Source organism: Colossoma macropomum, unplaced genomic scaffold (genome assembly GCF_904425465.1).
Source record: "Colossoma macropomum unplaced genomic scaffold, Colossoma_macropomum, whole genome shotgun sequence".
Lineage (NCBI taxonomy): Eukaryota > Metazoa > Chordata > Actinopteri > Characiformes > Serrasalmidae > Colossoma > Colossoma macropomum.
This window is the reverse complement of record NW_023494797.1, coordinates 3,971,008-4,088,042: the sequence shown is the minus strand read 5'-3', so window position 1 is coordinate 4,088,042 and position 117,035 is coordinate 3,971,008. Positions and strand designations below refer to the sequence as shown.

At 39.3% G+C, this 117,035-nt stretch overlaps 2 protein-coding genes across 3 annotated transcripts; both read left to right on the top strand.

The window, feature by feature from the left end:
- The first annotated feature begins 27,375 nt into the window (after positions 1 to 27,375).
- nod2 (nucleotide-binding oligomerization domain containing 2) lies at positions 27,376 to 40,169 on the top strand. Its single transcript, XM_036584506.1, has 11 exons — positions 27,376 to 27,598; positions 28,690 to 29,223; positions 30,174 to 30,297; positions 32,201 to 33,965; positions 35,407 to 35,490; positions 35,586 to 35,669; positions 36,520 to 36,603; positions 37,833 to 37,916; positions 38,013 to 38,096; positions 38,246 to 38,329; positions 39,219 to 40,169. Exons 2-11 carry the CDS (start codon positions 28,738 to 28,740, stop codon positions 39,289 to 39,291), a joined length of 2,952 nt encoding a protein of 983 aa, XP_036440399.1. The 5' UTR covers positions 27,376 to 27,598; positions 28,690 to 28,737; the 3' UTR covers positions 39,292 to 40,169.
- Positions 40,170 to 41,644: 1,475 nt separating this feature from the next.
- Positions 41,645 to 82,203, top strand: cylda (cylindromatosis (turban tumor syndrome), a). 2 transcript variants are annotated; one of them, XM_036584061.1, is made up of 17 exons: positions 41,645 to 42,086; positions 47,094 to 47,722; positions 54,533 to 54,838; positions 57,486 to 57,591; positions 61,866 to 61,961; positions 64,129 to 64,245; positions 68,221 to 68,612; positions 69,378 to 69,543; positions 70,622 to 70,763; positions 70,944 to 71,066; positions 71,563 to 71,654; positions 72,345 to 72,411; positions 72,955 to 73,087; positions 73,793 to 73,901; positions 74,728 to 74,846; positions 75,949 to 76,165; positions 79,160 to 82,203. In XM_036584061.1, exons 2-17 carry the CDS (start codon positions 47,231 to 47,233, stop codon positions 79,342 to 79,344), a joined length of 2,862 nt encoding a protein of 953 aa, XP_036439954.1. In that variant the 5' UTR covers positions 41,645 to 42,086; positions 47,094 to 47,230; the 3' UTR covers positions 79,345 to 82,203. The 2 variants fall into 2 exon arrangements, with proteins under 2 accessions (XP_036439954.1, XP_036439955.1); XM_036584062.1 differs by lacking the exon at positions 64,129 to 64,245.
- The last annotated feature ends 34,832 nt before the right edge of the window (positions 82,204 to 117,035 follow it).

The window sequence follows — 117,035 nt, the reverse complement described above, 5'->3', positions numbered from 1 at the left end:
AATAAGTTCTCATACATATATTTAGTTTATATAGATGGACTTGATTAATTGCTTTATTTATTTGATAGCAGGTCTGTGCCAAGAGAACTACACTTTCATTAAAGTTTGAACTTCCATATCAGCCGATTTTGTTTGTATTGTTTATTAAGAGAAGAACTAAAAGGTGTGTGTGTGTGTGTGTGTGTGTGTGTGTGTGTATTCTGACTTTGTATGAAAAACACAGGAAAATAGGGCTAACCTACAATATCTTGTATGACAAAAAGCCATATTTTTCAAAAGCTGCATGTTTCTTCTGTTTAAAACTGAAAGTACAACAATATTTCTTTTTGTTGCTGAGGTTAAGGTTTGGTTTAGGGCTGGGGTAAACAGCAGTTTTACAAAATTGTTTAATTATTTAAAACCAAATATATTGTGCAGTTACATATTCAGTATCTAGCACCACTTGTTTGTTCCAAAGGAAGCAAAAAAGCCTTGAGGCCTTCACGCAGCAAGTCTGATTTATTTTGGTGATTTATTTTGATGATGATTAATTTGGTCATTTGTATAACTGATGATATCTTACACACCAAATGAGTTTTTCGGACAGCAGCATTATTTTATTCACCCTTGATTAAAATGTACAAATTTTTGCAAACTTTCGTCAGCAACATGAACTCACTGACCAATCTCTGTTATCCCTAACACACTCACTGCAACAGCCAAGCTGATGTGTTGCCGTATATTGCAGATTTTTCACTTATTAAACTAAAAAGCTGATAGCATAGTCACTAGTCAGTTAAGCACGTGTCTGAATCGAGTCACAAGTCAGTTAAGCATGAGTCTAAATTGAGTCATGAGACAGTTAAGCATGAGTCTGAATCGAGTCATGAGTCAGTTAAGCATGAGTTTGAGTCAAGTCAGGAGTCAGTTAACCATGAGTCTGAATCAAGTCCAAAGTCAGCTAAGCATGAGTCTGAATCGAGTCATGAGTCAGTTAAGCTTGAGTCTGAATCGAGTCACAAGTCAGTTAAACATGAATCTGAGTTGAGTCACGAATTAATTAAGCACAAGTCTTAAGTCGAGTGACAAGTGTGTTAAGCATGAAACTGAGTTAAATCACGGGTCAGTTAAGCCCGAGTTGAGTCATGAGTTATTTAAGCATGAATCCAAGTCAGGTCACAGGTCAGTAAAGCGCAAGATCAAGTTAAATCGCTAGTCAGTTAAGCAGAAGTCAGAACTGAGTAATGAGTCATTTAAGCACAAGTCCGTGTTTGAGTCAGGAGTCTGTTAAGCACGAGTCCAAGTTGAGTCGTGTTATGACCCGGTCTAGGGTCAGCTCATAAAAGAATGGTGTGGCGTCAGTGGCGTCTCTGGCACAGAAAGGCTGGTGGGGCACAAAAAACTTAGGGGCAGCAGCCGACTCATTCGAAACTACACACAAGTTATCTAGCAGTATACAATCATTGTGGTCTGCAACTACATACTGAAAGCAACATATTAGAGCAGGGAAACACATCACCTTCCGGGCAATAGGAATAACACGCCTTGTAATAATGCAGAATGACTCACCAGTGATGATCACTGCTCGAAAGGGAAAGATGCACGACATCATCTGGGCAAAAACTTTTCTTTCAAAGTCCACCAATCAATGAATCAATTCAAGTGACAGCATATCAAGGGCAGACAAGGAAAGCAGAACATTGTTGTTAGCTACACACAGTTAGCCATGTTTTTCCTTGAACCTCTCTGGGCTGAAGGAGCAGGTCTTGTCCTTTCCAGACTGAATGTTGTTGAAATCCTCTGGCTGGTGTGTCCCAAACGTCCAATCTCTAATTTCTGCTCTAATGGCAGGGTATCTAATTTAACTTTTATTACACTTTCAACATGAATCTTTATATTGTCTTGTATTACGAGCGGCTACCACAACTGATGAGGAACTATATCTAGCTGCGTAGCAATGGCCACACCATAAACGACGTTACTGAACGTCTGGACATATATAAATTTATTATTTTTTATTGGCTGCTCTCAGCATGGGGCCAACATGATCGTGCTCCACGACTGGTTATTGAAAGTGCGTAAAGCCTGTGCAGAGTGTTTTCTAACTGCTCACTTGGTTAGACTAGAGCTGACGGGCCGGCTTACCAAACAATGCTTACCAAACAAAGACTGCTTGGAGAAGTAGGTCGGCTACTGGCATTTACACAACAGGTACAGGAACATATTTGGAATACATCGGACAGTCCTACCATTATACTGAATTATTGATCATGTCATGCACTGCTCCACAGCGACATCTGGTGGGGCCGGACCCTAATATAGAGATGACCACTGTGTGGTGTGAAATGTTTGCTTTGTGAATGTGTGTGTAGTGATAACGAGACAAAAACAGCAAATGGTTTTAAGTCTTATACAACTGTACAGTGCAATCACCAGTTTGTCTTCAGACTTGGCCAAAACAACAAACAGAACCCACACTAACTCCGAGATAGACATTAACTAGCCTTAAACAAAACAAGAAAATAAACAAAAGACAAACAGCTTCTCTGACACAAAACACAGACAAAACCCAAAACCCAAACAAAATGGCAGCCAAACCTACACCTGGTGAAGCTATTTACAAAATCTATAAAAAATCTATACACAAAACATACAACACACTAACAGGTTTAAATGGGCTAGACTAAATCGAGGTCAAAACAAAGCAGTCAAAAGGCCAAACAGAGATTGATCAAACAAACAAGCAACAGGAATGAAGAGAGCAAAAGCTGTTGGTGGAGCCGAGGAGGCCTCTTTTGTTCTTCCCGTCAGATGACATCATAACCAACAGTTAACTTGAGCACGGACTGGAGTGAGTGGTGATGAGTTGAAGACACAAACTGGATCATGGAATGAGGCTTCAACTGGTAAGACAGAGCAGAGGCACAGCCAGTTAAGCACATGTATATTTATATTGGAGATATAAATGATCCCATGTCCTGACATTGTATGAAAACCAACCCATGTGTTAGTGTGAATGTTGTCCATTTAAGTTTTTTCTATTTTTTTTTCTAGCTATGCAATTGTATTTTATAGTGCTGTTCACATGAGGATCTGTTTATCTTTAAATGTTTCTCATGAACATGTTCCTACATTTTTCCATGTGGGTTTTTGCACGCAAGTCTGCATTTGATTGCTTGCGTGTGTGAGTGTGTGTGTACGTGTGTGTGTCTGATTCAACTCTTAAGGTGCCTCAAACCTTTTTTTTTCCCCCAAATCTGTCCCAGCAGCACGGCCGCCCAGCCTGTCTCTCTCCACATGTACTCGCTTTGATAAGTATACACACATAAACATGCACGCACATCCACACACACCCCAGCTTATCTTTCAGGGACAACCACAGAGCCTTTATACACACACACACACACACATATTTAAATCCTCCCTGGTCCTCTCCAGGGTTCTGAGGTAAAATCCTCTGTCCACATATCACTCTGCAAACGTTCACTTTGTTCCCAACATGCCGTCTCACTTTAAATTCAGCACCTCCTCTGCTGTATCTAACACAGGCCGCTGCTTGCTTTACAAACACATCTATAACTCAAATATTCTGTTGGCTTTTAAACTGAAAAATTTCTCTCCTGTGTACAGTATTTTGTCAGAGACCACCCTTCATTTGTTTAATCATTTTTCAGCATACCGTACAAATTTTTAGGCACTTGCGACACAGCAAAAACATTTATCTGTGCAGTAATTGTTTATTGGCTTGGAAAAACACGAATATTAGAACACAAAGATAAAGCTGGGTAGTGAATTCATGTTTGTCAATGAGCAAATTTAACCATTTCCAAACCTCTCCTTTAGGAAGTCCAGTATTAAGTTGAAGTTGTCATCCAACACCTGTTTTGGCAAATCAATTCTTCATTAAATTAGATCCAGAGTGAGTGAAGCGATTTAACAATTCTGTGTGATGGCTGGGGGCATTGAGGAGAAATCTGGAGTCAAAACTTTATTCTGCTAACAAGATGCCTAGTATGTGTTTGAAAATAAATTCTTGTTACTTTGTACTGTGTTTATGTCAATTTGCCTGCATTCTCATGATGTATTTTTGGGAGACTTGCTTTCAGTTTTTCAAAGAAATCCGCTGTGATATTTTTCCACACGCTTATCACTATTTAAGTTTTCCTAGCTCAGAAAAAGATGGCATACCTTTTCTGGAGTTTATGGAGTTTAAGTATCTCGGGGTCTTGTTCACGACTGATGGGAAGAGAGATCATGAGATTGGCCGCAGGCTGGGGCAGACAGCAGCAGTAATGCGGTCACTGTACTGGACTGTAGTGGTGAAGAGGGAGCTGAGCCCTAAGGCAAAGCTCTCTGCTTACCAGTCTGTCTACATCCCAACCCTCACCTATGGTCCTGAGCTTTGAGTAATGACTGAAAGAATGCGACTGTGGATACAAGTAGTGGAAATGAGCTTTCATTGCAGGGTGGCAGCCTACACTCTACTTGATAGGGTGAGGAGCTCAGTCATCCGGTAGGAGCTCAGAATAGAGCCGCCACTCCTCCACACTGAGAGGAGCCAGTTGGGGTGGTTCGGGCATCTGATCAGGATGGCCCCTAGCCACCTCCTGGTGGAGGTTTACCAGGCACAGCCTTCCGGGACGAGACCCCAAGGTGGTCCTAGGACCCACTGGAGGGATTATATCTCAGGGAGGGGTTTGGGGTCCCACAGAATGAGCTGTGGAGGACAGGGTCATCTGGGATTCTCTGCTCTCCCAACTGCTACCGCGACCGTAGCTGGATTAAGCAGTTAAAGATGATGATGGTGACTATTTAAGTTCATATTCAATGATGTCAACTCTTTGTTTGATTTGCAAATGTGAAAATTCTGCTTTTTTTCTATTTCCTTTTCTTGACAGCTACACATCCTTTCTGACTCATAGTGTTGAGTTGTCTTCTCACAGTGGAAGGATGGACAAAAACAGCTGTGGATGTTTTCAGATCTGAAGCAACAGTGGGGTTTGATTTCTCCCAGAGATGAAAGCTTCACATACTGTTTATCTGATGGTGACAGCTCTGGTGGTCTTCCAGGTCTTGCATGAAGTCCTATTTGCTCAACATCTTTTAATCGTTATTTGAACAACAGTTTTGGAAACTCCTTTTATTTGGAAACTCCTTTTATTATAAACTTCTTTTATTTATTTCTCTTCCTTATGCCAGTGGATTATCTTGTATATTTTAATGATAGTTCTTAGACAAAAGTGTGTCTCTAGACTCCGAGCAATTTTTTCTTGCGACTCATACTGACAGATACTGCAACACGGCTGGTATCACTGCTATAGTGCAGGCAGAAGCAGCTGAGCATGTGAGATCTTTATTAAGCTTTACAGAAGTCTCTCAGGAGGCAATTTAATATTTTACAGCTTCACAGAATGAGAGGGAGTGTGAGAAGGATGTGACTGACATATAAGAGATTCGCTCAGAAATACTGTATCAATATTCTTGCAAAGTCGCATGCCGTAATTTTTAAAGTGATTTTACATCATTGTCTATTTACTCGTGATGGAAGGGTTCAGAGAAAGACTCTCACTCCTTCAGGATGCAATAGATGAAGGTTTTAAATGTTTTTGTTTAGAGAGAGTGATTTTTTTCAAAAGCTACACAACTAACTTTACATCCTTTTAATAGGACTGTGTACCTTTATTGGAGATGCTGACCAATTTTCAAACACGCAGTATAGTATTTGACCAGTGACCAAACACTTGTTTTGGCTCTGTACTCCAGCACATTGAACATGGAAACAATGACTTTGTGGTTTCTACACAATTAACAATTAAGATCAAAAAAGTAATTTAGAGTAGTTTGGTGGGAAATGCTCCATTGAAGAGAAGCATAACAAGAATTGTTTAAGTAGTGGTGATAGGAACCAGATCTGAAGTAATTAATGTTTCTAAAAGCTACATTACAGAAAGCTAAGACATGTAAGATATACCTTATTCATATTATAGAAGTTATTAATACGCTGTCTAAGCCCTGAGACATTGTTGTACGATAATTTTGAAAGATTTCGTCATAAAACGTGTTTTCTCCATTCTAGACAAATTTACGGTGTCACAACTGTTTATAACAGTACCCACAGGAACCCGACATCCAAAGCATTTAATGCCTCTAAGATAAGGTGACCAGATTTCTGGAATAATGAAAACAGAGATATTTCCAGTTTGGCAGTCAAAATATCATTAAAATATCCACTGTTTTTATCTATGAAATAAAAAAGGCACTTTTAGTTTCATGTATTTTGACCATGAAATTGGGTACTAACTAACTTTGTAAACTGTGTGAGAAAATACTACAGTAGCCTGGTGAGTGAAGTTAGTGTAAACAATACGTAAATAGAACACTCAATGGTCAATATGAGAATGAAAATACATTACAATAGTTCTATAAAAGATTTATATTTCTTGCTTTCCCCCTCGCAAGATTTATCATTTGTCACTTTTTAGAAATAGTCGCTAAGTAAAAAGGGTCTCAGAAGTCATTAAGTCTAGTGGCTTAGGCAGGGTAAAAGGATATGTTTACCACAAAAGATTCAGTGGTGGTAAGAGCCCATAATTCATATTTATATTAAATATTTTGGCAGTAAAAAGAGACCCATGGCTACAGAAAAAAAGACCCATGGCTATAGCCCAATGGCCAGACCCTAAACACCCCTGGGCTAGCTCCAGTTTTGGAAAGACAGAGACGGGTGCTGTCACCATATGCCACACGTCAAATGGATAGCTAAAAAAGTGATGTGGTCTAAAACACTGATGCACTGTTTGTAGATCACAAGGTAGCCTACATTCAGGTAGACTGTATGCCTATACGAATCAGATACGAATCAAGTCCTACAACCCTACCCCTGCTTTTAATCCCCGGGTTACCATGTGTCTTGTAGTGATGTTGTGGACCCACTTGGCACTTGGCCAGCTTCCGGTTAAGTTTTACACAGCGGTATTCTCTAAAATAAGGTGAGCAAGTGGTAGAAGTGGTTAACAGATACCAGCATCCAGCCTGCTCTACTGGCCAAAATGTTTTGTTTGTTTGTTTGTTTGTTTGTTTGTTTTTAATTTTACAGTTCAAAACAGGGACATTTCCAGGGACAGATCCAAATGGGGACATCTGGTTGCCCTATTCTAAAAGCTCCCTCACTGACAGCTATTGGACCAAATGGTTAAGAATACATTGCCTGATGACTGAGACATTGTTCTATGACAGATTTGAGATAAGGTTTTGACCTAAAGCATATGTTTTGACATATATTCATGGTGGATAGGTACATGAAGGGCATTGTAAGGAATATAGTGCCCAAAAAAGCATTCAGGTAAGCATTTAAGTTGGCAAAAACATGTAGGTTCACTGGTAGTTTTGGATAGTAAATTAAATGGCTATATTTGTGTTGTAGACATTGTGACACCTGGTTCCCATCACCACCATTGTAAGGAAATCAAGATTTTCAACAATGAACCTTTTGGCATTATACTGCACTGAATTGCTTTGTTTACATCTCAATGGTTAAATTATGCACAAAAGTCCCTTTTAAGATGCAAAATGACAGGATAATTTAAGGGTATTTACATCTACACTGTGTGAAACAGCACAGCCCCTCTAGTCATTTCAGAGGACCAAAAGTAAGTGGACAAATTAACATCTCAAATTAACATATAAATCTAGTACTTGGTTACTAATACTTTATCAATGACTGCCTGAAAGTCCATGTACCCATAGACTGCATACTGATTATCCTCTCTGAGAGTAGGTTATAGGGAATAGGGAGATGGTGGTGTAAGAAAACATGTCTTGTCTTAGAGAAGAGTAGTGGCGAGGGAATATATTAGCTAGGAGGGAACAGTTATAGACATGGTCCTTCTGCCAAAGTTCAGTTGTTTCACAACTATGTTGTTTTTTTAGAAAACTAATGTTTCAGCTATGTTTCTGATTTACAGTGATTTTATCACTTTTTGAGAAATATCAGAACTTTAGATGCAAACGTCAACTCTACTGGAGTCGAGCCAACTAGAGTCAACTCTGGAATTTTGTTAGCTCTCTTGTGCATAAAGTACTGATGCAATGACATGCAGTTGGCCCAGAAAAAAAGTGCAGCAAATTGTCCAGTTACTTCTGGTGTCCCAAAATGGGAGGACGATTTATAAAAAAGCCTGTCATTATAATACAATTTAGCCAGCATGTTCTATACCAATCACAAATTTTTGGGGGAAAGAAAATGCTGAACTTTACCTTAAATGTCCAGGGCCCACCAGCAGGCTCAAAGTTTTACTACACACTTCTATAACCTGAGAATAACTGAACTAGTTTGCATTGTAGTCTGTGTAGTTACTGAATAATAAGCCTTAGTATGACACCCATCAACACTGAATGCCCATGCCAGTGTGTGTACCTTCATTAAAAACAATGGGTTCAATGAGTTTTGGATGCTGCGCAACACTTCATGACACAGTGTGTCTGGTGTGTGGTGGCCTTAAATGTCAGACTACCCCTCCTATTCACAGTCAGTGACTTATCTAGGACCTCCAGAAGGTTTGATTCATCTATCACTTTCTTAGTATGCTGGTTGTTAATCAACCACATAAGGCCTTCTCTCCAGCTCATGAAGCAATGAAAGAGCTCAACTGGCTGTATCTACCTAGATAGCACAGTGAAAATAATCCAACCTGAACAGTTTTCTGTTAGTGGAGTTTAAAGATTTCAACCCTTTAATTTTCAACCAAAATGTAACAATGAAATGAGTATTACTCTAATAAATGCAGAATTTAAATACAAGCCATGATGATTATCTTACTTAAAAATGAATTAAAAAATACAAAGTTTTTTTTTTCTCCCACAAATCATTCGGACATTTCTGAAGGACTTGAAGGCCCTAATGGGTCCCCTCTGGTTTAGCTCATGATGCACAAATGGACCTCTAGACTGACGTTTCTTAGACACTCTTCTGTTTGGTGATACTTTTTGCCAAAGTTAAAATGCAAACGCTTGAAAGTGAAGATTGTGAGCAACAGTAAAGCAGTCCAGGATCTGAACCAACACAACAGAATAGAGTAAAAAAGGGATTTGGAATTAAATGTGAGAGTCCAAAATGTAACCAATGAAATATGATTGATATACTTGAGCCGAAGGTATAGAGTAATTAAAAATATACCACAAATCCACCTAATTTCCTCTCAAGTGTAAGACGCCAAATAAGCGTAACTAGTTACTACCCCACTCCTGCACAAGTCACTACACAGCAGGTCAATCAGAGACGTTTCTGTTGCATTGTGGACACACTGTAGGCCCTGGCTTTCTAGTAAAATAAAATTATTATAATTTGAAAATACTCAGAAAGGTACAAATCAAACAATACTAGGACATGCACTAAGTAACTGAAACTGGCTATTTCTTACCCCTGGCTCAGGAGAGCACCAGGTGAGGCCCTGTCCCGGGAGATTTGCTAAGAGTGGCCGTTATCTCAGCATCGCCAAAGGCCGAGCGATGCCTGTTGCCCGTGTGGCGCGAGACGGGCTCAGCATGCTTTTGTCTCGTGCTGCTTTGAAGTGCGGATGGGCCCGGTGGGGTGCTGCAGCCTCCGGAGCACAGACACGCTCCACACACTAGAGGGAAAGTGGGAGGGGGACTTTACCCACGCAGGAGCAGAAAAATAAAGCAAATCCAATGATAATGTACATCTGTTCCACCATATTTAGCAGCTTTGAACATTTTTTTTGTAGGCTGGATAAGTGGAGCCCCTTTTTCTTACAGTATCTGGCAACTTCAAAGCAGATTGGCGGGATAATGCAAATCATCAGGAATATGCAGCTTTTTCTGCAGGCGCAAGAGCATGGAGAGAAGGAAAAGGGGAGAAAGACAGGAATTAAAGCTAATTGGTGTGGCAGCCTTTTATGTGCAGAAGGAAGAGTAAAAATAAAACACCGCGATAATTGTCAAGTTCATTGAATTAGGAAAGTAGCTGATGGAGAGGTTCAGATCACAGTGATCTCACTCTCCCCCTCTCTTTCTCGCCCTCTGTTTCTCTCCCTTACTCTCCACTGTAGAAAATCAGAAGTCAACTCAGCTTAAAATAATAAAGTAACTGATTACACAGCTTTTTGTGAGTTACCTTAACTGCAGAACACCAGAGTTCACCCAGTTCAAACTTCTTGGTTGAGTAAAAAGACCTCCCAACTCCCTTTTTTGTTCTGTAAACAATATAGCATTTGCATTTTTATTGAGTTTCTCCACTAGCTGGGACTCTTTCCATCAAGCAGTCTCACTAGACATTTTCTCCTCTTGGCCTTTCAGATATAGACAGCTGTGGCTTTGCTTAGTTCAAACTCACAATGTCCTGATGTTGGGATGAATTATTAGACAGGTGCACCACATGTGACCATGCAAAGTTTCAAAGTTAAAGCAAGTATTTTCTACACTGTGCACATTTGAACATTATGGATTGTGAGATGGAAAGTAGAGGCCTGCCACAATAGCTTGCGACGTGTGACTAATTTTCAGTGTTGCATGCAGGAGCAGGTGGGAAACCAGCCCACTGCAGGCAGGGGCGAATTGAAGCACACATGAAAAGAAATCCCACAAATTAATAAATAGCCTAAATAAAGTAGCACAATCACTAAATCATGTATATAAACAATATGAAAAGATAGCATAAAAACAATTAAAAATGAAGTATCAAAACCTTAGATCTCAACACATACTGCTTCTGTGTGATGTAAGCGATGTGGAAAGTCTTGTTTTCATTTCAGTGCCCATGTTAAGTGGCCGGCGCTTTCACACATGCTGTCCATGTGATGTGGGAAAGTGTCCCTGATGCCACACTAAAGCGGAACGATATTTAGGGAATGGACCAGAAAGTATCTATTCTTCTAATTATTGAAAAATCCATGAAAATGAAACAGAAACCCACATAAAACTTAAAAACGCTATTTCTTAAAAATGGAATTTAATTCATGACGAAATACTACTTAAACATTGTGTGCTTCAAACAGATTTCCTGGATTCTCTACCAGGCTTGAAACGTTTGCCTTTGCCAGAATGCTGTCAAAGATAAACAAAGGTACAGTGCACTTTTCCATTGAGCAAAGTGACTGATGTGATCATTTATCCATCTGGAAAAAGAATGTCTGTACAGCTTTCTTACTGCCGTACTTCACAGCTCAGACACTGTATGTATGAAAGGCCAGTGCATTCCAGCTGTAGCACTCACGCTGCCTCATCGCTCATGCCACGCGGAGGTAGCATGTGTGAATCAGGCGTTAGAGAGATGGCGGAGCCCTCAGTCCGACAGCCACAGCTGCAGAGCCCAGCAAAATTCCAAAAATAACCAATCTGTGGTTTAATTCCTGCTTTGTGTGAGAATAAATGGCATTTGGTGAATTTACTTCACAATGAGCCTGTTGACCATGACTGCTGTGTTATTTCAGCAGAGAATAACGTATTTGTGAATAGACTATGTCAGATATTGGATGTCAGTTCACCTTGATGGAACTGCACGGGCGGGAGCGGGCCAAAACTTTTCAGTTGTGGGTGGGAGCGGGACAAATGATTCCGATTTTTTGTGGGAGCGGGTGGGAGCAGGATGAAATCTTGTGGGAGCAGAACTGAAAAAACAGCCCAATGTAGACCTCTAATGGAAAGAGCCCCAGCTAGTGGGAAAAAAACTAATTCTATATTGTTTACCGAACTGAAAAGCAGAACTAAAAAATAATGAGAATTTATAACTAAGCATGTGATCTGAGTATGCTAATGCATGAACAGTGAGCCCAGTTTAGAGTGCCTTTTTAAGAAAACTGGGCTCACTGTTCATGCATTAGCATACTCAGATCACATGCTTAGTTATAGAGCTGCTTTAAATGCTGCGCGTTTACTGTATATTCCGTCTGTCATTAACGGTACTGGACATAAGCCCAAAATACTTTTCTCTGCTATTAACAAACTTCTTCACCTTCCCTCTGCTAACTCTCCCTGCACTGTTGACCAATGTGAAGTCACAGATTTTTCATCCTCACCACCTGCTTATAGTATCATTCCTCTTAACTCAGCTGTCGGACCTCCGTCTGTTTTTTCCCCTATTGAACCTGCTCTCATCTCTGAGTTAATTGCCAAATTAAATTCATCTACCTGTCAGCTCGATGCCACCCCCACCCCACTTCTTATGAAGTGTCTTAGTTATCTCTGATTCTATCTGTCATTTCATTAACACATCTCTTGCTTCAGGTTATGTCCCCACCGCCCTTAAACTAAACAGATATAAGTGAAATTTTACTCATTTTACTCATCTTTCCCTGTCCTTTTCTTTCTCACCGTTTCCTCATCTCTCTTCTCCTCTCCCTCTTTCCTTTTATCTCTTTCTTGTGTTGTTTTCTCGTCTCACTCACTTTTCTCTTCCCCCCAACATCTCTCTCACCGTCTCTTTATTCCATTTTTCTCTTTATCTCTCCTTCTTGCTTTTTTCCTCTCGTGTTCTTTCTTTCTCCTTATTTTTTGTGCCTTTCTCTTTATAACTTCACACGTTTTCTTTCCCTCACGCCACGCTTTGTCTTTCTCACTCACCCCCTTGTCTGTCTTTCTCACTCTATTTCTTCCTCTATCGTTTTTCTTTTCTACTTCCCTCCCTCGCTCTTGCTCTGCCTGTGTCTCTCTTCCTTCATCTCTTTTCTTCTCTCCCTCCTTATTTCTTCTTGTTCTCTCCTTGTTCTTTCTTCCTCTTTTATACTTTTTCTCTCCCTATCAATCATTTTGTTTTTGTCTATCTGCCTCTTTACACAATCCATCTTTCTTTATTGCCTGCCTCTCCCTCTCTTCTTCTTCCTCCTCCACTCTTCCGCTTTTTCTTTCCCCATTCTTTCTTCCTTTATCTTTCTTTCTCACACTTCTATTTTCTCTCCTTCTTTCTTCCTCTCCCTATATTTGTCTCTTCCTCTTCCCCTTTCTCTTCTTCCCTTACTTTCATCTTATTTTTCTTTCCCACGCCCTCTCACTCTCTCCCTCCCTCTGTCTCTGTCTCTTTCTTTCTCTCTCTCTCTCTCTCTCTCACCTGTTTCTGAGAACTCAGGGTCCTTCTGGACTCTTGTTATTAAAAACCTGATTTGATTGATAAGAGATAAAGTGATAAAGTGATGAGACGCTGGTTGTCTGACTGAGCGATGGGTGTTTTATTAGCCGAGTGTGTGCCGTGACGCCTGTGCGTGTGTGTGATTTGAGTGTGTGTGATCTTATCCTGCTCTGCTGACAGTACCTGTAATGACACGGAGGATGTACATGTCACCCGGATCCTATCAAGATCTTTTATGCACCAATTACGGAAACCAGCGAGACATAAATAATCACTGTTCAAAGAGTCTCCAGCCTTCAGAGACGCTTAATAAACTCCAGCGTTTCAGAAGCGAGCTCTGCAGGCTGCCCCAGGCCCCGCATGCTTGACAGCTGGTTTTAGAAAAGTGCTGAAAGGAGCAGAGAGCAAATGCTTTGAAAGAGCGAGGCAGGATTTTACATTTAAACTCTTATAATGATTATTCGGAAGGCACTTTCAAATATTAAATGAGTCAGTGTCGCTGTTAGCCGGCTTCTAAAGCCGATCAATGTAGGCATGTTACAATATCTGATCAAACAAGATCATCATGTAAGTTAAAACACTCATAAGAAACTTGCTGTGTTTCAAAGTCTGACTTTTAACTCCCTTAGAGGTCCTTTTGCTGTGAGTGACCCAACACCTTAATTATGTTCATTTCATTAAAGCAAATGATGTAAAATGATTTAATATTCCATTTTGTCATTACCAAAACAATCATAACGCTACATAAACTTTGGTAGTGACAATTTTAGGCTATTTTGAGCAGAACTCAAAAACAACTAGCAAACACAGCTTTGAATGGTAAAAACATAAAATCATAACATGTTACATTAAAACACAAAAGTTTACTTACTTGCAGAAAATATGTGTCAAAATTAGCTACAATTGTCACCACTGAAACAGTCACTACTGAAACATTTAATGAAATTTCTGTAGTGTTTTGGTAGTGACTGTTCTTACTGTTACACACTGATTTTCAGAATTTGGGAAACATTTACTTCAAAAGAATGGGATCTAACTGCTCCACCCATGGACTAAACCTGTTTGTTTCGATTGTGACATGAAAATTTTTTTCATTTAAAAATTAAACTCATGATAAATCCAATAAAAGACATCAAAAACATATTTTAAAAACATATTATATATTATATATATTATATTATTTTCACAAGTTTTTCATAGTTTAAGAGTTTGGGACAGCCACCTTCCAATAGAAAGTACCCTATCAAGGATGATTTGTATATATTTAGTTTAATAGTATCTCAATTAATGCTTTGAGTTTAAATAGATCATAATACCCTTAAATATCTAAGATCCGAATATTAATGCATTTATTTGTTTATCGATTGATTGATTTATTGATTACCGTTGGTCTGTTTTCTCATACTCCAGGAATCGGTACAGTCAGACTGAAAGTACTTAAAGATAAAGAGAGAGAGACAGAGAGAGAGAGAGAGAGAGAGAGAGAGAGAGAGAGAGAGAGAGAGAGAGAGAGAGAGATCAGTGCTCCTGGGCAAAAACAGTCAACAGCCTTCTGTAATTATAGCTTTAAAATGGTTAAGGACTGGTAATTAGAGTGTAAAAAACCTTGCAACAGCTTTTAATTCTCACATCAGAGGTGGAAGGCTGAGACAGTGGAAGGCTGAGAGACATATGAACATTTCATAGGTATTTGCAGTATGTAACCTGAAGGGTTGGGTATAACAGAATTCATGTAAAGGCATTACGTAATCAGGATACAAACAAAAGGTAACTGGGGTGGGCAATATGGCAAAAATATTATATCACGATAGTTAAATACATTTTCACGATACATGATTTGCATAACAGTATTTTTTAAAAATATTTTATAAGTTGGAACAGACAAAATAGAACCTGCAGTGCCACATTTAAAATATTGTAATGACTGCAATGATTTTTGCTCAATAATTTAAAACTGCATTAAATGCAATTAAACAAGCCCAATTACACTCACTTTGCAATGAAACATGTAGTTACTCTTTTACTACTAATGATATCCATATTATGCTCAAAAAAATGTACTGTGACATAATTTATCACAATCATGATAAAATATCATCACATTGCCCACCAGTAAGTACAGGAAGGGTGATTACTAGCCAGATTGCATCTTCACTCCTGCATCAATAGGTGGCTCCTGCATTAACCATACATAGAAAGACACAGGAGAACAAGAGAGGGTGTGTGCCCACCTAGACAATAGTGAGGGGACAGTCTTTGGCAAAAGGGGCATGATGTCCAAGTGGCACCATTCTCACAAGTGTTGGCTTAGAATTATGCAGGCCAAGACTACCAGGTTAACTCCTTAGATGTCCAGTACCCACCTGGTCCAAAGTTTTACTTCACACTTCTACAACCTAAGAATAACTCAGTCTGCATTGGTCGATTTTGTTATTTAATAATAATGTAATAAATTCTGGAATTGCAAGGGGTTAACAAGACACAATTAAGAACAGAATCTTAGCTGAAATGTGAAAACATCAGCAGCCCCAGAAAGGAGCAGGGAAAATCCCAGAGACAAGAGTAGGAAAAGACTTCAGAGGTCACTGTCTGCACTGGAGGAATGGAGATCCAGGGACATTTGTGAGGGCCCTTGGCAGGAATTGCAGAATTGGCTGAAATTTAACAAGTACATTTCAAGTACCTGAACGAGGTAGTGCGGTCAGCTTTGGTGAGCTTAGGATCTGAGGGCCAGGATAAGTGAAGTCCAGAGGAGCTAGAGCATGAGAAATCAAAGGAGCTGGAGGAACTGGAGCTGTACCAGGCGTTGATGGGCCAGTAGAGGTTGATGGAGCACTGCACAAGCCCAGCAGGACCACAGTGCCCGAGGCCAGACCAGAGAGACTGCAGCTGGAGGGAGCAGAAAGGTAGCAACTGGAGGGACTACAGCCACCAGGGCAAGAAGAGCGGTAGCCGGAGCCAAACCTGAAGTGCAGACAGAGAGAGAAGAGGAAGGAGAAAGTGGTGCTGGGAACAGCTTTGAAACATCATTTGCCAGACAGAGCTTATCTCAGACTGGAACCTGGACTAGAGGCTAGAACAGTGGTTGGGACTGCAGGAGCTGACACTTCAACCACAGTAGAAAGATGGAAAACAGAACTGGAGATCCTGCCAACTTCTTCAACTCCATGTCCTCACCTTGGCTAGAACAAGGGCTGGACAGTAACTGGAGCTGAGGCCCAGGCAATTTGAGACAGGGAGGTGAGATGGTAGCCACAGAGCCAGAGAGTGGTGAGGCTGGGACAGCAGTGAATGGTCTTGAACTGGAACATAGGAAATAGAAAACAGAGCTAGGGTGCATGACATGGGAACATTTTCAAGACTGTATAACAGCTCTGTCACTGTGAGTACTGTTGATTGTACTCACACCAGGCACAATGATGTCCAGAAACTTTGCTTCTGATCCTGTCCTTCCCCTCCTTTGCTACTGCTGCTGTCTTACCCTGGAAGAATGTGGAAAAGTTGAGGAAAGAACAAGAGTAGGCAGCAACGCTGCTGTAGTGGTCCACTTGTACCAGTAAAACACTCACTACTAGGGGTGTAAATCACAAGATTCATCACAATACAATCTTTTTAGCCAACGATACGATAATTTTCGATACTTTGAGATTTGCCACGATGCGATTCGATTCAGTACTGGTTTGTTTCGATACGATTCGATGCGACAAAATATAATTTGACCATTTTATTATTAAATGTCAAATACAATAGTCATAAGCACAAAACAACGTAACAGTAACTAGATACCGTAAACAAGTGCAATTAACATTGTGAAATGAGGTAGGCTAAACAAAAGAGTTTTACTGCAAATCCCTACAGCAGCAAAGCTACTCTGCTTACTACTATTGTTTAGTAGTAGTAAATGACATTTTAACCAAGGACACCATTGAAAAAAAGACTTCAGTAAGAAAAAAGTGAAATGACCTAACTACTTCCAAAAGAGTGAAGAATATTACGTCTGCCGTCTCCTATTTCATTTCCAAGGATATGTGGCCCTATACTGCAGTAGAAAATGAAGGCTCTTGTGAACTTCTGCACACGCTGGAGCCGAAATACAACATTCCCTCTCGACAACACTTCAGTGAAAGCTGCATACCTAAACTGTATCAAAAAGTACAAGATGACATTAAATGCGAGATAATGGATGCAGGGTGAGTCGCAATCACAACAGATGGCTGGACGTTGTGTACAACCGAAGTGTATGTAACCATAACTTGTCATTTCATTGACGCTGACTGGCAAATGAAAAATTACATTTTTCAAACACGTGTTTTGAACGACACACATACAGGAGTAAATATTGGAGTAGTGCTGAGAGAAGCAAATCTATCTCCGCACATTAAATGCTTTGTGCATACCATTAACCTAGCAACACAGAAAGGCCTGAAATGTGCCGGTGCAGTACGACTCTTGGGGAGAGTAAGATAGGTCGTGACTTTTTTTCATTGCAGCACGGTGGCTACTGCAGTTTTCAAAGAGAAGCAGAAGTTACTTCAGGTTCCAGAACACAAGCTAAAACAGGACGTGATAACTCGCTGGAATAGTTATTTCGACATATTTGAGCGATTTTTGGAACGTAATACTCATCGCTCTTTTGGACGTGTGACTCAATTTTTGAGGAAAAAAGGTGGTCAACAGCGATGCGGGGGCGAGAGTCTCTCTCGTGTTCAAGCCATCAGCTTCAATAGCACCATGCCGGCGTTTTAGGTGAACTGACAAGTTTGTGGTGTTACCCGAGTACCTTAATTCACACTTACATTCTTTGCAAACGGCAAAGGTCTTGTCTGTCTGTCCGTTATTTTTTTGAAAACCGAAATGTTTCCACACCCATGACTTGTAACCAACGGGAGAGTGTATAACTCCGTTTTCTTCGCTGCTACTGCTCGGACGACTGGTAGATGGCTCCTGCATTGTTAGCTGTTAAACACAAGCATGTATTTGGCAGACTGCAACATGCTGCCCCCTACAGCTTAACGCGCGTGCATCAATGTTTATGCGTCACATCAATGCACCGGATCGTTTGTTATTTGGGTCGATACATCGATACAGATCGATGGATTGTTACATCACTACTCACTACCATGACAGTCCTCCTGCTGAGAATGATCCTCTTCCTAATAATACCTGCTCAATGGTGGTCCTGTAGGGGGTTCTGATCATTGATGAACAGGGTAAAGGGAGCTAGCAAGTTATGCAGAGAAACAAATGGACTACAGTCTGTACTTGTAAAACCACAAAGTGCACCAATGTGGTAAGTGGACTTTAAAAAATGGACAAAACTGGCCAGTGAGTGTGTTCGTATGTGTGGGTGCAGGACTGTAAAATGCCATAATATTATAGCATTTGCTATGAGAAATTAATCCATTACAAATAAAAAATCAATGTACAAATGCAATAAACTTTTGTGTGTGCATGTGTGTACATCTACATTCAAATATTTTGTCCAAGTCCAAGTACTGATGGAAGTTGTAGCCAATTATTCAAAGTAAATTATTCGTGTGCTATTCTAACTTGGTGATTTTTGCTATATCGAACAACTCATCGGCTGGCGACCTGTCCAGGGTGTATCCTGCCTTCTGCCCAATGACAGCTGGGATGGGCTCCAGCACCCCACCGCGACCCAGAAGGATAAGCGGTTTAGATGATGTATGTATGTATGTATGTATGAACAACTCATTGGCAGTGGTCAAGCCTTCTACTCAAGAGTAGACATGCAAGCTGCAATGCAGGTTTAGTTCTAGTGTTTACGGTAGTTGTAGTCTGTCCAGTAATACAAACACTATAGAACCAATACAGATATTTAAATGAAGTGCCTCACGATTTACAAAATGCCCCAAAACAGATTAATTTTTAATGTCATATTTAAAGCTGGCAACAATTTAAGAGTTTATAGTTTGAAAAATATGTTTTTCTAAACAAGCATTTGGAGGCCCCCTGCTGCGCCTACTGAATTACTGTGGAGAAAATCTGTACAATCTGTCCATCTGTACATTTCACAGCATGAACAAAGCTTTTACATGCTGCTTTTTTTCCACAGTTTAAATGTCAGTTTGTTACACTTATTAAAATATATATATTTTTAGAATCATTTTATGTTGTTAGTATCTCATTGCTAAAATAATATAATTTGTGCTACAGTACTTGCAACTTTGATAGCACCAGTACCTGCTCAAATTGTTTGCATACAGCCCTGGGGTGAGTGTGCAAGTGTGTGACAGACACATGCTCAGCATACATTCTCCAACAAGCACTGCTTCCTTCTACCAAATATGCCTTTGATGTTGCAGATCAGTGGCGGCAAAAACAACAGGCGAGAAACGGATCCTGTCCACAGAGTTTCTGCCCATTCAGCACTTTTGGGTCTGCCTGGTCCATGTGTGATTTCTGCGCAACATTTCTAACAGAGCACACACAAAAAAAACACATTCATAATTTTAGATCAATCAAGGAGTGGTGGGGGCAGCTGGAAACCCGACTGGACCCTATTCAGGATCTAACAGCAGATTGGTCCCAGATGTGTCTATGTGTGTGTGTTAGGCAAATCACATTTTATGCTACTGTAGTTCACATTAATGATCCTTATGTGACACTTCTCTGACTGACCTATGTTATAGCATAGGCTACCTTATTAGATCATAAAATGACTGATAAGTGCCAAATGTTCTTTACTGATTTAGACTTGCTTCTGTCTGCTAGCATTGTAAACCAGGAGTTCCTAACTTTTTTGTCTTGGTCAGAGTGTAATGTTTGTGGTGGTCCAAGGGCCAAGAAGACCAAAACAATGTACAAATAAACAATGCATTAACTCCTTAAATAGCCAGGGCCCACCGACAGGCCCAAAGTTTATGACACACCTCTATAACCTAGGAACAGCTCAGCTGGTTTGCACTAAAGTCTCTGTAATTACAGCATAATAAGCCTTGCATCCAGTTTTTCAAAGAAATCTGCAGGGATAATTTTCCACATCTCCAAAGCTCAAATTCTTAGAAGCTGGTTGCTTTTTCTCCCTCTCATGATCCCAGACAAATTCAGTCATGTTGAGGTTGGACTCTGCAGTGGCCAGTACAACGAGCTCATGTGAAAATGAATTACAACATATATGTCATTTTGGAGGGAACAAATACAACAACAACAAAATGTAGAACGTGGGCCCTTTTATACATGCTGTACATATCAGTCTCGTTGTTACTGAAAGTCTCTAGATGCAATGCTCTAGACTGTGCTGTTGCTGAGACAGGTCTCTGCTGTCTTCATCACAGGCCTCTATTCCCAAATGGATTATTACAAAATCAATGCTCACCCAATGGGCCCCTAATCCATGGGACAAAGTCACCCACCCTCCCCCTCAAAAAATGGACATATTGACAAGGTCCAGCAAGGGATAGAAAATGCTCTCATGTAGGGAAAGCAGGAGAGAGAGAGAGAGAGAGCGAGACGGAGAGAGAGAGAGGCTCCAAAAAGTTCCATTGGTTTTTAGTAGATCATTGGAGCTCTTTCTTTTTGCAACATCAAAGGGAGTGTGGCTGCTTTGATGTGGCAGCATGCTGTTTAAGGTACAGCGTGAATGGAAGGATGTCAAGCTGCAAGGTGCCTCTGTATTTTGCGTGGCGAGCTGTGCCGAGCTGGAGATGAAAGGAGCAAACAGGGTTTGATAATGAATGTCCAACAAGTAGGACCATCTCGAGCGGCGGTGCGCCCAGCGGGAGTCAGAGCTAACCTTGAACACGGCACCCTGCACCCCAGACTCTCTCTCTCTTTCTCTCTCTCTCACTCTCTATCTATCTTTAGCTGCACCCTGAAAAGAAAACCTTCTTAGAAGTGAGCTTTAATCTTCTTGTCAATTAAAACTTGATACACACGCGTGTGCACGCGCACACCCTGGCGTTCATACACACAGGACCCCCCTTTCTGTACCCTTTTCTCTTGGAGAGACATTTGATCTGCTCTTCCTTTTAACTGAGCCAAGTCCCTCCGCTAATTGGGTCCCGATTTGGTGGCGACTCCAGTCAATTAGGACATCGCTTATCAGCTTCCCTTCCTTTGCTCGTTTGAAGCCATTGTCCACCTCTCTCTCCGCCAGTGGTGACTAACATCAGACGCTGAGAGTGTCAACTCCTCGCCGTCTTTGATCTTCTATCTGCCATCTCAAAGGAGCGTCTCGCCGAGGAAACTTGCAATGTCCTGCAATGACGGAGAACTGTCACTGCTGATATGCTTTGAATTTAGCGCGACTGAAGGCTGATCAAACAGCGCCGGAGCGAGACACTTGTTCCCGTTTGATCCACGCTGAAATGTGGTTGTTGCGGTATATTATTGATCACTTTGTAGCTGATGTTGTCTGCGCGTCTCCGGGACGGTTCTGAGGACTAAGCGATGTCCGATACTGAAAAGGGTTTCCAATAAAGACTCCCAGTTGATGGTGTAATTTAATCCACAATCAGCTTTAATCCGTGTTCTTATAACTCTGACCTTCAGTACTGTTAAGCTGAGATAATTCACAGTGATCTATAGCTGTGGAGGAGCTTAAAGTTAAGAGCAGCAGAGGGAGCTAGATGGAACCCATGAGAAAGAGAACTGGACAGATATCAAATAAACCTTCTGCTATTGTTCTCAGCAGTGGAGTCTAAATAGGTTTTGACACTGAGCTGGTGTGAAAAAGGTGGATGTTATGTTTCTGAAAGATTCTGCCCTTGTCTCTGGTAGATCTAGAAAGTGGAATGAGTTGTCAATCTTAATTGATGATGAGAAAGAAAAAGAGCCTCTTTTTTTAGTGCTGGGTGGACGGCATGGACCCCCATTTCCCCTTATCTGTCAGTCAAAATCTCTGTTGGTCTCATCTTCAGCCTGTTTTCACTGCAAACTGGCTTACATGGACCACCAGTGATGAATGGCATACTGGACAGATTTCAGTCGAATGCAACCTTGTAGAATGCTCAAAACCTGTGAGATGGAACTATCTAGAATAGCTCACGTCTGACTGTAGGGTTTGCTCAAGCTTAAATTTCTTGCAGGCTGAATTAAAGGAAGGACGAAGGAGAGTGGGTGGTACTCAAGTGTGTTCATGTGCAGTAAAAGGAGGTCCAATTAGACATGGAGAGGTTTAATTTGTCCCAGGAGAAGCTGGTGCTGGTGGTAAAACATAGCTGCCATGCAATGCAGTACAGGAAAGTTTCTACCAGCTGTTTTAGACAGATCTGTGAAAATCATTAATTCAATTCTAGGTAAGTGGGTAAGAAGAAATGGTTTTGGATCAGTGGTGCATAAATACCCAAGAAACACTTCATCACACTGAAGGCAAATTAACAAGGCCAAGGAAAGAACGACTTTGCTCCTGGAGATCAGTGGTGAACCGTGACTATTAGAGCTAGGCCTTCAGTTTGTGCTATAAATATCAAAACCCAGTCAAAAACCAAGAAAAAACATCTCTATGGAAAAGTTAATTTCTGCTAGTAACCAAATGGGATTTCTAATAGTGTACTAGCACTATGCTAACGCTGGTGCACATGGATATTTTTGACCACTCTGGTTTAAACAATTAAAACCTGTAACATATATTAACATGCATTTTACCTGTAGTAGTATTAACAGAGAGTCCTTCAGTAAAGAGTGCTGGTATATAGCTGGTTTCCATTCCTAACAACTGACTGAAACCTGGTTAGACTACGGCTCACATTCATATGGTTTATATTCACAGTCAGTGTTGTATGAAGTCTGTCCAGAAGGCTTAGAGTGACTTTTTCTTCACTTAATTGGTCCCACTCTATGCTAATCAAAATGTGATTCATGAATTTCACTGTTTCCAGTTATGTTGGTAGTTTAGACCTTCTGTCCAGCTCCTGAAGGCCTATTCAATGGGAAAGCTCACTTGGCTATATTTACCTAAATACTACAAACAAACAAACAAACAAACAAATAAATAAATAAATAAAAATGTAAAAGATTGATTGTTTGATTGGTCACCTTTTCTAGTGGGCATTTCAAGGTTTTAATCCTTTTGTTTCCAAACCATAACTTAACAATGAAATAAGAGTAGGACTGCAATACTTGTACAGTTTAAATACAAGAAGCATATACATACATCATCTAAACTGCTTATCCTTCTGGGTCACGGTGGGGTGCTGGAGCCTATCCCAGCTGTCATTGGGCGGAAGGCAGGATACACCCTGGACAGGTCGCCAGTCCATCGCAGGGACAAGAAGCATATGATTCTACTAAATAAAAATGAAATAAAAATTACAGACATGTGTTTTTAGCTCCTGGAAATCATTAGCCCTTCCTTCTTTGAAGGTCTAAAAGACCCTGAGGGTTCCCAACTGCTGGTGATCTACCTTCCTGCAGTCTATTTCCAAACTGCTCCGGCTAATTAAATGCTTTGGAAGTCCTTGACCGAGTCGTTCCTAATCACATTACTGCTTCCATCACGCTCTGCATATTTTTTTGTTTTATGTCATCTACACACATGAACATCTAACTAACAAGTCATTAACAATCCTCCCCATGAGCTGGGTCAGGTGTATTAGCATAAGGAAAAAGTCACCTGGAATGGGATTGGGAACCACTGAGCTATGTTATAGGCCAGGGGTTCTTAATTCCGGTTCTGGGCACCAACTGCAGAGCGCTGGTTAAAATGCACCTAATCCAAATCATGTAGGGCTTAATAATTAGTTAATGAGTTGAAGCAGATGTGTTTGGGCAGAGATTTCTTGAAACACTGCAGTAGATCCCTAGAACTGGAGCTGAAAACCCCTGTTGGGTTAGTGGACTTGTGTTATCACAATATTTCACAACTCCACTCCTGAGCACCCATTTACTGCAGAGTATATCTTCTCCTATGTGGTGTATCATTAGCTAATTATCAGCCTCTTCTTGGGCTGAATCAGGTGTGCTAGAGCAGGTCTGCAGTGCAGGTCAAATACAGGAGGGGAGTTGGGAAACACTGATGTAGGCCGCCAACGTATAGCCTGAAAGATTAACCATTTTCATATCAAAATCGCATTTTGAAAGAGTGCAAAATTCAAAATCGCAAGAGCTGCAAATTAACCTAAAAACACGAACCACCCCTGCAGTGTACATGACAAATACAACCACAACTAAGTGGCAGAAAATAGCAGCGTTCAAGCTTTAAAACATAAAAAGTAGAGCTTCTGGTCTTCTTGCCCAAAATAACAGGCCTGGAAATGGTTCAGAGTCCGAAGCACATTTCTTTTAACTGACTTGGACTTTAGACTAAAATCATTCTGCTTTGAGTGACCCTATACCTTAATTAGATTTACTTTATTAAAACAAATGATTAAATATACCATTTTGTCACTGCTAAAATAATCATAACACTACAGATCATTTTTAGCTAATTATGATTTAGCTAATTATTACATGTCTAGAAAACGCAGCTTTGAACACATATAATTGCACACACATAAAATCATATTTTTCAATAAAACACAAAAAGTGTGTAGAAAATGTGTTTTGGTAGTGACAATTCTTAATGTTACACACTGACTTTCAAATTTTGGGACACTTTTACTTCAAAACAAGGGGATCTGACTGCTCACAGGGATGAGAGGGGTGCAGGGATGCAGTCTCACTTCCTGCTAAAATGCATCGCTGTGGCTGAAATTGAGTAAAATGGACTAATACGCTTGTATTTTGATATTAACCTGAAAACATGGAATGGCATTTTTTGTAGTTTTTTTAAACTCTTAATAAGTCTAAATCTTTCAACTTCACTTTAAAAGAAATCAAAAAGACATTAAAAATATTGAAAAATATTGTCTTGGATTTCCACACTTCTTTGTTGCAGTTTTCAGTGAATCATTTAGTAAAATATTTTACTTGAAGCTTAACTCTGAATATTTCTAGAGGACTCTGTTAGCTATACACCAAGCTGGTTGTTAGGCATAACTGTGTTTAATATTGTTTCTGTTCACATACCTGTATATTCAAATTACCAAGCATGTTGCGTTCCATGTGGGTGTTCTCTTTTTTGGGTTGGGTTCCCATCCCTTGTCCTGGAGCAGCCTGCACATTTTTTTTTGCTGGCGTAACACACCCACATCAGCTCAAGAAGGGCTTGCTTAATGGGCTGATTGTTTGCATCAGGTGTGTTTGTAACAGAGAAAATACTAATATGTGCAGGGTAAGGGGTACTCCAGAACCAGGGTTGGGGACCACTTGGATAGTGTAATGCCATTTCCACCCGACGTCATACATAAAGCTAAAAACTGTGTTGTTATATCTGATGCGGAGGCCGTCACTCAACTGGCTGTCACGAATATGCAATTTTTGCAGTCATACCAGCAGCATGTCAGTCTGCACTTTACTGATATAGCCTTAAATTTGATGTGATAGATAGAAACAAAGGAATTTTAGGAGATGAGTTTTGACATAACATTAAAGATGGGGGGGGATGCCGGGTCAAAGATTTCTACTTTACACAATGACAGAGCCCCATCTAGTGTCACATCTTTGGTATTGCGCTTAAATTTACAGTATTTCTACTGTCAGAACACCTTTTGAACTAAGGCATGAGAACAATAATCTGTTTGTTAACTAACTGCAAGTCACTAAGACGCATTTTATCTGCTTTGTGTCAGGAACCATGACTAATGTTGTTGCAACAGCAATAACTTCGCCACAACAGCAAAAGTAGTGTAAAGGTTGTCACAGAGAACTTACACAATGGTTTAGACAGAACTACATTTTCATTTCTACATATGAAACTCACATAACCACCAAACCCAATGGTCATTTTCACATTACTTAAATATGGGGCAGAATTGTCAGGTTTGTCTAAAAACTTTTGCAATAGCTTGAAAAGAAGAAGATGAAAGTTTCAGATTCATCATGGGGTGTATATAATGTCACTTAAATGTTTCCCAGCAAGCCCACTTAGGACTTGACTAATGGCTCACTGTGGGCTGCCTGCCCAGGGCCCATGACATTCTGTCCAATGGCAAACTATTGGCCCCTCACTGTTGGCCTTGGGCAGCCCTAACTAACTGAGGGTTTTTGTGCAGGTTTGTCCAAGTCCACAGCTCAGCGGGCCACATTCTGGAATGGTGGTGTGGGCCCAGTGTGGGGTATGCATGCAGAGCCCCATGTGGATTTTGTGAGGCCTTGCCAAGGTCAAGATTGTCTAGAGTCAGCCCATAGTGAGCCAATGGTATGCTGTTAAAATTAACATTTTTCCAAATTTACTTCACATTCATGGGCTGGGCTTTACTGGCTTTCATTTACTGGACTGTGTTATTTCTGAATTTTCTTTTTAAAAACTGGTGCCCAGAGGAAAAAATGTCTTTCTTAAGATTGTCTCAAAGAAGAAGATCTCAATATTGTATTAATGATGATAATGACCACTGATTTCTGAATTCTCTTAGGAGAAAACAGGTTAACATAAGCATTTCACTGTAAGAAGTTCTGGTGACGAATTAAAAAAGGATGAGTTCTCCTTCTACACTGAAGAGTGTGACATAGAATAGAGCTATATTAAGAAAACGATGAGATCATACACTCTTCTTATGGAAATATTATTCCGCTAAGACTCGGGTGAGATGAGTCACAAAAGAGTTGATCTATATGCGTGACAATATTTTGATCAAAGTATGAAAATCTGAGGGTTACTTCTCAGGAGCCACATTTCAGAAACCGGAGAGAGGTAGCTACATGAGATTAAGAGGAGATCTCAATTCAATTCAATTCAAATAACTTTATTGGCATGAATTGTAATGAACAATTGTTGCCAAAGCAATTAAAATATCCTAGTAGATATCATGAGACTGAGACATCTGAGATGGCATACTGGCAATGCAGCAAGGCAGGCATGATTCAGATAAAAGGTGCATTTTTATATAACGCAATTGAATTTCTCATCCCACCTTGTGACAGTTTGAAGAGTGTTCTTTTGTGCTAATGATGATTCATTCAGAACCGGGCAATTCCAGGATGGAAAGGGCAGCTGTCTAACGTATCACATAACAGAAGAACGGTTATCTGAAGAGGATATTAATAGCACAGAGAAAACATTACTAAGAATAAACATTAAAAAAAAATGTAAAAATAAATAAATAAAAAATGTTAAGTTTCAAACCAGTAATTTGTAAAAGAAAAAAGTAAACATACTAGCATAACAGCACACTGCTAGCTAGCAATCGTCAACTAGCCTCCTCGTTTCCTCATACCACAGTTCCAGTTTTACTTTCGGTTCTTTATTGACTTTTTGCTGTACTCAAAGACAACATGCTTATTTTAAACTTGAGGGCACATTTCACCGAACAGATTAACAAAGGTGTTTTTTAGGTCGTCTGTGTTAAATGTTCGAGCCCGTCAGGCCGAAGAAGCTTACAGTAACAACAAATAATTTACGCCCAGGAATGAGGAAGAAGACTCCGAATTTCCTTTTTTTTCCTACAGAGGATTTCTGACAGTACACACCTTTACGAGCCAGTGAATAACCCCCAGCCGAGTTCACTGAATTTTTATGAGCAGCGCAGACTTTCTGAACAGGTATGTGACTCTTCATGCCTCACAGACTGACTGCATGAACTGTACTTACTGTATTAGTGCGACAATATAGTCAATACCGTTTTATCGTTGGTCGTTTATTGTTGTCTTCGTCGCGCGTGAATCTGTTTCACCTACAGTTCGAGCCGCTTAGCCTTCACAATTATAAGCAGCGTGAAGCGTTCTCTTAAAGGGGAATTCCACCAATTTTATCAAAATATCTGATGTGAAGTGGTTCATCGCAGAGAAACTCTTTTTCACCAGTGGTAATAGGGTTTTTTTATATTTAATGATGATGGTAAAAAGTTATAAATCTGAATAAATACATTTTCTTTGGGGACTGTTTTGTCTTACAACGCCCTGCATGTACTCCTGCACCATGAATGGATTAAAGTAAATGGATTAAAATATAACGTTATCTTTAGCCAAAACTTTATCACAAAACTATCATAAAACAATGTGTCAGACATCAGGCAATGTATTCATAAATCATTTCATGTAATAATTTTTTTGTGAGGGAGATTTCAGAGATATTAAACTCAAGTTTCTCTAGAATGGAGCATTTCACACCAAACTGCTCTGAATGGCTTTGTCTACATCCTTTTATTTATGTAGAATTTTTTTTAATCTGTGGAGTTCCCCTTTGAGACTCAGTCATTTACTGAACACAGCTGTAAATTAAAAATATAGACAGGCCTAAGGCTAATTTGCAAAGATATACATGACAGAGAGTGTAAATACATATTTTACCTGAGATGACACTACCTAGAATGACGGTGGCAGCTTAGTTGACTAAAACATTTGAAATGTAAACAGAGACTATTCTGCAGTCATAGCATTTTAAATGGACAGCTAAGGGATTTCTAGCTAGAAAGAAGAGTATTTACAGGTTCCTTTACTGACATATTTAGTTCTGTACGGTATGGATTTGCTTATCTTATGCTCTAAAACTGCCTGAAGCCCTTCTGGTAACTTCTAGAAGCTTCCTTCTTGGTGAGGAACACAGATAAAGGTTTCAGCAGCAATTGGCAAACAATATTTAAGATCTTTTCATCAGTTTTGGAATAACATTTTTGAACCTCTTCCACCTGTAGTGTGTGCAGCTGAAAGCAGGATACTCCAGATGTGAAGGTACTAGAGTTATGTCTGGACAGCAGCTCGTGTTAAAGCAGAGAGCTGAGCTCCTGGGGGCTCTGTGCTGTGGGGGAACGGCTGAACCACTGGACTGTGTGCTGGACCTGCTCCTCTCTTGGGGCATCCTTGTCTGGGAAGATTACCAGAGCATTCGGGGGCCAGCCAAGCCCCTCTGCTCCAACACCCGAGACCTCCTAGACTTGGTCTACAGCAAAGGAGAGGAGGCCTGCTGTCTCCTGCTAGCAGCATTTGAACAAGTTTTACCTGAGGCTCAGAAAGCTGGTCTCTGTTTTGGTAAGGCTAATTCAGTGGGAAGTTATGCCAAGTGGACTCCCACTACTTCCAGTCAGGCTTTGTTGACTGACAGACCAGCTCTGGTAAGGAAACTAAGGGACCATATTGATGGAGCGCTGGACGCTCTGTTGGAGGCTGGCTGCTTCACTTCAAAAGACTGTGATGAGGTGCTATTACCTGTGTACACGCCTTCACAGAAGGTAAGCAACACATACTTCAGAATACTTTCTACCCACATTGGACTAGACTCTTAAATGTCTCTGTTAACTTAGATTATAATTGCATCCTCATAATCATGTCTTGTTGGGTAATATTTGAAACTAAGTAATATTTCAAACATTGCTTAATTGTTTAACTGTCCTTAGGATTATGATTTTTGCAAATTTTCACAAGTCATTTGGCTCCTACATGCAACCCAAACTCTCATGCTTACATTTATGGCCATCAGACACTGCTAAAATTTGGTAAAATCATTCATGCTATTAGTAGCAGATGGGACCAGGCCCAAGACTTTGCCATTGGCTGATGCAGCTGGCTGTGGGACAGAGTGCTGAAGGCAGTGCCAGGGAAATCAGAAGTGCAGCAAGAATGTTTGTGTCCATGCTAGGCTAAAGGCTAACCCCAAGAGACTGGCTTGTTGCTTCCATACATATCTCTAATGTAACAAGCAGGAATGATGTTACCTCAGAATGCAATTGACTGCACAGCGGGAGATGAGGTTTTGCAGGGGGGTTGAAACATCGTTGGCTAAGCCTACCAGCTAAATGAGCTAATGATAGCATGTTCTGTACTGTGTATGTGTTACATTATCTGTGATTACTTGTGGCAAATCAGTGTAAGCATTATAACAAAACTAGACCTTATGAAGAATTTCAACTAGTACACCACATGAACCAGATGAACCGGGATGACGCCCACTATTACTCTGGAGTAGCCTAAGGTCACCAAGTGTTGACTAGAGGGGTGTGAAGCTTCAGAACTGATCATCCAACACCAGTACCTGACCTCATTATTGCTCTTGTGGCTAAATGCAATCACATCCTCATCTGACATCACATGCATTTAACATCAATTTGTAATAATAATAATAGAATTCTTGAGCAGATCCTACTGACAGAATCCCTGCCATGTTCTTCCCTTGTCTGTGTAGGTTAGAAGGCTATTAGACCAAGTGAGGTACAGAGGGGAGGGTGCCTCCCATGTTCTACTACAATATCTACAGCACATAGACGTTCCATCACAACCTATTGAAAAGGAAAAGCAACTCACTGCTGGTATGTATGTGGTTTTCACTTACTTTGCTCTTGAGTGGGATGTTTGTTTCACTCTCTCAAGTGACCTTTGATTATACAAACCTTACAGTCAATGCGAGAATATAGTTTGACACTGGTGTTTTCACTGTGCATCTTCCTCAGAATGGCAAAAGACAAAACTTATCACTTAGGATTTTAAGTTGTATCACTGTTTCCCTTTAGGTAAGACTCATATAAACCCTTACTATTGTTGTTGTGAGGCAATTGTCTTGGAAGTGTGTACAAAATAGCTGACATTTTATTACTTTGACAGCAGTTCATCAGATCCACACGGTGAGTCAGCAAAGCGGGGCAAAAATTTGATGCAACCCCCATCTAAGTTTAAAAAGATTGCGAAGTGGGTCTGCACAGATACCTTAAAGAACAAAAAAACAGGCACAGCAGCTGGGTTAGCTAGGTTAGCTAGTGTTAAGGTTATTGGTAATATAACATTTATGTCTGTAGGGTTACAAATGCAGCAAAACAAATTAAATGCATACATTTAAGTGCAGTAGCCAAGCATTGCCTATATATTCAAAGTACAATTAATGCATCAAAGTAAACAATACATGCCTAAATGCTCTGTTCTTCAACAGTACAGTAAATGTGACAATGGCAACATCAGACAGTAAATGCCTAAACATTCTGCTCTTCTAGTGTACATTAAATATCTCAGTGTTAGACAATATGAAACATTCTACTCTTCCAGAGTACAATAAATGCATCATCAAATATCAGTTTGAAATAACGGTCAAATCTTAACGTCTGTCTGAAAAAGCAAGTGTCTGCCAAAATCTATTTGATTGAATGAAAGCCATCCTATCTAGATAGCTAGCCAACATAGTTAGATATTTTTTTCTGCTTGTGAGCTGAATGAGCTTAGAAAATCTTTAATGATAGATTTAACATTGCAAAATGATGTCAGTCTTTGTCTTTCATCTTATCTCCATTTGTAAGAATTACATCCTGGGATACAGTCAAGAGACTGCCTCTTTTCACTGACAGGTTTGATATTCATCAACTTTGTCATTGCTGTATGTGTATGATAAAACCCACACCTGGTAGAAGTGTAAATTTGACCCGAAAAATGCTTCATTTGTGGTTAACTAACCAAAACTATTATGGTTATCATCTATAATAACAATAACAACAATAAAAATAGTAAATGAAAATAATATTAAGAATCTGTGCCCAAAGCAATGCAATTCAAAAACAGATATACTTATTTTACATCACATTGAGACAAACAAATGCCGCAAGTATTCCATTTAAAAACTGTTCCATTTAAAGACATATTATATACACTGTGCTTTTGTTTTGTATTACCAACACCACCCAAAAAATAACAAATTGCACAGAAAAATAACACAGCTTGTGCAGAAGCATCTCATGCACTACATTAATACAGCATTTAAATATGTAATTTTAAGAAAAAAACACACTACACAGTCACATCATTCTACCTAAAACACTGGTTTATTTCACATTTTATTGTTTCCAGTTGTCATAACCTTAACACTATGTTTGGTCAGTAGGGAGAGCAGTGCACTCACTTCACCTACGAGCACAGCCATTGGCTCAAGAGCCGCTGAATATTGTTGTTTTTTCGCTCCCTAACAAAACATATGCATGGATTAGTACCAGTGGGCTGGTGCTTGATTTCATGCACTGAAGCTCAGTTTCATGCTTGTTTCTACATCGTAAAAATGTTTCATGAATCAGACAAATAGTATTTTGTACGCCTTTTAAGACAGTCAAATCTGCTCTCTCTTTTATGCAGCTTTGGTGAATAAGGGCCATTGTAGTTCAGTTTGTGCTTCCCACCCAGGGTGTATCCGCTGCAGTAGTTATGTTTATTTTGACTTTTGATTTTGATTTGCCCCAGAATGCCTGCTTTACCAGAAGAAACTTCGTAGCTCTGTCTCTGCCCAAAGCCACTTCCTTGGTACTTATGGTGGAACAGGAAGATTATCCCTTGACGATATCTTCACTGAGTGCCTTTTACAGCTGGCGCACGACAACAGGGAGATTACAAGCCTGGGGTTGGAGGATGTGGTTGGTTTGGCTGGGACTCTTAATGAGGAAGCTGATACAGTACTTGTGTCTGGGGAGGCAGGCACTGGCAAAAGTACCCTGCTGCAGAGACTTCACCAACTTTGGGCTCGAGGGGCCTTGCTGAGGGACATTGTTTTGCTCTTTCCCTTCAGCTGTCGTAAACTAAGCGCAGAGCGGAGGATGCTGTCTTTGAAAGAGCTTCTGTTCCTGCACTGCTGCTGGCCAGACCGGGGACAAGATGAGCTTTTCCAGTTTATTCTGGACCACCCTCACCTAGTCCTGTTCACATTTGATGGCCTTGATGAGTTTAAGCAGAACTTCACAGATGAAGAGCGCCATTGCTCCCCCACTCAGCAAGCACCTGTACCCATGCTGCTTTTTAACCTACTCCAGGGTACCTTGATGAAAGGGGTAAAGAAGGTGGTGACCAGTAGGCCGCAAGCCGTGGGTCCAGCACTGAAACGGTACCTCCGCAAGGAAGTCCTTGTGAAGGGGTTCTCACCTGTGGGAATTGACTGCTTTGTTAGGAAACACCACAATGATCCCACCACAGCTTGTAGGGTTATAGAGTCCCTGCAGGCTAACACAGCCTTGCTTGGGCTGTGCCATATCCCAGTCTTCTGCTGGATCGTGTCTAAGTGTTACAAGGAGCTGCTTGGATGTGGGGAAGGTAGTCCCCAGACCATCACAGATGTGTACCTCATGGTCCTGCAGCACTTCTTCCAGAGGAGGGTGCCTCAGGAGCAAACAGCCCTAGGAAAGGGATGGCTGCAGAAACATCTGGACACAGTAATGAGACTAGGACAGCTGGCACTGGAAGGTCTTGAAAGTTCCTGTTACGTGTTCCCAGAGGGAGAGCTGCAGAAATATGGCATCACAGAACAGGATGTCAACCTGGGTTTCCTCATACATTGTAAGGACCTCTCAGACTCTACTGACTGCAAGCACTATGAGTTTCTACACATCACTTTACAGTGTTTCTTCGCTGCTGTCCATATCGTTCTCAATAGCAACAGCAACCGCTCTGTTATCCCAAAGCTCTTCCAATCTGAGTGCAGGCAGCTTTCAGGTCTTACTCGTGTGTGCCTTGGACACTGTATCGACCAGCCAGGAGAGGCTGACCCCAATGCAGCAGAGACACCAAACCTACAGATCACTGCTAAGTTTGTATCAGGTCTTCTTTCCCAGCATCATCGTGGCCTACTGTTACAGTCCTGTCCTGCTGCCTCGCTTGAGTGGAAGTCCAAGCAGGTACTGAAGTGTTTGTCCAAGGGCATGCAGAGGCACTTCAAGTCTATCCCTCGTCCTGTGGAGGGTGAGAAGAAGAGCATGCACGCCATGCCGAGCTTCGTTTGGCTCATCACATGCATCTATGAGATGCAGCAGAGTGCAATTGCAAAGGATGCGGTGGCTAAGCTAGAGGTAGAGCACCTGAAGTTAACATACTGTAATATTGGACCAGTGGAGTGCACGGCTCTGGCCTATGTGCTGAGGTACCTTCCAAATCCAGTCGGTCTCCAGCTGGACTACAACACCGTGGGGGATGTAGGAGTGGAACAGCTCCTGCCATGTCTACACATCTGTCACTCCCTCTAGTAAGAATGGAAATTTATTTACAATTCTATTAGAATTCATTATTACAATTATTTACTTACCTTAAAGGGGAATTCCACCTGCATAATTCAATTATTGAGATGTAAGCAAAGTCAATCAGAGTTGTTTGATGTGAAGCACTGTTCTAGAGAAACATAAGTGACTCGGATTTCTTTGTAATGGTGGTGATAGGAACCAGAGGTTGTGATACCTACCACACAAATATAGCCATTTTAACTACTGTCCGTTTCATAACTTTTGCACAGTCCAAACTTTAGAGTTTATTTTTTCCCAGTCTGTTAAATTTAGTGAATAATTGTGCATTGAAATGTACAAACGTGTGCCCTATGTAAAGGGGTGTGCACTTATTTATATTTAGAAAATCAACAAAATGTTGTTTGACCAGGATGTCCAAACCTTTGCATACAACTTTGCGTAAAACAAAGTCTCAGGCATCAAGCGATGTATCTGTAATGATTTTACATAATAACTTTCTGTGAGGTAGATGCTAAATGTTTTGGATGTCTGGTTCCTGTCACCACAGCTACGAACAATTCTGACTTTGAACAAAATTAGTGGAATTCCCCTTTTACCAACTGAATACGGTCTATTTGTGGTAAAGTAGATGGTGGTCAAATATGTGGAGCAGGAGGCAAGGGCTTCCTATAGAAGATCATTCCATTTGCTTGCTACTAACACTTAATAACCATTTATTCAATTAACCGTCCAGTGTGTACAACAGTCACAGATGTTGCAGCATATCACCCATAACATTTATCCATCATATTCCCAAGTTATTTTTCATTTCCTTGCTGAGAAACCTGGGAAATAGCTAGGAGTACTGCTATAAACTGTGGAGTGGTAATAGGGCTATGGTGCTAACAGATTCTTGGTACTAATTGAATCTAACTGAAAGGTCTTATCCAGTCTATGGTGCTAATGTGTGTATGCTGCCAGTGGGTCATTGGCACTAACAGAGCTACGACCTAACACAGCAGTGCTCAAGACCAGTCCCGTTGACCTTTTGCCTTGGAGAGTTTAATGCCAACCCTAATCTAACAGTTAATCAGGAGCATCTGAGTTCAGGAGCACTAACAGATCTATGGGACTAAAGAGTATGTATCATGTGCAAAAGTTAAAGTTTTATTTGTTCCAATATGTTAAAATAAATAGTACTTGTGCACTTAAATGTGCAGAAAATGGTACAAATTTGTAATAAAAATGTCTTTTTACTTAGAAAATCAACAGAACATGTAGTTTGTTGAAACTTTTGCATAAGACTGTTAATTACATACAGATTTGTTTTCCAAATCTGTAAAATACAGTGTACAGATTCTGCATGCCTGTGTTTGAATAATGTCTATTTATCATTTCTGGCTAAAATTGCCTTTTTCAGGCATATAAAATTTCCTTTTTTTGCTATTCATGATTATATTATTATAGCTTGAGGAACAATAACATATCCGATGAAGGAATACGCAAACTTGTCGGAAAAGGAGTGCACTGCGAAAGCTTCCAGAAATTAGCGTGAGTATAAAAAACAACTAGAATCACTTTCTTTAGTTCATACCGTAAACTGTTACCTCATACTATGATGTCTTGTTTTTACAATTTGCACACAGGTTATTCAACAACAAACTAACAGATGACTGCACAAAGCATATTGCCTGGTTGCTGAAGACGAAGAAGAACTTTCTCGCATTAAGGTACCACTTGAACTGTTTTAATCTGTGTTTCTTTAGGGTTTCTTGTGGACTCTTTTAGGTCTGAAGAACCTTACCTGCATTGTAATGATAAGGCTTCTGTAGTATTTTAAGAATTCTGAAAGAAATGGTACAAGATACAACAACAAAGGCCATATACGATTGCAAGGCTGAAGAAAAGTATGACAAAAGAATGGCAAAAAATCCACTTTCAATGCTAAATCAGTTTTGCCTTCAGTCCCCAAACAATTATCAAGTGCTGTTAGAAGAAAAGGTGATGTAACAGTGGTAGACATAGTGGTAAAAATGTTTTGGAATTAAGTTCATAGAGTGAAAACAAACATAATGTTTTTGTCAGACAGAATTTACTAATGACTGCTTTCAGTTTAAATTAACATTCCACATAATATCCCAGATTTTGTGGAATTAAGTTTGTAAAACAAAACATGTGTATTTACTTTATTATACTTTATTCAGTTTCTTTATTTGAGCTTGAGCTGTGTCTCGTCAGTTGGGAGTTACTAAGAATCAACATCTAGGAATCAAGATAGTCAGCCATTTGTCCACTGTAGGCTTGCACTGTAATAGCTGCATATGATCAACACATGCAACAAATAAATGTTAATCGCATTTATTTTTATAGGTCTGGGTCCTTGTATATCAAAACACATAGAAAATATTTGAAAAAAGTGTCTATCTAGAACAATCTCCAATCTATTCATTAAACATGTTAGAAATGAAAGACAAACTGAGAAACTGAAAGAGAAACTGATCTGTACTTTTTTTCAATCAAAGCAAAAATGTAATTAAAATATAATCTCGTCTGTTTTTCTGGTTGCCTACTGTTGTACAGACTTGGAAATAATAACATCACATCACAGGGGGCAGAGCAGTTGGCAGAGGGGCTGAGGTACAGCAAGTCACTGCAGTTTCTTGGGTGAGATTTGTTTCATTACAAACAAATTGGTTTTGAAAAATATGTATGTATGTATTTATTTATTTGTCTACTTGTTTGTTTGTTTGTTTGTTTGTACATTTTGTATTTAGTTATTGGATTTACTTATCAATACACACACACACACACACACACACACACACACACACACACACACACACACACACACACACACATTTTCCATTTTCCACTTATCCTTCTGGGTCGCGGGTGGTTGATGGAGCCTGTCCCAGCGGTCATTGGGTGGAAGGCAGGAAACACCCTGGACAGGGTATATCCAAAGCCTGTTTTGGCTAATCTATGCTTCCTTGTGTTAAATCAAGTGCACTGGTGATGGAATTTAATAGATCAAACTAGCTCTCATGATATCAACTATTTTTTTTTTTTTCAAAATAAGAAAATCTTGTTACATTTTATGGTATTTATTTTTTATTTGCATTTATTCTAAATGTTATTCTGTCAAAATCACACTTATTGCCAAGACAAGTAATCTTAAACAATGTGCTTAGGTGTCTAAGACTTTCGCACAGTACTGTGTATTAACATAAAGCATTGCAAGTAGCCAAAAAGTGCTCAATAAAATGTGCATGCCCCATAAAATGATAAATTAATGTTTATCATAAAACATGCCGGTAACTGGTCTACACCACACAAAATGTGTGGCACGGTAAATAAGACCTGTTCATAAAGTCACCATGATGGTGATTAGCACAATGGTGTCTTCTTAACGCTGCCATATTTTGACAGTATTTTTAAAGTTAAACGTGAAGTTGAACAAAAAATAAACACTTTATTCCTCACAATTAAAAAATAATTGATATGCTGAAATTCTAATGACCATTTCAGATTTATTTTCTGTTTTTTTTTTATCTCAGAAATTGAGTCAGTTTTGACTAGTAAGAAATGAATTTTCACGTGTAAATTAAATTCCTTTGTAAAATTCAATTTAAATTGAAAAGCAAGATTAAAAGATAAAACTGCTTGCAATAAAATCAATTTGAACATGTAATTAGAATTTCAACATTCAGTTAAATTACTCTTCAATGATCTGGATTGAAAGCTAAACCAACTTTCCACACACAGGTTGGGGGATTCGCCAAACATTGAATTTTGACCCAGAAAAAGAGGCTGTTTTAAGTACGGTGTCAGTTGAAAGTGTGAGAGGAATCTATCAGTAATGTTTGAGTAGATCATTTTATCGTGTTTTTTAGGCTATGGGGTAATAAAATTGGAGACAAAGGCACTGAGGCTTTGGCAGATGCACTAAAGGACAGCACTTCACTAATATGGTTAAGGTATGAGTGTTTGTTTTATTTGACTACAGTCGTAGTTTGGGGAAAATGACGCCTCTGGCTTTAATGTCTTTTGCTATTTTGGGACTGTATCTTTAGCCTGGTGGATAATAGTGTTGGCAACACAGGAGCCTGTGCTTTGGCAGAGCTTGTGAAGAGGTGCACCACACTTACAGAGCTCTGGTGAGTTGAACGATAAACGCACACTTTTAAAAACGGAAGACTTGTTTCCTTCCGTGGAAAATTTACTTCCTTCATCTTTTTGTGTTTCTCTCATTTATTTTCCCTTTCTCAATTTCTTGTCTCTCTCTGTCTTTCACTTGACCTCTCAGGCTAAACCAAAACAACATTGGCAGGGATGGTGTGGAGTGTATAATACATGCTTTGGAAGTGAACTCCAGTGTTAAAGAAGTGTGGTAAGACCATTTACATTAATAAACACGATTTATGTTATAAATCATGTTTAATAATGTAATAACAATGTGATCAAGTCCTCAAATGTCAAAGGAAATTGCATCCATACTATAGGCCACAAAGGCTCCTATTGTGCAGTGTATAAATGGCAAAGTGGTATCTGTATCTAGACTCAGTTATAAGCCTTTATGTCTGTAGGGATGTCACGATTACTTGATTAAACTTGATTTCTCAATTTAAAAAAGATGAATCAACAATCGTTAATTGGCAATTTAGTTAAGTTTATAAGTTTCTTCCTGGCTTATTTTTTCAGTTAAAGGACCCATACCATACACTTTTCTCATATAAGGTCCACTTATGACATTTTTGTTGTTTTATGTACCAAAAACATTAATAATTCATTAATCTTAACATTTTTCCAACCTTTCTTTATTCCTTAGAATTAAACAGGCTGTTTTTCTTACTATGCCTTTGAGATTGATATAAGTAAATGAACTCTGTTCTGATTAGCTGCTCGGTATTGTGCTTCATTCAAAAAGCAGTCTGGACTGCAACACTCCTTATAACTTCAGTTTGAATGGGCAAAGCTAAACTGCTGTAGGCTGAACAGACAGATATATGTATATATATATATATATATACATGCTGATTTTCATGATAACAGTAAAATAATTTCAGATGTTTACATACTATATCAAACTATTTCAGAAAGTGATGAAAGGTTTAACTGTTATTGTTTTGACCTTTTTAAAAAACTTTACGGTCAAAATAACCTGTAAATTTCTCGATAAAAAATATAAGCGATAGTAACAGCTCTAGTTGGGTGTATAAAATTAAATCTGATCTAGCAAATGTCACTAACTGAAAATCTGACCTATTGTGCTGTGGCAGGTTGAGGGGAAACAATCTGAGCCCTGAGGAGGTGGAGGAACTTAGTCAACGTGAAAGCAGGCTGACCTTCTGAGGATGAAAGAGCACAATGATGCCAACTATGATACACCTACAGACTAACCTCTTCAACTAGCACTGTCTACCCTAAAACTGTAACACTGGCCCACAGTATTGCCCGCCACTGGTCCCTGCACTTCATTCTTCATGAATATATGGAGAATATATAGGTCAACACTGTCTTCTGTTGTGCATTAGCACAGCAGACACCAATGCATGGTCTTCCTGCTGTATTTCTCAGTCTGAGCCTGAAACTGAAGACTGATAGAGATGTTACTTGTAGTATACGCCATATTTATGGCATGGTTGTTGCTAACGACATTTATTGTGCTATTTTATATGCATCTATACTGTAACTTTTTTCTTTTGTTCTTAATTTTCCATTTTTCCGTTTTTATATACATTTTCTCCCTAAACAGGCTTAAGTTGGAGGAATTTTTGTCATGTTATCCTTCTTTTTATATCTATTTCTTTTTTTTTAAGAGAAATTGATAACTGTAAATAAAATTACAGAAAGAGTAGGCCTCTAATATTTCAAGAATATGGCTGGAAAAACATAGGTTGAAAAGACCAAGCCGCCAAGCGTAAAAATGAAAGTTCCTAAATGGTTCTTGGCTTGGATAAATGGTTCTAAGAAAAAACAATGTATTTAATATAAAACAGGATTGGCCAATGTTGGCCTGTGCGGATGTTTGTTTAGGCCTACCAAAAAGGTGCCCTTATCCAACCCCCTCACCAGTGACAGAACAAACATGTTTTTATTCTGTGTGTAACTTATTAAACTCTTTTTACTTTTTACATTTCTATATTTGAGTATTTTGCTACCTTTTAAAACTTCGTTTGAAACCAGCCTAGCTTTTAAGAGTCTGACTACACACTCTGACCCAATGTAGCTAGTATTACACTACTTACTGAATAGATAACACTGACTGTCTTCGAACTTTGCAGGCAAAGCCAGATGATACAATATGAGGAGTGTCTAAGGGACAATAGCAGTGAAGGTGCAGATATTTGGTCAGTTTCCTCACCAATTAGGATTACAATGATTTTTACACATCACATGTTTTTCAAACTTATTTTTATTCATTTATTTGTATGTGTGTGTGTGTGTGTGTGTGTTTGGGGATGTATTACCCAGTTCTACTTTTTGGAGGGATAGCTATCTCAGATTGACACTGAAGTATCAATACTCCTTGTCCTGATGTTTCTTTTCTCAATCAATTCTCACATGAAAATATTGATATGAAGTGTTTTCTTTAAGCAGTAAAATGAATTTTGTGCTACTTTTCCTTCCACTCTCTCTCTCTCTGCTTCTCATACAGAAGCACAGACAGCCACAACAGTACATGTTCTATAATGGCAGATTATTTGGGGTTATTTCACTAAACCAAAACAGTCTACATTTCAGACAGTCATCTAGAAATCACAAAGAGTTAGTCTTTACACTTTTTACATGTGCACAGAGACTCTTAAAAGTTTCAGTATTGGTATATGGAAGCCCAGTCCCACTGTGATTCCCTTCTCTGTTTCTAGCAGCAGTATGTCAAAAAAATTGACTTAGTGTCTTCAAATAATCACATATTTTTACAAAACTTACTATGTTAATGACTTCTCACAACATTGACTTATTATGTCAAAAATAACGATTTTGTATGTCATAATAATTATCCCCAAAATAATAACTTACTTTTTGAAATGTAATTACTAAGTAATGTTTTGGCATAAGAGGTCAATATTTTGAAAAAAAATAAGTCATTATTTCATGAAAATGAGTTTCTTGAAAGTATTTTACTATTTCATAAACTAAGACAAAATTGTTTGACACACAGCTGCCAGATACAGAGAAGGGAATTGTAGAATGTTAAAAAATAATGGCTTAATATCTCATAATAATTATCCCAAGAAATGTAAGAACTCGTTATTTTCAAGTTATATATGAGCCATATATATATATATATATATATATATATATATATATATGTATATATATATATATATATATATATATATATATATATATATATATATGTATGTATATATATATATATATATATATATATATATATATATATATATATATATATATATATATAAGAACTGTGATATCATCCACACGTAATGAACATGCACAGGAGCCAGCTAAACCTCGGGGAATACGTCATGAGAAAAATCATATCTAAAAGTATGACAGAAACAACAGTGAGCCGCACTGGTACCCCTCACTGACTGGCAGTGACCCGGAATGATCCTCTTCAGCCACTTCTAGCAGGAGACCTGTGCCATACTCTTCAACCAAACTACTGGAAAACCCCAGAAGGTTGGCTTTAAGAGCGAGCAATCACAGCGACCAATCAGCGACGAGAAACACTCTCCTCAGCCAATCGGAGAAGAATGCATGTGGCCCAACAGGTTCAGTTAGTATGACACTGTAAATGATACCATTTAAATTTTAAATATAAGTCCGTTTTCATTTTACAGCGATAAGCTAACTACTGTTTGGAGCTTGTTTACTGACGCGTTTTTGGGTAGACCTTTGTACTGCTTAAAGAAAGTGTGCGGGAAAGTGAAACTGAGCTGGTTTACTCTCAGCACCACTGGAGAATGCTAGTCGGTGTTAGCCGGATAGCTCTGGAGTCGTACAGTCGTAGTAGTGACTGGGAAGCAGCCGGAGGAGACTGTTTTCTAGACGGCTAGCTTGATGGACCTGCCCTGTCTCGCATGTAAACACCGGGAATAAAAGCGCAAAAGGCCACACTCCGCAAAGAGGGCGGCTAGTTTTCATTCAAGGAGGAGCTGCTGCAGCTGTATGAGGTAATAGAAAAGTGCTTTAAAGCTAAGTTAGCTTAACGACATCCCCTGCGTAGCTTCCTTCGCTTCAGCGAAATTTCGTGAATTCCTCAATTCGTGCTACGACATTCATTGATAGACATTACTGTGTTATTCAAATCAGCAACAAGTGCGTGGCGTAAACGGTACTGTTTGTACACGTTTAGTGATGTTAGTGACCTACACAGCGAGCTGAGACACAGTGCTGTGTGAAACTGTAGCCGTTAGCCACTGTTAGCATTGATGACTTCACAGTGTTGGTTTGATTTACGGTGATGTCATCGCCACAGAGCGCATTTAGGCTCCCATTAATAGCTTGAGCTAGTGTAGTTTGGCTATTGCTAATGTGCTGATCTGTATTTGAGTAACGTTAACCTACATGTCCTTTTATCATATATACTGTAGTGATGTTGCCAGGTAGCTTAACTGTGCTAGCACTAGGAGTGTCCTCTCGCAAATATCAGGTTGCCGAGTCCCCCCCCCCAAGAGAAGATAAAGCTATCACAGCTGTCATCACAGACCTCTTTCCTCACCTGCCCATAGTGTGCTAGGTACACTGCATTGTGTTATCTAGCTAAGCAAGTTAAGTAAGACCCAACGTTGTCTGTCTCCAAATCTGACAGCATCAGTACTCTTGTGAATGGTATTTGTCTTGCTGTTGATTAGACCAAACGCTATGTTTGGTATGCTTTAGCTAATCCTTTACTGTCTCCTACTTTATCAGAGACTCGTTTGTTCAGAGACGTGCTTACCAGTATATCACGATCATTTAAACTTGGGTCATTAATCTGTAGTATTTTTCTGTATACATAATTGTTGTCCATCCTCCTATACAGACAGCAGGGCTGGGCAGAATACTTTGAAAAAGTAGTGAAGCCTGAACACTGAATACACCGTCCTAAATGTATCGAGTAATGTATCGCATTATACTGCGTAAAAAGGTAACATAATCAGAGCATGTTTAGAATACATTTTGATAAGACACGCTGGAAAACTCTGCTGTTGTAATTTCTGTTTACTTCATATTGTTCCTCACTGTTTGACTGACTATTGATTGACAGGTTTCTTCATGTAATTCATCTGTTAACTAATAATTCATTTAATTTATTTATTGAAATGTTTTGGTTCTCAACACCTGCTTCTGCATCTGCTCAAATCTTGCATGCTTGAATATAAAGTGAGTAGCTGTGTGATTTTCAGTTAATAAGTGTATGTAAGTCTAGTACAAAAGAGATCGTAAGCTTATCACATAAACATATCCTTCTGAGGAAACTGTTCAGTTCCATCATCCCTCAAAAGAGTTTAGTTACACTGAAAAATAAGCAGGAACTTTCCTGTCGTTCCTCTTTAAAGTGTGTTTTTACATGCTGTGCACTGATGCTAAAATGGTGTTTCTTTAAAAAAATGGTATATATTTTTTATTTACTTGGTGGGTATTCTAAAAGTATTGTCCTTAAAATGTAAAAGGTTACAGTATTCTGAATACTGCCTTTACAAAATAGAACTTGGACTGGAAAGATTCATTTAAAAAACGTAATTTCTGTATTGTAAATACATATTCCCAATACTTGTATTCCATTACATCCCAACCTTGTTCGACAGTAACATTTAGGTGGAATTAACCATGACATTTGGGGCTAATTTTGGCCTCCTGTTGCCGCACTATGGCACATTACAAGCACAGCTCAGATTAGTTTCAGACCTCTTCAAAGTGTAGCTTGGAAAGGTCATTAAAGAAGTTCATCATTTCAGTGTTTTGTTGAAATATTAGTCAGCTCATGTGCTCAGCTCATAGTGTTTTGCCATTAGTGAACAGGAAGACTGAAGGGTGAGTTTGTGTCTGTAAAATCCCCTGCAGCTTCACTGACACGGTCTCCAGCACTGGGGGAAATCCGAGCATGCACATGTTCAGTGAGTCAGTGTGTTCAGTGTTATATGTGTGTGCGTAAGTGAATATGAACTCAGGCTACTTTGGTTCCGTAAACAGTGCTTGCACAGTTGAGTTTACTCTTAACCTCACCCATTCCAACATATGTTCCATTTATGGTAAAGCCATTAGCCATGATTAGCTGGCAGCTTGAATGATGATGCATATTTAAAATTCTCCTGCTGGTCTCTCTTACAGTAAGAAAAAGGCTGGAACACCATTCTTCCGTATCTACAGGCCTTTACATACTGAGTGCAATTGGTGTAATTTATTCGGACATCAGTAAATTAATTTTAATGTGTGTAGCTGATGACTTCTTGCCCACCAAAGGCAATCTTTCGGAGGCCATGAGTGCAGTGTTAATTTATTCGCCCTCTGTTTGATTTTCCTACTTTCTCAGGAGAAACGAACCTCGCTGACCAATCATGGTCGCCTCTGACATTGGCATTGATGACCAAGATGACCGTTCAGCTGTGACACAGCAACTAGAACTTTTTTTTTTTAACAAATGTCAAAAGCAGGAGATTGTCTTTTGCTTCTGCTCTGTATAATAGCAGTTGTAAAGTAGCTCCTTAATAAGAAGAATGAAACTTTCCAATCTCCTTTCACTTTTCCAAAATGGAAAGTAAGCTACCCAGTGTCACCATTTGCCCGCGTTGCCAGGATGTGTTTTTGCAACGTTCTTTTCTCACATTAAAATGCTTTAGCCATTTGTGTGTTTTTATTTGCTGTGCAAAAAAACAGTGATATTCCAAAAACAGTGTTTATTCGCATCACCTTTGTTGTGTTATGGCCTTTACACATCAGTCCAAAATGTCCCATAGATATTTAACTGGGTTTAGATCTGGTTGCTGCAAAAGCCATAGTGTATGATGTAGATCATTTTCATACTTATCAAACCATTCCAGTAAAATGGCCCCACAGCATAACCTAGCCACCACAACCCCTACTGTAGGGGTCAAGCATTCCGTGACTGTACCGTTCTCTTGGTATGCTGCACGTGCACTCACCCACTTGTGGAGAATAGGATGACTAATTTTTTCTATACCTCTGTAGACTCATTTCTGTAGTGCCTGTTGTACTATTAAACACGCTAATGTGCATTTATCTTTGTAATGAGAGATTTATGCTCTGCAACTCTACTACAATATCCCACTCTATATAGTTGTAGATGGACTGTTCCTGCTGAGACAGACTGATCACTTCCTTCACCCATTGTTATTCTCAGTTACCTGATGAACAGTTGCTCTTCTGTTTTCCATTACGTGTCAGGCTAATGCATCTACATCGTGGTCTTTGAATCTGTGCTTTTGGCCTCAATTTACAGACTTATTTACTAGGGAGACATGAGGATCATAGTGGTATTAACAGATACTTGCCCAAAAAAACATTGCCATAGGACAGATGTTTACGTTTTACTGATATTTCAAAATCAATATTTGTTGCTGTATTTATTGTACTCTGGAAGAGAAGAATGTTTAGGTGATGCTGGGCTGCTATGCTTAAATGTCTGTGTTTTACTTGTTCTGCTGCATTTGGAACTGCATTTTTTTTCCCTTTCAACAAATCTGTTTGGTTAGACACAGAATTAATTTTATCAAATCAGATTTTATCGGAAATGTGGCCACTGCAGTAGCTAACTGCAACCATCGCGATAGCTAACATGATAATTTGGTGACTGTGGTGGTCCCCCTTTCTGAGCTGATTCACAGGGTCCTCATAGATGCTGTTCCATTGACTGAAATTTGAAAGATTCATTAGCTTGCTGGTCCGAGTGGCCAGTGCAGATTTTTATATCTGTCTATCCCTGATTACACTGCATTCTCATGCTATCCCTAGATGAAGACTAGAGCTTTAATTGGGCCGTAAATTTTGCTCTGAACCTTATCTGATACACGGAATCATGAGCGTGGGCCTCTTGGACCTTAGTGCTGAGTGGGGGGCTCCAGTATGGCAAATTGAAAACAATTTAAAGTAGCGAAAGCAGTGAAGAACAAAGTAAGGAGAAACAATAAAGCTGGAGAAAACGCAGGGTAAAATCTATTAAAAGTGGTGTGAAATGTGAAATATTAACCTGACCCAAACCCAACACATATTTGAAATGATGTCCGAAGCAGTCAGATAAATATAAATGTTGTATAAGTTCTAATTAGTGTTTTGTAAGCTCTAATGTAGGCATAAATGCTGACTGTGCTTGCTTATAGCTTGCTGTGTGTGTGCATGTGTCTGCATGCTTGTTGCTTATCTGTTGTGTGCAGAAACATCTCAGTAGGTCTGTTTTTACACTTCTCTGACTCCACTGCATTTCTGCTCAGCAAAACCATTCAGGTTTTCCTCTTTAGCAGCCAGCTGCTGCTATTGTTGTCTTCTTGTTAGACGCAAGTAGCAATAAAACCTGTTCTCAGTGGGCAGCAGGGCCCATTTCTTATTCATGCTGTTTGAATTCTCACTTTCACTTTGTTAATTTTCAGATGTTCAGCTGAAAGTAGGTTAGGTCTGTCTGTTCAGTGGAATGCACTAGTCAGGGATATCACTGTGGGAAGACTGAAGAACAGCATTGTGTTAGACCTAAATCTGCTGCTATGGAGAAGTAATCATGGTTAATTCTGCGGTGCTAGCTTTCTCATTCCTCCCGCGACCCAGAAGGATAAGCGGTTTAGAAGATATTAAGAAGTTGGAATCACTTGTCTTGTTTAACAGAATTGAATATTGTCAATGTAACCTATAGACTTTAAATTTTAAAAATAACAATTGTTAAAATATCTAGGTGTTTTATTTAATATTTCAAGAATTTTGGGAATGACAAGAAGTAGTTTATATTACGTCGTCGTTATCTGCCTTGCGGTTTCAACACCACTTTTGAAGAAATTCTTTACTTTATTAAAACTTTTTTTTTTTTTTATTTATAACTCAGTCATTTTACACTCATCATTTGGTACACATTTTAAAATTGTTTAATCATCTTTTGCTACTTCCCTATTTGTAACCTGTGATGTTGCGTCATTAATTTGCAACCAGATTGGTCTTGTATTGAGTTTGAAATATTATCATATTTTCTTTTCCAGCTCCTGACATGTTTATGATGTGTCTAATCCACTGAAAGGTCATGCGAGTCTCCCTCGCCTGCGTCCACTGACGCTTCACGCCTTGACCTTTTCAACGGACTGCTCCTGTCGCCTCTCCCTTGGCCAGCGATGCAGCCATGAGCTCGGCGCTGTGGAGCCAGGAGAAGCCGGCGGGCGGCTTCCGCGATGACTGGCACTTCTACATGGTGGTGAAGGAATGTGTGGTGGAGAAGCCACCTCAGAAGACACTGCGCATCCCGCGTGGCAGCCTGGGTCAGGCATGCCAGGAGCGCAACAGCCTGGGCCGTCCACTGCCGCCCAGCAAGGGCAAGCGCAGCCTGCGCATCCTGGATCAGACCAACGTGGTGGTGAGTGTGGATGAGCGCGATGTGCTGGAGCTGGATGAGAAGCTGGCTGAGCTGCTATTCCCAATCACGAATTGCGAGGAACGCTATGGCCTGCTGTGCAACAAGCCCCGCCTGGACAGAGCCCGTGAGATTGACTGTGGCTCCAAAGTTCGCGTGCAGCTGCGTTCCGGTGATGAGCCTCTACCGGGTGTCGTCAGGTTCAAAGGGGCTCTGCTGCCTGACCGAGCGCTGTCTGGGATATGGTTCGGCGTGGAGCTGCTGGTGAGGAATGGGGCTTGCTCCCTGGGGTGACTACTTGGGCTGGGCAGTATATCATCTAGACCAGTTTTAGTGCTATGTTAGCCAGTAGTGGGCGATACTGGTTCATCCAGTATACCAGTTGAAATTCTTCCTCTGGTATGAGTTTTGTCATAACCGTTATCCCACATATACATATAGATAACATGCTGTACAGACAGTGCAAACCACGTTAATGTTAGCCTCTGTAGCTGAGTTGCTGAGCCATGGATGTTTGTCACATTTTAACTATAGATAAATAACTGTTATACTGGTATATAAAGTGCAGACAACACATCATACAAATAGTGCAAACCAAGCTAACATTAGCCCATTTAGTCAGATCGCTGAGCCAGGGATGTTTTGGTCATGCTTTAAATGAAAATGAAAATTGAAATGAAATTGCAGCAGTACATGGATCACCTCCTGCTGTCTAGAGTGTTGCATTTGAAGCAGTCCACTTTGTTCGCAGATATATTGCCAATCTTTTGGGGTTAGTCACAGCCTAACATGGCTAACCAGAGCTCTTCTGTTTCCTCTCTTACCACCTGAGAAGCGGGAGGCAGGAGTGTATGGGCCTCACAAATAAGATAACTGACTTGAGAAGTTTGACAAAGCTGAACTTTTTATCGATTTTCCCATTCCACATTAAATAATGCAGCAGTCACATTCAGGTGCCTGTACAGGTACCAGAACGTACCTTCCTCTCCATATAAGGTGGAATGGAAAATTTGAACAAAAACCTGTCCAATAAGAAGCCAACTTTAGCCTTGTGGAAATTTAGATGTGACACAACGTTTAGCTAGTGTTACAAAGCAATATTGATAGGTTTATTTACATATGGTTTAGTTTTGTTTTTTTACTATGTTAAAGAATGAAAATATTTCAGATTTACTTGGGGTGTGAAAAATGGGGTTTATTAAAAATGGAGGGACTTCCCAGAAAAATAATCCACTGTTAACCTATTAAAAAAAAGGTTTACTTAAGCTAAAATATACATATATACTGTGACATATTCAGAAACTTTTGGCCATGCTGCTTACTACTTGTTTTATCAGTTTGATAGATAACAAGCATGCTGTCTATGACATAATCTCCATAAAATTGCATAGTTCCTGTTGCCAAGCAGTTTATTTTTAGTTTTTAATTTTATTTTGTGCATTTTAATCATGGTATCCAGACCATACAGTTGACTGCAGTGTATGCGTGCTTCATATTGTTTTGAAATAACAGTTTTAAATCCATAAAATGTGTTTAGTTTTCCTCTGTAAATCTGGTTTCTGTCTGGTCAATGTTTACAGTTCTATGTAAGCTTCCATTTTTTTTATAGAATTTTAAGAAACAAAAAAGAAAATAATCCAATCAAGACAGGCTATGCCAAGCTTTTAAGATATCCTTTAGTCAGAAAACATGAGTAATTTTAATAATGCTTTAATAAAACTCAAATCTCTTCTCATACCTCATGCATTTGGGAAATATAAAAAATCAGGATATTAAATGTTCATAACTGTCGCTCAGCCCTAGTAGGTTAGAGAGCTTATTTATTTGTAAACTTTTAAACTTGAGTGTTTAGGCCTTATCTGTAATGATGTAATATAGAGCTGTGCCAATAATATGATTAATCACTGAATCATGATTCTGTTGTTCACTATTAATTTTATCATTTTAGTGTTTTTCTGCTCTAACATACCCTCTTCAGCTCAGGACAAGCTTGTTAATTGGAAGCGTCAGAGCACAGGGGCATACCAGGACCAAGGTTGGGAACCACTGCTTTAGTTCGGTCAGTGTGGATGAAGTACCTGTTTAATGCCTATAGATGGCAGCAGCTACGAAAGACCAGTAAATCTTGTAGGACTTCTTTAGTTTATATATCTGTTCATCGTTTGCTGCACATTAACCATGGCGGAGGTGTTGATGCAGGCATTAAAGGTGAATTTTTCAGAATTTCTTTTTAACTATATTGTTAAGATAGAAGCGATTCAGGGTGATATGATGTGAAATTCTAGAGAAACTTACCAAGTCAGAATTGTTTGCAGCAGTAGTAGCAGTTGTAGGAATCAGACATGTGAAGCCCTTAATGGCTCTAAAGGCACCCTCACAGGAAGTTTTTACATGAAGTGGTGACAAATATTCTGCCTAATATTTCAGTCATTTTGGTCTTAAATGTATTTGGTAAAACACATTCATGGTCGAGAAGTTAACACAGGGTTTGTAAGGCAAAATATTCCCCAAAGACATATTTTTTTTCAGATTTACCACTTTTTTACCATTATCAACATTGCATATAGAACCGTAACACGTGTAGGTTCACTGGTGGTTTTGGATGGTAAATAAATGGCTATATTTGTGTTCTAAACATCACAACCCCTGGTGTTTATCTACAATAGTTTCTCTACAATAAACAATTTCACATCAAACTACTTTGAATGATTGTTTACCTTTCGGCTTTTGAATTATGAAGACAGAACAAATTGGTGGAAATCCTCCTTAATACCCCACACTAATGATAAGTATAATAGTAGAAGTAGTGGGCATATTAGTATTAGGTACTTCTAGTAGTGAATATTATGTAGCACTTTTCAAGCACAGTGATCAATATCGAACACAAAAGGTAAAAACACATTTAGGTGACATCTAAGCTGAAAATGAACTGCAAGCACAGTTGTTTTTGTCTGCTCTTGGTTGCACGTAGAAGCTTCTTTAGTGTCAGATGGTGAGTGAGGGAGAGATTTGTGTCAGTCCTGAGATGGTTCGGGTTCTGAGCGTTAGCAGAAAGAGGGTGTGCCACAGGACAATACTGCATTTGTGTCCAGCACTGGGGGCTGGTGGAGTGGGTTCAGGACATGATGTATCCAGCCTGCTCCCCTATTTCTCTGTGTGGAAGCTCCACTACAATCCCAGGCCACGGCACAATATGAATTGTATTAGAGTTTAGTTTGGTTTAATTTTGTTTGGACCTAACATTAGCCCAAACATGGAGGCAACAATTGTTGAGTGTTCACTAAGTTGGTGTGTTTGGCAGTGTTGGATATACAGTGAGGAAGAGTGAGGGGCATGTGCCTTGTCACAGTGCAAAATAGTTCAATTCTTGAAATGGCCAGTGGAAAATAATCAGGAAAATATGCATATATTTTTTTCCATGGTATTTAGGAAGATACACCCAAGAGAGCTCTCCCATTGGTTAGGGCTTCAAGAGCTGAACTAAAGGCCATGTTAGATTAACTACTAAAATTATTGGGAAGTGACAGAGGAATGAATCAATCAAATTTCCAATGGTTTTGACCAATTTTGTGAGGGGAAAAAAACATCACTTTCCGCAATTCCTAGTGATGTCACCTACTGCGAATGTGAGCGGTAGTCTAACCAGGTTTCAGCCATACTAGGACTTATCACTGAAAGCGTTACTTTGAAACCGCAACATACAGGGTAAAATATATTTTAATAAGTGAAGCGCCATTAGCTTAGCAGTAACATACTACTAGAGTCCCATAGGGGTGCTAGCAAAAATTATTTTTAGCTTTATTGTAGAGCTTTTTAGGGGTCCAAGCATGCATGGAACCCTATTGATTTTGCTATGATTTTTCTCCTTTTTATTCTTTTTCTTCCCTAAAACGGTTTGTGGAGAAGACACTGTAAGTCATCCAAAGACCAAACTTGGAGGGTAGGTGTAGAATCCCCCCACTACTCAGGCAACTGAAATGACCCCAGTTGGCCTGATGGTGGCGCTATAGATCAATATTTTACATTATGGCTCATATCTCCTTAACCGTGGGGCCTACGGTCAGAATTCTTGCTTCTACATAATCCTTGCTTTATTCTACACAAACGCACACCTGCATATATTTAGCTCCACCTCCATATTTTCCATCATAATTGATAAAATATGTCATACCCACATTTTTCTACTAGTCTGGGGTATTTCAAGATATGAACACAATATTGGTCTCAAAATGTTCAGGTGAGTCTGGTGGTCAAGAATTATCAAAAAATATTGAATATTTGTAAACAGTATGGCTGCCATGTGCGAATAATCCCCTCTGGGTTTGGCAAACCAAATTTGACACAAATATACAAAATGACAAACTGACATTGTATTATGATTTCATTTGGAATTATACTACTCTATAGTCACAGTAATTGCAAGGTGGGAACTAATTCCCAAAATGGTGCTTGGTTCCTTATTGCTCTGTACCAATAAATTGTCTCAAAAAACAGGCTGCTGTGGGCCTCTTATAGCCTACCATGAAAACATCCACCTTTGAAGATTAAGGTTGTGGGTTTGATTCCCTGTCACATATGTTGGATGGTGCTGTAGCAATTGTTGTGAAAACACACTTAATTATCTTAATCTTAAGGAAGGGTCATCTTAAAAATCTGCCGATTTGTTGCCTTCTATGACCAGAGACATGAAATTTGTTTATGTTGCTACTTTGTCCTAAAATGGTGCATGGTTCCTTGTTGCTTTCTTTCAATAAATTGTTTCAAAAATTGCAGTTGTGCTACAGATGTCCTGTGGCTCACAATGAGAGCCTCCGCCTTTGAACTCTAGGGTCGTGGGTTTGAATCCCTGTCATGGATGTTAAACTGAGTTGCGAAAATGGTAGCAGATCCATCACCTAGTGGTCTTAATCATAAGAAAAGGAGATCTTTCTTAAAAATCTAAAGATCTCCTGCATTCTACGACCAGAGGCCACTACTTTACTCCTTGATGTCTTCCTGGTGCTTGTACCCTGCAGATTGCTGCTTGCGGCTATGTTTTTTTTTTCTTGTATTTGACCTGGTTTTGAAATGTATGGCCTGACCCCGTGGCCTAGCTCTAAAAGTTGCTGTTCACCACTGGTAATGTAGTATATGAGTTTTGTTCCCAACTGCATTGTAGACAACTCTGTAGAAGGTTCCTTTGTTCGTGATTTGTTGTTGTTGGGAGTGAGCGTTACACATACAAGAATTAAAGTGCGATATTATACATAGTTGTTGTTCTTTTCAAATACTCGTCATGTCCAAAATAGTTACAAATGGATATACGGCATTTTGGAATGAAACTCTCCACATTCTGTTCAATCATGCCTGGGATTCCCTAACTTTTGAGCAAACGACCACAAGTGAACATTATACATTTTCTGCAAACCCAAGTCTTTCAGTCACTGTGTATTTTCTTTATATTTCTAATTTGTTAATCAGGAATGTTTTCATATGCACTCACCATGCATCAGTCATAAAAAGGTGAACTTACAACCAAAGAAGTATTCCTTGCCCTGCCCTGAGCTTGCATTTCATTACATAACTTGTCAGAGTCATCAGGTGTGGCTAGGTTGTACATCACGTTTAAATCATTGTGCTTTTAAATACCATGGTGAAAGAAAGGATAGCAAAGATAGCAAAGAACAATGAGAGCGTACTGGAAGAGCAAGTGGAAAATTCCCCTGCTCAGGCTGTGAGAGCCACAGTGCATATGCAGTGAGTTATAACATGCTTTATATATATCGCGATGCTGACGTGGACGATTCTGAATCGATTCACAAACGTCAAAAATCGATTTTCTGCATATTTAATTTATAACGTAATATTGACGGAACGCAAAAGGCGGAACTTGGAAGTGCGGAAGTGCAGCGCCCGGACAGTCTGTGCCGGCACATAACAAAAACACAAGTGGAAGCGAGAGAAATCCAACCGGCTCCCTCTGCGTTAAAGCCAGGTTAGGTCAGGAGTCACAACACAAATGATAAGAAGAGCCATTTTGTCATTTCAACAAAAATCAAACCACCTTGGGAGCCACAACATTTAATGTCCAGTATGTCTTTGTATGTGTTAATGTCCTAGTTTAGGCTAAACAATATAAACGAAAACGCAGATTCCTCAGAAGTTGAGTAGTTTCTTGTAAAATGTCTCTCAGCTTCCGGCTGTTTTACGAGGCTGAAGTCGCTTCTTATTCTCCAGCTTCTTGCTGAACTTTCCGGTTCCACCTTAAATTCTGACTGAGATGCCGAATGTAATTACAGCACCATTTAAGGTGGAACAGGAAAATTCGATAGAGAAGCGGCTTCATCTTCGCAACTTTTTAGTGTTTGACAGTCTCTCGTTGCAGATTTAACGTACCAGGAAACCAACTGCGCTGCTTATAAATGCGAATAAGTCCATTCATCTCCAAATGTTCGTCTGTCTTTCTCTTTTCCTTTTTCATTCGCTACTAGCTCGGCGAAACCTCGTTGCTACGTGACCTGCAGTCTTTCGCGCCTTCTAGTTCTCTTGCCACATCACTTCCATTTGTTTTATTAATAAAAGATATTGGACATAAATGCATTATGGATCATTACAAATACTTTGTTTTAAAACTACTAAGTCCTCAAACAGTAAGAAAATAGAAATCTTGTATAGAAAAAAAGATGCATCGAGATGGAGATCGATAATTTTTTTTTTTTATTATTATTTATTTACTATTATTATTATTATTTTTTTTTTACTGGTTTAGTATGAAATGTATGACAAACATGCTTGGGAAATAATACCATTCAAAAGTGGTCTTTGTATTAGATCTAATATTGTAAAATAAAACAAAAGTGGACACTGAGTTTCTTCCATAATGCCATTAGTAATTTGGCTTTTGTGTGTATACTGTACGTTACACAATGTATTTATTACACTGATTAGTAAGTAATTTCATGTGGTAGCCTTTTGGTTTTGGCAGTGTTGTGTTTATTTATCTGTATTGAATTCAAAGTTACCCACTTTGTCTCTTTGTCTATTTCTTTCTGTGTCTTCTCTCTACTTCTCTCTCTCAATCTGTGTCTCTCTCAGGAGGAAGGTCGTGGTCAGGGTTTCACCGAGGGTTCGTATCAAGGCCAGCAGCTCTTTCGATGTGAGGACGAGTGTGGAGTCTTTGTCGCACTCGATAAACTTGAGCTGTGGGAGGATGAGGAGCTGGAGGTGGATCATGTGACCCTAGAGGATAATGACCTGGAAGGGGAAGGAGATTTCCCACCGCTGGAGATCAACTCTCGTGTGCTGGTGCAGACCCGGGAAGGGCCCGAACGAGGGACTGTCATCTTCTGTGACCTGTTGCCTGGCAATGAGACACTGGGCTATTATGTTGGTGTCGATATGGTAATTTGTTTAAAACTTCAGTTATGTTTCACATCCACTTGTGTGCTAACCTGAAAATGTGTTTTCTGTGGGGGTTTGCTGTTGAGAATGTGTTGAAGCAGTGTCTGTGTCTTTTGTCTTGGCTTGGACTATCCTGTGTTTTTAAGTTACTGGACAGCTAATCATCATGTGGTTGGCCACAGGACTTGTTACAACATCTAAACATCCCCAAAGTAGACTCAGTGAACTTTAGATAAGTCTGTGCAGGCCCATTTTTATTGATGTTTTAATGTAGTAAGTAAATGGTAGTAGTACACCGCCATTCGCAAGTGTGGAATGTTACATGTTAATTAAAACCAAGGTACATGTATAGAGTGATTCTTCTCTGCAACCTCATTGGTTTTAACAAGTTTGTAGAAAGCTGTAAACAATGAAGAAATGTTAGATGTGTCCAGAATGCTTAACAGAGCTGTAGGTGAAACATTGAAACATTGAATCAAGTTATACTAAAATTAACATACAGAATGCCTTGTATTTAAAAAAGGGTGATCAAATCTTGAGGCAAATAATGTATCAAGAAATTACTATGAGTTAGGCTTGCAGCTGTCAAATATTTTTATATTTGATCGGTAATTTAAATATTTTAAAAGAGTTAAAAAAAAAAGCTCAAGATATCATACTAATCATATCATATTATATTATATTAGATTATATTATATTATCAGCAAGGTTTTTAAGCAGCTGAAAACCACTTTATATTAGAGCATACATTAAACACTCAACCATGTTGGCTGAATATGTATTCTATTGCTCCGGACAGCCAGCCAGGCAGAGTGTTCTCATAGTAAATACAGATAAATACAACTGAGAACATACTGTATAGCAATCTGGAACAGTACGACTGCACTGCACCGACCATTAAGACTGACTGTTGTCTCAAATTGTATAGTTACATTTAGCAAACAAATGATTCTTTACCTGCTGAAGTGCAGAGAATTTATTGAATATTATTAAATGTTATTGAGCACTCATAGCACCTCTACTTTGAGTAGATAATTACAGTATAGCGTTTGTGATTTTATAACTTCACTTTATTTATAAAACATTCATTTAACAAAAAAAAAAAAAATCTTCATGTCTGGCTTTATAGTATTTTAGTCTGTTATGATTGAATAAAATAACAGCAATAATTAATATGACCACAAATTCCAAACTTTTGAATGGATGTGTATATTAGTAGTGGGCGCTATGGCCAAAAATGTATATCACGGTGTAATTTCTGCCCCATGGGCCTGCCAGATTAATTTCTATAAGGTTGACTTCTTACTTGCCAGCTTTTTGTTCAAATTTTCTCACCCACGTTAAATATAGCAGCAGTTACATTCTGGCACCTGTACAGGCACCTAAATGTAACTGCTTTACTCTCTAAGGTGGAACAGGAAATTTGAATAAGAAGCCAACTTCCACTTTGTTGAATCTCTGAAATCATTTGTCTCGTGTGCACTCGTATGAGAGGAAGCAGAAGCTCTCTGGTTAGTCATGTTAGGCTAAGGCTTACCCCAAATGACTGGCCATTTCTTTATTTAGTGAGTCGGCTACTCAGCTAAGCAGGCTAATGTTAGCGTGGATAGCACCGCTTGTACATTACATTATCTGTGCTTATATGTGGCAAACAGATATGATGGTTATGATAAGGAAGATGAGGAAGAATTTTGACCAGTATGGTGAATGAACCTAGTGCATACATTTGACTTCTAATCAGTTTTAATCACTGTTTTGAAATTAGATCAAATACTAAATGTTTTAGCTTAATCCTTGCACTGCTTTTTTCAATAATGTTCTGTTAAACATTGTGTCAAACGTCGCAGTGTGATATAATGACTAACTAATGCAGCCAGTGAGAGCAGTATATGTGGGATGTTTTTACTTCAGCTCTTGCCCTCCGTGCTTTGCTGTCGCCTTAGCCGTTGACTAGCAGCCCACTCGCTGTCGGCCCAAAACAAAAGAGCAGTCACGCTTTAGGGAGGGCGGATGGAGGGATGAAAGGATGGAGGGATGAGAGGGGAGGGAGAAAGAGAGAGTATGACCAGCGCTGTGGCCTGCTGCCAGACGCTCGGACAAGACACCACCATTGCACGCATACACTCGACTAGACCCAGCCCTTCAGCTTCAACTAGATCTACATACAGCCAACCAAGCAGACCAGAGATACAACACACTGGCTTTGAGTAGAGCAGAAGTTGTGGAGCCTAGATTGGTTTGGTCTCAGTGCTAGTTGGATAATTTCATCAGTATTTGTTCTTAGTGTGAAGGAGCATAGAAGCAGATGCTTGGATAGTTGGATAGTTGATCTAGTGCAGCATTCAGTTTTCATACAGATGCTATGGATAGTGTTATAGGGACTCACATAGATGACCTGTGAGAAATGGCTATCAAAATAAATGGTACCGAGTAGAGTAGATTAGGATTTTAGAAACTTGTTAGCCCTTGCTCTGTTTTTTCGTTAAAGCAGGTGAGAGTAGAAAAAGGTGTATAGAAACAAGACAGCTGTGCGTTTGTGTGTATGTGTATTAAGGGGTCCTAAATAATGGTGATTGAGCAGTAAATGTAGGGTGTGAGATGAGCTAGGCCAGTGTCAGTAATAGGGTGCTGTACGTCTCACCCTCAGGACAATCCTATTGGAGACTGGGACGGCGTGATCGACGGGAAGCTGCTGTGTAATTTCGCCAGTCTTGAGCACACCCGTCTCGTGCCCATCTGTGACGTCATGCCAGGTAAGTGCTTTCTATTTCATCTACCTGTTTGGCCTGAACTGGTCATTTTGATGGTATGGAATTGAGGCAGTGTATGGGTGTGTGGGTTTGTGTGCTATGAGTTCCAGTCAGGCTGTGAATTAATAGGCTGCTTTGTATTCTTGGTTGAGAACAACCATACCAGACTCAAACAAAGCACATTTGTTTTCCCTCTGTGGTTAAAGGTTAAATAGTACTTTAACATGTTTCCTATGCATGTGCATGCACTTGTGTGTAGGTTAGTGTGTTGCCATGGAAGGGAACAATCAGAGAATTTAGTGTTTGCTGCATTTTCTTTAATAATATCTTTGTGATATATGTAGGCCTGTGTGATTTTTGTAATTTGGAGGTCAAGTTAAAGGAATAGTTTCATGAAAAAACAAATCTGCACAGTTTTCCTACTTACTCTAGATTTAGGTAGTCAGCTAAGACATGACTGGAGACCAATTTTGGCTTCTTTAGTTTTCAACTGGAGCCATGAGGGCTACTACAATATAGCCCAAATAGCCCAAACCATTTCACTAAAAAAGTATTCTCTAAATGTCTTTCAACCTCAAACTGCATGCAGGTGTTCATTAACATTGCAGGAACTTGTCAGTGTGGTTTAGGACACATGAATTCAAAAAAAATTAACACAACTCGCTGTGTAGCTGAAGCTATTGACAGACACAGCTTGAGCTCAAGTAAACAAATATTACTCAGCTGCCCCTAAATGTTACACCACCAGGTCATAAGTTAGAACTTTTTGTTTTTGAAAGATATATCTCAATAAATGGGTTTTCTACTTTTCTACTTTTTTATTTACATGTATTTGTATCCCAACTGATGAAAACTGACCCAGTTTTACATTCTGTTTGTTATAATGTAAACTTATTATTGTGAAAGCTAATAAATAATTGCTATAATGTCAAATAATTGCAATCGGGTGATTATGTAATAATTGTGAGAAGCCCACTCCAAATATAGTGCTCTCCATATATTTTATTTGCCTTTGTAGTCCATAGTTTTAAATTTGTACTCAAACAATTCACATAGGGTTAAAGTGCACATTTTAAGATAAATAAAGGGGATTTTTAAACATTTTAGTTTTACCATGTAAAAATTACAGCACTTTTTATACATAGCCCCTGCCCCCTCCCCTTCAGGACTGACTTGGCCAGTCAAGAATTTACCAGTTTTTGGCTTTGAAAACCTACATCTGCCTCCTGAAGAGTGTTTCTGATCAGTCGGACAGGTGTAAGGGGATTTTTCTTCATTATGGTGAAATTCTTCTGTCATCAGCTATGGTGGTCTTCCTTGACATACCTAGATGAATGAACGTACTTTATATATTGGACTTCTAATCAGTTTTAATCACCTTTGATACTTGATTAAATACATGAAGACCAACATTTGATTTTGGCAAGCCAATGGTTTGGCCGATGTTTCTTATTGTTTTATTATTGTTTCTCAGCCTTATAATGGTTTCCTTGACTCCTCATGTTGACAAACAACAAAAGCAATCTCCATGGATTACCAAAAGCCTAGAATCATGACTAGATGTTAAAAGCTTTCTTACACCTACGCTAATGAAGCAATTATATATACTTGTGTAATCCCAAACACGTGTGAAGGCCTGTGTTCCAAACAATATGATGCGTTGAAGTGGAGAGGGGTGTGCTATATATAAAAGGTACTGTAATTTCTACATGGTAAAACAGAAATATATGCAAATACCCTTAATTAAAATCTGAGCGTGAAACTTCAACCACGTGAATTGTTTGAGTATTAATTTAAAATTAGTACAGAGACAGATAAAAAATATGTGTACACACTCTTGCACCCATGTCCCAAACTTTGTGGAGGGCACTGTATGTCTTGGCATTGACTTCATCTTGGGTAAAGGGAAAATTGTGTAAATGTGAATTATTTATTTATTTATTTATTTAACTTTTTTTTTTTTACCTATACCTTTAAGAGCATATAGTTTCACTTGAATTAGGGCCTGACTTATATCAGTTGGCCTATACATTCAGCCCACATTAAGGTTTTACAAACGTACTGGTATCAGCAAAATTCTGCTAGTAAAGTGCCACTATTGATTGAAGTTGCTTATTTATTGTTATAATTAACACAGGTGAGGAAAACTGCACCTTTATAAGGATTTTAATGGTCTCGTGTTTGTATGTCTTATGCAGAGATTTGTAAGTTGGCAATTCTTAGCTGCTCATCCTTTTTCACAGTAGTTCAGGCTGAACACATGAACAAAAAACACAATCATGGTTAAAATAACAAGAACATGCAAAAAGCGTTCAGACCTAAAATGCCATTATATGAGGAAAACTAATGGAAAAATCAGAGCTCATTAATAGAAACCAATATAATAAACATAAGAATACTAGAAGTGGCACTACCGGCACTGGAGTTTGCCAACGGCGATTTAGAGCTAAATGTCAGATTTGACAAGTCAAAGTTGACAGCAGTCAGTAAAGCTAAATTGATAGCTAAAATTGGTATCGGTGTCTGTAACCAAATTTTCATTTTGATCAGTTCTTAAATGTAACAGAGCACTGATGTGGTGTGTGTTTCTGTGTGAAAGGGGTAGAGAAGTTGCATCTGTGTGGGTGATCTTGTGTATCGACAGGCTGCAAACAGAAGCGCTGTTGTCTGAAAAACTTGTTTTCAAAACTGTGTGAGGCTTCAGCTTTGTCTGTTCTTTCTGTCTGCTTAATGATTTGTCAATTTTTATATCCACGCATGTAGATGTAAAGGATATTTCACATAAGATGTGTTTCAGTCTGAAGGTGCATAATAATGATAAATGTGTTACTGTATCAGTGAAGAGTTCCTTCATACTGACTGGAGAGATCTGAATTGTGTAGGCCTACAGAATGCAGCCTACGAATGTGCATGTAGAATGTGCATTTTTTTCTTTGTTTGTTTGTTAATTCATGAATTAATTACAGTCCATTTTTCCCTTTCTAACTCAGATTAGCAGATTTCAGAAATTAACCTCATATTTGCTTAATACTTTCAAAAAATAATGTGATTCTGCCTAAGAGAGAGCATGCAGAATTCCTGGCTTGCATCATCATTAGTTTCTGAGATATAAATGCTGTTTACAGGCTCCATCATATATGCTTTAAAATAAAGCTTTGGAAAAAGCTGATATTGATAGAACATTCCTTTAGAACTATTAATGCTAGATGTTTGGTTTATAAAGTTGTGTTTTGGGCAGCTTTGGTTCTGTGGACCTGTATCTCCACTCTGATCAGATATTTCAAACTTATGTATTTATTACTTGTATTACAGTACCTTTCTAGCACAAGGTATTTTTATTTTATTTTAGGTATTCTAGCAGAATTATTTTTAAAAAATACAGTTTATATGCTATACATGTGGATACACCAAGTTTTACATTCTCTATACGTTTGTTTTCAAGAATTGAAATGGACTAGAAATCAATTTATAGTCCGTTAGTTTATGTCAGAAGAATTCATGTGTGACTGAATACTTTACAGTTAATACTGGGCCAAAGACTAATTTACATGGTTTTCTATGCATAAAGACAAATAAATAAATTTGCATTTGATTATCATAGTTTGAAGAATGCTTTAGGAAGTTGATTGCTCATGTCTGTAAACATCCAGAAGGGGGAGCTCTCGTTGGTTTTACTTTAACAGCAAAGCTGAAACATCACACTTGATCGTTTATTATCCTATATCAGTGGGTACAACAGCATATTTCCACAAAACCACCTCTATGTAATATTTAAATAGGTGGAAAAGCTCCAGTCGTCATGTATCACTTTTGACAGAATAAACCATTGAAAAAGAGGGCAGATAAAACTGAACACAAGGGGGCGTGCAGTACAAAGATTTTGCTCACATTTGCGATTTAAAATATATTCTGCTTGAAGATAAAATGTCACTGGCATATGTACCATCCTGTACATTGCTGTCATCAAGGTTTGCTAAATGACTGAGAAATGGACGAGGGCCCTCTCCACCAGAGCTTAATAAATGGTTTACTTTAGTGTCACTTTGCTTGCTGGTTGTGTTGTTAAAGGCACTTGCTGACATTGCTAATGTTCTCATAGGCTAAGTAGATATGTCATGTCGTACTTCCTCGCATTTTTTGACATTATAAAGTCTGATATGGTCATTTTGGAGATCTTCAGTGATTTCACTGAATTTGACACCGATCTGACCTGTTTCGGATGCTAGAATGAGTTACTAAATTGTATCCATGCGTTTGTATGTGTCTTTATTTTACAGAGTACTCCCTGCAGGACCCAAGGCTGTCCAAACCCAGCTTTACTTCGAGAGGAAGTGCTGATAAGTCTGGCAGCCAGGGCAAACCAAAGAACAAAGGTACTAGATAGGACCTGATTTGAGTCCACATTACACGTTACCTCTATACCATTCTAATCTACAGATCTGTGTTGAGTGCAACATTTATTTAGTCATCATTTTATTACAAAATCTAAAAAATGACATTAGTTTTAAGTTGAACACAGTTGCCTCCCAGAAGCAGCTTTGTTTAAACTGAAAGCTATGCGAGAAGTGGATCATACCAAGAGAAAGTAAGTACATCTAGTCAGCACACACTGCCAGGGCGACCTTTACATCCTAAACCAGTCTGTCTACAGGATTCTTCAGTTTGTCTGCAGAAAGTATTTGTGTAGTCTTTCTCTTTGCTCCAGTGTCATCTCAAATATGCTGTTTTTATGCATGCTAGTTAAATCGATCATCCAAACTGTACTAATGTTGCTAACAGTGATAAAAAATGATCCTCAAAGACAAAATTAGCATTTGTTATAAGCCCTATTAATGCTATTAGGTTGAACTATACCTTTAAAATAAATGCGAATTGTGACGTAATCTAAATGTACCGGTGATACCAAGTAAGTATAAATTTATCAGTTCATTTATTTGATGTTAGTTTTCTGTCAAAGTTCTTTAGAAACTATAATATATTAATATGTATGATAAAAGTTCGTTGAGAAATCTCTTCATCCTCAGAATATACCTAACTTTGGCATTGTCAGGAATGTCATCTGGATGTTCTTTTGCTCTGTGGGGGTGGGTTATTTTGGGGCTTTCTTCTTGTCAGGTTTTGCTGAAACTTCTTTTTTCTCCTGAGCAAGCATGAGCTGATGTGGATATAATGAGCTACCTGTGCACAGCATGTCTCCAAAGCAGCAGTCTCTCTCTCTCTCTCTCTCTCTCTCTCTCTTTCTGTCTCTTCCTTTTTCTATTTGTCATTCTTTTAAGAAAATAATGTAAGAAATGTTATGTTCTGAAATCTCTTGTTGAAATCCTTTAAACAGTATTGTTACAGTTGTCTATGACACATGCTTTTATTATCTGTTTACTGGTTTTGACATCTGTATCCTGAAACTGTGTTCAACAAACTGGCTTGCACACTATGGTAGAAAGCTAAAGCAGTGAAATCCAGTTCACTTGCTGACATTTATGTCGAGTACTCGTCTTGAATAATCCAGCCTGTGTAGTTCAAACTGTATGATTGGCTGTTTCTTGTTTGCCTCAGTTTTGCAGTTAATAATATCCATATTCTATTTTAATTAACTTTGACAATGCAACTTCTCAGTTATGTCAATTTGAAATAAAATCATATGTGCGCAGTGAGAGGACAAGATAAACCTGTTCAAAGAGTGGAGGCTGCACTCTGACATAAAGTGTTACCACATTTACATAAATTTCTCTTTACTCCGGATGTAGTTTTGGATGTAATCAGCCATGACATTGTTGTTGACTAAAGAAGTTCGCTTCTTTAGTTTTGCACTGGAGCTACAACACTAATGTAGTCAACAAGTAAGTAGGAGGCTTAAAACCACTAATTAGCATTATGCAAATTGCATGCCGAGCTTGCACAATGTGAAAGAAATAGACTTATGTGGTTTCTGACACCACCAGCGTACTTTTCACAAATTAGCAAAACAATCCAGGCTCCATGATGACTGCCAGTACTGTTTTTAGTTATGTGTCATGCTTCTGTCCATGTTTTTAGAAGACAGTATCATACAGCTTTAGAAACATCTTGAGCAAGTCTTTTTGAGATTACGTGAGACAAGTGTGTGAGGATTTAAGCGTTCAGTTGGTGGTGTGTATTCCATTACTTGTTTGCTACATTAGCCTTGTAGCTATATGCAAAACTAAAGAAGCCAAAAACAGATGTCTCGTAAGGGGAAATTTGGTTTTATTTGGATAGTAAACTAAAAGCTATAAATTATGTACAGATGTTCAGATTTTTAGCAAACTATCTGGTGGAGCTCAGTTGATGCTCAGCAGTGTTAGGGTTAGAATTTGGATCAGGGTGAGGGTTAGTCTTAGGTTATGGGTTGAGGTTAAGGTTAGAGCCAGGTTAGTGTTAGTAAACGTGAAGGTGAAGTAAGTCAATGGTAAGTTAAGTATGTACAAAGCATCTGAACTGTACTTTCCAAATATATCTCTTTAATTTGGAAACACATACACGGCCACACACACACTTACCCATGGTTTTCAATGTGTTATTCAGGGTTAGGTCTACAGGCTGCCAGCAGAAGCAAGTCTGAGTTTTATTATACGCTAAATGGCAGCTCTGTCGATCATCCGGCCCAGTCCAAATCCAAAAGCACATGGTACATAGATGAAGGTAATCAATGGCAGAGAAATGTGAATGATCAGCAGAATGCTTAACGTGTAAACTGATTAGTGGATCTTATCAGCAAGGTCCTATCTAGAAGGTGCTCCACATCCAAGCACAAATTTAATTTGTGTCCATGTCTGTGTTAGGGGTGTAACGATACATGAATTTTCAGGTTCAGGTTTGATTCCAAGGTCAAAATTTGTGCCAGCCATCTGACAAAATAACTTGAAAAGAGATCTATTGTGTCTAAATATTAAATATTAAAAATTCTTTACTATGTGTATACAGTAGAAGTGTTACGATAAAATGCATCATATTGTATCATAATGTATTGCATTGTGTTGTATTGTGGCCAGCGTGTTAGCTCATGGCTAGCATGTTAGTTTGGGTCTAGCATGTTAGCTTGTGGCACAGCTTTTGTTTAGTGTTTCTATGCTGCTAAGAAACCAGGCTGCATAGAGCAGACAAAACTTGACTGGTCCATTCTAAAGTCTGAAATATTGTACTTTTATAAAGTTAAATGCTCTTATAAACTTGAAATAGAAACTTTACCAAACTAATATTTTCAGGCACGTTTTACGAAGCCACTGTGTCATTTTAAACTGATTTAAGAAGTTTGTGAATTGTTACACCCCTAATATACATGCTCTATATGTCCAAAAGTTTGTAGACACCTCTGCATCCAGCATTACTTTTGCAATCAACTGTATTAATAGGGAATTTGTCCCCCCTTTGCTGCAGTAACAGCCTCTACTCTTCTGTGTTGGAACATTGCTTTGAGGATTTGATTGCGTTTGGTCACAGGAGCATTAGTGAGGTCAGATACTGATATTGGATGATCAGTTCTGGATCACAAATGCCACTCCAACTCACCCAAAAGATATTCACTCCAGAGGATGCAGTACCATTGTTCCACAGCCCAATGCTGGACATTGGACATGGTGACCTTGCTCATGTGCGGCTGCTCCAGAATTTTAGTGCTTCTCTATGGAGATTATACAAGCTACAATTTTATATAAGTGTGATAATACTATGGAGATCATACAAGCTACAATTCTATACAAATGTTTGGGCAATTGAATGCCTCTGTCAGTAGTGGGTGCACCTTGAAGTAGATAAATTCAGAAGAGGTGTCTGGGTACTTTTGGACATATAGTGTATTTGTACCATTTTGTTTCATGAGTATTTAGTTTATTAGTGAGAGATTATTTGTTTACTATTGGAACTTGCTGCTAAGAGTCTTACTTCACCTGTATCTGAAATAAGCCACAGTGAATTTTGGTATCGATCTGTAAGCAGAGGGCTTTTATGGATCACATTGTTGTTACCAGACAAAATGTTATGATGTTCATATTATTTAAATATTCAGACATTATTATAAATATATTTTACAATGAATTCTCGGCAGTGTTGCCATGGTTAAAAAAAAAAAAAAAAGTTCCTGCTTCAGTCAGACTTTAGCTTTGCTTGCTAGCACTGAACTATTGTAATTCAGTGTCTGCTTTGAATGAACAAAGCACTTGTATGTTCTGGTGAAAGCCTTTTGCAAATGATGATTGATTCCACCCCGAATTTTTGTATATGTGTGCGTGCACGCATATTACGCCTTTCAGTGGTCTCAGCTTTGCGTCACAGTGGGTTTGTCCATCTCAATGACATCAGTGAATGTTCCCGATTGTCATCCTCACTTTGTGCTGCATCCTTTACCTGCATGGAGAAACATTTAGAGGTGTGCTGTGGTGCTGGTGGAGGGGTTAATGTGGTCACAGTCAGGAAGGGTGATGGCATTGTCATGGGTTGCATGTTAAATAAGTCGCTGCTCTGCTGTTGCATAGTGATGTCTGTGGGTTCACATGCTTCATCTTCTTTTTTTGTGCCAGCTTCTTCCTTCCCACTATTTTCTCATATTTACCATTCCCCATGTTTCAGCTGTCCTTTACAATGTGTACTGCTCTGAAAGATGTAATGGAATAGTTTGCAAAAAGATGGAATTTAAACAATTTCTTATTTACCCCAATTATACAATGATCAGGCACGACATTTCCTTTTTTGTTTTGCTGGTGCTACGAATGTAGTAGTTAACAAGTAATAAAAGCTTATACTTCAGATTAGCACTGCACAGATTACTTGTCAAATAGACAACAGTGCAGAAAAAAATATTTGTAAATGTTTTGGACAAATGTCCATTATTTGTTGGTGATGTTAGCTTCCTGGCTTCAGTGCAAAACTAAGGAAGCAAACTTCAAACACCAACCTTTACTTGGCTGATTGACTACATTTGGGGTAAATTAGATTTTTTTGCCAAACTATTTCTTTCACATGATTAATTTAGCAATTACACCAATGTGGAAAGGTTCTTTAAGTATTCTATAGGCCTGGCCTGACTAATTTGAATATTCAAATACTTGTTCATTACATTGGTATTCGATTCTATATTTAGTATTCAGAAGCTATAAACCACAAAATTTTACAAGATATTTCATCAGCAAAGGCCTGTTCAAAATAGCAGTTATCGTAGATGGGCAGAAAATATTACTTTCTTTGTTTACTTTATTTGTTTAACAGGGACATTAGTCTACATCATTCTGAAATAAAAATTTGACAATCATATTTTCAAAATAACACGGTTACAATTATATTTCACAAGAAGAAACATCAAAGAGAAAAGAATGTGACTTTACATACAAACTCTCCAAGCACTGAAGTAATGAGATCATTTAGGATTTTAAAAACTAATACTGTGAGAATTTAACTGGATTTTCCCATATGTAACTAAAGTATTACAATGATGATGTTGATTTAATGTTTTACTCAATACTTTCAAGGCTTATTTACATACTGTTAGGCAGCTTAAGAGTAGTCTTATATGTTCGTGTCTGGCTAGCGTGACCCCTAGATTAAGAATGTACAAAAATGAATAATTATAGCTTGTTTAATTGAATACAGTTAAATCCATACCAAGCTTTCAAATCATCTCACCTCAGAACTGCAACAATTTCTGTGTGTGGGACCACTTTAAATTCTCAGTGAAAAAAATTACAATAAGAGTTTGGTATACAAAAGAGGCGCAATTTGATAAATCATCTCAAATATGTAAATATAGCAATACTTATCTGAGTACCGTTAGTCTACAGTGAGGATGATGCTAAAACTGAGGAACTGACAACCTCAAACTCATTTTTTGCAGTGAGTTTTGGCCGTGTTGAAGTAGGGGAACTCCAGTGCTGCTGCTGTTGTGGTCATTTCCAGGCAGAGGAGCCTGGGGTGGGGGTACATCTGCAACGTGGAAATGGTCACAGTTGCAGCGGTCCTTCAACCCAACCCTCCACTCTTTGTAGTTCGGCTATACACAAGCTGAACTCGGCCTGTGTTTCACCCTCACTGCTGCTTTCTGTGATTTACAAGAACTACAAACTAGCCAAATAAAACAATAACATGCAAATAATTGCAAAATAACTAAAACAAACTAAAATTGTAGTGTAATGAATAAAATGATCATTCTAATTTGTTACACCCTCAGCCTCAACATCACTCATAAAAAGCTATATTTGAATGAGGGACCTGCAAACATGTGCTTCCGCCTGACAATTTATGCATCATTGCTGCCTACTTGGCATCTTTTGAACTGTTATTACAGACTGAATTACAGGTAATTATGAAGCATAAATATTATTTTTATTAAGGGTGATTTTGAGTATTCAAGTTCTCATTCGGAAATGTGATCTAGACTGAAGGGCAGTGAGCAGAAGGCCAACAAACACTTGAAGCCTGTAAGATTCTGTTTGGGCCAGCCCTACAGTCTCTATATTTAAATCTCTCCGTTCTAATTCTAAGGAAGTCGGAATCTCACAAGGCCACTTAAAAAAAATCAATAAATCTTTCAGGGTGCTTTTCCACATTGGTCCATTGCTCACTCTTTGCACTGAAAATATTTTAATGCTTGCACTAAATTGGCTTACTCTTTGCTGTCTCTCCTGTCAGTCGGTGAAGACCCAGCCAAGTCCCTGACGGAAACTCCCCCCGATTTCAACCAGGCTTCACCCCCTCCCAGAGCTCCGTCCACTGTGACCTCGCTGTCCAGCGACAACAAGTTCCACTCGCTGCCTTTCAGTCTGAATCGCAAGAGTGGGCCTAATGGGAGCATGAGCCACGGTCCACTCTCCCTCTCCGTCCAATCGGTGATGGGAGAGCAGCAGGAGGCCCCGCCTCCTGTGACAGCCCCTTCCCCTAGACCATCGTCTCCTCCAAAGGATCAGCCAGGGTTAGAGGTGGGGTCACTGGTAGAGGTGAAGGAGAATCCCCCTCTTTGTGGGGTGATACGCTGGGTCGGCCTGCCGCCTGGACTACTGGAGCCTCTTGCAGGGCTGGAGCTGGTGAGGGTTTATGTATTTATTTATTTATTTATTTATATTTTAAGGGCTCATATAATTAAAAAACAGTTTTTAGTGTGCTTTTTAAATGAGTTTGATTAACTATATAAACCAGCTTCAAAGTATAATGTTCAGATATCTATGCAGTAAATATAGGGAAACTACACTGTAAAAACAACCTGATTTGAAGTCCTCCTGCATGTGATAACACAAGAATAAACTAATTCACATATGGCCACTCATTCAGAATACAGCGGTGCAACCTGCCCACTCACAGTGCGGCAGTAAGCAATGTTGTTATTGCAATCTGTAGACAGTCTATAAGAGTTATTGAAGAAGACTATATAGAGAAAAACGATTAAACATTGTGCTGTTCCTTGCTGTCGGGAAGCGAATTTGTCATTACAGCCTTCCAGACAACTGAAAAGAGAGGCTTAACCTCTTAAAATCCCAGGCTTATCACATACTAAGGTTTATTATTCAGTAACTACAGGGACTTCAACACAAACTGCTAAAGCTATTCTTAGGTTATAGATGTGTGTAATAAAACTTTGGCCCTGCCAACGGGCCCTGGCCATTTAAGGCGTAAAAAATTACTCTTTTAGAACTTAACAGTTGGTTCACTTTAATTATTATTTCTTCAACAGTTAGTGGATTACTATGAAAGGAACCACGTCTACTGGTCAGAGGTAGAGTAGCCATATGTTCTTCTCAAGCTCTGTCTATGAAAATAATTCTACTGCCTACTTCCGTCTGGTGTGTTTGTAGGAAGAAGAGTGTGTAGGATGCACTGATGGCACATTTAAAGGCACACGTTACTTTACCTGTCCTCCGAAGAAAGCTCTGTTCGTCAAACTGAAATGCTGCCGACCTGATTCTCGCTTCCCCTCGCAACATCACTCGCCCAACCCAATCGAGCGCTGCAATTCTATAGGTAAAGACACAGACATACGCACTCCCACCATTGCATCCATCTTTCTACCCCATGCATTGCCATGAGGAGAGATTTGAAAATGATTAGGTGAACAGTTGACTTTATATATAATATATAATATATATATAATATATAATTTTCATAGGTGCATATATTTACGAAAATTTGAACACCACCAGTGAAATTACATGTTTTTCACAATTTTGTAAGTAAAAATAAATTAATAAATTAACACATCATCTGAAAAAAAACGAATTTCTGCAGGTTTGTAACAAATTCGGATTTACATAATTAGCCCCTCAGCCGAAATGTGGCCAAGGCATGTTAACAAGTAACGTACGCTTATGTACACAGTTTAGCATTGTGCAGATCATATGTCTAAGGTTAGAAGTATACTTCAAACTGTGAAAGAACTAAGCAAAATCAGACTACCGCCAAAGATACTGTTGTAAGTATACTTAAAAAGAACTTCGGGTAGGTCTCAGTGCTGCTAAAAACGTGCTTCATGCAGTGGACCAGTCACAGTCAGGGGGAGGTCTCAGGACAAACGACACGTTGATTAGGGATTCTGTTTAGCAGCTGGCCCACATCATACAAACTCAAACCTACATGTCATTGTGGCTGAAAAGTATAGATGCACAGGAATCTGCGAGATTGGAATTATTAAATTGAAGTCGGCAATTGGTCAATTTGTTGTTTTTATTTTGGCAGATCTGTGTTGTGTTATATGAGATAAAAACATGAGACAGGTGCTCTCACTGTATTTAAGTGCTGCTGCTATGCCTGTAACTAAATGTTGTAGCATAATAATGCATAACTCATTGTATTAAATAGTCAGTCGCAAGTATCCTGCTGACTTTAATGGGTACACACTTGCATCAAAGCCCCAAACGTATCTTGACTGATTTTCCACATTTACGGCTTGTGAAAAACTGTGCAAATTTAATTTTCTCCTGAGCTACGGTCTAATTAGGAATGTTCACAAGAATGAATAATGATGAAGAGAGCTGTGGTAAGTTGGTTTAATGAATGTGTGTGTGTGTGTGTGTGTGTGTGTGTGTGTGTGTGTCTACTGTAGCGTTTGGGGGTTACCTGAGTGAGGTAGTGAACGAAAACACTCCTCCTCGAACGGAGAATGATGGGTTGGAGGTGATGGTGGGGAAGAAGAAAGGCATTCAAGGCCACTACAACTCCTGCTACCTGGACTCAACACTGTTCTGGTACACACATGCCCACAGTTTGACATGCTTAAAAAAATAGCCTAAGAAGGAATCAAGACTTTAATGCATTTGAAAGTCTGTTGGATGTTATATTTAACAGGAATCAACACCCATTCTTTACCTGTAACCAACAGTATGCAGCACTTGCTTACCTCGGTTTCTATTTTCTTTCTTTCTCAGTCTCTTCTCATTTAGCTCTGTGTTGGATACAGTATTACTGAGGCCAAAATCTAAGACTGATGTAGAGTACTACTTAGAGACACAGGAACTGCTACGCACTGAGATAGTCAACCCACTGCGCATGTGAGTCTCTCACACCTACACACGATCATATACACATTATGTCCTCCTCTTAAGAACAGTGTCCATTTACTGAAAAGCTAAATGATACTCGTCATTAGTTTAGCCTGTAGAGAATGATTCAGCTACTCAATGTAAGGAGAGATATACTGGAGCAGCAGTCAATTTTGATCTCACAAAGAAGAGAAGCTTCCTCCAAGTTACCCTATATTTACTTATGGAGTAAGAGTTTTCTAAACCCAACTTTAACCTCAATACCCAAAAAGGAATAGGTTTACTTGACTCATGTAGCTTTTGTAAAAAGCATTTTACAAACTCGGGACCATTTTATTTGCACAAACATTGTGGGTTAGCCCTGTTTTACTCCTACAAAGTCAGGACATTCTGTCCTGAAAATGTATGAAAATGCACACTCACACACGTATGTATATTTGATGCTCATTTTCTAACCTTTTTAACACTTAACGTCTTTGTGTATGTGTCTTTTTGGCTGTGACAGACACGGCTACGTGTGTGCAACTAAGATCATGAAGTTGCGGAGAATTCTTGAAAAAGTGGAGGCAGCATCAGGCTTCACCTCTGAGGAAAAAGGTGAGGCATACTGTAGTGAGCTGCCAAGCTTCACTTTTCAGTTTGCAAGTTCTTATCTTACCAGATCTTAAATCATGCCCTTCATTGGTATCCGTTATTACATCAATACATTTGCAAATCAGGACTTTAAACATAGCTGGGATGGGTGCCAGTATTTTTCTCTCTTTTGATGGGAAAAAAATCTGAAAAATGGCAATGACGCATGTCAAGGTTTTTTAGAAGAATATTCAACAGATTCTCTGAACCTGATTCAAACTATGTGAATATACTGCCCCCTGCTGACAGCCCACTCAGGAGACAGGCAAGTGTTGTAGATGGTTCAAAGTGAATCAGAAAACATACTGCATTTTCCTTTTGTACCATGATGGGTTTATGAGTGAACCTCAGTGTTAGGTAGGCTCTTTGAGGTAGCTTATCACTTTTCGCTCAGTAATAATAAGGTGGAAGTGGGGACTGAAACATGATATTAGTTTTTTTGTTTTTTTTTTTCATTTTTGGGGGTTGAGAAAAGTCATTATATTTTGATGAAAGATTCCAACAAAACAACAGTTTTGTGAATTATATGAACAATCATGCTTAATCACTTAATATGACCATGTACATTAAAAGAGGCCAATTTTTAGTTCAGGTTGACTTTATTTTGCTGTTTGTATGGAACAGTCTTACTACCTGTCTTTTGTCTCCATACAGATCCTGAAGAATTCCTCAACATTCTTTTTCACCACATTCTGAGGGTCGATCCACTGCTCAAATTACGGTGTGTGTGTTTTGTTTCTTTTTTTTTTTCTCTTCTCTCAATTTTAACATACATGAAACGCATCCATGACCAGCACGTTGCAAGTATTATTTGGGTGGTGGATTATTCTCAGGACTGTAGTTACAGTAGGTGGCATGTTAGTGTGTGTTACGCTGGTACGAGTGGCTCAGACACGGCAGTGTAGCTGGAGTTTTTAAATGCTGTGGCAACTTAATGTCCACTCTATTAGACACACCTATCTTGGTTGTCCACCTTGTAGATGTAAAGTCAGAGACAGTAGCTTATGTGTTGCTGCACAGTTTGTGTTGGTCATCCTCTAGTCCTTCATCAGTGGTAATAGGATGCTGCCCACAGGACACTGTGGGCTGGTTGTTTTTGGTTGGTGGACTATTCTCAGTCCAGCAGTGACACTGAGGTGTTTAAAACCCCAGTAGCACTGCTCTGTCTGATCCACTGTAGGTTTAGGTTTAAGTTCTACTAGCTATCATGAAAGGCTGTGTAGGTTTGTGTTAAGTGTTCTTATAACATTTTTGCATTTGACAGCTCTGCAGGACAGAAGGTTCAGGACTGTTACTTCTACCAAATCTTCATGGATAAAAAGGACAAAGTGCTTGTGCCTACTAGCCAGCAATTGCTGGAGTGGTCCTTCATCAACAGTGACCTCAAATTTGCTGAGGTGAGCACATATATACACACAGTGTAGAGGAGAACTAAGTGTCCAGACACATCGAGCTTATGAAGAAGAACTCGTGCCAACTTAAGCCGACTGATGATTGCCTTATGTCAGCTCACCATCACTTCTAGTCTCCTGTGATAGTTGCACTCAAACACAACCATTTTCCAGTCTTTCTCTATCCCTCAGAATTAAACCGTTTTTAATTTATTTTTTATTATGCCTTGAAGAATGATATGTAAATTACCTCTGTTCGAACTAGCTGCCCTGTACTGTACGTCAGTCAAAAAGTTTTTTTTTTGTGACATCACAGAAATGATGAATTCAAAACGAGCTGTTGCAGCTTGGTTTATGTATGGACTGCATGGACTGGGGAGATCATTTTTGAACCCTGCCTTTTATTTAAAAAAATAAAAAGGGAAAATGTTTCCATGATATGGGCCTTTAGAAATCCATGATGAGGATCCTATGCTTATGCCTATATTAGTGTGTTACCAGACCACCTGCAGTGCTTTAGTGCGTCATAACTATTACATTTATTCTCGTTGAGAACACAATATTCAAATATAATTCATTCAGAAATGTGCCCCGAAGCTGTCTGACGGCGTGCGACGGCCAACATTCGGCTTGATGTGTCAGGGCTCTAAGACTTATTGTTCTACAGACATGTAAACATTCCTTTCCTCCTCTCTCCTCCTCATGGTCCAGGCTCCGTCCTGTCTGATCATTCAGATGCCTCGGTTTGGGAAGGATTTTAAAATGTTTAATAAGATTTTTCCATCCCTGGAGCTGGACATCACAGATCTTCTGGAAGACAGTGAGTCACTGACTAAAACTCATTTAGCTGTGCTTTTGCACCCTAATTAAAGGACTGTAACTAAATGATGATTATATCCATATGTGGTGTAGCATAACCACTTATTGTCCTTTTGCCATTGTTCTTGCGTAATGATTAATTTTAAGTAATCAATCACTTTTTTGTGGCAAAAAGGCAAGGCTTCTTTGGCTATTGCCAAATCTACACTGGGCCTTGCATAGCTAGATTTGCTTTGTAGAGGACATCAGTCTAACACTGTGTAAACAGTATGCCCTTGAAGGTGAATTCCACCAATTTTTCTGAATTTATGCATAATTCAATCCATGAGATATAAACCAAGTCATCTTGAGTGTTCTGATATGAAGTGGCTCATTGTAGAAAAATTGGACTTCTTTACAGTGGTGGTGATTGTAACCAGGGGTCCTGATGTTTTTAATGCAAATATAGCCATTTTATTTATAATCCAAAGTGACCAGTGGACCTACACGTGTGTTCTGGGTTCTATATGTAATGTTGACAATGCTAATAAACAAGTACAGAACACCTATGTCAATATGTCAGGTACTATAGCTTATGGCACCTTGTGAATACTTGCATAAGTGGCTCATAAATACTCAAGTATTGCTTTATAAATACCTTTTATGTATGTAGCCTTCAAATTAAGTGTTACCTAGTAAACTGGCCGATTTCCGATTTCACGTTTGGAACAAAAATTTGCAGATTCCAGTTTTGACCAATTCCAGTTGCACATCAATATCAATAAAACAACAGTTATAAGTCAGTTTTCAGTCTTCTGAACAATCAAAATCTATGTGTGTGTTTGCAGCACCCAGAGAGTGTCGTATCTGTGGGGGTTTAGCTCTTTATGAGTGCAGGGAGTGTTATGAAGATGCTGACATCACAGCTGGGAAGATTAAGCAGTTCTGTGAAAAGTGCAATACGCAGGTAAAACACACGAACACCCAACCCCCACCCCCCATCCCAATACACACTCATGCTGTTGCAGCACTTTTCATTTTGTGCAGTATGCAGTACCTCAGCTAAACACTAGATGGAGACTTTTGTACAGTTTTCTAAGTGATAGTTCTACAGTTCTTGAGTTCTGTTCAATTTCACCTCTCTAATGAAATGTAACGTCTCTTACTCTGCATAGTCTTCTTCTCTCATCTGTATTTTCGGAGATGTTTTAACCATATCGAACTGAGCGTCCTGCCGGCGATTCATTTGGAGAATTTCGCGATGGCCTATTATTGTTTAAGTAGACTTGTTTAAATCTGCATCCAGAGGACTTATGGCACTTAAATGTTCACGTTTGGGCAAGTTAAATACTCATTCAGAGCACAGTTCAGTTCATTTGGCGCTTGTTTATATTTATCAGGTTAATGGTAAAACACGTTTGATGCGCAATGTAGTTTGTGAAACAAACAAAGTAAAAATCTATCAATTTTCTGCTTTGTTAGATCATGTTTTTTTACAACTCGAATAAATACATTAGCAGCGTTGAGACTTCATGTTATTAACAGAGGAGAGCCGATTACACGCCAGAAACAGCCGCGTTTTTGGATCGGCCTTAAAAGGCTAAAAGAATAAAGCTACAGCCTGACTCAGCCTACCTCAGTCTGCAGAAGAAACATTGTGTTCTGTTTACTTTTTGACGGAGCAGTCAAGATACCATTTCTTACAAAATACAAAACCGGAATACAAAAACTGAACAAAGAAAAATATGTGAGTAGCCGGTGCTGCTGCTTTAAGCCTGAATTCACAAAAGCTAAAGGTGCTCAGATCTTTTTGGTATATGACAGATAGTAGAGTCAGCTAAGGCTGTAACAAGGTTTAAACTACTTTTACAAATATTCTCAAGCTTAACGAATTAGCATAGTTTTCTTGGAACAGTGGCTGCACTACTATACTGTATACTGTATATTACTGTGTGCTATGAATATGATTGCTGACAAATAATGCATAATATCTGTGATTTTGATGTACGAGTTTAGGAACACATTTTGTATATTTATTCCTAAATTTCCACGTCTGTGTTTGAATGCAGGTGCATCTGCACCCGCGGCGCAAGAACCATCGGTACGGTAAGCTATCAGTGCCTAAAGAGCTGCAGGAGGGGGTCTGGCGACAGGGTTCCTTCCCCCACCAGCAGATGGAACTGTTCGCTGTGCTCTGCATCGAGACCAGCCACTACGTCGCCTTCGTCAAATACGGCGCCGCCGACTCTGCCTGGCTCTTCTTCGACAGCATGGCTGACCGAGACGGTATGTGGAGTTTTTTTTTATCATGATTTAGAACTGTTTACAACACGTATAAAGCCAGACTGAAAAATGCTAGTCTGATTACAATAAGTCTGACTTTCATATACAGTACTGTGTTAAAGTCTGCATCTGAGAAAGCAACGTCTAAAATCATTTATCTGGGCAGAAAGCATTTAATTGTTTAAAAAAACACCAACAAGAATAAATACAAATAAACTGATTTACAGTACATTGTGATTTGATCTGTGTGAGTATGTTAGATAATCCATTTCCAAACTACTCTTCAAGGAAGCCCAGTATTTATCTTTCAGTTTACAGTACCATCAAATACCTGGCTTGGCTAATCAGTGCATTATTAAGTTAAATGAAATGTGCTGCTGATGGAATTAAACATATCCAGCTAGAGTGTAGCAAGAAGTCAGGAACCAAAACAGTGTTCCTCTGTATTCTTCTAACCAACATATTAATTAATTAACTTTACTGAAAACAACACATTCGCAGTTTTTACCGTATTTATGTTTGTGTTTATTCTAATGTTGTTTCACTGGCAAAAACACAGTTACTGCCAAGATAAATGGTGGTAAATAATTTTGTGGCTGTTTCACAGTGTACTGTAGGTTTCTTCAAAATTTCTTTACAAATGTAGTGGGAATTACAAATAATCATTTCAGTTTCGATCCTAATGACATGTTGATATTTGACAAATGCATACATATGTTTACTGTCTGAAGTTTGCTTCTTGGTTAGTTAAGTAGAATTCAGTGCTTTTCTTTCCCTTTTATATGAATGAGTGTTCTGCGTTGTGATCTGTGATCTGAAACTCCAGCAATGGCTTTACTTCACTTACACATGCAGCAGTGAGTTGTTCTGTGAGTGACTCACACTGGCCTGCCGCTGCATGGGAAAAACGTCATCAGAAAAAGTATTTTTCATTCTTAGTGTTATTTTAATGTCTTTCACAGCATGTTGTTTTTGCTGGGCAGTTGTGATTTTGCTGCAAGAGAGAAAGAAAAATGGTTCAATGGAGTAGTAAGCGAGGAAGGTATCATTTGTCTTTTAGCCAGTCCCCCTCAAAGACAGCCTCAAAAAAAAAAAAACTTAAAGCTGAAACTCTGCAAAGCAGGCGCTGTAAGTGTGGCTCGAGTTCGAGGCTCTGCTTCAGCTCTGAGCATTTGAGCGTTAAAAGGAGCAAACAAACCATGAGTGACCATGAGCTCTGACATGTTACGTGCCATTAATGTGTATGTTTTCCAAACATATACATGCATGTGAAAGTTAGACTTCCACAAATGAAAACTGTGATGCTCCCAAAAGAAATTTTTTGGCCAAAAGTGAAATTCAGTACACGCTGGCCAGAAAACTAAAAAACAGCTGACAATGAATAAAATAAACAGATAATAGAAAAGAAACTTCCTAAAAATTGTACAGGATATAGGTTACAGTGTGTGTAGTGAAATCCAGTGTCCCTGATAGCAGAGAACGGTGGTCATCCAAGGCAATGAATTCCATTATTTTTAAGCTAGGTTGTGTGTCCTGGCACTACCATTTGTGAATTATTTATAGTGATTTCAAAACTTTTCCTTTCTCTCTCTGTTTTGCTGTGTTCTGTGTATTGAACAGGTTTTTCAAGTGATTCTGTTCTTTTGTTATACCCTCTCATGATACATGGCATGAGCAGAGACTATAAATCGCTTGTTTAGTGTCCTTTTAATTTGTACGATCTGTGAAATAATTTCACACACTTCACATTCAGCAATCAGAACAGCAGGAAATAGTTCAACACACAACATTTTCACTATTTTCTGCTGTTCAAACATGTCTGTGCTGACCGCTGCAGGATCAAAAAAAATGGATCAAAAGGCGTTTTATTATCATTTGTTACCATAAAAATAATTCGTAAAGCCGTTTTACACTCTGTTGTAAGTCAGTTTCATCTTTGTTTTTTTTCCCTCTTTCTTTTTGGCAGAATAACAAAAATGGTAGAAAGGCTGAAATTTTGGTGCATCCCTACAACTGTCATAGATATACTGAACGTTACCGTAAAATTACCCATGAAATATTGATTTTCATTAATAAACTTGTTCCAGCTTCTCACTTTTTAAACTGCTTATTATCCCAGCCCTAGTTAAGGTGCAAATTTGACATTACATGAAACATTTTAAGTTTATATGGATCATTCTACCAAATTGGTCAGAGACCATTTCGGACTTTTAACTGATTTAGACTTTAGACCAAAGTGCTTTTGCTTTGAGTGACCCTATACTTTAATTCTGTTTATTTTATCAAATCAAATGATTGAACATATATAGTCATTCCCATTTTGTCACTAATAAAACACTCATAACACTAGCAAAACATTACCAAATGTTTCAGTAGTGATTTGTAGTTCATTTTGAGCAGAACTCAAAAATGCTTAGTTTGTACATGACTAGCAAGCACAGCGTTGAACAGCTGTACACACACAAACTCATACAATCTGTCATTAAATCACAAAACATTTACCTAATTTAGAAAATGTGTTTCAGTAGTGACATTTCTTAAGGTTAATCACTGGTTTTCAGGCTTTTTGCTACACATTTACTATGAAACAATGGGATCTAACTGCTCACTATGAGGGACAGGGAGCAGTCACTTCCTGCTCTAAATGCAGGGGTGTGGCTAAAATAAGGCTTCGCCTATGTGTTATTTTTTCCAGCTTTCAACTTCACTTTAAAATAATTTTAGGGATTATGGTTTAGAGCAGTCACCTCCTAGTAGAAAGTAAACTATAAATGATGATTTTGTATATATTTGGCTTATTACTGTATCGATGCCTTGGGTTTAAATAAATAATAACAGAATCCGGGTAAATATGTTAAATACTTAATTGTTTTTTTAAATGTTGTTTTTTTTTTATATATGTATTTTATTAAGTGAGAGTGCAGTTTGAACTAATTCAGTAGGATGGCAATACTCAAACGTCTGTGACTCATTTATTGTGTGTTTGTGTCCGATCAGGTGGACAGAATGGTTTTAACATCCCACAAGTGTCCCCGTGTCCTGAAGTGGGGGCGTACCTGAAGATGACTCCAGAGGAACTGCACGCCCTGGACCCCAAAAACATCCAGGGCTATGCCCGCCGCCTGCTCTGTGACGCTTACATGTGCATGTACCAGAGCCCCACCATGAGCCTCTACAAATAGACGAAGAGAATGGAAAGAAGGTTTGGGATTGAAGCCAAATAGGAAGAGAGACGTACAGAAAGAGAGAGAGAATTGGAAGGGGAGAGAGAGAGAGATGGAGATAAAAAGACAATAAAAAGCTGACAGGTGAAGAGAATAAATGATGGCGGCACACTGCACAAGATGCCTGCTCTCTCGTGACATTGCAAAGAACCAACACTCCCTAACCTGTCGTATCATTTATGCCTGATTCTCTCTGTATATAGTCAAAAAGTATGAACAGGGCAAGGGGAACGGAAAAAAGCTGATTTGCACTGTTTTTGTGTGTGCGTGTTCTGTATATGTATGTATGCGTGTATGTTCGAGTGCTGTTGTTTCTGTCCTCTGTGTTGTAGGCCGTGGATGAACACCAACCCCAAAAAAAACCCCATAGTGACTTTGTTTTATCGCCCCAGTATATGACAAAGAAACTGCTGTAATAAATACTCATTTGAAACGCAGCTGTAACAGGTGATCTATAGCACATCTATACCAGCCACTCAGTGTGCATGGGACACGACTCATCCCTGCTATCCTGCCGAATGGATGGACATGTCTCTCTCTCCCCCCATATAAATGGAACAGGGCTCAACCAGGAGTCCTCATCCTTCAACCTTTGTACCTATAAACCCATCTATAAACGCATCAGATGCACGGCAGATCTGTCGACTGTAGTTTATGATACCTGGTGTCTCTGCTACTGGTTTCAGCCTCCATATTTAGCTGTGATGTCCTTGTCCTGTGTACCAACCTACAGCACAGTATTGGTGTATGAAAGCTTGAAGGAGACACTTGGCTTGACGTCCATATTGAATGGAACTGAGATACTGTCATAAAGCACACAAGTATTTTCTGAATATGGTAACAGTTGGTGATTATTCAATCGGGAGTATTGAATGCTTTCCCCATTGAGCTCGGCCTATAAGAGAGGAGTTTAAAACAGGTATAATTGGCATTACCTGCTTCTGATATAGGTATATATGCATATAATGTGCTCTAAATTCTTGCTTATTTTAATACCAGCTAAATTATTGCTCCTTAAGTGCATCAGTGTATGTGAGGGTGGTGGCACGACCAAACCATGTTTTGGGGTCCCTCAGGAGAATAGCAATTGCATCTCATCTCATAAATCAGTCCTGGGTCAGAAAATACAAATGTTTTTGAAAGTCTTTCCATCCACAAATCAAATGGCTATATAATTTCTTGCAAATAACAGTTTAGAGATCAGCGGCTTCACTCTGTTACAGTACTGCAGTGAAATGTAAATGGTATGTTTTCTACTGAGCAAAAATGAATTGGGTCGGCGTCATGTATCCTGTGAAAATCAGCACTGTATAACATATACATGCCATCATTAATGAGATGGCATGTATATTCATCATAAAGAGGCAACTTTATTTTTTTTGTTTAGTTATATATACTGGAAAATAAAACATAAAATATAAAATGTGCAGTAATTTTTGCACAAGCCATTTTTTTGTTTTATTTTTTTCCCTGTATGTTACATTCAGCAGATAAACAATAGTTGCACATTAAATTGTGTAAAACTTTAACGTACAACTGTAGCTTTACATTCGATAAAGCAAGACTAATTATGCTGTCTCAGGCTATGTTCATGCTACCAGTGTAAAGTGACAATTTTTTTGCCTTTGGTGATGGATGATTGGATGTTTTCAGAGCTGCATGGGCACAAATCTGGTCTTTTCACATCAGATTTAAACTACTTTCTTATGTGGTCATAGATACATATCCATTTGATGGCCATGCGACCAGATCAGAATTCATATTGGGTTTCTTTCATTTTTTTCATTTTTTTTTTTTTTTCCCAAAAAATATGCACCGTTATTTAGTGTTAACATGGCAGCTTAACTTGAAGTTTACACCTATAATCACTGCAAAAGCAATGCATCTGATCTTTTATCTTATTATCTTCTCACAAAGGCTTGTTCTGCTAGCTTGATTGTATGTTGTTGGTCATGATGTACGTGGCTTATTCATATGACCTGAGTTGGAGGTGCACATGCAGGTCATTTCAAGGCACAGGTTCGTTCACATTAATGAAATACGAGTTAATTTCTCATGCTAATGTGAACCGTCAAGTTGGAAAGATCGGATCTAAAAAGTTGAACGTAGCCTTGGACTGCCGCAATTGCCAGGATTCAATTGCTGTCTCCTGAAAATAAGGCAAAATTACCACATGGAGTCCCTTCGAAACCCTTCGAGTCCTTTCCCTTATTTTAACAAAACATGCAGTTGGTCAGTGTTGTGGAAGTAGTGACGTTTATCGTGATCACGATATATCGTCATTATCGCCCAGTCCTAAAGAGATCAAACGTTTTGTGTGTTTTTGGAGTGTTGATCTATGGTCAGTTTTTGTCTTTTATACTTTGCCATATTTATGAAGGAGAATTTTTTCCAGACTGGTCAGTTTCCTCACGTCCATATAATCATATTCATTATGTTAAACAGGATAAATACCTCACCCTGGATCAACACTCGTGGCCTAATGTTTCCAGAAAGGTCTTCATTTATACTGTAGCTCATTCCGGGATTCAGCATCACATGATCATCACTGAGGCAGTAAAGCTATCTAATCATGGCATAACCAGTGAAGGTATTGACACAAACTTGTGTAATGGCCGCACAGACCAGGCGTTGCTCATTACTGGACAGCATGGCTGAAGCTGGTGAACTGTACAGGCTGGTGATGGAGATTTCATGTTGTTCAGGGAGAATAGGCTGTAACTGGTGTACCTGTTCAAATCGATCCCTGGTTAAGTTTCTTCTGTTTGTGCCGTTCTTGTAAATGTTAACTAAATTAAAACCCTCTTTTGAAAAGAATGTTTTTGTGATGGAGTGATCTTGGATGTGTGGCTGGCCATTTAATTTCAAATCAACTTGGCTATTACATGCAAGTTATTTATTGTTCAGTGTCAGGAAAGAAAAAAGCAAAAAAAATGTTTAGCAGAAAAATACACAAAAGCTCTTCAGTAAAGGGAATGGTTCTATATAGAGGCTATCAGGCTTAAATGGTTCTTTGCATGGTGAAATGTTCTTCAGATTGATGGAGAATGTGTTTTATACAAGAATGTGTTTTAAAAGCTTGAATCGAAACAATAGAAGAACCTTTTTGGTGCTATATACCATAGAACCATATCATCGCTCTGCAAAGAAAAATAGGTATCTCAAAAAAAAAAAAAAAACTTTACAGGAGAGGGCAAAAACAGCAAGAACCTGGGTTCGGTTCCCCGTCTAGGCGACCAGAGTCCTTTCTGTGTGGAGTTTGCAGGATCTCCCCGTGTCCGCGTGGGTTTCCTCTGGGTGCTCCGGTTTCCTCCCACAGTCCAAAGACATGCAGTCAGGCTAATTGGACAAGCTAAATTGCCCTTAGGAGTGAATGTGTACGTCTGTGTGTCTGCCCTGTGATGGACTAGCGACCTGTCCAGGGTATGCCCTGCCTTCCGCCTGATGACTGCTGGGATCTGACCCCTAACCCCGACCTCCCCCCAACCCCAGCCTCCCCCCGTAGCACTGTGGTACTTCTATCTACTTTAAAGATATTTTGATACTTGCCACTCGCCCCTACTTAAGGTGTCTGGCGACGACATGAGAGAACCTAAAGAACCAGCAACTAAACTAGTTAAACTAAAAAACGAGTGAAAATGCGCAGTGTTGTTGATACAGCACTGTTGCTCAGCTGTCCTCTTCTTCACCTGACCTCAGAGGTCGATTTTCCTGCATGTCCATTACTGCCAGTGGCTTTGCAGGTGTGATGGGGCTCTCACCTGCCATCAAGGTTCATGTCGCATTAACATGGTGTCACAGCTAGGGCAGGATGACAGTTCAACCACACGGACTGGACATCTGGGACACATCTGTCCTGTGGACATAGACACCTTATCCAGTGCAGGTATGTTGTGTTGTTTATGTGTTTGTTTGTTTGCCCCTGCCTCCAAGCCAGAATTCCTTTGACTCTCAATAGCAGTCACTTTCAGAAGATGCTCAGGATGCATCTGCCTCTTAGCAAGCCCCCCACATGCTCATACACACACGCCCTTGCCCTATTAGTTGCTGCCACTCATATCCGTCCTGGCTCACTGACTGCACAAGTGCCACATGAGTATTTTGTCAGCACAGCAGCTGGCACACAATGCCCTCTTGTAGCTTTATGCCACAGCATATGCCCACCGTGCGATATGTGCTAATTTAGCCCTGCGCTGGTACCTATAGCAACAGATGGAGCGCTGCATTGTCATTCTCACCCCCCAACCTGAGGCCTCAGGGGGACGGACGTGAAATAAAATCAAAGCATATGGATCTCTCTCTCTCTCTCTCTCTCTCTTTCTCTCTCTCTCTCTCTCTCTCTCTCTCTCTTTCTCTCTTTCTCTCTTTCTCTCTCTCTCTCTCTCTGTGTGTCATGTTTATGAAAAACAGTAGATCTCTCAAAATTCAGAGCCTGCAGGAATGTAGACTAGTTGGGAAATCTCTATGCACATCCATTAGGTACAAATAAATCATTTTTGTTATTTTATAAACAATAGTTATACAGCAGGCTAAATTAATTTGTCTTGTGCAACTTCACAGCTTTCAAATAACTTGTAGAAAACTATAATTAAATAAATAAATAAGAAAGCTAGATGTGTGCAGAATAATAAATTCTAAACTTAGATCTAGATTGTAAAATGACTTAAAACTGTGTAATATCGATAATTTTTATTTATATAGCACTTTTCATGCTGGTGGCAGCTTGAAGTGCTTTACAGACAGGTGATAAAGCTTAACAGTAATACAAGAAATTATAAGTATTAATTTAGAGTCATATAAGAAAATGACACAGATCCAATAAAAAAAAATACATACCACAAGATGTAGAGTTTTAATTAAATGGTGAGTTAAACAGACACGTTTTAGATGCGTCTTAAAAGTGAGCACTGAGCTTGACTATCTAATAAAAGGTGGAATTGAGTTCCACAGTTTAGAAGCAGAATAACTAAACAAGGCCTCTCCATGTTTTCTGTATTTGACTGTATTTCTTGGTGAAGAATTTAAATGAATACTATTCATGAACTTACTAAAGGAACGGTTCAGCAAAAATGCAAGTTTTCCATTTAGTCGACCAGCCAAGACATACTTGTTAGTCTCATAGCTCCAGCGCTAAAGATGCAAAATGTCACAGCAGATCAACTACATCTGGGCTAAGAGGAAAATTGTTTAACTTTGATTTTTTTACTGAACTGTTCCTTTAAAATGTCTTGTATTTGCACTTATGTAATGGCTTATTTTTGTGTTCTGTATCTTGGTATCAGCACTGACTCTAACTGTTTAGCTCAAGAGTATTTGATGTATTTGTAGCAGCTAAGAATACATTCTCTGAGTGAAGAACAATGCACTTAAGTAAGTTTTTTGGGATAAGAGCATCTTCCAAATGCCATAAATATAAATGTAAATATAACAAAACCCCAAAATTATTATATAACAAGTAATTCTAAGGTTTTGAAGTCTAGTGTAAATACTATATACTAGTCATATATGTCCACTCTGCCCTGAACTGAGATAGCAGGCAGATCACTTTTGGCCAGACATTTTCCATTCATGATACACACTACACTGCACCAACTACTACACAGCCCAGCACAAACAATGCATATGCACATCATTAAGATAACAACTTATTCACAATAAATGTCTCTCAATCCGTGAGCATGGTGCCTATCCACAGCCCTACGACTGTAGTGTAAATTTGAGATGTACCATTGCATAAGATTGTACTTGCTATGTCTACCAAATGCATACAGCTAAACATTTAGTAAAGCACAACACTGCAATACGCCTAAGCTTGCGAGTCTTTAAACCCCGCTCACTTTGGAACAGCACTTACTCCACGCATACTTATTATGAAAACAGACTAATAATACAGGCACTGAATGCATGGTGTGATAACATCATTTTGCTCGTGGCAAATGAACGCCTCATGATAGAAACTCCATCTCCCTAGATTTAACACCCTCTCCTGTTCCCAAGGGAAAAAAAAGCAGCGCACAATGACCCTCCTTCATCTTAAACGAGGGAAATCACTGTTTTCCTGTTGGCTGAGTGAAACTCTATTGCTTTACTAGGCCAAGTTGAGACAGAACAATTTCAAGCCAATCAGCCCTAACGCAATGTACCACTTATGATTCGCTTTAACTCCAGCCTGATAACAGCTTTTACGCTCGGCCTTCAAAGCTCAGATGATTATCTAGATTATGCTGGGATGATCAAGACTGATAGCATTAACCTGGCTGCTTCTACGGTTCTCTGCCAAAGTCTTTCACACCAATATGTCTTAATGTCTGTGATCAGACTTAACTCAATTCACTTGATCTATTTTGAATTTAAACATAGTCCACATTTCGAGACTTCTCAAAGTTAAGATCCTTTGGGGTGTCAAGAGGTTACTTGCAAAACGTGCATGATGTCGCGCAGGTCACGTTGTATGTTGCACACTCCAGTAAAAATAAAACAGAGAAGGGAAACGGCAACTAAAGAGCCCACATACACACCAATCTGTCTATATTCGTGTGCTTAAGTGATGTTCTATGCATTTAACTATATACAGTGCAGATAGTACTGTAAAAACTGCTGCTCAATTTCGAATTTAGGACAAATATATGATCAAATAATTTCACTGTGTCTATTTTTAGTCCCCCTCTCCCACTTCTATGTGCCATTTTGTCCCATAGTAAATTTGTTCCCCCTCACTTGACATGAGAAACACATTAACAGCACTTAGCTTGTGACCTTATGACCTCTTCAGTCATTTTTGTCCTTTTGAGATGCCCGCTAAGTCTTTGTTTCAGCCATTTTCAGTTCTTTTGTGATTGGATTTCAGTGAATGAAAGCTTGCTTGCTTCCTTGATTGACTGGAAAGATTGACTCGACCAGTTTTAAACCATTTTTTCACTTGACTCACTTGGTTTGACACGTCTTTTTCACATAGTGTAACTTCTAAATTTAGGATTTTCTTTCACATATGCAAGCAGGATGCTTTTGCATGCCTCTGGTAGGGAGAGTGAGGCTCAAATTTAACATAGATATTTTAAGTTAATTGTTAACTCATTTTAAGTAGCCATAAAATGCCATTTCTGCCTGTTTTGGAGGCCCCTCAGATTTTACATTATACATTTTTTCCTTCAACAATGTTAATGGACTATATTTTGAAGGAAATGTGTATGATTTACAAAAATGGAAGCAAACTGGATTTTGATCAACACAGATGAGCAAGTGAGTCAATGTTTGTGAAAGTGTTTGTATTGTGTTTACATTGTGTTTAAAAGCAGGGGGTTCTTCCACCTCCCCCTTTACCTCTCATTGCTCACTAGCAGCTTAACACAGAGTCACAACATGCACACACAGAGCCAACAGTGTCCAAATTAATATGATAACAGAGTTACAGTGAAAAATATTTTATTTGAATATCTTAACCTGTTTCTAATCCGTCATTGGAATGGCTTTTAGGGGGGCTACAGAAAGAGGTTAAATAGGGTGCAGTGGAACAGCTCATATTCCCATAACAACATCATTTGTGAATTTTTACAACAATCATACAAATATTTCTTGACATTAATGCTGAATTTTGTTTGATTACTGAGTTGTGTGTATAAATCAAAGAATTCATACCTGTATTGTTTTAGTCACCCTTTTGGTTGCGGTAATAAAGCACTGGTTTAGAGCATGTAAACAACCTTTAGTGAGAGCTAGCCAGACCCACATGTCCATGTAGAGTTTGTCAACCAGTCATATATGTTTTGATTAGAAATAACATCTTAATTTTGTTCTAAAAGGAGATTTCAGTCTATTTTAACTTAATATTACTCTTCTTTTAAACAACAAATGCAATAAAGTGCATGATAAAAGAATAAAGCATGTATAGGCATACATCATAAAATACAGCTCGATTGTGGTCTAAGTAAGCTTGGGCGTTTTAGAGTGCAGATACAGTTGGGCTGACTAAGTTTCACATAACCTAACAAACAGCCACAGTCACAGTCAACTCAGTTTACAACAGTGGTTAGGCACTCAGGCTGTGATTAATCCTCATGCACATGAAAAGCATGACTTTTATGACAAAAAGCCAATCGCATGAAACACGAGAAGCCCCTAAAGAAGGAAAAAGAAACTATGTTGCCTAAATATGTACCATGTGAAGCATTAATAATGGTTAAAGGCAACGCTACTGCCACCAGGGTTAGAACTAAGCTCATAGTTATCTGGGTGAGCTAGAAATACTGCTGTTACTGTACTGTCCCATACATGCCTAAGCCATGACGCTACTTCCACCATGTTTCACAGATGATGTTGTGTTCAAACTGTCTCATGTTTTCTTCTTACTCCACTTGTTAATCATGTTGGTAGTCATCATCTGTTGATCATCTGGTCTGCATTTTTAGCCTTTAGCCTTTTGCTCCACTGTTCTTACCCAATACCAAACATGGCACAAGCATGAAAACAAAGCAAACCGTGCTCTCAGTTCAGGATAAAAGGGCAATATGTACCATCCCGGCACTTCGAGTGAGGAGTCGTTAATGAGCTCTGGAGCAGATGCTACAGCTGGCTGTTTCCTCCTGACAAGCAGGTGTAGCCAAACTGCATATGCAGCTTACGCACGTAAAATATTTAACGTCATATCTGTCACCTCCGCCAAGTGTTTTTACTACACATCACCTAGGGGAGGGGGAGAGGCGGGGGAGGGCTGAGACTGCCATAAACACATGCAGAACCTGTACACACACCTTAATGCACACCATCCTGTGCTCAGAAATCCTCTGCTTCTACCAGAGCGCATGTTATTTGGCATGTGTACGGTGTTAAAAGCAGAGAGAGATGGGGTGTGACTCATGGTGGGACGGGGGTGTAAGCCGCCACACCTGCGCATTCCTCCGTTCTCCACTACCCCTCCCTCATTCCTCTTTCTCTTTCTTTATCTGTCTGTCTCTCTCTCTCTTTGGCCCTCTCTCTCTCTCTCCCTCCATCCAGCCACCTCTTGTCTGTCTCCTTTAACACTGCATTATTTACAGGTGTTTACTGCAACACGGCGCAATCTGCTCTACAGATAAAGTAAACGTGCGTAACAGATGCATGTTAACTCCGCCGGATGTTGCGAGGTAATCTCTAACTTCTGTATACTTGCTGCTGCTTCATTAGGCTCTAATGCTAGGCAGTGAGTATCTCCATTGCCACTTCTCGATACAAAAACGTAAGCATCCATGTGCATGAATTAGCTTGAGCACCACGAAGCCATTCATTATAGATCTAATGGCATGGTCATGATGGAGGTACTAATAATGACACCAGAACAAATATTCATTTGTTGACATGTCTGTTTAGAAGGGAAGCTCCACTGAATATACAGCTACACTGTACACCAATCAGCCATAACATTTAAACCATCTCTTTGTTTTTTTTTTACACTTTTTCTCAATTTTATCATCTCCTCTTACCATATAGGTGCACTTTGTAGTTCAGACTGTAGTCCATCTGTTTCTCAGCACCATACAGGACCATCACAGAGCAGGTACTATCAGGATGATGAATCGTTCTCAGCACTGCAGCGACGCTGACGTGGTGGATCAGACACAGCAGTGCTGCTGGAGTTTGAAGAAATCAAATGGTTCATTAACAAACTCAAAGGTGGATGGTTAAGAAGACATAGCCCACAGGAAGGGGTTACTGAGCGTTACACCTACACCTTACTGGATTTGGACCTAACGGTCTTGCTCTTGGCTGGCTGGGAAGATTCGACAGCAGAGCCTGGCTGGAACTTGATGAGAGAGACAGCGATCTTACCTGCCTACCATGCTACAATGGCAATGGTGCCTGGGAACAGCACAGCTGTAAGTGGCCACCCGACATTATGGCTGGATGGTGGTCACCATAACGCAGCTGTGTCTGGACTGGAGTGGCTCTGTTGCTGGAACAACATGATGACCTAGTGGCACTGACCACACTCTCCAGCGACTCTTTGGGTTAGCGGTGAGCAAAGCAGCATTACAAGGTTGAGGAGCTTGAGAAGGAGATGACTTGCCAAGTGGCCCCAAAGCAAACGGCGATGGAGATACTGGTGTTCTGGCATGGCAGGAAGAGGGTATACCATACCCATCAATGCTGTGAACCTGAGCTGGTGGGGAAATGGAAGCCAGCCAAAAAGATTGGTTGCCAATGTAGACTTTAGGTAGAGTACAGCATAGACTGGAAACAGCTAACCGCCCTCATTGACACTGGCTCATTGGTGTCACTTCTATGTCCAGGTGTGCTCCCTCACACCAAGAACAGCATACTTGTCAAGTGGGAAGCAATGACTGTCCAACTCCAGTCTGTCACTGGCGGCTAAGTCGATGTGAGAGGGAGAAGGTGACTTCCGGCTGTGGTGTAGGGCCTGAGCCGAGTTCTGGCTCATGCCTAAACAGGATATGTGCAATATCGCCTTAGACTTTCTCACGGCGGCCGGGGTTGTGCTCAACCTCAGGAAGGAATCACTGGGCTTGGGGATGGGACAAGAGAAGCCGATTGCAGTAGCTAGTGCCAGAGCTGAGGTAGAGAGTCGGGGCTCACAGGTACTGTGTTGCCTTCATTCTCTGCGGGGGAAGCTGCCAGCTCAGGAGAAGTGTGCTCTTTTAGATCGAGGGCACTGCAGCCCATTCTGGAGGAGCTGAATCCCTGAGGGCTGTGGGCAGTGCACATCAGCAGGACTCTCTCCAACATAGACAATACAGTGGACAACAGTGAAAGTGGAAGGTGCCTGAGAGGAGTGCTGCAGCTACTGTCGTCGCCCCATTGCCACTAGACTTGATGCTGTGAGCTGTGAGGAGTTCTGCCACACCAGTGGACAGGATGCCCATGGAGCTCCCATAGCTCTGTCTGCCAGGGGTAGGGAAGGATAGAACACCCAAAGCAGGGTATGCCAAGGACACTGCTCCGGGAGAGGACTAGGGGCATGCCGCTGCCGAGGAGTAGGCACCCTGTGGCACTTGTGTAGGCTGGGATGTTGCATGCCTGAGGGACTTTGTTAGGACTGTGTGGATTGCTGGGATAGCTGACCCTTGGGAGTAGGGCTAATTGTAATTGTAACTGAGGAGAGTGGGTTACAGGGTGTTGGAAGTGTCTGCCTCCTTGCCTGTCATGTCCTCCTGTGTTACTCCCTCCCTGTGTTTCGTGTTGGGGTTAATGCTTGGCTCTGCATTTCTTGCTGCCTGTTGAAATGCCTGTTCAAAATAAAAAGCATTTGCACGTATGTGCAATGTTTTCGTTGTCCTCTTCTACTCCATGTGGTCTAATGGCATTCAGAACAAGTGGAATAATGGCCGATTTAGACAAACCCAAAATCTTTTATTACGAGCCTTGACCCTAAAAGTTTCTCTCACTCTAAAGCTAAAAACTTACTTTTAATCTCCCTGACCCAGGAAGTTTACTGTTGTAGAGTACTGTATGTACTACACCGTTTAAAAAGGAGAGTGTGTGAGAGAGAGAGAGAGAGAGAGAGAGAGAGAGAGAGAGAGAGAGAGAGATTGAGATCATGCCGTCCTCTCAGCTCTATGATGAGTGGTCCACCCCTTCATAGTGAGATAAATCTCATAAACAGCGCTTGTACACACACAATAGCATCATTTCACGCTGCTGGCAGCTCCCATTGTGTACTATGGCAGGAGCGCGCGGGAGCCCGCCTGCCTGCCTGCGTGTGTGTGTCCGTCCTCAGTTCGCGCTCGCGCCCCCCGCCTCATCGTCGTTTTCTGCCTGTCAGCTCCGCTCGCGCCGTTTCCCGCCCCGATTAGATTTGCCATTTCCGCGCACGGCTCGGACTGTAGCAGTTAATAACGGTCGCCTCATTAACATGAGCGCCGGCTCTCGCGCGCCATCGATTATGACGTTCGGGTCCCCTCGTGCGCGCGGTTTCATTAACGGCTCGCCGGTATGGATTGTTATTAATGGATTGTTATTAATAAAGCGCTGCTGCCGGTTCGGCGCGAGCGTTATTAATGGAGCAAATTAGCGAGGGCGGCATAATCAACTTAGAGCCCGCGCGGGCCGTGATCATCGACGCGGGGTTCGGCGGGGCGGACTGAGAGATCACCTCGTTAACGAAAGTTTAACGGTCATCATAGCGCGAGCTGCCTGGCGGGAAGGTCGCCTCTGAATGTCACCGGCGCTCGCGATTGATTCGCGTTAAACGGAATCAATGTCATGTTTGGGGGAGAACAATAAGAGCTAATGGATGAGCCTTAAGCTGAGGCCAAATAAACATGTTTGTTTTTGAGAGAGAGAGAGAGAGAGAGAGAGAGAGAGAGAGAGAGAGAGAGAGAGAGAGAGATTGGGATGCTGATTGTTTAGCTGCTCTCATAATTCATCACTGGTAAATAAGGTGGATGTCAGAGGTTTGATAATTAGCACTGACTTAGACCTGCTGGCCTGCTGGGTCTCTGCAATGGACAGAGAGAGGTGGAGACTGGCCTGGTGAGAGGGAGAAAGAAGAAGGTGACAGAGACAGAGAATGGGAGAGGGAGAAAGAGGGATGTGAGAGACAGAGGGAAATGAAAGAAAGACAGAGGAGGGAGAGAAAGAGAATAGAGAGAGGCAGGAGTAAAAGACAAAGAACGAGAGAGGGGAGAAGGAGGGAGAGAGAGAGAGAGGAAGAAAGACAGAGGGGAGCAGGAGAAGGAGAAAGAGAGACAATTGAAGAGATAGGGAAAAGGAGAAAGCAGAACAAATGGAGTAGGATCAACAGAAAGAAAGAAAAGGTTAGAGAGGGGAGAAGGAGAGAGGGAGAAAGTGAGAGAGTTGGGATAAGGAGAGAAGGAGAAAGAGAAAGAGAGAGAGGCCAGAGGAAGAAAGATGGAGGGGGAAAGAGAGATAGAAAGGAGAGGGAGAGAGCAGCAGAGAGAGAGAGTAAGAGGAAAAAAGAAAGAAAAAGAGAAATACAGATATATAGGGGGGAAAGACAGATAAAGAGTGGGGAGAAGGAGAGCAGAAGAAAGATAAAGAGAGACAGAGAGGGAGAAAGAGAGCAAAAAGGAAAATGAGTGAGAAAGAAAGAGATGGAAAGAGAGCCAGAGAGAGATGGAGAAAGGGAAAAGAAAGACTTGAAACAGGAAAATGAAGGAGAAAGATAAAGGAAGAGGAGGAGGAGAAAGAAAGAAAGAAAGAAAGACATGAGGGGAGAAGAAGACATCAGGAGAAAGACAGAAGGAAGAAGGAAAATGACTGAGAAAGATGGGGGGAGAGAGAGAGAGAAAGACAGAGGAGGGAAAAGGAGAGAAAGTGAGATGGGGGGCGGGAGTAATGGCATGGGGAGAGCAGAAAAGAAAAACAGTGGTCTTCCAGTGCACTGTGTATAAATGTTGTTTAACAGTGTGTAAAGCCTTTTGTTACAAATAAAAAAATGAAATAGTTTGATTAAAAAATTAAATATAACAACAAAAAATATAATTAGTGTCGAAGATCGCTGTCGGAATTCACCTCTGTAAACTACGTCCATCTGTGGCTGCTACAGTGAAATGCAGAGCGGCCGTCTGCGGCCACTATGCGGTCTCTGCCATTTCTTCACGCTCCTTTAGGGAACCAAAATTGTTCTTTTACATCATCACTCCAAAACCAGAGAAGTGAGACCAATTTAAAAAAAGGATACATTAAAGAGCACATAAATTACAGTTTTTCTGTCTTTAATTTATTCTACCAAAAACTGTTGTAATTTTTTTTGCATTGATTTTTCAACCTTATTTTTGTCCCTTAGAATGAAATTGGTTGTTTTTGTTGCTGTGCCTTTAAGACAGATAAATGAGCTCTGTTCTGATTGGCTGGCCTGTATTGTGTCTCATTTAAAGAGCAGTCCAGGCTAAAACCCTCCTTATAACTTCAGTGTGAAAGGGTGGGGCTGAAGCTAATGGACAGGTGCTTCAGAAGTACAAGGAAATGCATTGGGATTACTGTCTGTGGTATTCAGCTGTTTGATCCAGAGGTGGCCCAATAGAGACTATGTTAAAAAATAAAAACAAAAACAAACAAAAAAAAAACACTGGTGTTCCTTTAATGAATGAAGCTGAAGAGGAACATGATTACGAGAAAGCTATACAGCCACACAGGTAAACAGCTATAAAATGTTGTTTTTGTTGCAGTTGTTAAGCATCCAAATGCATCCCCCCCTTCATCACACCATTCTTTATGTTGGAACAGAAGCCAGCTTGTTCTCTGTAGGCCTCTTTCTTTTAGCTCTCTCCTCAATTCTTCCTCTCGTCTGTCTTTGTTCCAGGAGCCTGGACGCTCGCCAGCAGCGACAAATCCTCTTGATCCGTTACAAAGCTGAGGAACTTGGTCAGAGAGCGAGAGTGGTGGGGGGGGTATAGAGATGTGGAAATAGGAGAAAGGAGAGGGAGAACAAGAAAGAGAGAGAGGGAGAATGAGAAAGAGAGGAGAAAGAGGGAGAGATAGAGAAAGACAAAGGTGTGGGAACAGAAGAAAGAGAGGGAGAAGGAGAAAAAGGAGAGGGAGAAAGAAAGATGTGTGAGCAAAAGAAAGAGAGGGAGAAGGAGGAGAAGGAGAAAAAGGAGAGGGAGAAAGATAAAGATAAAGATGTGTGAACAGAAGAAGGAGAGAGAAGGAGAAAAAGAGAAAGATGTGGGAACAGAAGAAAGTGGGAGAAGGAAAAAAAGGAAAGGGGAAAGAGAAAGAGAAATGTGTGAACGGAAGAAAGAGAGGGAGAAGGAGAAAAAGGAGAGGGAGAAAGAGAAAGAAAGACAATGATGTGGAAACAAGAAAGAAGGAGAAGGAAAAAAGGAGAGGGGAAGAGAAAGACAAAGATGTGTGAACAAAAGAAAGAGAGGGAGAAGGAGAAAAAGGAGAGGGAGAAAGAGAGAAATAAAAAAAGATGTGGGAGCAGAAGAAAGAAAAGGAGAAGGAGCAAAAGGACAGCAGAAAGAGAAAGACAGATGTGGGAACAGGAGAAAAGGAGAAGGAGAGAGAAAGAGAGACAAGGAGACCAAGAAAGATCGAGATGTGGGAACAGGAGAGAAGGAGAAAGAGAGGAGGAGAGAGGAAGAGAGAAAAGAGAGTGAGAACGAGAAGGATAGAGAGGAGGAAACAAGAGAGAGGAAAGAGCGAGAAATGAAAGGAGATAGAAAAAGGGATTTAGACCTGCTGAAGCCTTTGCAGAGAACACCTGGCCTCTCTCTCTCTCTCTCTCTCTCTTTCTCACTCTCTTTCGCTCTCTCTCTCACTCTCTTTTGCTCTCTCTCTCTCTCTCTCTCTCTCTCTCTCCCTCTCTCCACCTGGAGGAACAGCAGACGTTTCCATCCAGAGGAGTGTGAAATTTCACACTTGTTTTTCACAACACATCTTTTAATATGCACTGTGCTTTTTTCCCCTCCCTTCTTTTCTCCCTCCATCTCTCCTTCTCCTTCACTCCCTCTCTTTTCCCGCTTCATGTATGAATTCTTTTCGATCTCTTCGCCCCTTCGCCTGTCCTGCCAATCATGTGTGAGCGACAGCACGTACAATTTTCCGCCGCAGTTTGCACCCCTTAAGAGGAAAATTGCTTCGGCTATAACCTCTAGCTGGCGAGACAACAACAACAATAAAAAAGGAGAGAGAGAAGAGCTACAACTGTAATCCGTCGGGCCGCTGTCAGCTCTGCGGTCGGGACAGGCTGAGAGGAGAGAGAGATAGGGCGAGAGACACTTTAACCAACTCTGCTCTGTAATATGCGCACCTGGGCTTGAATGAATCTCGCCTTAAACATAACTGACTGCCATTGTCCTGAGATGACTGCTATGAGAGGTAGTTGTCAGATATGCTCCGGGCTTGCCGGCGGGAGCGTGTGTGTGCGGATGGTCGTTTATTATATGTTGTGTGGTCTTCTGTCGGCGCGTGTATTGATTTGGCAGGGTCACTTTGATCGGAGCAGCTGACATTCCATTACCCGAGAAAAAAGGGCCTCAAAATAAAGAGGAATATGTTAAGGGACAAGCGGGCGGTGGGGTGCGATATGACTGTAATTAAGTGCAGGGGTGGCTGGTGCCTGCTGAAAGAGCGAGAGAAAGGGAGGGGAAAGGAGGAAAAAGGAGGAGGGCCGTGGGAAGCTATTGTCTGCAGGAGACGAGTCATGTTGCGCTGATATTATGCTTGACCTTTCCTCTGCTACTCCTCTGTTCTCCAATCTCTTCGTCACCTTCCCTTCTTCCTATCCTTGTTTCTCATCTTTTACTATAGTCCTCTTCTCTTCTATTCCTCCTTCTCCTCTTGCTCCACTTGCTCCTGAATTTGAGCTGGCAAATCCCAAACTTAGTTGACTGTTGCATGACTACGGTTGGTTTGCATTCTGCATACATTTTGATGTGGTTGTAAACGTCATAGATATGTACAAAGCAAACTTGCAAATTAGGAAATGCAACAGAAAATTTAAATATGCAACAAATCGAAAAGTGCAACAGTAATTCCGAAAAAAACAGCAGCAAATCCAAAAGTGCAAAGACAAAACTAAAAGCAACAGGGAGCTGTAAAGCCCAACGGTAAATCCGCAAAGCACAACAGCGAGTCCAAAAACACAACAGCAAATCCAAAAGCAACAAGAAACTAAAAAGCACAAAAGCCCAAAAATGCATCAGCAAAACCAAAAGTGCAACAGCAAACCCAGAAATACAACAGCAAATTTAAAAGCATTATAGCAAATCAAAAAGCACGACAAATCCTAAAATGCAATGACAAACAAAAAAAAAGAAATGCAACAGCAAATCCAAAAACACAACAGCCAATCAGAAATGCAATGGCAAATCCAAAAATGCAACAGCAAAACGAAAACAAAACAGTAAATCCAAAAATGCAACAGCAAGTCCAAAAGCAATACAGCAAATATAACTATTCAACAGCAAGTCCAAAAATGCATCAGCAAATTAAAATATTCAACAGAAAATCTGAAAGCACAACAAATACAAAAATATAACTGCTAGTCCAAAATGCAATGGCAAATTCGAAAGTGCAACAGTCCTAGAAGTGTATTTCTAATGGTGCATAACTATAACTGGCTTGCTTTGTACATTCTAAAAAGGCTGTGAACCTCATAGTCATGTGCAAAGCAAACTGGCCAATCTGAATACACAGCAGTAAAACTGAAACACAACAGCACTGCTGACACAAGAAAAAACTCTGACTGTTTTTTATTGATTGATATACAAACCTTTCAAGTGTAATTTCTCTTGTTGTATAGAGTTTCCACTGCAGCGGTACAACATTTTCTCACAACAGCAACCAAATCCAAAAACATAAGAGTTTATTTGGTTTTGCAGTTGGGTGCTTACGTACACATATTTGAGGGGATAAAAAAAGCAGACATGCTGCTGGATATCACTGTCCTCTGTATCCAGACAATGTGAACACTGGCTTCATAACTTCACCAGTAATATAAGACAAGAAGACAAATTCTCCTGAACACACACTTGAACATCTCCATTGTATTTTGTGGAGAATCTTTCAGAATCTTTGCTGGGCTGTCATTCTCAATGTCCACTTCACCAAAGTCTTTCAACAGCTTATATATATATTTTTTTTAAAGTGTTTCTGCTGCTTGAGACATTATAATGTGAGTCAAACAGGTTAAAGCGGCTGTGATGTTACATTTGATATTTCTGTCAGTTCAAGCTCGTCTGCTGGAGCTGGCTGTTTGGGAATAATCTGAGGGACTCATCTTCGTGTGGTTCTGCCGCTGTGTGTGTGTGTGTGTGTGTGTGAGAGAGAGAGAGACGGGGTTTATTAGTGAAGCATTTTGAAGCCTACATCTCTTCAGTCTGTCAGACGCATAAGAGCATCACTTTATCATCGTTTGTCTGACTGGTGTCCCTATGGACTGTGTGTGTGCGTGTATGTGTTTGTGTGTGTGTGTAAGGGACACAGAGTAATAAGTAAACACAGTCGTTGGTTGTCTGTACTTTTCTACGAACGGTTATAGTGTTGCATTTTAAAAAAGAAGTTATTGTATATATTATCCTGTACATTATTGTGTGTGTATATTAGGGGTTCCAGACAAAACCTGTTAATTAACAGTAAAATTATGTTTTCTTAATGAAGATCTGTAAAATTACAGTCATTTAAATTCTTGGAAATTCTTCAACAATAGTTGAATACATTTTGGTAAAAAATGTATTCAAAGGTTTCATTAGTGTTTTTACAGTACTTTACCATAATGATAACAGTAACAACAACTGAAATAAATGCAAATGTCTGTAAAAGGTGATAATTTGTTTTTGTGAATTTATATTCTATTTTGTGTTAAAATACTGCATCTTTTATTTACATGACTTTAATTGTATTTTTTTTTTCAAAAAATGGATATTGACCATTACAGTTTACAGTACTTTGAGAGTAAACAACAGCTTTCTTTTCATCCAATGCATTTTTTTATTAAATGTTTTGACGCTTCAAAAGGTTCAATGTAGGTTATGGAAACAGAATGTCAGTAATATCAGCCTGAGGTGAATCAGTCTCCTCAGAGGTGAATCTGTCTGCTTAGAGGTGAATCACTGTCCTCAGAGCTGAATCGGTGAATTGGTCTTCTCAGAGGTGAATCAGTGAATCAGTCTTCTCAGAAATAAGTCAGTGAATCAGTCTCCTTGGAGGTGAATCACTAAATCAGTATTCTCACAGGTGAATCAGTTTCTTCATAGGTCAATCAGTTTTTTCAGAGGTGGGCGTACAGTGGATACTTGCATATATACACCACTACACTAGTAGTTAGACTAGGACTCATAACCAAAGATAGGACCAAAGTAACACTGATGATGGCAAACACATCAATCATAGATCGGTCAACATGTTCACACAAACACACATGCATATACACACACAAGTTTGTTCTTATGTCTTTGTAGGATATTTTCACTGACTTCGGAATGACTAGATGCTGTGCTACAAATAACTCAAATCTAGCCTTAACCCAAGGAACCAAAGGAAAATCTTAAAGGGGAATTCCACCAATTTTTCAAAATGTATGCATAATTCAATCATTAAGATTTAAACAAAGAGTGGTTTAATGTGAAATGTGATACAGAGTCTGTTCACAGCAATGGTGGCAGGAAACAGATGAAGCCTGAAGAGTTTTACAATCTTTTTACAACAAGATTTTGGTAAAAAATGTATTTTTATAATTTATGCAGGGTGTTTCAAGCAAACGTTTTAATTATATCATTATTTTACCATCATCAACATTAAATATAAGACACATATAGGTTCACTGGTGATTCTGGATAGTAAATAAAATGGCTATGTTTATGTTGTAGACATCACCTCCTAGATCCTGTCAGCACCAGTCCGTATGTTTCTGTACAATTCAATCAAAATACTCTGAATGACTGCTCACACCTCAAGAATTGAACTATGCAGAACATTTGAGAAATTGATGCAAATTGATGGAATTTTCCTTATATGTCTTTAATGATCATCATTCTGAATAGGTCACACAAAGACTCTGTGTTATAATGGCTAGCACTACAATAACAAGCGTCCTACTGTTAATTAAGTCAATAAGGAATTCACCTCAAGTTTCTTTATCTGTATGAAGTGTCTACATCATCAACAGCCCATTGTACATAAGGGCAAAGACTTGAAGAGTCAGGTCATACATAAAGCACTGTGTTTAAGATCTTAATTCAGCTGAGCATCAAAGGAAGACATGCTCAAACAAAAGAACTGCGACGCTCGGAGAAAGATATACACGCTGTAAAAAACTGATGAATATTTGCTTTTGAGATGACATGCCATGATGCATTTGCTATGCAAATGAAGTACGTCCAGAGATGAATCGGCCCCAGCTTGTAAACTTAAAGCGACGATTTGCATATTCATATCACACGTGACCGATAATAAGCGCGTCACCTGGAAACAAACGGCGCTTTGTCAATGCAGGGCTCCAACATGGCTGATTGCAGTGCTTATTAACTTGTGAGAACGGATATCTTCAATTATTCACACAATATGCGCTTCCCCAGATGTATTGCGCCGCATTTTGACAGTAAGGAGTCGCAGAAGAAAGAACATAATGGAACAAATGGAGCCTGTACTTATTATAAAAGTGGTGTTATCGAGTGAAATGAGGCTAGAGAGAGAGAACGATGCTATTACTTTAGCATTGTGTTGCTGTAATAAACCAGTCGAGACAGTGAGTTACATGTTCATGGCAAAGTCACTAAAACTTTATTATTCTTGCCACAAAAACCTCAGACATGAAGATATAGATTAAAAGTGTTGGGAGGAAAAAGAAAACCTCAGGCAGTAAAGTATTTTCTGTTCTTAAGCCTAAGCAATGGGAGGCCATCATCATTATGGCTGCTGAGAACATGTCACTTTATACAGAGCCATAACAAATGGATAAATATGTTTGAATTAAATTACTGGAAAAAAGGTCGTAATACCAACGTTAGCCATTATTCAAGAGCTAGTGTCATCCTTCTCAAGATGACCAGGGATTAGATTACATGTAGGGCCTACAATGCCATATGCACAACACTGGCTGACAAAAGCATATGCAGTATGCGGAATGCTCAGAACCATACTTGATGCATTCAAAAGGAAAACCGATATGCAATATGATAGATTGAATATTAAATTAGTGATCTGCCGTGCCATATGCTAAGCACTCAACTCATCCTTTTGTTCTAAACAGTCGTTTAGAAAATAAATCAGGCCTCCATTTGAACCCATGTGAATGGAAAGCCATTAGTTTAATGCTGTCTGGCTAAGGTCACAGTCACTCTATCAGGGTCAGGTCTGAATGGGGCCACTTTAGCATCGTTGGATGCGCGACTTCTCAGGTTTGTGCATTGTGTTCATCAGGTGCTTTACTTCTATTCAGGCCTGCTAAACAGACAATTAGAGTGCAGGCTCAGCAGGTGCTAAGACAGTTGAGAGAGGGGGGGATTCCAGAGCCAAGCCAGCTCAGCTTTCTCAGAGTGAGTGAGAAATAGCAACCCTGGTCAACTACTGCATCAGGTTGGACAAACATCAACATGAAGATTGTTTGATTTGTGCTTTATGTCTTTTAGTTGGGGATGGAAAGTTTGATTTAGTGTGTGCAGTTGCATTGTGGCTACATACAGATAACGCTTGCAGGTTTTTTAAGAAATCACTGATAGCATCGGACAACATTGATAAAAGGACTCACTGCTGTTCTGTTTCACTAAACCTTTTTGACCCATTTTTAAAAACTAAAGTTGATATTATTTTGAAAGGAATACTTTGTGATTTGTGAAAGAAAAGATGTGTAAAATTTTATCTGATCAACTTTTGGGGATTTTTATCAACATATAAATGATAATTCCAAATTTGATATCTGCAAAACATCCCAAAAAGTTGGGACAGGGACAATGTCCCAAAAGTTTGTGAAATAGTCAGAAACACCCGTTTTAGGTTTTAACTTTTCACATGTAAACAGGTGAATAGGTAACACATGAGGCTGAAAAATTAGTACAGAATGCCTGTGACCTTAGATTCCTCAAACTTCTTCTGTAATAAAAATAACCATATGGATTGAACAATATGACCACAATATAACCACATGGAAGACTATAGAAAACCCTTGGCACTAAATACAGTTCATCACTGCAAATGCAAGTTAAGATTGTACTATGCAAAGCAGGAGCCGTATGCTAAGAACATCCAGAAACGCCGCTGATTTCTCTGGGATAAAGCTCTGAGAATGGGGCTCATGCAAACTGGAAATGTATGCTGTGGTCTAATGAGTCCACCTTTCAAATTGTTTTTGGAAATAATAGACGTCCTGTTCTTCGGGCCAAAGAGAAAAAGGACCATCCCAATTGTTACCAATACAAAGGCAAAAAGCCAGCATCTGTCATGGTATGGGAGGGTTTTAGCGCCAATGGCCTGGTTAACTTGCACATCTGTTTATATGCACTCAAACTGCATCCAGGTCGGGCAGATAAGTGGTGGTTTAGAATACAGAATGACTCTCCATGTAGCTAAAAAAAAGGGGTAGTCATTTAGGATAAATGAGATCTCTTCGTTCCTGAGCACAATTTGGCGTAGGAAGAGAAGCTAAGCATGTGTACTCGGAAAACCAATGTAATGTCCAATTACAAATGAGGGCCATATTTTCTGCACAAATGCTCAAACATATGCTCAAGTGCATATGTTTGAACCTGAATACAAACAAGAAGAAATACATGGACGGATACACGGTCCCACCAGGATGACAGTGTTAACACAACAAAGATGGAAAAAAAAAATATTGCACAATGCAGATGATAATGTAATTCCAATTTTGGGATGTGTAAATAAAGTCTATCCATGCTATTTTATTAAATCATTTGTTAAAAACTCATTTACTCATTTTAGCTTATTTGAGCCAGCGACTTTAAAACTGCTGTTTCAGCCCTCACAGTGTGACTCGCATCAGCAAAGGCACACCATATTTTAGCATGTTCTTTTTCTCCTGACTCAGTAATGCTACTTTTTTCAGTTCAACAAAAGTCTTCCATAGTGCAACTTTAAATAAAAATGAACCAAAATTACAGACATGTATCTTTAAATTCCCAGAAATCATTAGGCCTTCTCTGAAAAGGCCTAGAAGGCCCTGAGGGTTCCCCATTGCATATCATCATATCGCCCACCCCTAATTAGAACCGTTACTGTGGCTTCCTCATTCATAAACCAAATACAGCTTCAAATGAAGAGAATGAAAGAGCAAGGGGGAAGCATCTGAGGATGACTTATGGCTTTCGCCAGCCATATTTCTTCATCAGCCCTAACTCGTCATGGCAGGCCCCACTTTGCTGGATTTATGCCTTTGGTCTGAAATATGAATGAAGTGCCGACATATCAGTACAGCAATGACGCCGCTAAATCTAATCAGGGAGTGGAAAATGGATTTTAAAAGGTCTGTCGCTACAGTCCGCTCTCATAGGCCATCATTATATCCACATTTAACTCAATTCCTCTAAAAACAGACCGAGGACAGGGACTTTGCTATGCCGCATAAAGACTCTTCTTTTTGCTTCCTCGGAGTTTGACAGGCAGAATGGCATTTTAACCTCAGCGGTATGACAGGGTGAATTAGAGCCTATGAGTGAATAATAAACAATGTAAAAATTTCATTATGGTTTCTCAGTCTAATTACATTACACAGGAGAAAAAAATGCGGGGAACATAATGGTAAAACACAGAGTAGTGGATTGAGAGTGGTATGCTGGTCATTGCGCGGGCAGATAGGGCTGTTGTAATCCATAAAACACACTGTGTTATCTGCTCAGAGATAAATACATAAACACTGTTTACAACAAACACTGAAGCATTCAGTCTATCAAGCAAACACTGAGTAACATACCAATCGAGTATAATGGAAATATAGCCACACACATACACGTGCACACCCTCTAGAACGTTTCACGCATGATGAAATCTCTTTTCTTTAAATTCTTTCGCTCTCACATCTCATGAGACATGAATTTCACACTTGTAGCTTGTGCTGTCAAATCAAAAGCTTTTGAGGAAAAAACCCACAGGATAATTATTGTATTGAGCTGATATGAAATATCAAAAGCCTGGTTCAATAACTTCTCCGGCAGAGTGAAATTGCAGTACACATTACGAGCTCATAAATCAATAGGGAAAAACACAGCAGTTAAGAATCCGACACAAGCTATTAAATCACTTAGCTGGATATTAAGTCGAGCTATGTCAGCTGCCAATACGTTTTAACACCTCCTGCTAAGCAAGCAGTATAGATTGGCGCTGATTGCTTGAACTTTTACACATACTGAAATATTCAACACAGTACACCACACTGCCACAGATCTGGCAAAACAGGTGAAAGCTCTGATGTGTTATACCACCCCAGAGAGAAATCCAGGCAGAGAGAATGGAATGGGTAGAGAGAAAGGAATGCTGGGCTATTTCTGAACATGTGCACGCTAAATTCTTGTGACTGTACGCTTTTAAAAATAAAGGCTCCTAAATGGTTCTTGGCTTGGATGTTTAGTTCTAGGACAAACCTTGTTACTGGTATATAACCTTTACAATAAACTTTAAACTTTGAAGGGGAACTCTACTGATTTTTCAAAATTTAAATTATGATGTAAACAGTCAGTTCATTCAGAGTTAATTCAGAGTGCTTTAATGTAAAATACTTCATTATAGAGCAACTTACAGACGGAATTGGTGGTGATAGGAAAGATACGTCTGAAGCATTTAATACCACTAAAAGTTACTTCACTAAAAGTTCTTACATAAATTGTTCAGTGTGTTGCCTGATGTCTGAGACATGTAAACAGCATACTCTGATTTCTGAGAGCTAGGTCTAGAAATCTGATTAAGAATTCCAATAAATAGAGCTGGATTTTAACCCTGTAATCAGATTTCTCAGAGCATGTGTACTCTTACTCTGATTTCTCAGTCTGCACATGTGCAAAAACAGACTGTAGTACCGAAAATAAGCAAGCAGTGTTGCTGTGAGATGGCAGCAAAACAGTTGTGGAGTGATGCTGAAACCAGGTGGCATGTTGGAGCTATATGGCCCTCCGCACAGAGGTACACACTTCAAATGGAGTGTTATGAAAAAAGAAGGAAAACCGGCAAGATGGCTGCAAAAGCGACCAAAGAAACCCACAAATGTGAATATTTTCTCCATTAAAAAAATATGATAACCATTATAGTATCTTCTAAAGTTCTAATGTTGTTTCAATGTATTATGGTCCTTTTCTTCATAACAAGCACAAAAAAGTGCTAGTAGTACGCTAATGTCTCAGTAGCTAGCTAGCTACATTTCCCATTCCACCTTAAATAGTCCAGCAGTACTGATGCCTGAAGCCCTAGAATGTAACTTCTGGACTATTTAATGTGAAATGGGAAATTTAGCTAGACAGCTACCACCTAGCACTTTCAAAACAATCTTCAAACGAGAAGCAGAGGAAAAGCTGACTTGAGCTTCATATCACAAAAGAATTAAGGGTGGGTAATAATAAATAATTGTTGCACCCCCCCTCTTTGAAAGCATATGATATTGATAGTATCGACTCAAACACTATACTACCCTACAGGAGGAAACACACAACTAACGCAATGTGAGTGTGTGTGTTATTTCAGAATAGATTTTGTACAGGATTGGTTTGGTTTAATTCCTTTTTCCCCTCCAATATCCAATCCAGTATTTACTGCTGTTATCACCCTGATACAGATCCTACTGACACCAATCAAAACTAATACCTGGTGTCAGATGGTGCCATCTTTGATTGGTACAGAAGCTTTACATTTTGTTTAGGTTCTTTACACTTTCAAAACATTCTTCACACACACTCACACATCTTATTTACCAAATTGAGTCTTTAAAGCAGTGGTTCTCAGACTGGTCTTCAGGGACCCCTGAATGTTGGAGCAAAGCATCTGGACCATCTAGGGGGCCCTGAGGATCAGCTTGAGAGGTGACGGTGAAGCAGATGCTTCCTCTGAGTCAGTGAAGCCAGCCAGCCATCTTTTTGAAGCGCCACTAATGCACCATCATTGGACTGCTTAAAAAGAGAAGAATTGAGCCTAACAATCTTCCGTTCTTATGCTTATAGAGGCTGAATTTACTAAGATGTTTCTCTGTAGTTACTCAATACTTAAGTAGTTTTTGACCTGATACTTTTGTTTTTTTTGGCAATGTACTGTTCTATCGCATCGACTCAAAGAAGCTTTTTAGCACCTTTATTTCTAGAAGTCTTAGTCAGGCCTCTGTCAATACTGTGAATACAGTCTTGAGGTACTTTCTAAAACGGTTTACATGTTGGAGCTTCTGTAATGAAGTGTAGTGTCCCAGTTATGCAGTTTCTCACACACACATTCGCTGGCTGAAGGGACACAGGGGGTTGAGTGCCTGTCGTGCATTCAGTAATCTGATCATATCAATCATAATTGTGTTACATGTGGTCCAACCAAGCCTCAGTGGACAGAGGTCAAGCAGGAAGCAAAGTCCCACTTACCATCAATTACGAGAGAGAGAAAGAGAGAGAGAGAGAGAGAGAGAGAGAGAGAGAGAGAGAGAGAGAGAGAGAGAGGGAGGGAGCGGTGCAGAGGGAGGGAGGTTGGCTGCAGATCAATGGGGTGCAGAGCTACTGTCAGGCCTGTAATAGTGTAATGGCAGTTGGTTCTCTCAGAACAGCCGATCAATATCGCGTCTCCTCTGGTCTCAAACCAAGGGACCAGGAGCTTGAGGACGCAGGACCATGCCTGTATGTGTGTGTATGCGGGATTTGCTTGAGGTGGAGTAAACAGCACTTCTTTTGTGCCCTGTGAATCACAGACCCCTTTATTTAATCTGGCTATGACCCACCCGGGCAATAACGGTGGAGGAGTGCCTTTGACAGAAGTGGGAAGTAACAAAGTACAATAACTTTAAATAGAGTGCAGTTTTTAAGTAACTGCACTTCTTTACTCAAGACTTGACTACTTTCTACATTTCAAAAGAAAAATATCTACTTTCTAATCATTATATTTCAATATGAATTTGTTACTTCATTATCCACAATTTTTTTTTTGGAAATCATCAGGTGATTTTAACACTGGACATATTCCAACAGTCAACAAACATCAGATTCCTGACTAATTGAATCTCAGTTCTCAGGTTCACAAACATCAAATTCGATGTTTCTATATATATGCTTCTCTATCTTTGCAATAATACAGCAGAAATGTCCTGAATCTGAAGAGTCGCCCTTTCCATTCCATCTTATCACAAGATTGTACGTGACTCACATCCAGAGTTATGAAGCTATGAAGAGGGGCTGAGATACATGCCATCTGCCTCTCACTATGTGTAACTGGTGTATTCATGTGTCCATCTACATTTTGTGTGAAACTGACCAATGGACACTCAGGAAATCACTAAGGACTGACCCATCATGTCGGAAATCCTTCATTTTTCATTCAGCTTCTATTGAATTCTTCAGATGTCTGGTTCCTGTCACCATCACTGTGAACAATTCTGACTAGGTCAGTTTCTCTTAAATGGAGCAGTTCACATCAAACCACTCTGAATGACTTTGATTACATCTTGCTAATTTAATAAAGCAGAATTTTGGAAAAAAAAAATGGTGGATTTCCCCTTTAATGCAGGTCTGAAAGGGTTAACTATTCAGTTATTAAACTTAGGACTGAATAATCAGTATAAAATATTCACTAACTACAATGAAACTAGTAGGTGAGGTAGGCTGTTATGACAATGTGGAGTTGCAGTGTGGGGCTACACATAGGCCCTCACAGTTTCAGTGATTAAATTCTATTTTACGCACTCCTGTGAGAGTACGCTATTTTTCTTCTGTGGTCTTCTGCCTTCCTTGTGGTCATATTACAGCTGTTTCCTTTCATAACAGTGATGCTAACAGCATGAAAAATGAAAGATTTTATCCTATCCAGACAAGCGGCTGTTTTTTGGAGACACAATAAAGTTTTTGTGCAGTGACTGTACTGCCAGGCTGGTAAGGATATGTTTTGCTTTCTGTGTGCTGTTAGACGTGTTGTGTCTGAATGTGGAGTCTGGTTGAACAGTTCTTTGGAAGCTGTTTTCACCATGAAAACCTTCAGCCAATTACCGTCATTAATGTTATTTAAGCACAGGAACAAACACGGGTTTGGGCACACAGCACTAATGCGGTTTCTCTCTCTCTCCCTCTCTCTCTCTCTCTCTCTCTTTTACTATTTTTCTCTTTTGCTTGTTCTCTCTCTGTCTCTCTGTTTGTTTCTGTTTGTCTGTCTGTCTGTCTCTGTCTGTTTGTCACTCTATCTGTGTCTATTTGTCTCTCTCTGAATATGTTTTTCTCAGTCTGTCTTTCTTATTGTCCCTCTCTGTTTCTCTCCCTCTCTGTTCCTTTTTCTGTCTTTCTGTTTGTCACTCTCTCTCTATCTGTTTGTCTCTGTTTGTCTCCCTATTTATCTGTTTGTCTCTCTATTTGTCTCTCTCTCTGTTGGCCTCTCTCTCCCTGCCCATTTGTCTTTCTATTTGTCTCTCTCTCTGTAGGTCTCTCTCTGCCTGTTTGTCTCTTTATTTGTCTCTCTCTCTGTCAGTCTCTCTGTCTGTTTGTCTCTCTGTTGGTCTCTATCTCTATCTGTTTGTCTCTATTTGCCTCTCTCTCTGTTGGTCTCTCTCTCTCTCTTTCTGCCTGTTTGTTTATCTACTTGTCTTTCTCTCTGTTAGTCTCTCTCTACCTGTTTGTCTCTCTATTTGTCTCTATCTCTGTTGGCCTCTCTCTCTGCCTGTTTGTCTCTCTATTTGTCTCTCTCTCTTTTGGACTCTCTCTCTCTGCCTGTTTGTCTCTCTATTTGTCTCTCTCTCTCTGTTGGTCTCTCTGTCACTCTGTCTATCTGATTATCTGTCTGTTTGTCTCTTTCTCTCTCACTCTCTCTGTTTCTGTCTCTCTCTGTCGCTCTCTCCCTCTCTCTCTCTCTCTCTCTCTCTCTCTCTCTCTCTCTCTCTCTCTTTCTCTGTGTGTGTGTGTGCTTGTCTCTCTTTTTCTCTCTCTCTTTGCTTAATTTCTTTCTCATTTAGGCTAAAATGGCTATACACATCATCCAGAAAAACAAGGTGGCTGGAAATGCAGATTGTGAAGTAACTAGAATGACTCTAGACCGGTGAAATCAAGAATTTTAATTGATTTTAAATCTTATCAGTGCATGAAAGATCTGGCTTTTAAAGAGGTGCTATAAGGAGGCAGTGTGCTCAGTATGTGATGATGAGCTCTGCACCACAGTTCAGCTAGTAGACACTGTTGACCTGTACGTGTTGTGACCTGTAAGTGTTGTTTGTTTTGTAATGACTGAGATGACTTAGTGAGAAAACTGGGTGCTCCCACAGTATGAAGTGTTCAGGATAAAGGACCACCATAAGTAAAAAACCTGTCTCTCTCTGCCTCAAAGAAAACAGTTAACAAATAATGATCATATTAATTATTTTAATTATAATATTACAGTGTTATGATCATTATTGTGATTATAATTATTCAAAGTGATAAACGAATAATATATTTGTAATTTTTAACGTAAATAACGTAATGTTGAGGCTCAGTAAAGTGGGGGGTAGTGGGGTGGGTGTATGGGGGCTGGGAGTCAGTAGGGTGGGGATATGGAGGGAGTTTTTCTCTCTCTCTCTCTCTCTCTCTCTCTCTTGCTTTGTTTGTGTCTCTCTTTTTCTGTATCTCTCTCTCTCTGGACTTTCTGTCATCTCAACAAGCAGAACAAGAAGCCTTGCGAGTCCCATCAGAATTTCAATGCAGGTGGAGGTGACAGAATGCACAGAGAGAGAGGGGGAGTTGGAGTGGGGGGGGGTGTGCAGGTGGGAGCACACTGCAAACATATTGACAAACAGATACACACTCTCCGACAATCACACACTGATCCTGACAGACAAACGGACACATTCACACTCTCTGATACATTGACAGGCACACACACTCTGTGACAGTGGCACACACACACACACAGACACATGTTCACACACACACACTCATGCTGAAAAACAAAAAAGGAGCAAAACAGCAACTCCATTCACAAGAGGACCACACACACACGTTTGAGAACTGTTTAGTCAATTAAGCAGCGTTTAGCTGTTAAAGGCAAATTCCACCCATTTTTCAAATTCTTTTTCAAGTTTATGTGATTAAGATTGTATGATGTGAAATGCACCATTCTAGAGAAACTTAGTGATAGGATCCAAACATCTGAAGTCTCAAAAAGCTCTTTCACTGAAAGTTCTTACATTAAAATGGTTATGAGCATGCTGCCCGACGCCTGAGTCATGATTTTATGACAGTTTAAGATTCTGATCTAAAGCATATTCTACAAAATCCACTCGAGGTGGAAAGACATATGCAGGGCATTGTGAAGAACAATAGTGTTTGTATAAAGTTGTTTTTTTATTTTTTTTGATTAATCATTATTTTATCATTATCAACATCACATAAAAACTCAGAAGATGTATAGGTTCACAGGTCCTTAAATAAAATGGCTATAATTGGGTTGTAGATATTAGGACGCCAGGTTCCATTCACCACCACTGTAAAGACATGAGTGGGTAAATTTCTGTAGAAAGCATCATTTCAAATCAAACTACTTTAAAAGACTTTGTTTAATCTCAAAGACTGAATTCTGAAAACGTTCTGAGGTCTGAGGACATTTTCCTGATTTTTGCATGTGTTCTTAAATTCACCTTTAAAGGCACTTGCATATGACATGATACCCATATGTAATAAATCAAAATGTTTAGAACAGTCTCAGCTCTCTAAACAGTAGACCCTTTTGACCTGGAACACTGCATAAAGAGATAATTTGGCCCAAAAGCTGAAAATTTGAAATCTGTTTGTAGAAAATCTTAAATAGCTCTTGTGAAAACAACTTTATTTATGTGGATGAATTGTGTTGGTGCTTGAAATGGATTCACTAAAGTCTTAGGCTCACAAAAGTAGTGGAATTTATGAATAAAATAGTAGATAAATGTTATACTCAAAGATATTAATAGAAACACAGAAAAACATCTAATCTGATGTGCCGGCACATTCATCAGTCCCAGAACGTTAAATATTATAAATAAAGATGCACCAATCAGGAATTTTTATGGCTAATTCTGATTCTTACAGTAAAACCGCTGTTGACAGTTTTGTTTTCTGAGCCAGTTTTTAATTTACTGTGTGGGTTAAGTGAATACATGAAATATCTCACCTGTACTATCTATTAGCAATGTAGTAAAGTAATAATAGAAATAACCAGTGTGTGAAATTACATGATGTTGTACCACATTACCCTCAACACTGGCAATCACAATGAGTCACGCATAATTATGCTTCGACATTTGGATACAGATGTAGCAGCTGCATTTAAATACAGCATGGGTGCATTTACCTGCCTCTTGTTATTTACATCATGAAACTGGAACATAAATTGACCAGAATCAAAATAATAAATTGACTGATTGCAAATCGCTTGTTTGGAACAAACATCATCTGATTCTGATTGTGCAAGTCTAACAGAGTTAATAAAGCAGTGTTTAACCCCATAAAATCCCAGGCTTATTACATACTAAGGCTTATTATTCAGTAACTACAGGGACTTCGAGGCAATAGGCGTTGAGCTATTCTTAGGTTATAGAAGTGTGTAATAAAACTTTGGGTCCATGGCCATGAGTAATGAGGTTTCATAGACAAAATGCCCATTAAATGCTCAGTGCATTTGAGCATGCAACTCCTCTTAACTTTTTGTCTCCAATGAATATCGCTTATGATTTTAATGTAGAGTCATTACTTTAAGGCTATAATAACTTATAGTCATTATAATTCTCAGCATGCTAGTAGGTGTCTCATACCAAACGACAGTGCCAGAAGGTCAAAAGCCAACATACATCTTCTTCAGTTGAAGTGTCGGCTACTTCCATAATCGAATGTTTCACTGAAAGTGTCATATGTTGAAATTAATTGCTTCAAATGTACGGCTGTTATCAAATATAAGTCAACTAAAAGACAAAACTGTGTGAATGTAATATATTTTATTCATGTAGCAATGATGTACATGTTTGATTTAAACAAATTCACTGTTATCAGCTGGACAACCTGCCATGCAGCAGTGATAGGAGCCTCAGTGCACTACCAGTGCTCTATATATCACCCAACTGGCTGGTGAACAATAAAAAGAACCATAATGTCTATTAAAATACTGCATGATTTGGGTATATAAGTAATTGTTGCTCACTGACAGACCTGCTGTTCCCTTACTTGTCCTAATACCCAGCAATCTATGCTACACATACATACATATGTAGTGCTATGTATGTATGTGTAGAAAAAGGTTCTATATAGAACAATCTACAGCACATTCTCCATTAATCTGAAGAACGCTTTCACGATGCAAGGAACCCTTTAATCCTGCAATACGATTTTTGAGAGTTCATGATTCTATATAGAACCATTTTCTTTACTAAAGCACCCTTAAAGAACCATCTTTAAGTACAGGTGAAAAGAATTTATCAACATCAGCATTTCACTGTAAGAAGTTCTGGTGATGAATGAGAAAAGCGTGAGTTCTCCTTTTACACTGATAGGCTGCTGAAAGAGTTGTGTGATATAGAGTAGAGCTGTATAAGAATATGATGAGATCTGACATTTTTTCTGGAAAAATTACTCAGCTAATACGCTGGTGAAATGAATTAGACACAAAGGAGTCGATCTATATGTGTGAAAATATCTAAGGGTTATTTCTCAGGAGCCAAATTTCAGGAACTGGAGAAAATGACTTCTCGTGCTGATTTCAAACAGGACTATGTCTTCTAGGACCATTGAAGAAGTTCATGGGATTTAGAATATTTCCTTCCTCTAGGTGGGCCATTTCTATTGGTCCATACATCATGAAATTTTGACACAATGCAATAAGTAACTTGAAATGTCTAATTATAACTATACAAATCAGTAAAAATTAACAAAAAATGGAGATACAAGGTGTTTGTGTGGCAGTGATCATATGATTGTAAAGGCTAACACCTTTAATTTCAGGTGTTTGTTTGTTTGATATAGCTCTATTGCTCTTACTTAATAAATTTTGGAAAAAAAGACCCTCATATAGGCCAATTTTTATTAAAAAATGTGATCGTATATTGATCTGCTGCTGCATGTGTGCCTTGTTTGTTTTGCCTGCACTGAAACAATGTTGCTTAAATGGTGCTTTAAATGTACTTGATTTAAATGTGTATGAAATATATCAGCATAATTATTAAGTGTAACTACATAATACACATTTCTAAAGTTGATGTAATATATTACAATTTTTTTCCACTGTGCAGATGTTCAGTAACACTCACAGATTCCGTGAGTGTGTTGGAGTGAGAGAAACTGCAGTGTGGGGTCCTGCCGCCGGGGGGTGCTGTGCTCCAGTTTACAGAGTTTGATCAGCAAACGGTGGCTTTCCCACACACACACACACACACACACACACACACACACACACACACACACACACTTCAGACAGACATACAAGTTTGTATTCATGTTCTTGTGGGATATTTACCACTGACTTCTGTATAACTGTTGCTAAATAACACTAACCCAACACTAACCTTACCCTTTAGGAGCTAAGAGGAAATCTTTGTGCTGTTTTATTTTACTTTAGTTTCATTTTTATATATTTTTTTCCCTCAAAAGAAATAGCCAGCTGTCCCCACAACGTCAAAATGTTCATCATCCTGGGGACATTTAGTCCCCACAATGAGCTAAATACACACAAACACAATGCAGGCCTCAGTAAAACAGTTGCACAGTTGGAGTGTGAAAGCGAGGAGGGGAAGACAGTGGAGGTGAAATCTCTGTGCTAATCCAAATGTGTTACGATGCCCATGCTGAACACGAAAAGGAGCACGTTATGAGCAGCTCAAACACAAAGCTGAGAGCGTTTTATTTTTCTTCTTAAACTTACACTCATCCCATCCCTTCAGCACTGATGCAGGAAAGGTAAAAAAAACAATACTCACTGATCAATTTCAGATTTTTAATTTAATTAATTAATTAATTTATTTTTAAAATTTGTTCCTAACAAAACAAAATTACCATCGTTTTTTTGTATTTGAACAGACTTCTTTTTGTGAATAACATTTTTATAAAATGAAATGGACACCAGGGTGACCAAACGCTGTAAATAGATAATGAGTGCACGCAATAATGCCATACTAAAGTGTTCGAACAGACTTAAGCTGGTCAACAAATTGCTTTTTAGAACATGAATAATTTTTTTTTATTTGCTGTATATTTTATTGATTCAGTTCAGTGGACTAATGCATTTATTTTTAACTCAAATAAAGCAGAACTAAATTGAAAACCCCTGATTTTAAATGACTTCAGTTTATCCCGCTGTTTATGCTGTGTATGTGCGTAGGCATTTTTAGTTATTACAGCTATTTATCCATTTCTTTCTGTCTCGTAATTAGAACCCACAGTGGGTCGCTTGATTTGAGAGGACAGCCAGAAATTAAAGCACGACCCATTTGCTGACACACACCCATAATAAAGAGAAAAATACAGAGTACAGAATTCAAATACATGTTTCTCTCTGTTTTAGGTGCACCTTAGTTAGTGAGATGTGGGCTAGGGCACAGCGTAGGTTAATGGCAGTGGAATGGCAGTCCGGATACATGGCCAATTTCAGCACAATTACTCTTGTTGACCTCCCTTCCAGGGTGACTTACAGTACTCCCACAGTGAGTGTGTGTGTATAGTTAAAGCAAGGCTGGCATGGCAGACATCAGTCCCTTGTGTGTGTGTGTATGTGTGTGTGTAAGTAGGAGGGCATTTACTGTAAGAGTTCCTCCATTATTGAGCCTCCCCCTCCCCTAAAAAGTCAGTTTTTAAGCAAAAAAAGTTTGTTTGTTATGAAAAAAACTTTTCTGTGTTTTATTCCATTATGTACAATTCATTCAATTTTAGATATTTCTGAGGAGCTGTAATAAAGCCGTAATAAAGTCAAAGAACAAAAAATTCATCAAAGTCAAAGAATGTACATATAAATACTGAACAAAAATGATATTACATTAAATAGTTGAGGTGTAATTTTAAGGCAAAGTTTCCAAAACTGCATGTAAAGACCTGACGGACCACCAAAACTGTCACCATCAGATAAACAGTACTTAAAGCTTTAATCTTTGAGAGAGAGGAGAAAATCAAGCTCCACTCTCGCTTCAGATCTGAAAACATCCACAGGTGTTTCTGTCCATCCTTCAACTGTGAGAAGACAACTCGACACTATAAGTCTGAAAGGATGTGTAGCTGTCAAGAAGCTGTGACAAAAAATAGGAGGTTGACAAAAATCCAGCTAGGAAGCTGCTGGTGTTCTCAGAACAGTGCACTGACCACCCCAGAGTCCAGACCTCAGCATCATTGAATGTGTTTGAGATTAGTTGGATTGCAATAAGCAGAAAAGGCAACCAACTTGTAAGACTGAACTTTGGAGGTGTGGAAAACTATCTCTGCAGAATTCTTTGCAGCTATAATATAGTCAAAGAATGGACACAATTCATGTTGTAAAAATGTGTATTAAATTTAATTGTTGAGGCGTCTGTGTAATTTTCTGTTAAATATACTTTTTTCTTGATGCTAAAAATGAATGTTGTATGCTTAGTAGCTGTTTTGTCTGGAAATGGAATAAATAAAAGGTGGTTACATTTGATGCAAATTGCAAATGTAAAATGTATTAAATGATCTTTCAAACTGAAATGAAAAAGCTACGAAAAACCTTTTCTATTTTCAACACCAAACTATAAACAAACTATAAAAAATCTAAGTACACCACCTTGAAGTAGCACAAATTTCAGGTCACAGCAGACATGCCATCTCTCTCTCTCTCTCTCTCTCTCTCTCTCTCTCTCTCTCTCTCTCTCTCTCTAAATGTCATGAGGCAGGTTGGTCCATAAGATTACCATTCATATACACTGTGTACTCCAGCTACATTTGTCTGTTAAAGGCTAATTAGATCAGTGTCTGTACAGTTGATCATTTAATATCATGTGGCTGCCTCTTGTTTGTGAAGTGTCACGCAGGTTTGAGCAGAGCTGCTCTTTAGACACAGCAAGAGCTTTTCTTTCCGGTGTAAAAGTATGAGAGCATGATGTTTTTCCAAAACCGTGTCTGTAGTATAACTTTAAATCAATGTACTTAAATTAATATAATATATTGTCAGTATCCATAAAAAGTATGTTCCTTATTTTTTATTTTTATTTCTCTACATCATTTCAACACAACAGCTGAGAGCAAATTTGGGAATAAGGGACCAGCTCCAAAAACACTGCACATTAACTTACAGTAAAAGTTACAAACGTTTTCTGCTGTAAAGTTAGTTTTTTGGAAATATTTGTTTTTGACAGCGAAAATAATTAACAGTGTTGAACATCTTAATTTTCATTAAAGGTGACAATGAAAGCATATTCATCACTCATAGCTCATTGAGAAATTCTGGAATAAAATGTTTTTATTTTCAGGAAAAAAAGCAGAGTGCATGTGTTGAAAAATGAAGCAACCAGCACCTCACACCAACCCCCACCTTCACGGCACCCATCAGTACAACACAAAGAAGGAAAGAAGAGGAGAAAAATAAAATGTACAAACATTTCCAATAAACACATATAAAGTAATACACAATGAACGAAAATAAAACAGTATATAATGTAATACCAACCAATGCTAATAGCAATAATGCAGGAAATTGTTCACGATAGGTCACTAATCCTCTTATCCACACTTTCCAAATGTCTAATGTGCCCCCAGAAAGTGCAGATTCTAAAACTTAATATCAGATTTGTGTTTGTAAGCAGATAAGGATGTATTTTATTATGATTGTTGTGACTACAGTTTTGTAGAAAAAGCCATGCTTTATGTTTTTATCATTTGTTGACAGTACAGTCTCGAACGTTTTGATACAGAATGTAACTGTAATTCCTTGCATAACAATGTAATTACCTATTAATTATATTGAACTACTATAAGCAATAATAATTCTAGACTTCTAAGGGTTAATACTAGTGTGTTATGAATGATTTACTCTTGGAGATACTGTGTGACATTGACATGGTGGTCGTGCACTCTAAATTCCGTTCTGCATTGTAACGCTTTAAAAGCAGTGGTTCATACTCTCTCTCTCTCTCTCTTCTCTCTCTCTCTCTCTCTCTCTCTCTCTCTCTCTCTCTCTAGCTCTCTCAAAACAAAGCAGTGCTAATCGTTCTCTGTGGCCGTGGTCAAGCTGGAGGGCTCTTCAAACTCAAGAGCAGGAAACATGCTGGGCACCGTGGGGTTCCCACAGGTATGTGAAGCACACACACGAGTGGCACAAGGAGCGGAACAACCTCACAAATGTACATGAATCTCTCACAAGAAGATTATAACCAAAAGGCTGAACTAGACGTGCCTCTGCTTTACTCCTCATTCAGTCTGACTCATGCTTGGTAGCTGTTTACAACTGAAATTTCACTTCTTTTCTGTATCTCTGTTCTGAACCTGAACTTGAATATTTGCCTCAACTTTTTAAACATTTTTCTGCATTTTTCACCAGTTCATATTCATTTTTCAGTGACACTTTATTTTGAGTGGTTCTTTTTAAGTGAAACAAACACTCAACAGACTCTCAGTAACGTCAAAAACAGGATTAGGTTTTGAGTTGAGGTTAAGGTTAGGAGTAGGGCCAGGGTTTTGCAAAATGGAAGTAACATATTAACTATACATCTACTTAATGTATGTATGGAACAACAGAACATCTTCAAGATATTTATTTATTAATATACTGAGACGCTGCACTACTGCTACTTCACTGATATGTTGTTGATGTGTTACTGATAATCTGTTAAGAGTGTGTTAATCATCCACACATCCAAAGAACCACTCCAAATATAGTCTTAGCCATTTTTCCTACAAGTCACAAAATATAAAAAAAGAGAAAAGCTGATGATGATGCTCTCATGAGCAGAAGTGGGTTCTCTGTAGAGGAAAAAATACATATAAGGCTAAAGAGGCACTGTGTACTATCACTCTCCATCAGCTAACATCTGCTTATAGTCATTTTTCTTTACCTATTACAATCTAACACACTTCAATTAATCTGTTCAGGCTCCGCCCACAAATGCTTTCTTTTATAGCAACTACTGTGAGGTTGAAGTTCACAGAACT

Bases quoted from the DNA above. Each gene is read 5' to 3' on its own strand.
- nod2 (XM_036584506.1), top strand. From the start codon at position 28,738: ATGTCTGGACAGCAGCTCGTGTTAAAGCAGAGAGCTGAGCTCCTGGGG. The intron at 38,097-38,245 runs GTGAGTTGAACG...TTGACCTCTCAG, and splicing joins ACCACACTTACAGAGCTCTG to GCTAAACCAAAACAACATTG. The intron at 38,330-39,218 runs GTAAGACCATTT...GTGCTGTGGCAG, and splicing joins TCCAGTGTTAAAGAAGTGTG to GTTGAGGGGAAACAATCTGA.
- cylda (XM_036584061.1), top strand. From the start codon at position 47,231: ATGAGCTCGGCGCTGTGGAGCCAGGAGAAGCCGGCGGGCGGCTTCCGC. The intron at 64,246-68,220 runs GTAATCAATGGC...CTCTCCTGTCAG, and splicing joins CACATGGTACATAGATGAAG to TCGGTGAAGACCCAGCCAAG. The intron at 68,613-69,377 runs GTGAGGGTTTAT...GTGTGTTTGTAG, and splicing joins CTCTTGCAGGGCTGGAGCTG to GAAGAAGAGTGTGTAGGATG.